This window comes from Equus przewalskii, chromosome 14 (assembly GCF_037783145.1).
Source record: "Equus przewalskii isolate Varuska chromosome 14, EquPr2, whole genome shotgun sequence".
NCBI classification, from domain to species: domain Eukaryota; kingdom Metazoa; phylum Chordata; class Mammalia; order Perissodactyla; family Equidae; genus Equus; species Equus przewalskii.
In genome coordinates this window covers 79195071-79309129 of record NC_091844.1, presented here as the reverse complement: position 1 = coordinate 79309129, position 114059 = coordinate 79195071, and the positions used below count along the sequence as shown (strand labels likewise).

Here is a 114059-nt window from a genome sequence, read left to right as displayed (position 1 = left end):
CCTATAAGACTCTTTAAATTTTGAACAGCATTGATGAACATTTAAAAATTTAAAGTAGCATATTCTGAATTATTGGTATGACTGCTTTATTTCTAAATCCTTCCTCACAGTTCCAGTGTCCAAGGTTGTAATTATATTTACAAATGAGTTGTCACCAGTCAAATAGTTCTACTTTAATTGTCCCAGGCTAATGAGAAAAGCACAAAGGCAGATTGAGTAGGTAAATGATGGATTCCCGCTGTGTGAACTCCAGATGACATCACTGTGAGCTGCAGGATGAAGGTTCTAAAGCAGAGCAAAAAGCAGTGAAAAAATTGGCTTCAGTGCCACAGAGTAGGAAGGGCTTGTTAAAATTAAAGGAATAGTCCAGGCCAAGCCCTAGCACAAGCGGCAATTTCGTTTCAGCAAAATTACGCTCGACAATTTAAATTATTTTTACCTTTGTAATTTGTTTTTAGTTTGTTCAGTTGTTTTGATTTCAGAGTAGTATGAACTAAAAACATAAGTTTAGACTTACCTTTATGTGCATGCATATTTAGGTAATATGAGGATGAAATCGTTTAATTCCAAATTACAGGGTCTGTGAAAATATTTACCTTTAAAAGGACGTGTACACACTGGAGTTTGATTCTGACCTGTACGGACGCTTGGCTCCTATGATTCTGTGTGAGCTCCCCCGAGGTACCATAGACCGCCAGAACCGGCTCCCCGTGGACCAAGGATGTGAAATATATGACATACAATGCCTCACACAGTTCCATTGGCATTTAAGAGATTTGTTTTATGTTGTTCATCTAATTTTTTTCTATTCTCAGACTCATGTTAAAGTTCCAATGAAATAGAAAGTGAGGAAATGAAGAAAGGATGTGTTTTTAATAAATTGAAACGTCCACCCAGGTTTTATTAAAATTGCTGCGGAAATTATCTGGAAAAGTCTGTCTTAGAAAATAATGATAATATCAATTGTTTCTATTCTTGTGATAAAAAGAAGAGGCAGTGTTTGGTGTGGTGCTGGTCCACAGGTAGACGAAATAGTAAGCAGAGCTGCTCGGTTGGGAACAATTCCGGGGCGGGAATGATCTTGCTCCCCTGTGAATTCTTCGCATCCCAAACAGGTCCTAACACATGACGGGTAAGTGCTTGTTAAGTCAATTGCCGTGAACGTTCCCATGGGCTCAGCCCTGCTCTTAAGTTTAGGATCCAGGGAAGCAGCCCTCAGACAGGAATCCTGCAGCTCAGCATCAGGTCGGCCTAGCTGCACATGCCAGGCTCTGCCTCCCCCATTCTGAGCCTCCGGTTCAGGAAAAGGGGCCCTGAACTGATCTTCGCAGTTCTCCCGGGGGGGGGGGGGGGGGGGCGGGGGGGCGTTCTTCCCCTGAATCTAGCCAGCCAGCGGATCTCTGCCGCTAGGCCTTCTGGAGGCCAGGCTCCCGCCTGCGTCCACCTCTGCCCACTCTGCTGCCAGGCTATGCCGTCACTCGTGGAGGAGGCGTAGACACGGAGATTGAGACGGTGGCCTGAGCAGACACGCAGTGCAGTGCTCAAGTACGGAGACGGAAGGGGTGCTGCTGTATGCCTATCTGATGCCGGCCGGGCTATGCACCGCTCTACGGCTCAGATTTGCATCTGTAAAAGGGGTATAAAATATAACTTATGAGAGTTATGAGGAATAAATGAATTAATTTGTATAAAGCATTTGAAACAAGGCCTGACATAGGATGTATTCAAAAATGCTGGCTGTATGTCCTTTAGGTCTCTCATACCTCACACCCATGCCAGGTATGCCTGGTACAGATAACCTGCCACCCTGGAAGGCTCTTCAACCACTGAATTCTGCTTTTCTGGCCAAATTTTCCCCACCTGCTTTGGTTAACCACTACATGCTCCCCTACCAGAAGGCCCCCATATCGGTAAACAACACCGATCTGCTATTTCTTAGTCTTTGATCCCTGTAGGGCCCTAGCCTGGCCTGGCCTCCCCCTGAACAAACTTCACTCTGGCACTTGCCTGTTCCGGTGTAAACGTTAGGGCTTCTCTGCCACAGAAAGCATTCCTACCTGGGGTTAGACCCAGATCCACTGGGCCCTAAATGCACATGTTCCCTAATTGTCCTGGAAGCAGTCCCTAGGAGCGGGCATATAGTGACAGACTCTCCACAGCCTTCCTGTGGGACTCTGGCATTGAGCAGGAGGTCATAGGAGATGGTTTGGAGAAAGAGACAAGAGAAGGCTAAGGAAGCTGTGTAATGAAAATGACAACAGGAGCAATTCACCTCTGTCATTTTTCAGAGCATTTCACTTGACAAAGTACTAGATTCTCTCATTTTATCCACACGGAAACACAATGAAAGGACAGATTGTATTTAAATGATGATTACAATGCTTGAAACAATCTCACGAGATGTGAACATTCTAAAAGCAGCTGATATGCCCAAAAGAAGAGGTTCGAGAACAGTACAAAAGAGTTGCTGTAGCTTCTTGCATGTTTTTTTTTTTTTGGTGAGGAAGGTTTGCCCTGAGCTAACATCTGTTGCCAATCCTCCTCTTTTTTTGCTTAAGGAAGATTAGCTCTGAGCTAACATCTGTGCCAGTCTTCCTCTACTTTGCAAATGGGTTGCCTCCACAGCATGCCCTATGAGTGGGGTAGGTCCACACCAGGATTCAAACCCATGAACCCCGGGGCCGCAGAAGCAGAGAGTGTGGAACTTTAACCACTTGGCCACAGAGCTGGTCCCTGTACCTTCTCGCATTTTTGCTCATGAGTTTAGCCCCCTGTGCCCTTACTAACAAGTTGAATACTCGATACTCTTTCCCACTAATTGTTGTTGACTGCAGAATTCAGTTCTTGCTTTTCTGTTTTTTTCAAGTCAGCATCTCCATTCTGGAGCTTTCCCAGACTAGACATTGGCTTTCTCAGAGCTCCATTTCTACAATACCCCCTTTGACCTCTTATAGCACAACTATCTCAGCTTGAATCCTTCTCTTGCTCCCCACAGTGTGAATTTTGTTTACACTTATAGTAGAGGGACCCTAAGGTGACCCCCAAAGATTGACACCCCTGTTGGTCATTCCTTGTATAAAACCTCTCCTTGAGTGCGAGAGGGACCTGTGATTTGCTGCTAGACAACAGAATATGGCAAAGACGAGGGATTTTGCAGATGAAACTAAGGTCCCAAATGGGTTGATTTTTAATTAAACAAAAGTGAGTATATCTTGGATTGGTCTGACTTAGTCAGGTGAAAGCCCTTAAAAGAGGGATTGGGCTCTCCTTGAGGTGGGAGCCTAACCTTGCTGGTTTTAGGATATGAGTGGCCATGTTGAGAAAGCCCACATGGCGAGGAACTGTGGGCAGGCTCTAAGATCTAGGATGGCTGCTGCCAGCCAGCAGAAAGCTTGAGCCCTCACTCATACAGCCACAGGGAAATTAATTCTGCCAACAGCCTGAATGAACTTGGAAAAAGACTTCTTCTCCAGTTGAGCATTCAGATGAGAACAGAGCCTGGCTGCCATCTTGATTGAAGCTTTGTGAGACCCCAAGCCAAGGATTCAGCTAAGCCACACCTGGACTCCTGACCCACAGAAACTGGCCACAGTCATGTCAGCTGATCAACTGGCCACATCACACTTGTTTAGAAAAACTACAGAATTATACCAAATTGAAAAAAACAGGGTGATAAGCCTTGAGGGGAAAAACAATAGAAAAAAAAAATAGCAAAATCCAAACCAAGTGTAGGATGGCCGATTCAATAAACTCATCTTGAATTTAACTTGAGGCTTGGAACATTTGCTATTTTGAGTTAGTCCCCAAATTTCTTCCCCAAATGAGTTACTATATGCAGCCTTATTAAAGAAAGAAGTTACAGCAGCCCTACATTGACAGGCAGACATTCTTTAAACCTAATGGGATCCTAATGGGCATGTGAGAATCTAACAGGATGCATAAAAATACGAAGGATAAATGGGTGCAATCTCATGATGATTGTCAGGAGAGCTGCGCAAGTGGAGGCAAGAAGCAGGATGTCTGTAGAAAGGCAGGGACAATGGGGAAACATCACTGAAAGGCTCTCTTTGTCTCTGCACACACAGAACAAACACACACATCACAATACCTACAGAGTTCTTTTTTGTTTTTTTTGCAAAGATTTCTCATGCCATAGAAAAGGGGCCTGAAATTAAGCAAATGTATACTATTTTAATAGAGTACATTAGAAACTCTGAGTTTGGGGTTTATTCATTTTTTTAAGGTTGAAATTGAAAACTTAAAGACAAAGTTACTTAAGGGATCCCCATCACTAGCCACTCTGATACTCCCCTCTGTGCCTCTAGGACAGGTAGAGGGAAGAGGCAAGATAGAAGCTGAGTGCTGGTCAGTAAGTGTCCATCACAGAAAGGCTATGTGTATGCAATAGCCCACAGATGCAGGAGTCAAGGCTGGGAGGCATCTTGTGGTCTCTACTCCACTTTTTCATACGAGGCAGGAAAATCTACTTCTAACACTTTCAAAAGCAGTCTATTTCACTGTTGATCTTGTTTTTAGAATGTTTGTCCCTCTTATTTGTTTAATCACTATTATTCTAAATCCAGCTTCTGGAATGATTTTGAACTATTCTTATCAACTTCCACATAGCAGCCCTTCCGATGTGTAAACATGGTTGTCATTGTCCCTGAATATTCTCATTTTCTCTTGGGAGTGCAGAGCAATAAAGAGCAGAGGAGGAAAACTATTGCCAAGTTCAGAACCCCGTAATTAATTGCTCTAATTGTCTCTCAGGTTTATCCCTATTCTTCATTCTGAGACTGATCCTGATGACCAATAGCTCAATGCTGGGCCCAGCAGATCAATCAACTCAAGACAACTCATGAGCGAGGCCACTGATACTCAGACTATGCTCTGAAGAACAGAGAAGAAGAGAGAGACATGGCCAGGGTTTCTATTCATAATTCAGAAGAGAAATTCTGCTTTGTGTTTACGTACTGAGCTTCTATGCAAAATTTCAGTGAAAAAAGTATTTTCCTATTAAAAAGAATTAGAAAACTACCACCCTAGCCCATTTGTAATTTCTTCATCCTTAATAAGTTTTATCAAATTTGTATCACCTTTTTGCAAACTTGACTCAGAACTTTAAGGTCAGGAAATTTGCATACATGATTAGAATGCCAAGATTTTTATGTGCTACGTATGTGGTAGAAAGGAGTCACATCTGAATTTAAGTGACAACGAAATCTTGAAATTAAACCCATGAGCAGAGGTTAAAAAAAAAAGCAGAGACCACAACATGGGTAATAGACAAAAAAAGTGTAAGTTTGAATATAAAGAACTACTCAATAGAATTCCATTCACTAAAACCAGAAACGCTTCTGATATTTTATTGTCTACGGATTTTATTTACGTGATATTCTTGAAAAAGTATAAGTTTAGGGATGGAAAATAGATTGGTGGCAGCCCAAGGGAATTTGTTGGGGTATGGTCTATGTCTTGATTATGATGGTGGATGCATGACAACAGGTATTTCTCAAAACTTACAGAACTTCACACTAAAAAAATTAAGGTGAATTTTAAGGCATGTAAATTATACCTGTCAGATGACATGGTTTTGCTTATAGAAAATATATAACATTGATTTCATCAAAATTAAAAACTTCTTTACCGCAAATGACAGGACCCAGAAGTGAAGACACACTCACAGAATGAAAGAAAATATTTGCAAATCATTTGTCTGGTAAAGGACGGTATCCTGGTTACATCAAGAGTGCTTGTAACTCAATAATAGTAAGATAAAAAATCTAATTAATAAATGGAGAAATTCTATGACTAGACATTTCTCCAAAGATACACAAATGGCTAATAAGCACGTAAAAAAATGATGACCATCATTAAACATTCGAGAAATGCAAACCAAAGCCATAATGAGATAGCACTTCACACCCACTAGGATGCCTATGTTCAGAAAAAGAGACAATAACATGTGTTGATGAAGATGTGGAGAAATTATAATCTTCTTACATTGCTGGTGGAAGTATAAAACGATGCAGCCACTACTTTGAAAATTTTGGCAATTCCTCAAAATGATAAACACAGAGTTTCCATATGACTTAGCAATTCCACTCCTTGTTGTATACCTAAGAGAAATAAAAATACATGTATACACAAAAACTTATATGTGAATTTTTTCTAATTTTTTATTAATTTAAAATACACATAAAATTTGCCATCTTGATCATTTTTAAATGTACAGTTCATTTGCATAAAACACATTCATAATGTTGTGTGACCATCACCATCACCCATCTCCAGAACACTTTTTTAATCTTGTACAACTGAAACTTTCTATCTATTAAACAATAACTCCCCATTTTCCCTTTTCCCCAGCCCCTGGTGACCACCATTCTTCTTTGTGTCTCTATGATTTTGACTACTCTGAGTTTCTCACATAAGTGGAATCACACACTATTTGTCTTTTTGTGACTGACTTATTTCACTTAGAATAATGTCCTCAAGGTTTATTCACGTTGTAACGTATGTCAGAATTTCCTTTCTTTTTAAGGCTGAATAATATTCCATTGTATGCACATACCACATTTTGCTTAGCCATTCATCCCTCACTGGGCACTTGTGTTTCTTTCACATTTTAGCCATCGTGAATAATGTTGTTATGCAGATGTACAAATATCTGTTTGGGAACCTGCTTTTAATTCTTTGGGTTATATACCTAGAAGTGGAATTGCTGGATCATGTACACGAATGTTTGTAGCAGTGTTATTCATATCAGCCAAATGGAAACAATCAAAATGTTCATCAACTGATAAATGGATAAATAAAATATGGCATAGCCATACAAAAGGCTATTACTCCTCCATAGAAAAGAATGAAATACTTCCACATGCTGCAACATGGATAAACCTTGAAAATAATAGCTGAGTTAAAGTAGTCAGTGACAAAAGACTGCATATTGTATCATCCTATTCATGTGAAACATTCACAGCTGGTTTGGGCCAGCCCCGCGGCCGAGTGGTTAAGCTCACACACTCCGCTTCAGCGGCCCAGATTTATGCCCGTTTTGATGGTTCGGATCCTGGGTGTGGACATGGTACCACTCATCAAGCCATGCTGAGGTAGCGTCCCACATGCCACAACCAGAGGCAGTCACAGCTAGAATATACAACTATGTACTGGGCAGCTTCGGGGAGAGGAAGGAGAGGAAGAAAAAAGGAAGATTGGCAACAGATGTTAGCTCAGGTGCCAATCTTTAATGAAAAAAGAAATATTCACAGCTGGCAAATTTACACAGACAGAAAGCAGACGAATGTTTCGGGGGACTGGGGTGGGGCAGGGAATAAGGAGTGGTAACAGGTACAGAGTTTCTTTTCGGGGTGATGAAAAGGTGCTAAAAGCAGATTGTGGTGATTTGTGCTGCACAAATCTGTGAACGTACTAAAATCTATTCAATTGCACAATTTAAATGGCGAGTTGTATCATTATGTGAATTATATATCCATAAAGGTGTTAAAATAATTACACCTCAATAAACCTGACTAAAAGAGAAAGAAAAACTTTAAACTCTATAGTCCAAAGAAAAGAAGGCAAAACATATACAGAAAACATCTCTTTAAAAATAATATAAATGACCAATAATCATATAAAAGGTTGTTTGATTTCACTATTACCAAACTAACGCAAATAAAACAAAAATGAGATATATTATCTCCAATAAGATTCACAAAAATCAAAAACTGGCAGTACCCAGTGCTGGTGAAGTTATTATTAAATAACCTTCCCGCCTCAGAACTTATAAACGCTCAGGGGAAGCAAATTTTCCAGAAATAACTTTTGCAATACGTATCAAAATGAGTAATATGCGTAACTTTTTATCTAACTTTAAGCCCATAGTAGCACAGGTGTTATAATCAAACACTCAAAACTGTTACAGCAGTGCGCAGAATGGAAGTGACCCGCCACAGTGTCCTGGAGGGACCCTGCAGGGTCAGGCATTGCCCTTTGGTTCCAGCCATAAGGAAGGTCTAAGGGGCCCTGGGAGAAAGACCTGGACAGCGCAGGGGTCTGAGATCTGAGGCACGTAGGGGTCCTTCTTACCGGGTAATACACACTGGTCTATTGTGTACAATGTGGTACAAATTTTTTATATTTCAGCACTGGTCTGGCCTTACAGGGCATACTGACCAAAAGTTGGGCCTATAAAAATACAAGTTGAAAATGCAGGCAGTGAACCTTATCACAGTGTGTTTACAATCCCAAAAGAATAAGTGTTCAACTTTAGGGGACTGATTTAGAAAATAATGATGTATCCAGAAAACATGATAGTCAGTGGCCATTACACATAATCTGAAAATATATACTTGTTAGCATGCAAAAGCATCTGCAATACAATACTGAACTAAAAATTACTAACAACATGGATAGTAAAAGTATAAAAGTCTACAAGTATTCATGCACATATACCCATATGCATGAATAAAGACATTTCTAGAATGACGTTTACTAAAATGGTTGTGATTGACTCTGAGTGACATGATTTGGGGTAGTTTTTATTATATTCATACTTTTTAAAGTTGTTTGAATATTTCTTATAATAGGCATATATCATTTATACAGAAACAATAAAATTAATTTAAAATGTTTTTAATCTTGGGGTTTTATCTACATAATATCTTGGGAAGAGTTGGGAAGACATGCATAAAAGGATGCAAAATCATTTCAACTGCATTTTTGGCATTTAGATAAACGATTAACTTGTTCATTAAGAAGCATAAAATCGGGGCTGGCCCGGTGGTGCAGTGGTTAAGTTCATGTGTTCGGCTTCCTTGGCCCGGGGTTCACTGGTTCGGATCCCAGGTGCAGACCTACACACCACTTGTCAAGCCATGCTGTGGTAGGCATCCCACATATAAAGAAGATGAAGATGGGCACAGATGTTAGCTCAGGGCCAGTATTCCTCAGCAAAAAAAGGAGGATTAGCAGCAGATGTTAGCTCAGGGTTAATCTTCCTCAAGAAAAAAAAAAAGAACAAAATCACCAAGAACCTAATGTTTTGGGCGGCACCCCCAGATAGGACTTTTTCTGGAAGTCAGGCAGCAAAATAGAGTACAGAGGCGCTACCTTGTAAATAACAGTAATAATTTATAGGGCACAGTTCACAAAGTCTCCTCAATGTCTTAAAACACGTAAGTCTCTTAACCTTCTTCTGAGGAAGGTAGTGTTACTACATTTTATAGATGACGATACGTGGCTCAGAGAAGCGACTTGTCCAAGTGAACTTGATTAGTTTTTAATGAGGCTGGAATTAGAACCAGGCGTTTTGTTTTCTAATCCAAGTCTATTTATCCTACTGTTTCTCTCAGTAAAACTGAATAAAATAAGAAACCTACTGTACTAGTTTCCAATTTACTGCTGTAACAAATTAACAAACAGTGGCTAAAAACAAGACATTTTATTATCTTACATTCTGGAGGTCAGAATTCTGACATGGGTCTCACGGGGCTAAAATCAAGATTCAGGGAGAGCTGTGTTCCTTTTGGAGCCTTTAAGGGGAATCCATTTCCTTGTCTTTTCCAGTTTCTAGAAGCTACCCACACTCCTTGACTCATGACCCCAGCCAGCAATTGCATCACCCCAGCTTCTGCTCCCAGCATCACTTCTGCTTCTCTCTCACTCTCCTGCCTCCTGCTTCCACTTATAAAATGCTGTGATTGCAATGGTCCCACCTGGATAATCCAGGATGACCTCCCCATCTCAAGATCCTTAACTGATCACATCTGCAAATCCCTTTTGCCAAGTAAGGTAAATATTCACACATCCCAGGGATTAAGACCTGGACATCTTTGGGGGCCATGATTCTGCCCCAAGGATTCTAAACACATGGTTTTTAGGGATTTCTATGGGCCAATGTAGGATCTCATTGACTGTTGGGAAAAAATTGCTAAAAGCAATTTAGACACTCCTCATATAGGAAGGTGGGCAAATTTACCTCTAAAATAAAATGGGACGAATATGCAAATATGTGGAAAAATATGCAGGATGGTGATCAGTCCTGGCCTGTAGCGCAGAACAAAACAAAGAGAGACTGGTAGCTTTTGTTTGCTTTGTTTTCCAGCAAGCATTCACAATTTACTCAGCATGTGTTGCTGTGAGGATTAAATGAGTGAATACATGTAAAGTGCTTAGAGGTCTGCCTGCTATCTTAGCAAGCACCTAGCAAATTACAATTAATATGAGACATGCCTTGTGCCAAGAGCAGGGAGTATAACTGCCCCTGACATTTGCAAGATCTTGAGCAAAAGTACAAATGGAGGACCATATATCCTAAAAGTTATAAATCAAAATAACAATCTTAAATGTATTCCACCTCCTCCTGTGACAAATATAACTTCGCAGTGACATGGGAGGCCAAGTTTGAATTTGGTTCCTGGTGTTGCTCTTGGAATATGGAGGAGCAGGGAAAGCCAGCATAAATTCCCTAGCACCCACCCTCCCCTAATTCCTATTTTCCTCCCACCCAACTTTGTCCTGCACCAGGAAGCACCTGGGGAGCATGTAGTCAGACACTCCAGCCTGCATGTGCCAGTCCAGCCCACACTCCCAACAAACAGCCACCCCTTGGCCACTCCATCAACCTAATGGGCATACTTCAGTGGCATGACCCATATTGGGAGAATGAACTTGGGGAAGAGGCTCACACAGGCCCCAGCAGAAGAAAATTCAGGCTGTTAGGCAGAAAATCCAGAGTCCAGGTACCCAGAGTGTATTCTACAAGAGAGGGCACAGCCTCAAGACAGATATGTCTTATTTACCCCACAGCCTACTCATCCATGGGGAGGGTCATAGACAGAGGAGGACCAAAGAATGCCTTCTAACATAGATGGCCAGGGTGGGGCCTCTTTTGCCAGGGACAAAGAGAGAAAGAGCTGGGAGTACAGAGATAAACAGGATGCTAGTGCCAGCTCTTCCCTCAAAAGTTTGAGAGATTTCTTCCAGAACCTTTCCCCTCTATTTCCAATCCATATCTCTGAATCTTCACGCACACCCTTCCACTTGTATCAACATTTCCTTCTCCCTGAAGCCTGGGAGATCACCTGGGAGCCTCAAGTGTCACCTCTTACATGAAGTCTTTGCTAATCAAGACCAAGTCCTTGTCGTCATGGAGCTTGTGTCCCAGTGTTGTGGGAAGGGCAAAGGGGAAACAGCAAGTTTTACGGCAAGGATAAGCAATAATAAAGTATGATAAATTCAGAAAATCAAAAGTTCTATGAAAAAAATTATGCAAGTGAGATATGAGAAGGAAGGCTCTGAGGAGGGGGGTGATATTTGCCAAGAATAGTCAGGCTAGAATTCTCTGAGGAGGTGACATTTAAACTAAAGTCATAATGATAAGAAAGAGCCAGATGTGTGAAAATATAGAGCAGAGAATTCATGCAGAAGGAAAAATATCTATACAAAGTTCTGGAGATGGAGATGTGGTTGGTGTGTTCGAGCCACAGAATGAAGGCCAGGGGAGCAGGGGTCCCATGAGCCATGGGGAGCTGATAGGAGAGGCAGACAGGAGCCAAACCACGGGTCTCTGTGGTTTGCTGAATGCACTATTGTTTTCCACAATATTTTGGAGATGCAGCTCCTTCTGCGTGGAGTGTCCTCCACCAAAAACCTCCTCCCTTTGATGAATTACCTGTCAGCCTTTAGGTCTTCAATAATATCTGACCCAGAAGTCTTCTGTGGTAGACAGAATAACAGTCCCCCAAAGATGTCCACATCCTAACCCATGAAGCCTGTGAATATGTTACCTGTTACCTTGCAGATATGATTAAAGTAAGGAACTTGTGATAAGGAGATTATGCCAGATTAGCTGGATGGGCCCAGTGTAATCACAAGTGTCCTCTTATAGGTTAAACTGTGTCCTCTGGAACTCATATATTGAAATCCTAACTCCCAGGACCTCAGAATATGACCTCATTTGGAAATAGAGTGATTACTGACATAATTAGTTAAGATCAGGTGATACTGGAGTAGAGTGGCCCCCTAATCCAATAGGACTGGTGTCCTTACAAAAAGGGGAAATTTGGACATAAATATACCCAGAGAGAAAGCCATGTGAAGATGAAGGCAGAGGTTGGAGTGATGCTTCCACAAGCCAAGGAATGCCAAAGATTGCCAGCAAACCACGAGAAGCCAGGCAAGAGGCCTTAACAGGTCCTTCCGTCACAGCCCTGAGAAGGAACCAACCCTGCCAACACCTTGACTTGGACTTCTGGCCTCCAGAACTGTAAGACTATAAATTTCTGTTGCTTAAGCCAGCAGGTTTGTGGCTTTGTCCTTTGTTACAGCAGCTCTGGAACACTAATACAGGTGCTGAAAAGGGAAAGAGGGAGTCAGGAGAGGAGTTGAGAGTGACGCACAGGAAGAAGGATTCAATCTGAACTTTGAAGATGGAGGAAGGAACCATGAGCCAAGGAGTGTGGATAGTCTCTAGAAGCTGAAAAACATGAAGAGAAGGATTGTCTCCTCTTCTCCTAGGGGAGAAGCAGGCTCCCCTAAAGGTTCCAGAAGGAATACAGCCTAGCTCACACCTTGATTTTAGCCCAGTGAGATCTGTGTTGGACTTCTGACCTACAGAACTTCATGATAATAAATTTGTGTTGTTTGAAGCCACTAAGTTAGTGATAATTTGATACAGCAGTCGTAGAAAACCAATTCACATTCCCAGTTTCAAATCCTTCACTTACACTCCCAGCACAATGCTGGTTCGTCACTCCCCTGGACTAGGAATATCTTGAATGAAAGATACTCTGATCTCTAACACACGGCGGATGCTCAATAAATAGATGTAGGTTAAAATCTGTTGAATAAATATGTCTTTCACGGTATTCCTCACTGTTTATTCTCCCTGACTCTAAGCATACTCAAGTTTTAATTTTTTTGGCCTTGAAGCTTGATTTTTTTACATTCTTAGCCAATTCTATTACATTTTATTGGACTACCCTAAACTGTCCTGAGCCCTTCTGAAATTGAAGAAGAAAAACAAAAGATGACTTTGAAGACCCAACAAGGAACAGAACCCATTAGGAAAGTGTCTTCAGCAGAAGGTTGTAGTGTGAAGTCACTTGAGCTAATTTGCTGCAAATCACTCCTGAATATATTGCAGTGGGCAGATCTGAATGGGCAATTGCACAGGAGGAGATGAGCTAAGCTAATCCTTATCCATTCGCAAATCTGTTTAGTCTAATAGGTGAAATAATAATAAATTTCATTATGGCTTATTGAAAACATCTTCTCAATGATTATAGATATGTTTATGAAGTCATCGATTTTTTTGTTACGTTGGAACTACAAGTCTAGCTATACATGTTTTTGTGTTAAACATTTCAAAGTATGAATGAGATTCTACTAAATGCTGAGTTAATTATGGATTCTCCAGGATGTCCTTGATTGCAAGCTCAGCAGCAGCCTTGCCTTTGAGTTAAAATGTTATAATCTATCTCTGTAACAGAAGAATCCTTCATTTCAGACAATGGAGAGTCGACTGATAGTTACAATTATGTCAAATCCAACCAGATAAAAACACAATTGTAACAACAAGTGCTGAATATCTTCTTTGTGTGGCAGTAACTCAAACATTTTTTAAAGTTATCTCACGTGCTACACTTTTATACTTTATCTAATTTAATCCTCCCCAAAGTATATGAGGCAGATATTTTCATCACTAATTTGTAGATAAGGAAACCAAGGCTAAGCACGTTGAAAAAGATTTATGCAAAGTCCTGCGGAAAGTTAACCTGTCCAGGAACCTCTGACTGTGTGTTGCGTGCCATTTGCCTCTTGTTCAGTGGGAGAACACAGACTCCAAGAGGATTAGTGAGCTCTTTCTCCTACTCCTAGATGGTTGAATGCTTTCAAAACCATAGGCTCTTGCTTTTTAGATTTGGAGGGGACATTTGATAATAATCTCCTACAACATTGCAGGTGAGCTACCTTACAAGGAGGAAGCTGGGACTGTAACCAGAGTCCAAATTTTCTGTTACCTCACTTTGCTTTTCTCAGCAGCAAACAGAGGAAAGGGTCTGCAAAGACTTACAGCCACTGTGTCTCCCAGTGTCACTCAGTGAAAACACCACAGTATAAAGGTGTGCTCAGAGCTGGCTGGGGGAGATTTAGGAAGGATTTCTGGATATAGCAGGCTCAGCAGCAACCAAACCAACAAAAAAGGAAAGCCACAGAAGTAGAGGATGGCACGTGTTTAAGTTATCACACAAAATCATTACCAACATATCGTTCAGGGCTAGACATGCATGTAAGTTTGGCTATTGCACAGTGTCCTAAGTGTGGCATGGCAGGAACTGGAATGTGTGAAATAAAAGACAGCTAGTGCCAGCTCCAAATTTAAAATTAACCAAAAGTCATCTGGTGTGCCCATGTGTTCTGCCCTCAGAGTTCCTTCTTTTCATCTCATTAATTCTTGGTACCACTGCAACCCAGATTTTCTTTCTATGTGGCAGGGAGGCATGTGGCATGAAAATCTCTGACAAACTCATTCATGCAAAGGGAGCGCATACTTAAAATGCTCTTCTATTTGGGCCCATTCCAATTTAAAAGATCATAATGGGGAGAGGCAGGGGAGAATGACTAACCAAATTGGATTCATCAATATTGGTGACATGTCACTCATCAGTGGAGATCGTGGTTTCTTGGGGCCTCTTGGTTTCAGAGAGAAGGGTGCTCACGTACTTCATCTATGAATAATTTGACTGAAGGGCGTGGAGAACCACTGGGAGGCATGTGTTTGTGCACAGGACAGCAATTGCTACTGAGAGGTTAGTTCAGAATCTGGACCCACAGGACCCAGACTCTAGTCCCAGCTCTGCTGCTAATTTGCCGGTGACTATGGGCAGAGCACTTCCCCTCTCAGAGCTTCCATTTTCTTCTTCACTTAATGAGAAGGCTATGCATGGCCTCAAAGGCTCCTTGTGGCCCTGACTATAAGATTCTAATACTCTTCCCTCACTCTTCCCTTAGTTGGGAAATTTCTGCTATTTGTGATATTAAAATAACAGTTCCGTGCTGATAGCCTCCTTGTGAGAATTAAAGAAGATAATCTCTACTTCAAGGGCTTAGATGAGTTCCTGGCACATAGCAAACACCAATGGATGTTAAGTTTGCATCATTTTAAATGATGATAAATGATAAATCTGCAGGTTTTTCAGTTCCCCTGATTCCCACTATGGGGCATGACCCACAGACTCATCATTATCAAAGCGGTACATTTCAATCAATTCACAGCTTGTTAGGAAGAACAATTCCTTTAAAACAAATTGATCATGTGCAACACCTCCCTCCAATCATGTAAAAGTCTTTAGGCGGCTCTTCATTGTCTTTGAGACAAAGTGCACTCTCCCTGATTGTCTTACGGTCTACTGCTTTCCTTCATGCACGATACTATCCAGACACTGTGGCTGACTCAAGCTCTGGAGACACACCATGCACTTTTATATATATGCATACATTTGTGCAAGTGGCTCCGTCTGCATGGAATGCATTTTCCCAACTCTTGTGCCTTCTGCCTATTGTAATATCATTCATCCTTCAAGGCCCAAACCAAAGGCCACTTTCTTCATGAGCTCTATTACTTTCCCTTGGCAAAAAGAAGTTCTTCTCCAAACTCACATATCACTTTATTTGCTTCTCCAATAGAGCATGCATCTCAGTCTAACTCCACTTGTATCAATGAGTTGGGCAGGCGTTCTCTCTCTGAAGGGTGCTTGAGGGCAGAGATTTCTGTCTTACTCATGCCCTGTGATCACCTGGAAGGCCAGGAGGGGATAGGACAAGAGACGACTCTGGAGTCAGTGGAGAGGAGGACAAGTCCCTGAAGATGTGGTGGAGCAAGAAGGGTATTAACAAGAACATCCTTGGTCAACTAAGCAAACTAAAAGTTAGAACCAGACGGAAAGACAAAGGACAGCAGATCTTGTTTCAGCTGCAGAGGGGAGCAAAGGCTTAACCACTTTGGGGGCAGAGGGACAGTCCTAGGAAGACTGACCTGGAGTAAATTGTGTGGTCGGTGAGGTCAGGGGGCCCAGGATCTAAACACATAGAAAATAGGCATTTGGTGGTATTTCCTTGAAGTGGTTTCTGAGATATTTAGTTCAGACAGAGGAGGAGCAAGACAGATCTTGATGGGATCTATAAGCATCTAGACTCTCCGAATCCCCTGAGAACCCAGCATGTTGAAGTTCTTCAGAAAGTGCTCTGAGACATTCAGTACATGGATATCCTCAGCTCCTTCCTTCTGTCCTTCCTTCCAAGCGCCACCACTGCTCCTGGCAGACACACGCATGGCTGTCCGTCTTTGCATCCATTTCTGACGCTTCTCCCATTCTAATCATCTCATCCACGCCAAGCCCACTTCTACTCCAATGCCTTTAGTACCTGGAATGCTCTTAACAGGTATTAACCTGGCTTGCTACTTCACTTCCTTCATGTTTTTCCTCAAATATCCCTAATCAGTTAAAATGAAAAGGCAAATCTTTCCTGTATCCATTCTAACTCTCTCTCCATCCCTCTTATCCTGCTTCATTTTTCAACATAGTCATTTTTGTCACCTGACTTCCTTCATATTTACTTATTTATTAATTTAATTCTGTCTCTCGTCCAGTAGCTGTAAGCTTCCTGAGGGCAAGGACCTGTCTACTTTGTTCTCTGATGTATCCAAACGCCTATAGCAATGCTTAGGTCACAGTAGGTACTAAATAAAATTGAATGAATAAAACAGAGCGCTTTACTACTTCTAGCTACAAAAAGTCATTGTGCAGAAAATTGATGCTGTCTGGCCCCATCTACATCCATTTCTCTAACACCACCTTGAATCTAGATGAAATTTACTGACTATTTGAATACAGCGCATGCTCAAGTGTTGACATTTCAACGCTTCAGCCACTGCAGAAGCCCCTGGACTGAATCAGAGATTTTTGCTTCTTCTTCTGTATTAATAACTCCCAGCATACACTGCTGCTGGGCCCACCCAAGTTATCACAAAATTTGGGTCTCGTGCTCAATATCTTTTTTCCAAAGGAATTGTAAGAAAACAGCAGAAAGCACCAGTTGGAAACCTCTCAGAGCATTCCTGCAACCTTTCCAGCTCCTTTTGAAGGGAAGCTGATAAAGATTGACTACCTTTATGTGGTGGCAATTCATCATACTTAGAGTCTCTCTTTTGAACATTAATCTTCTAAATTCAACCGGGAGACATAATAGAGTAAATATATTATTCATAAACTAGAGTGAATCCCCACTCACCACCGTAACCATTTTGACAATAAATCATAACACATAAGTGGTTTTTTCTTCTTTGTTTGTTTTTCTAATTTGGAGACTCCAAAAATTACAACCATAAGCAGAGCAAAGAACGGCAGAAAAAATTCTCTGAGAAAGAGCAGAAACTCATAAAGAGCAACATGGATTAAACGCACAAACAGGAGGGAGCACAGTTGAGCTGAGGTGATTTTTCTTTTTAGAGTTGCTAAACCACTATAGAATCTTTCTTATTGTGTGTTTTAGTTGTATCAAAAGCTACAGTTATTCTATGCCACTGAGTATTCTGGGTAAATGCTAAGTGCCTAACGACTCTCAAATCATTAGACGATAAGTCCAGCGTTTATAAAGAGCAAAGAAATGGTATCATAAAGTAGATATCACAGACGTAGAGTAGGAAAAACATGCATGAGTCCTGTAGTTGGCAAAACCGAGTTCACAATTTCTCAAGTTCCTTATTACTATTAGCAACAATCTTACAACATTTACTTTTTCTCATGTGTAAAGGGAGACTTGTACTATTAATATTCTAATATCTCCCCACAGGTAGTGTCTTAAGAAGCCAAATTCTCCAGACATTTTGGAGCTAGAAGTGTCTGATCACAGCTTTGGCTGTCTCTCCACTCATTACATATTTACTCTTCATCGTTCTGTATAATTAATTGAAAGCAAGACAGGCAGGAGGCAGACCAGAAATAAATGGAACTGTTAGACACAGAATGTTACAATTTGGAGGAGAGGAGAAGAAAACAGAAGGGAATTAACAGACCAGGCGCCACTTAATTTGCACATGTCAAAAATAAATGCTGGTGCCAGACTTTGAGCCCAAATCTGTCTCCAAGAGTCCATACTTTGGAAAATATTAAGGGTCACCATATCATATCACCTTATTTTGCAGGTCAGGACATCAAAGATAAGAGAGAGACACTGACTTGCCCAATGTCACATAGCTATGAATAGCAGAGACTAAACCCCTAACATCCTGATCCCTTCTCCTCTCCCTAGTCAGTGTACCTTCCTCTGTCACACTGCGCCCAGGGTCTAACTGTGGCTAAAGCATCATTTCAGGTTGAGGGGCACAGAGCTAGCCACCATGAGGTCCCTGCTTCCTGCCTTCCAGTGACTCACAATCTAGCAGCCTCCAGCTGAAAATATGCCTCATGTGTGCAATTCAAGATGACCTCTTCCAACCACACCTGTTTTTCATATCATTTTCATCCATTTTCTGTGTTTGTGGGTTGGGGGTAGTGAAGGAGAGGGTGAGATGACTCGATAAGTCTGAGGTGGAGCCTGGTTATTTGCGATTTTTAAAATGCACAACTGGTGATTCTGACACACACTGCCTGGGATAATAATTACAAATGCGATTTTTTTTTTTACATACATTCATACTATTTTTTACTCAGCTCTCATGAGTTAGTGTTATATCCATAGTAAGCTTCTGGACTAGGGCTAGATACTATTATCTTTTTTAGCAGGTCAGGAAAATGGTTACACCATGTTTCTAAGCCACTTGCCAAAGATCACACAGTGAGTTTGTGGCAGAACAGGAGCTAAGACACCTCCTGAGCCCTAACCAGATCTCACTCCACCTCCTCTCACAGTGCCCTCCATATTTCTTCCCACTCTCTCCTACTCAAGTCCAAGTCTTCAGTTCCTCAGAGAAGAGTGGCCAAGATGTTAAAAATAATTATGTGGTCTTATATATCCATAATATGCATTTACCTCGTGAGTCCAAGGTCAGCTCCTGATTTTTCCCCCTGGGATGCAGAGAGAATAAATCTGTCAAGGATGAACCCATACTGTGTCATTTATTAATTTACAATGAAAAATACAACCTTCAAAGAGAGCAGCTGTTCATGTCTTTTGACGGATACTTTTTCTCCCTATAGAAGAATTATGTGGTAAATCAAATTTTAGCCAGAATATTTGTGTGTGTGTGTGAAGAAATCAGAAAGAGAGGAAGTAATTGTATAATCTAAGCATCAAACAGCATTAAACTGTAACAGCCCGGTACATCTATGTCTGTGTTAGAGATGTGCCAGGCAAGACAAATCTTTGACCTGTATCCTGGATAATTCTCAGATGAGCACAGCCAGTGGACGAAATTCCTTGAGGAGAGGAATGTTTTCACGTTGTATCTCTAGTCTCCTATACAGTAATACTCAGTAAAGGCTTGTTGATTGTTGGAACAAAAAACTGTCTTAGGGGCTGGCCTCCAGGTTTGGAATCTATCTACACCACTTCCCTGTCAATCACACATACTACTCCCCAATCTGCTTCTTCCCCCTTGTCTCAGACAGCCCAGGCTGCCACAACAAAACACCACAGACTAGGTTGCCTAAACAGAAATTTATTACTCACAATTCTGGAGGCTGGAAGTCTGAGATTAGGGCTCTAACATGGTTGGGCTCTGGGGAGAGCTCCCTTCTTGGCTTGCAGAAGGTTATCTTCTTGCTCTGTCTTCACATGTGGGGAGGAGAAGGAGGAGTAAACTCTTATTTCTCTTCTTACAAGGGCACTAACGACATCAGGAGGGCTCTACCTTCATGCCCTAACTGCCATCACATCGGGGGTTAGGGTTTCAACATATGAATTTGGAGGAGACAGAAACACGCAGCCCCTAGCATACCTCTCTGCTCCCCCTTTCTCATCCTCCACTTGACTTCACAATTCCAATCAGGAGCATTGCTACCTTCTTAGGTCAGCAATTAAGTCTGGATCCAACATCTCTGTTTTGACTATGACATTCCCTCCAAAACATGCCAAAAATATTCAACCTTCAGCTTTGCCTAAGGAGATTGTTTTGGGAAAAGTGCAACGAGACCAAGAAATCAGAGGAAAGGAATCACACAGTCTTGCCGAGTAGTAGTTATTTCATAAATGTTTGTTAAATGAAAGAACGCTGGGGTGAGTGAATTGTGCTTTATTTTGAATGAGAAAAGCTGAAATCCTTAAATAAAATAAATCTGGGATTATTTTATTAATAAATGACAGCCTACCTTTAATTCCAGAGATATATCTAAATATGGAAATATGACATGGCTCTATTATACACAAGGAAATGTTATTTATATATATATATGTTATGTGTGTGTATATATATATATATATTGCACTCAAATAACATAGTGCAAGTTTGTAAGATGTATGACATAGAAATTAATCATTCAAATTCAAGTCTCATCAAAGCACCTGAATGCTCTATATAGTTTATAAAATAGAAAACATCTCAGAAGCTCTACGACTGATTTAATGTATCTCTTAAGTGATTATTTTCTAATGTAGTACAAGAGATTGGTTAATATTTTACATGAAATATAATTTCCAGTTAACCTGCATCTCATATCTGAGGACCTCGATGGGCGTTGTTAATAGGTTGAATAAATGTATGAGGAATATGTTTGTCCTTTTGGCCTTTAAATAGGCTGTGAAAGCCTTAAGGGCAAACACTCACTGTTTGGGACTGTGGAGGGGCAGTTCCCCTGCATGGGAAGGAGAAGCACTTCCATGAGGCAGACGTCAGTGCATATACAGAAAGTCTGGAAAGAAACCTAACATTCGTTTAGCTTCTACTATGGGGTGACGCATGACACTCTTCATCTCTTTTGATCTCACAGCAACCCATAGTGTAGGCAATATGGTCTCCCTTTCATAAGTGAAGGTGATGGGACTTAGGAGTGATGAAATAACTTGCCACTTACTTTACAGCAGTAGAATGGCTAATCTTGGACTTGACTCAACCCATCTGTCTGCTCCCAAGGCTCGTGCTTTTCAATACTATGCTGACTCCTGTGTTCTGTTCTCTGCTTACCCCCGCAGGGACCAGGTAGAACAGCACAGTAGCTTTCTAGACCAGAAAGACTTGTTTTACAAGAAGACTCCCAAAAGAGGAAAGTCAGAGCTCTTTCTCACACTTCTTCTCTGGTTAATCCAGGAATGGAGAATCCGAAGCGGTGGGTAAGGAGACTGATTTATACTCACCCCTTTCTAGGCAGCAAGCTGTCAGCATTTACGCTATAATTACTTAGAGATTATAATTGTATTTAAGAACCTGGGTGTGACCTATTCAGGGAGATCAAAGGTAGCCTTTATGATTTAATGTTGTTCCGAAAAAGTTAAGGGAGTTGCCCCTAATTAAGAAGTGAAACTCTAAGCACTCAGAAAGAACTAACTAACAATAATAATGAGACGTTTGAAGTCCACGCAGCATTTTTCATGCCTGATCTCAGTGGTTGTAAAGGAAGAAATCACTATTTACTGAGGGCCTCCTGTGTTTCCGGCCCACGAGGGGCCCTCACTCATGCTTTTTCATGAATGTACAGGAGGAGTAGCAGCAGGTCGATGTCGGTATGCCTGTCTTACCAACAGTGATGCTGAGGGTCAGAGCAACAGGAGAATGAGGTACCTGCTCTTCCTCCCCATTCACTGCCTTCCGAAGTGCCAGCTGCCAAGAGCTGCCTACCTTTCTCCATCCCTTCCTCAACTCATCTCTAATTCTAGAATTGAATGAAAAAATGCCAGTTCTCAGAATCTAAAAACTGAGCTTGTGTCTCACAAGTCTCTTTTGTTTCAACATGATTGGAATTAGTCTAAAACTGAGAAATTACCTAGGAACACTTGGACACATTTCATAGGCAAGATTCCAGTGTGGAAATCAAAGGCAAATGGCTCTCATAGATTTGGGAAGTTGATGCACAATCCGGAAAAAACTGTGCTTCCGTGCTAAGAGATCTAGGGAGATATGAACACAGGCAGAGAGGAAGGGAATTAGCTACTCAAAATAGACAAAACGTAAAAAAGTGAAAATCATGCAGTGCACGGTGGCTACCAGAAACGAGGTGTGAGGGAAGAGATGAGAGTGCAAGGTTGATTTTAGGGACACAAAGAGCTATCTCACACTCCCAAAAAAATGCCCTGCCCGCCCAAACACAGTCACAGGTGCAAGACATTGCTCTAATGGGGAGAACACACATAGTGTTGTCAAAAAAACAAACTGAGCCCGAATGAAATAGATCAACGTTCCAGTCCAACATCTGTCTCTTATCAGTTGTGTGGGTGTCTGAGAATCAAGTACCTTGTTCATCCTTGGTTTCACCATCCGTAGCAATGTTACTTGCACTGCCTGTTTCATAAGGTTGCTGTGACATTAAAAAGAGAAAATGCACAATTACTAATTATCAAAATGAAAGTAAAAGAGGTGAGATTGTTCATTTTCACAAGTAGCTCACCAAACTCTGCAATAAGCTCCAATTTTAAAAAGACTTGAACAACTGATGACACAGTCAAACAAACACAATAGAACAGGGTCAAGAAAGCTTAGGAGGAGTGGAGAAAATGTTTTCTGAGAAAAAGTGTTTCTGGTCTAGAATAAAAGAATAAAAGATTTAAGTTTTGGAATAAGATAAATAAAAATGAAGAAGGAATAGGCTAGCTCAGGCAGGCAGTATTGTGTTAAAAATGACTAAGAAAAAGCAGAATGACTCAGGCTGTATGGGTCTTTGTCACTGGAATTGTTAAAGAAAACTAGATTCTTACTGATCAGAAATTTTGTAAAGGGAATGCTTGCATCATGTGAAATTGTATGAGATGTTCAGGAATATATAATTTAAATTGTCCTCTAACTTTAAGATTCAATGAAAGGTCACAAAGTAAGACAGGAACAATGTCAAAATGTGTTACCAGTGACCCAGATAAGAGTTTAGAAAAAAACTCAAGTTCACATTAAATATGCAGATGGATTAATAATGTTCCTCATGATGCTGAGAAATGGTCACTTGTACAGTATGTGGTACAACACAGGAAAAAAGGCAAGACAGTCCATCATTAACGGGTTGTATGATCCTGGGCAAGGTACTTCACCTAAGTAGGCCTTGGTCTCCTTACCTCTAGAAATAGGGGGTTGGACTCTTCAGGATAATCTCTAAGGTCACTCTAGCTCTGACAATCTAGAATTGTATTATTCCACAAAAGAGAGCTGACCAGAAAACAGAGCTGTTCCTGTGAATGAACTGAGTTCTCTACATATTGAAAAGTTGGTTACTCTGAATTTAGGGCACCACAGGGTTAGCAAATCTCTCTTTGAAAACAACAACAAAGAATTGGGCACAGGGAAAAATAAAATTGAGCTGAAAAGAAAAGATAATCATTTATAGCTTTGCTACCTCAAAGCAAAAGCAGACCGTGTTAACCATCATTACTTTTAATGCTGTCTTTAAAATTACAAGACCCTAAATTATAGAATGTTTTATAATCATAATCCCCTATAAATATTGCAAAGTTCCTTTCTTAACCATTGCCTTTTCATTTGACTCTAAGCTCCCCAGCCACATCCACCCCAAAGTTTGATTTCTCCTCTCTTTGCTGCTCATTTCCTCCTTCCCAAAATGCCCTTTCATAAAGGTCTGAGTCCATGATCTGTATTTCAGCACGTCTGCCAATACACTTCTACTCTGCCATGAGATGGGCACTTTTTTTCACTCACCCCAAAATCTGGTTCCTCTTTTCACATCACTTGGCCTTTGAGGAAATGGCCAAGGATAGTCCCAAGGCCTTATGGTCTAGATCGGGTGATGACAATCCAGGAAACTTCTTTGACTCCCTCCTGCCTCCCCAACCCTAGGCCCCCTCTGCCCTTTAGCATCAGGAAATCAAGTGCCTTCTCCTGGTACGAATTTAGCTTCAGAAAGGTAACCCAGTGCAAGGTTCGGACAGGACATCGAGAGAGGAGCTAAGCAAGAAGTAAAAATCTATCGCTGAATTTCTTACTGGTGATAAAAGAGTATTAACAGAAGAGAGGGTAAAAAGGAAAGAAAGCTAACTTTGGTTGAATACCTACTATGTGCCAGGCACTGTGCTAAGCACTTTAAAGTCATTATTCCATATTCTAGTCACTCTAAAGTCATTATCCGTTGAATCAGCATCATAATCCAGCAGCTGCTATATGTGAACATGGTGTCAGACACTTTAAAGTCTTTATCCACTGACTCATCTCAATGCCCATTTCAAAAAGTGAAAGCACATAAGTTATTTCAGCAATACCATGCAGCTGATGACTGGCTAAAACAAGACTCAAACTCAGATCTTTCAGCCTCATGTCCAATTTTCCTTCTGTTATAGGTGCCTCCAAAGGAGAGCATTAAAGGAAAAATTAATGTTTCGTGGTTGTCCAGTGGAGGATGAGATAAACCTCCCACCCAGAATTGGTTGTTATTGAGATTGATGGTGCTACACATGTACCAAGATGGTAAGAAAAGATTAATGACTCATATAATGGAATGTTTTCGGATTAGCAGCACTGGCAGCCAAGCTGCTGGGGTAAGTAGCTGTGGTTTATATTGTGGTTATGGGCTGGGGCCTGGGTGAAGGCCCCTGTGCACACAGCCCGGGGATTGCATTTGTTTGAACTTCCCATGAGCGCAGATGCAGGTGCACCAGGCTTTCTTATCAGCTTGTCCAGATACGGGACAAGAGGGAAGGGGCAGGGGCAGAGCCTGGAAGCTGGCAGTGGACGCACACCAGAAATGGAGACAGACTCTTTCTGTGTCATGGCAAATGAGCTCAATGTGTAGGCAATGAGCCCTGAGTCAACATTCAGAGAGATCACCCAGGCAGTGGTATTTTCCCTAGAACTCTTTTCCCTTATGCCCAAGCCAGAGTGACAGGCAGAGAAGCTGTGCGTGGTGATGACATGCCACAGAGCAGCACCTGTTTCATTCTCTGTGCCTAATGAGTCGACTCAGATGAAAGCACAACACTCCATCGTAAACAATAATCAACCCCAATCCATCAGGAGCCAAATCATATGTTTGTGTGCACTGAAAGGGCTTAAAGTACCCTCTCATGAGTGGTTGTGTGAAACATTCTCAGCCCAGTGAGCATGAGAACATCCCAAGAACCAGCTTCAAACCAAAAATTGAACTGATATTTATAGTGACCTTAATATATGCCAAGCACTTTAAATATAAAATTGTCTATCTACCTCCATAACCAGCACATGTGGCAGGTGATCCAATCCACATTTTATATACAGCAAAGCTCCGGTGGGGCTGCTGCAGGGCACACCTCTAGGGGGTGTTGTTTTCATTGTGGTCCACATGAATGGGATCCACTGGGGCTGTGCAGTGAGCAGCTGTCAGAGCTGTGCCCAGGGGCCCTGCTCAGAAAGGTGGAGTAACTTAGTCTAGATAACACACCTGGGCAATGGCTGTCTTGTCATTTGAATCTAAGTCTTCTGACTCCAAAGTCCATGTATTAGTTCTTCTGTAAGATATCAGAAATTGATTTTAAAAATGGCAAAAAGGAAGTTAGGGTGTGGGAGGTGGGCATATTTTTTGTAGTTGCTTTTCCTTAGAGTCTGTCCTCAGAGTTTTCAAAAAGAAAATTAGCTTGCAGTCTAGGACTCCCAAGTGGGGCAGTTGGCAAGCAGGACCTACAAGACTGTGAATTTTAAGGAGAAATTAACCAGGCGTTCCAGTCGGGTATTGGCCTTTTGTGTCTGGAATTCCTCAGTTCTGAGTTCAGAAGTCATTTTTGGTGAGGGGTTAAGGGGATCATGGGGCTCAGAAAGAATGAGAAAAGCTTATGAATATTCACTGTTTATAAACACTGATCAGACTTGGAGGAGAAGAGATCTAAAAAGAGGATTCTAAAGTGTTTGTTTGGATCTATACCCCACAAGGAAGTAGGAAAACTAACTCAAATAATGCTGGATGCAGGGAGACGGTACAACACACGGTTATGGTTGTGCACTGTGCTCGGTGCTATGAGGCATGCCTTGGGGAGTGAGACCCCGAGACAGCCCTCTGAGGAGTTGACAACTTAGAAAGAGCATGGAGGTGAACTTCAAGAGGGGACATTTGGAAAAGCGGCATGAGGAGGTGGCATTTGCATTGAGCCTTCATTCACTACTGTTAGTCCCTGAGGTTACAATGGTAAACAGGTCGGTGAGGTCCCTGCTTCCAGTGTGGAAGACGCAGGATCCTTACAAATGTAAGAGCACGCACAGCAGAAGAGAGCAAACAGAGAGACGGCAGTGTGAGAAGAAAATTGGCCCAACATTGCTGGCTTTGCATATGGAGGGAGAAGGCCATGAGTCAGGGAATGTGGGCCGCCTCTAAAAGCTGGAAGGGGCAAGGAAACAGGTTCTCCCATAGAGCCTCCAGAAGGAACACAGCCACATCCAAATGTCTATTTTAATTCAGGGAGACTCATTTCAGACTTCTGACCTACAGAACTGTAAGATGACAAAGTTTCATCGGTTGAAGCCACTACGTTTATGGAAATATATTACAGCAGCAATAGAAAACTAACACTGCAATTAATGCTAGCTGTTAGCACACCTAGTATAGGACAGAGTTCCAAAAAGAAGAAGGAAGATTCAGCAAGGGGAGAGAAAGGAGTCAGGAAAGAGGAGAAGAGAAGTTGCCTCTTGTTGGGAGTGAGAGGTTCCCATCGAGAAGCGAAGAGAAAGTGCAGGGTGTGTTTCGGAAGCAGCAAACGATGGCTTGGGCTTTGGTTAGGCCACACCTGAAGCTGGATTATAAAGCTGGACAAGTGCAGGGCCTGTAGTGCCGAGCTGAGATACTTGGGTGCAATTCTATATCCTGGGCTGACTGATATTCCAGGTAATCTGTGCCCATTGCAGTTTCCGTCTATCCGTTCCACTATCCCACCTTCTTTCCTTTCCTTTCAGAAGTTAATCTTTCAAGTAATATCTGTCTTTGCAAAGAAAACATAGGAAATCAAGAATATAATTTCTAGGCAGAGATTTCCGAGGAAGTCTGGTACCAGGATTGGGGACCACTAAAGGTTACACTGCAGCAGAAAATGACTTCACTTATGGGGAAGATGGACCCTGTATGAAAAGTGAGTGGGGTAGCTGTAGCTCACTGGCGAGAATTGACTTTATTACGACTGTGAAAAAAAAAACTATTTCCCTAGGCAAGTCATTTCTCTTGCCAATCTCATCTGTGAAATGGGAGTTGCAATCCTGTTCCTGCTTTCCTAGCAGACTGCTGACAAGATCAAAGGAGGTAACATGAGTGAAAGAACTTTGTAAGCAGAAAAGCACAATACATCTGCCACCAGCCCTCATTAGTCTGCAGGCTCCCCACAGCACAGAGTGGGAAAGTGTCAGTCCTCCCGAGGCCTCAGCGCTGTCTGCGCACAGGTTTGATCATCTGTACACACACCATACACCTTTCCCTTCATTTCTGTCTCTTCTTGTCTCCTAATTTTTTCTATTCCCATTCTAATCAACTGAACACTTTGATCACTATTTTGCCTTCTTGTTAAACAGATCTCTGAAATTCATTTATTTGCAAACTGGTTTTACAACTCAAATTGCTCATGCATAATGTTCAAGCATGTCAGAGAAAGCCTTAGGGATAGCATTCACCTGGGAAGTATCAACAGGCAGCAAGACTGTTCTTTGAAACCAGGAAGGTTTACTGGAATAAACATTCATTTTGGATTTTATTCTCCATTACAAGCAAAAAGGGGGGGAGGCATCAAAGTGTTAAGAGGCAATTTCATTGGTTACACACCAATACTAATTTCATGATTATTCCAGAAGATGACTGCTCCTAAAATTATACTTTAAAAGTAAGCTTCAAGGTTTTGATTTTTATTGAGTTCATCTTCCCTTTAAATGGGCTCATTTTGAGGATTAAGTTGGCTATTTGTAGACAATAAAAATACACTTTCAAACTATGCCTCCTCTGTTTTCTGATCTGAGGCCCTGAGTAGATGGCATGTTCACCCACTTCCAGCAGGACCAAACAGGTGAACTGAAGAGAGGGAAAGTGAGAAAGCCAAAGCTTAGCATGGAATCTGCCCATGTGGGCAGGGCAGACACTGGATTAACCTGTGCAGAGATGAATTCTGGAAACACATCCAGGCAGGGAAATGGCAGTCTCCAAAGAGTGTAGGCATATAGGGGACTTTATGCCACGCTCCCACACTTGACACTGAACTACTCAGATGGGTTGAACTCAGCACTGAGCATCAAAAAAGAAGGGGTCTGTCCAAGCAGAGCCAGTCATTTGTGATAGCCATGTTTTGGTCTATTCTTACCCACTGGGCACATCCTCCTGGCCCCCTTCAGATGCACACTGCCACCCCACTCTCTGACAAAAGTTGCCCTGGTAGGATGAACTGTATTAGTTATACCTCAAATTTAAACATAATGTGAAATCTGGAAAGATCTTTAATGATCATCCAGTTCAATATTCTCATTTCACCAAGCTCCAGAGAGTTCTGCAGGTGAGTTTCAGAGGCAAAGAGCCTTGACTCACAGAGCGCAGTCCATAGTAGTAGCCGATGTGTCAACTCTTTCTTTTTCTTTTTTTTTGCAGGGGAAGATTCGCCCTAAGCTAACATCTGTGTTGCCAGTCTTCCTCCTTTTGACTTCCTTCCTCTCCTCCACCAAAGCCCCATACATAGTTGTGCATAGTTGTAAATTCTTCTAGTTCTTCTGTGTGAGCTGCCACCACAGCATGACTACTGACGGATGAATGGTGTGGTTCTGCGCCCAGAATTGAACCCAGGCTGCCGAAACAGAGTGTGCTAAACTTTAACCACTAGGCCATCAGGGCTGGCTCAGTATCAACTCTCTCTGGGGCTTGGTTTCCTAAACCTCGTCTCACCATGTTAAAGGCAAGGCTTTCTACCCCAGAGAGGGAAAATTGGGAGTACAGGAGGTAAAAAACCTTCCAAGACCCCCCTAAAACAACCCCCCATCCCCATCAAAGGCAATTCCCATGCACTGTTGCCAATCAATACAAATGGAGTAGGTCACTAGAAAGGTTTTCAAAATTGCATTAGAAAGCCGGAAATGATGTCATTTCTCAGCCTTCAGGATCTTCGTGGAAATCCCAAGAGGGCTCTTTTGCTAAACTGGTATGTGGCTTGCATCCCAGGTCTCTCTTTCATCTGTCACTCAGGATTCAGTTACGGTGGCATGGGCCCCTCTGGGCGAGAACACAGTCTCTGAGCTCAGGATCTAGGCTTGTTAATGAGACCTTTGATGTCTTGAGGAAAAAATTTTCAGCTGCTTGTTTCTGCTTTCATTGAACTCTCATGACAACCTGGCTCTCCTCTGTCTCCAACTACAGCCCTAAAGTGCTCCTGTTCCTAGTAGAGACACAGTGTCTGCATAGGCGAAGCAGTTAAATAAACAAATACATCACCCACCTTCATCACCACATCTCTGGCCATTATGTATGTTGTTTTCTTTACCAGGAAATATTTTCCCACACATTCCTCATCCTTCTCCCTTGTCTGCCTGGCAAACTTCCACCACAGCCACCTCAGCATTGAAGCCTTTCCTGCCCTGACTACCCAGGAAGACTTCTTTCCATGGAAGCCTTCCTTCGCACTCCCACCACAGCATGGGTAGTGTTGCCTCTCTGTATTGGCATTGATCCATGAGCTCCTTCGACATACAAATCTGGCCTTACTCATCACAGTATAGGGCCTGTCAGAGTGGGTACTTCATAAAGATTAATTGAGTTGAAGAATGAATGAATGAATGAGTGACTCAACTCTAAATGCACCTATAGACAGCTAAGACTGGCTGTCAGTATCTGTGAAAACTATGGATCCCACTGGTTTCAGAGATAATTTTGAGGAATGGACTCTTGGCCACACATCCAAAACTCCACCCAACAGACAAACACACGTACACACACACGCATGTAGTCACACATTTTTCAGAGCACTTTTAAAAATCTACACAGGTCTAGGTTAGAGGACATTAGAAGTGGAGCCTGAGGTCATTCTAATATAGTTTAAGAAACTGTGAATCAAGGAAGTGACATGGTTTGAGGAAAGTCACACAGCTAGAATTAACACATAATTTAGACAAACACTTAATACCGATATTACATATTCTATACAACAAAAATATTAACACTATAATGTAAAACAAATAGGCACACTGAAAAAGTAAATGATTGATGCTTACATTATAAATGTCATTGGAATCCAAAATATACTACAAAATATCACTTCCATGTTGCATAAAGTAAATGGCACCCCCTGACCTTGTGCAACACAGGGGTCCTGGAGACACCTAAGCTTTTCCTCCTTATCGAATCCTGCATTTATTTGGGGAAGGATATCTGAGATTGGGACACTGGAGTCCTGACTCCTAGGCCAGGGCTCTTCTACATAAAATCACTTTAACGAAGGACAAGCCTCTAATTCCATAAGGAGAGGAAAACATTTTAATTGTCAGTAACATGTACTTGACTTGATATATGATTTCTCTTTAGAATAAATTTGGATAAACAAGTAAAAAGAAAAAAAAAAACTATGGTGCATTGCAAACATTACAGGATTTTGAGGCAGGAGACATTTCTCTGAGTAGCTGTATGAACCTTAAATAGGTCTTTTCTTAATCTTATAATTCTTAAGTATTAGTTTTCTTTTCTACAAAATGGGCATAATTTGTCATACCTCTTAGTTGTGATATCAGATTACAGATCAAAAAATTGATTGCCTAATACTCTGACAATTTTGTTGAAAGTGTCATCAATTCCAAGTCCTATGGCCCCTGTGCACAGCGGAGCAAAACCCTGCCCAGACTTTTGCACCATCGTCCCACCTTCCGGTGCTGCATCAGACAATGCTCCACTGCCGTTCATGGGGTTCGTATGGCTGATTTTTTCAGAAGTAGGTGTCCACATCTTTCTTCCCAGTCTGTCTTAGTCTGAAAGCTCTGCTGAAACCTTTCACCATGGGTGACCCTGCTGGTATTTGAAATACTGGTGGCATAGCTTTCAGCATCACAGCAACCTGCAGCCACCACAGTATGACAACTGACAAACAGGTCGTGTGGTTCCCTGGCTTGGCAACGTATCCGGGCTGAGGCAGCAAGAGTACTGAATCTTAACCACTAGACCACCAGGGCTGGCTTGTGATGATTTACTATACAATTAATCACTCTTATTGTCGTGAAGAAGCAAAAAATGAAGAGGGATGAGAAGGATGAAAGAAACAACAATGAGGACGCCACTGGTCCTTAAAGATGGCAGGAACTAGAGCGCAAGGAGAAGAGGATGGAAAGAGGGGCCAGCAGACAGGATGATTCCCTGCCCTCGTTATAGTACCTGCTGACGGGTGGGACAGGCACTCCTTAAGCAGTCTAATTTCTCCATCATCTCGGTGTCTGCTCTTTGGAGGAGACGTGATCTTGGCCTAGGGAAAGACAAGAATGACTGGAAGCTGCTCTATTATGTGGACCAGAGTACGGAAAGAGTTTAGTTGTCCAGCCTGGAATTCTACTATCAGCCCGTCTCCAAATCCTCTGCACATCTGGGCCATGGACATGACTAGAGCTCTGTCCTCCCCTAGAGGAGGTAGGAAATGGAGGAAGATGGAAGGAAAGTTTCCAAAGCCCCTTGAAGCAAGGATCCTTCACCTAGAACCATAGAGGAGGAGGGAAGCTGGGCCTACTTCCCCTACACTGGTCCAGAAAAGAGCTTCATTTCCTCCAGGTGTCCTCAGGAGTCAGCATGAGTCATTTCTTCTTGGAAACCTCCTCTGCCATTTCAATGGCCAACCATATCCCTGCTCTGTGCACCTTTCATCTACCACAGGATTATCTCTATGCCAGTTCTCCCTTGGGGTGGTTTGGAAACCCTCTTTGCTTAAAGGTGATTTACGGAATAATGAGAGGTGATTTTGCATGATCAGTGCAGGCAGCAGCGAACATTTGCACACGTTTGTGGTTTCTAAGCACTTTCATATCTTTTATCTCATTTAAGTTTCACAACAACCCACTGAGGATCCTGAATTCAAACACAGAGCTTGTCCAAGATCAAAGAACAGGGAAGTCTGACTCCAAATGCCCAGGTGCCCACTCCAATGCCCTGACTTATTTTTGACCTGCTCTTAGGAGAGGCCTAAGTCCTGTGAGTGACCTGGTCGAAAGGATAAATTCTGCCCTAAAGTTCAAGTGATGGGGACACCTGGAGACATTGAGAACTCTGCTCTAAAGGTCTCTTGTAGTCCATCCTTTTTCAGCCTAAAAAGCTGCAGGAACTACTTAAACGAAAATAGCCTTTTCTTTTAAGTTAGTAATGACCAGCTGCTATGAAAGCAGTTAATTGTAATTAACAATGTATGGTTAAGATGCTCTCCACTCAGTAACTAGCCAATAGCCAGGAATAAATGAGAACATAATTGATCAGTCATTCCACACCTGCAGGGTCAAGATTAGGTAATGCTACCTGAGACTTGTCAAAATGCTCTGAGAACCTGATCCACAGTTATTTCCAAAAACATAATGCAGAACGCTTTGTATGTATGTGTACGTAGCCTGTTTTCCATAGATATGGAAGTAGTAAACACCTGTTCAGAATTTCAGGTGAAGTGCTTCCGCCACTATTGACTTCAGGATAATGTAAAGCCCTAGATGGCTGCAGCCTGGGTTGCTCCTTAGACCCATCCAATCCTCCAAGTTCACAGGGAAGTGTCTTGCCCAGACTTATAAAGCAATTTAGTGGTAAAACCAGGATCGGAGCCCCAGGTTCCACATTCCAAGTCTCATATTCTTTCTGCTCCACTCTGGCAGCATTCAGATTAACTCTCTGAAATCAATGCATTTTTAACTGAATATATCTTAAATCGAGAATCTGTAGTTGAACACTTTGTCTCCCTCAAAATCCTTACCATGTCATGATTTGCTCTGAAACCCAGGATAATCACAAGGCCAAACAAAGGGGGCTGAAGTCCTAAGAGGTGAGGAAAATAAATGCTGAACTTCATTCACATGTGTTTTAAAATATGAATGAAATGCAAAGCCAAGTCAGCTTCTAAGGTCACAGTATCATTAAGCAGTTACAAGAGTGAAGGAGATCTCCCCAGAAGTTTATAGACACCAAAAATCAACAGGAAACCTCTCTAGAGCATGGAACTCAAGAAATTTCCTGATGTTGCTAGAGCTGGAGCAGGAGAAGAGGAAGGGCAAAGCATCAGCACCAGATGTACCCCAGCACGACCCAAGCAGCCGTCTAGAGCTTGGGAGAGTCCTCTTGCTTAATTCCTAAAGACCAGCATAGGGATATTGCTTTGTGTTAGCTTAGTTCTCTGCACCTTGCTAAGCACTTACTTATCTATTTATGTCATGTGATTTTTCAGCCCTCCTAGAGTTAGACAAGGCTATTATGACTATCTCCTTCGTAAAAGTAAGGAGCTTTGAGATGGAACAGGCTGTCTTGGGAAGAATACTCAGCTGGAAGCCTGGAGGCATGAATGCCAAATCACAGGGTTGGATCCAGCCTGGATTTGGGGCAATCACGTAGCTTCACATCTTCATCTGCAAGGTCCCTGCTCCAAGAGTCAACGGCTCTGAGTACACAGTTATGACAGGATTGAGGAGAAAGTGATAGCCATCTTCCGCATGAAATTAACGCATTTATAGTGAGAACTTTGAGATGCAAGCATTTCCTAAGGCATTGAGTAATAAACAGGTTTGTTTGACTTGAATTGGAGTGTGGCAGAAAGGTTGACTCTGTAGTCATGTGACTAGTTTCCATTCCACTTGAAACACGTACTACCTGAGTGGCTTTGAGCAAGTTCCTTGATATTTCTGAACCTCGCTTCTCCCACCTGTACTCCATCCACTTTATCACAGGGATCATTGGAGATTCTGACTGAAAATGTTCTGTAAAATATCAGCGCATCATATAAACATAAGGGATTAGTTCTATTTTCCTGATGTTCGATTTTTCTTGCACCTTGTACGTACCATCTGCAGAAATGGTAGGCATCACAGGACACATCTGTTCCCATCATCAACCTCCAAAATGTGTGCTTTCTAGAGATCCTGGGAACATTTAGTGTAGGCTAAAAGAGTTAATACCCCCTTAGGTCCAGTTTATTCTGCCAGCTCCAGCTGCTGTAACCTGCGTTTTGTTGTATTGATAACACACTGTTTTATATTATGTAAATGTGCATGCTCTTTGCAAACTGACGGTAATTACAAGCCTAAAAAATCACTGCAGTGGTCCTGTCTCCTGGGCGTGCATCATATCAGGAGTTTGGTTACTGACCTTTTCATTTGTCTGAACAAATAAAAAGAAAATTGTTGACTTTGTTTTTTAAAGATTTACTTGCCTTCCTCTCAAGATAAATTACATAAATAAAAATAAGAGGTGCTTGGTTTCTGGTGTGTTTTGGAATTTCACCCTCCTCGAGGCTATTTTCCGTCCAGGACTCCAGCTGTTTAACAGTTTTTCTGCCATCAGAGAATGAAATTTGTATTTAAGATGCTATCTTCTGTAAGCTTAGTGCTGGAGAGTGAATCTGCTTAAATTTACCATTGAAAGTAATTTCTCCTCTCATGAATTTCCCTACAATTCTCCTGTTGAGACTGGGCTGGTTTTATTTACCTTCGTTTTAAATGCTCTACTAATTTCTAAATAAACTTCGCTTCATATGCACTACAGTACTCAGGTGGACCTTAACAATAAGCTGGAAATACATGTAACACGGGTTATTAATCAATTGAGTCTGCTGTGATTAGATAATTAATAAAAGGAAAGGTACTTGACAAAAGAGATAGATTTTTAATTTTTAACGCCTTGTGAATTAGTGAGTAGAATTTTAATGGGCAACTCAGCTTCCCACTGTTGGATTTGGCACAGAAGAAGAAAAGCAGTTACCCCGTGCTTCGGAGGCAGCACAGGAATCTGGGACAGACGTGGCCTGGGAACCAGGGGACCCGGGTTCTAAAGAGTGACCCAAAGCAAGTCATTGAACACTTCTGGCCCTCGGCTTACCTATGTATACATCAGGAGGCACCTGCTGTGGCTCATATCCCTTGGTCTCAAATTGCTTGATATCGGAGACTAATAAAATTCCACATACACCCAAAGAAGGGCAGGGAGATGAGATAGGGTTGCCAATTTTTATTTCTCCAAATAAAGCCAAGAAAACACCATTTGAATTCTAAAAACATGGAGTAATAAAAATATTAGGGAAAAAAATCAGTGCTTTAAATTTAATATAATGGAGTTTCTGAAAAAATTACTAGTTTTTTTTCTCACATGTTGAGGACTGAGGAAAATTTCCTCATGCATCAGAACCAAAATAGGACCTGTACCTGGGAACTTTCAGGCTGAGCATCTCTAAATAGCATTAGAATACTGAAATTCTTTGAAATTTCATAATACTAGCAGATCTGAAAGATCCCTTTTTGCTCTAAAATTCTGTGGCACTTTATAATTTGAGGTGCTGCAAATCCATATTTTTCTTTTAGTATAGACTCTTTTAAAAATGGATTTCCTTTACCGAGTGTTCTGTTTACAGAAGGTTGATAACATCAGCTTTAAATGTGAAGGCCGGCTCATATTTTTACCATATCAGTCAAATGATCAATGCCTTTCCTCTCAGGCAAAGGAACCTAAAAGTTTTCGGCACATTTGCACTACAAGCACTCTGCCATTATACCTGGAAGTTTTATTTCTCTTTTTAAAACGTGCTTGACGCCACTACAGTAGTGCCCCCTTATCCACGGGAGAAATGTTCCAAGACCCCCAGGGGCTGCCTGAAACCTCAGCCGGTACGGAACCCTATACATACAATGTTTTTTCCTATATGTACATACCTATGACAAAGTTTGATTTATAAGTTAGGCACAGTGAGAGATTAACAAAAAAACTAGTAAGAAAACAGAACAATGATAACAATGTCCTACAATAAAAGTTACCAAAGATCTTAGCAACCTCAGCGTAAGATCTTTTTCTTTCCTTATTATGTTGAGAACTTTCAACTTTGCACTTGAAGGAAGCTCTTTATGGTTCTCTTTGGTGTATTCGAATTGCCAGCATCCCTACTTTTGCATTGGGGCCATAACTAAGTAAAATAAGGGTTACTTGAATGCAAGCACGTGATACTGCGACAATAGATCTGATAAGGGAAAAGGCTAAGTGACTAACCCGAGGGTAGCGGATACAGGTGGATACACTGGACAAAGGGATGATTCACGTCCTATGTGGGACGCAGCAAGATTTCTTCATGCTACTTAGAAAGGTGTGCATTTAAAACTTATGAATTGTTTATTTCTGGAATTTTCCATTTAATATTTTTGGACAGCATGTAACTGAAACTGCAGAAAGTGAAACCACGGGTAAGTGGGGACTATGGTATGTTCTCTTAAGAGTTTACTTATTTTATTCTTTATTTTTTTAATTGTTTACTTATTTATTTTTTGGTGAGGAAGATTGTCCCCGAGCTAACCTCTGTTGTCAATCTTTCTCTTTTTGCTTGAGGAAGATTCTCACTGAGCTAACATCTGTGCCAATCTCCTTCCACTTTATGTGGGACTGCTGCCTCAGTAGGACTTGATGAGCCATCTGTGGGTCTGTGCCCGGGATCTGAACTTGCAAACCCTGGGCCACCAAAGTGGAGCACGCGAACTTAACCATGATGCCACCAGGCTGGCCCCAGTTTTTATTTGTAATGTGATATTTGTATAGAAATACCATATATTATCAAACTATGAAATTTCATGTATTTTCTACAAAGTCAAAAAAAGAAAATGACAACTTATTGCCTTGCATTAAAGTTCCATTCCCTCGTGCTGTTCTCAGTAAAATAGGGATAAAGAGACTGTGCTCTCCCATAACTTGAGGCGCTCCGAGGCTCACCCGAGAGTTGTCTGAAGTGCTTTTGTGATCCAAAGAGTTTTAAATTATCTCCATTTTGTAAAAATTGCTTAAAATCATAAGTAACTCTGAAATCATTTGTTAAAAAGAGTGCATGGCATTACAATATTATGATATTTTATAAATATTAACTAGATCAATTTTAAAATAACTCATCAAGCATTCTTGGAAGGAAGAACAGGACTGAGGTTCTTTTATCCTTAAGTTTGTAAAAAATAAATTTGTTGCATGAGGGGAATGCTCCGAAGATCTAAGTTTACAGAAGAATGTAGAATATTTCAAGAACTATTAAATCAAATGAGTCAAAGTAACATAGAACATAAATGAACACCACAGTAGGCAAATGTGACAGAAAATTCATGCTACATGGATTCACGACGTCACCATTCTAGTGACCTACGTATTTCTTAGTGCTTGCCTTAAATTAAGATATCCCAGAAAAATGACAGCATCTAATAAAGAAGATTAAATCTCTTTTTACTTTTCTTAGAAACTGAGAAAATAGAAGCATTTTTCGTTTCACTTTGGAAAAAAATGACCCAGGATTACAGAATATTAATACAGCAGAGAGGAGTAAGAAATTCAGAAATTGTCCAGTCTGGGAGCCAAGTGTACGCCACCCTGAGTGACTGGCAATCCTGCTTTAAATTTGGAGGAGAAGAATGGCGAAGGTTCCTCCGAACCTACCAGAAGAGAGTCATGAACTTGTGTTTCATTTATATGGTAGATTTTTTTTATTTTTATAATGTACAGAAACTGTACCTGACACAAAGTTACTGTGGCAAAGATGACACAGAGAGCAGGCAGATTATTACAATGAAATGTGATACTTTCCGTGGTAGGGGAAACATGGCACCCTTTGAAGGCACATGTCAGGAGCATCTGACCTAATCCAGAGCATCAGGGAAGCCTGGTTGGAGGAATTACCCTAAAATCTGACCTTTGGAAAGTCTAAGCTAGGAAAAAGATTGGTGGTAAGGTATTCCAAGAAGCAGAGAAGAAAACATGCAAAGGCAGAGAGGATCATAGATGTGCAAATACTAAATGCCACTCAAAATGCCCAAAATAAAGAGTAAGAGAGAAGTTGGGGCCACGTAGCCAAGGGTTGGGTACTAAAACTGCTGTTTAGTAAACAAGAATTAAAAACTGCTGTTTAGTAAACAAGATATCTGCTACAGCTACTCATTCTTTATTCTGGGAGAGTAACACAATTCACCTCCAGAGCAACTGATTTTTTTGTTTAGGAAAACATTTTGATGGATCTATTGCTTGAGAAAGGAGAGGAACAGGAACAGGGGTTGTAGCCTGATGTGGGAAGGGAAGATAAATAAGCAAGAGAGCTGAATTGCTCTCGATGAGAGACAGAACTTCTGGTTTCCGTGGACAGCCAAGGTGAAGGAGCAGATGAGGGCAATTAAAACACAGAGTAAGACAGTGAGAGGCGAGGAGAATCTTCTAATAGAGAGAGAGGAGAGAAACGGGGAGTGAGGTCAAGTAACTTTCATGACAGTGATAACTAATGTGTAGTTCAAGTTATTCCAAGTACCGTAATGTAATCCCTAATTGCCACCCACCCCAACTTCAGTAAATGTCAGTTACAGCCTTGTATTAAAGTTACCTTGGAAGAAAAAAAAAAAAAAACAGGAGCAGGCCCTCCAGAATGAAGCCTAAAATGCAGGAACTATCAGGCAGCCATATTAGGTGAGAAGTAGAACAATCAGGAATTCAGGGAGGAAAAGGAATCAGATGACTAGAAAAATCCTAAGCCTCCAAGAACAGAGAAATAAGAAGGAAGACAGGTTTCCAGTGGAACGGGAGTTTAAGCCACGCTGCTTAAATGTTAAATTGACAGTGTGATTCCAGAATGCTAGATGCCTTGGGCCCCCCACATGGCAGGCACTCAGGTTTCTCACATCAAGGAGTTTGGACTAAATCCTAATGGAAATGTAAAGCCAGTGAGAGATTTCTAGTAGGTGAGAAACACTATTCTGAGTAAATCATAGGCAGAATCGAGTCTGCTAGGAAGCATTGAAGAGAATAGATGGGCGTAGTGAAACTAGGGGCAGGAAGATTTGTCTTAGAGTCATTGCAGCGAGCCAAGTAAAAGGTGGCAGCAGCAAAATCTCTGTGTGGGCCTCGGGGGGTGGCTGTAGAGATTTTACAGATAACAGAAATGTGACCTTATGAGTCTGCATCCGTTGAAGAACCAGGAATGATCTGTGTTTAAGGCAGCTAGTGCATGTTGGTGCCATTCACTGAAATAGGAAACAGGAGGCAGAGAAGGTTTGGGAGGTAGTAAGAAAATCCCATTTTTGACATGTTGGGTTATGATGCCTATGAGACAGCCAAGGGAGATTACGTAATAAGTAGCTAGTTGAATACGTAACTCAGGAGCGCAGAGGACAGGCTGACATGGAGAATAAAGATCTAGGAGTATCACCAGATATAAATAAAATTAAACAAATAAAAACAAAACTAAACCAAGAAAATGTATGAGATTCCTGAAAAGGGTATGTGGAGTATGAAGGAAAAAAGGTCTGGAAGATACAACTCCAGAATTAAAAAAAAAAAATAAAAGAAGCATAGAAAGAGTAGCCTGAATAAGATTCTGAGAAAAATGAGTCAAAGGAAAGAAGAAAACAAGAGTATACATTCAAGGCAAAGGACTTGAGAGTTTCAAAAATGAGAATTTCAAACACACATTAAAGGGAACATCATGACACCACGGCGTTGCCAGCACCTTAGAAGCTATTCATGAACCTCACCCCCTCGCAGTCCTTCCCTCCCCACATTTTTCTACTTGTCTCCCCTGTTTTGCGTTTATTTTGTTTTCCTTCTCACTCCCTTTGGGTTGATTGCTTTTCTCCCTGCATTTTTTTCTTCCACTGGTTACATACTCTATTGCAGTTATATTAGTGGTTTCCTAAAAATTGCAATTTGCATGCCTAAATTACCAAAGTCTAAAATTAATCACTACCAGTACCATCCTCTCAGACATTCAAGAGCCCTCCTGACCTGTGTGCTGTGTAAGATATGCTTTATAAGGTGTTACTGCATATCATTTTAGTTATGCTTCCATGATATATCTTATCTTTTTACTTTCAACCTACCTATATTGTTATGTTTTAAGTGAAGTTCTTGCACACGGCATATAGTTGGGTCGTGTTTTTTAGCCACTCTGCTAATCTGTCTTTTAATTGGTATATTTAGACCATTCACATTTAAAGTAATGATTGATACGATGGGGCATAAGTCTGTTCTTTTATCATTTGCATTCTGTTTGTTCTGTTTTTCATCCCTCTATCCCCATTTTCTTGCCTTTTATGGGTTACCTGAATATGTTTTAAATTTCATTTTGATTTATCTACAGTGTTTTTGAATATACCGCCTTGAATAGTATTTTCAGTGGTTACTCTGGGTATTACAATATACCTACACAACATATTAGAGTCTCTGCTATCAACATCTTACCACTTCAAGCAAAATGTCGAAATCTTAGTTCCATATAGGTCCCTTTACTCACCCCACTTTTAAAATGTAAATGACAATTCTTTCCTCTACATATATTGGCACCACATTAGACAATGTTATAACTTTTGCTTCAACCATCAAATGTAACTTTTAAAAAACCATTACAAAAGGATAACTTTTTACATTTATCTCTAGTTTTGCATGTTTCATTGGTCTTCCTTTCTTCCAGAGGCCAGTCTCTTCTTCCTTTCTTTCCTGTTTAGAGAATTGAGAATTTATGTTAGTCATTCTCTAAAGGTGGTTCTGCTAGCAACAAATTCTCAGTTTTCCTTCCTCTGAGAATGTTCGTATCTTCCCTTCATTCCTGAAGGATATTTCTGCTCCATACAAATCCAGAATTGATAGTTCTTTGAGCTATTTAGTGCCACTTCCTTCTGGCTTCCGTGGTTTCAGAAGAGAAATTCACTGCTGTTTAAATTATTGTTCCCCTGTAGCTTACGCATTGTTTCTCTCTAGCCTCTTAACAACCAGTTACATGTGCAGTGGTCCTATTTCCAAATAAAAAAGTCACATTCGGAAGTATTCGGGGCTGGGACCTCAGCATTTGAATTTGGAGAGGGAGATACAATTCAACCCGTAATACTTACCATGTCAGCTCTTTAAAGATTTAAAGATACTCCAAGTGTCTTATCCAAATTTTGTCATTATTCCAGTGGTACGAGTGATTTGAATACATTTTATTGAAAATAAAACTTGATTAGTGTTGGTTAATTCATTCATTCAATCATTTATTCATTTAATCCACAAACTTCAGCTCTCACACTGTGCCAGGCAGTGATGATAAAAATACAAATTACATATCGTGGCAACAGCCAAGAATTTATAGCCCATTATGGGTGGGGGAAAAAAGCATATACGCATGTAGCTATAACGCAAGTTTGAACAAGTTCAGATCCATAAGGGTGGGAAAAGAATGCGCTTTGGTGATTTGGAGGAGGGAGAGTATTTCCATATTAAAGTGAATAAAGAAAAGCTTTACAGAGAGAGTAGCGTGAAAGCGACATCTGGAAGAATAGGTAGGATTTGAACACATGCATGCGAGAAGAAAAGGGGACTCCTACCAGAAGAGCTTGAACAAAGGCAAAGAGATGGGAAATGTCTGATGTGCACAAGGAATAGAGGATTCTGTTTGCTGCTTTTTTTCATAAATGCTGAGCATGCCACCCAAAAAGTTTGAAAATTTTTGCAGAGGAGAGATAAGGTGTTAGTTTATCAGCAAGAATGAGGCAGACTTTAGAATTAATCAGACCTCAGTCTGAATCTTGGCTCCTACACTTGACAGCTGTATGCTCTTAACTTCCCTGAGTCAGTTTCCTCATTACCTACCCAACAGGTGATTGCAAGACAATAAGAAATGAATGCAAAATACTCAGCATTCTTCCTGTTATTTCCTCAATAGCGACAGGCACAAGCAAGACCACTGTGTGTGGTTATGCTATTTGTGTGCTTCACAAAGTTTCCTGGTCTATTGGCAAGCAGGGGCTGCAACCCACCCCTTCTACCTGCCAAGCTCGTGTCCTGGCTCAGGGCTCATGCACCTCAAGGAAGGGATGCCTGCTTCTCCTCAGCAAGGCATCCTCCCCTTGCCTAGCAGTCTACCAATATAGAGGGGGCACTTTATGATTCATATAAAAGAGCAATAAAGATTAGCCATAGCTCTGAGCATAGGGTGGGTACGTTGCAAAGCCAAACACAGTCATGTGCATCTGAACGAAGGGGACGTGTTCTGAGGAATGAATCGTTAGGCAATTTTGTCATTGTGCAAACATTACAGAATATATTTACACATACCTAGATGGTATAGCCTCCCACATACCTAGGCTATATGGTACTAATCTTCTGGGACCACCATTGTATATGCAGCCCATCGCCAATCAAACACACTTATGTGGTGCATGACTGTAGATTATTGTTTCTAATTGACTTCATAAAAGCTTTCATGATAAAGGCCAAGGTACCTAACGGCTTTTTTCTAAATACCTGTGAGTTTTGGTCACAATCTATGTTTTTTTCTGATTGAGAATATCATGAAAACTTATCTTATACAATTTCTTTTTGGTGCAATCCTAGAATCTGATACAAAATACAAGAAGCAAAAGACAACTTTGAAATCAAGCCTCAGCATTCTGCGACTGCAACAAGAAAAACGAAGAGGACTATAATAAGGCGTGCACAAATTTGAATGGTGCTGACGTGCAATTTATAGAGAAATGTGATCATTACAACTGTTTGATTAGGTAATTATAATTAATAACGCTATGTGGTTTAGCTAATCTCAGTATGATTAAGGAAATAAATGGTCAAAACTGCCGAGTTACACCTGAAAGGCAGAAGAGGTGTAAGCGTGATTGAAATATTAGTAGGAAGTTTTACTTAAGGATAGAAGTGTTGGCTTCCATGGAGCCTTCCTCACCATCTCTCCAGTCTGTCTTAATCTCTCCCACTTCTGAATCTTTATGACACTGTCGCATCATGGAGAAGAATTAAAATTACCTGAAGTCCAATTCAGACTGAATACCCGCAAGCAGTGCAACCACAGGCAAGTTATTTAACCTCTCTCAGCGTCAATTACATCTTAGATTGGCCTGCTGTGAGGATTAAATGAGAATGTATGTAAACCACTAAGCACGAGTGCCTGCCATGATGATCGCTCAATAATTAGCAGCTATTAATATGACCTGATTCTTTTTTACTAATTTCTCTTCTATATTATTCTTGTTTGCACAACTGTAATGATCGTAACCTCGTCTAACCACCCAGAACCCACTGCTATTTCCAAAGCTTATGCTGAAATCACTGTCAGAATCACAAGGACTGGGCCCAGGTTTCAATTCCTAATGGTGTCAGTGTTACACAGAGTAGCTATAATAAATATTTGCATAGGAGAAACAGGGTAACAGAGAGGGAGCAAGAGAGGAAAAGAGAAGGAAACAGAGATATTAAAACAGGTAAACACTTCAAAGTTACCAAAAAAATGAAAGTAGGGTTATACGGATCATTAAAGACCTTTGATTGAGGGGGTCAACCTGGTGGCCAAGCGGTTAGTACACGTGCTGCATTTCTGCTGCCCAGGATTGGCCAGTTTGGATCCATGGCGCAGACTTAAGCTCCATTATCAAGCCATGCTGTGATGCGTCCCACATACAAATAGAGGAAGATGGGCACAGATGTTAGCTCAGGGCCAATCTTCCTCAGCAAAAGAAGACGGAGATTGGCCATGGATGTTGGCTCAGGGATAATCCTCCTAAAAGAGAAAAAAAAAAAAAGATCTTCAAAAGAAAGAAGACCTTTGATTGAAGAAAACCTGGGAAAGCTGCTACATAGACACATCAGCCTCTAATAATTCACTTGCCGCAATGTATGTAGATTAATGTTTGGCACATATGCTTCCTTAAGTTGCAACATATATTTTCCATCAAAGATAAATTCAGAAATAATTAAAATCTGTGCGAGGGGCTGGACCCATGGCCGAGTGGTTAAGTTTGTGTGCTCCGCTTTGTGGCCCAGGGTTTCGCCAGTTTGGATCCTGGGCACGGACATGGCACTGCTCATCAAGCCATGCTGAGGCAGCATCCCACATGCCACAACCCGAGGCACTCACAACTAGAATATACAACTATGTACTGGGGGGCTTTGAGGAGAAGAGGAAGAAAAAAAAGGAAGATTGGCAACAGATGTTAGCTCAGGTGCCAATCTTTAAAAAGAAATCTGTGGGCAATCATTTTAACGTATGCAATATGGTCTACTGTGTACTCATGATCAGCCACAAAAAATTGAAGGCAATTGCTGATAGTGTTTGTCTGCACAGTTTTCAACAGTAGCAGAGACTTACATGATAAGCTAGAAAAGTGATGAAATATACATCATTGTCTGCCCTGAAGTTTACGCTTCTAATTTACCACCTCACAGCGGAACTTAAAGGACAAACATATCTTTCCTTCTGATTTGAAAGCTAATTTATTTTGAATTTATCTGATACAAAGAGAAAACAATTGCAATTTTCACCATGAACTAGTTTCCTGGACCTGCAATCGAAGACAACAATTCTTTATTTTTTTTCAGGAAGATTAGCCCTGAGCTAACATCTGCCAATCCTCCTCTTTTTGATGAGGAAGACTGGCCCTGAGCTAACATCTGTGCCCATCTTCCTCTACTTTATATGTGGGATGCCTGCCACAGCATGGCTTGACAAGCGGTGCCACGTCTGCACCCAGGATCTGAACCCGTGAACCCCGGGCCACCGAAGTGGAACATGCACACTTAACCACTGAGCCACCAGGCTGGCCCCAAGACAACAATTCTTAGGATAAGCCAATGTGGATAGTACTGAAGAGCACAGCTTTAGGAGTCAGACCTATGTTGAAATCCTGGATCCACTATGTACTGATTACATAGAGTGAAAATTATGATGCCAGCTGGGTGGTTATGAGGATTAAATGAGATATGCATGACTCGCAGCATGGTGTCTGGCATGTTGTAGCATCCAGTAACAGTAACGATTGTTCTGCCACCAAAATTATCAATTATGGTGAGAGCATTCAGATAAGTGATGCTAAAGGCAGGCTTTAAACGGGAATATTAACAAAAATAAAATGCCAAGACAATTGTTAGAATATGAGCTCCTGGAGGGAGGGCTGTTTGTCTACTTTGTTTACTGCTGTATCTCCTGAGCTAGGACAGTCTCTGACACAGAGCAAGGGCTTAATAACTATTTGTTGAATTAATAACTATTTGTTGAACTAATAAAGAGCTCTAGGAAATTACATTCCAACAGAGGACCTTCCAGCACTGGGAAAATATCATGGTGTCCATTTTTCTCCTCCATCCTCCCAGCATGCTCTCTGCCGAGGAACTGATGAGTTTAGTCATGGTTGTGAAGTAAGAGCCGACCCTGCAGCTTAAAGCTTTTCAAACATGAGAAAGAATTTCCTTTACGGTAAAATCTCTCCAGTCAGGGATATCTCACGTTTCTTTAGTCACCTAAATGGAAATAATTTTAGTCCTATTGGATAGAAAGTGATGTGAGGGCCGAGAGCAAAGAACGTGGATACAGGAAATTTGGCTCTGGTCTCAAGCCTGCCATTCACTAGCTGTGTGACCTTGCGGTCACCACAATAACCACCCACTAGTTAACTCAAGGATCTGTGTGTGTTATAAGAAGTCACAGATGGGGCTGGCCCCTGGCCAAGTGGTTAAGTTCGTGTGTTCTGCTTCGGCGGTTTGGATCCTGAGCACGGCCCCAGCATCGCGCATCAAGCCATGCTGAGAAGGTGTCCCACATAACACAATCAGAAGGACCTGCAACCAGAATATGCAACTATATACTGGGGAGCTTGGGGAAGAAGAAGAAAAAAAAAACAAACAGAAGATTGGTGACAGACGTTAGCTCAGGTGCCAAGCTTTAAAAAAACAAAAAAGTCAGAGATGTATTCAGCAAGAAAGGTAAATAAAGTTATGAAATAGTCAGTGAGGTTTCCTCCCCAGTAAATTCTAAAAAGTCCTCATTTGTCTACACCACAAGATTCCTTCAAAGATCAAATAAAAGCACTTGGAAATGATCAGTAGACAAAAATATGATGTTTTTATCTGTCCAGGAAAATGCTGCTTTATTCCAGTAATAGCTACAGCTAATTGTAAAGAATTTTTAAAACCATTCAAAAAGAAGAGATTGAAATGCTTGAAGTAGTAAAGAAGCAAACTAAAAAAACAAAAATAGCTGCTATTAAATGATAACATTTTAAAAACATATTTTATTTTAGAATGCTTTCTTAGGAATATCATTTTAAAATTGAGTTGTTGCAGGGGCCTGGCCTGTTGGCATAGTGGTTAAGTTTACAAGCTCCACTTTGGCAGCCCAGGGTTTGCAGGTTCCAATCCTGGGCATGGACCTATGCTCTGCTCCTTAAGCCAGGCTGTGGTGGCATCCCACATACAAAATAGAGGAAGATTAGCATAGATGTCAGCTCAGTGACGATCTTCCTCCACACACACACACACACAAAATTTGAGTTGTTGCAGCAGCTAATGTTTTGTGTTTGGGCTCTAATAACAATATACAAAAGAATCTTTCTGCACACTTTTTTAGCCAATACTGGAGAAAAAAAAAATGTTGATGGGAGAAGAGAGGGGGAGGTCAGTTTATTCTGATTCTGAGCGTTGTCTATAAAAGAGATTATAAGCATAGGCTATTCCTATTAATGTTTTTGTCTCTAAAAACGAAAATAAATAATTTATAGAAAGAGTTCAAAACATCTTGTGTTAGAGGAAAAACTAGCTGACAAATATGCTGAATTCAGAAAATAATGTAAATACTCAGCGGATCAACAGGGCTGAGCCCTCCTCCTTGATATCACCCTTCAGAGCTCAATAGCTCCTGCCTTCGAGGTTGCCTGGCCCAACTGATTCAACAAAGTTTAACAAATATTCCAGAATACTGAGATTTACTTTTTCAAAAGAGGGGAAGCAGGAAACAAAGCTTGACGGATCTGGGCAGACTGTATCAGGAAATGATATCAAAGCTGGGGGCTGGCCCCATGGCCGAGGGGTTAAGTTCACGCGCACCACTTCTGTGGCCCAGGGTTTCGCCATTTCGGATCCTGGGCACGGACATGGCACTGCTCATCAGGCCATGCTGAGGCAGCGTCCCACATGTCACAACTAGAAGGACCCACGACTGAAATATACAACTATGTACTAAGGGGATTTGGAGAGAAGAAGAAGGAAAAGAAAAAAGATTGGCACCAGATGTTAGCTCAGGTGCTAATCTTTAAAAAAAAGAAAAAGAAAAAATAATTAAAAAAAAAAGGTATCAAAGCAGGAAAGTCCTCAGAGCTGTTCCCGGAGGCCCTGGAACATCTGCACAGGAGATAGGACAGTCTCCTGAGTGGAAAGGCTGGACTGAATATAACAAAAGCTCATTCACCACAACTCTCAACAGCGATTTTTCCTGGGTAAAATTGGGATATCTTTGAGTATATATGTTTGCTTTTCTATATTTTCCAAATCTATAGTAAACCATAAGTTCTTGTCATAGCAAAATAGCAAATAAAAATGTTAAATTTCAAAAATTTATCCCAGTGATATTGATGAGATCTTAGCATGAAGGACTCTATTTTTCAATTTCAAGAACTCTTCATCTTCTTAGAAATTAATTAATTCCATAAATTAATTTCGCGGCGCTATTGTTTACTCAGTAAACCTCCTGCCCCCTCCAGCTCCCACTGTAGCTCCTTGAAGAATTGATTAGGCTGCCTGGCTGTTTTTTGAGGAACTATTTAAACATTATCTAAATGTGTAGGCAACACTTTGCTGCCATCTGCTTCTAATGAAGACAATAATGATGAAGATCACAGCATTGTGGGTTAAGACTCCATAAAAATGCATATGTGTTTAGAAAGCTGTGGATATTAATTTAGGTCACAGCTTTGGTAGAATGAGAGAAGTGTTTTAACATCATCTTTATGCTTCTGCTTTTAAGGATTTCTATTTCTCTTCTAGGCATGCTGGGCATATATTTGGATGCCAAGGACTTCCCCTCTATCCTACTGGGCTTAAGCCTTGAATGTAATTTCAAAGAACTGACAGTCAATAGGGATCAATGTAACAGTTTTATTAATCTTAGACATTGCATAAGACCCACCGATGTAGAGTTTCCTAATAGAGTTGGTTTGGGGACTATTACTTGGGCCTGAGGACAAATGGGACCTGTCATGGTAATGGGACCTGTCATGGTAATGGGACCTGCAGGCAGGCTTTATTACATTTTCCCATCCAGCTGAAAAGCTGCAGTGGAACAGAGGATGGGTATAGTGTTATCACATTGCGACAGAAAGCAGAAAAGAATTCACTTCCCTTTAGGGATTCTCCAGGCAAGCGAAGAGAGAGAGAGGAGCATGACTTTCCCACAGCCAGATTAGTAGGGACCCAAGAAAACTACTAGAGAGAAAAGTTGAAATTGCTCACTGCAATATCCCCCACTCAGGGGGAAGACAGTAGAGTCTTCTTCGGCACAGGAAGAAAAGGTTGGGTGTTTCTCCCTCCTCTCCCCGACTTTTGTTTTCTCCTAACCCATTGGGTTCAAAGGCCAAGACTTTGGTCAGTTGGGAGTATTGCTCTACTCAGGGGAAAAGACCATCAGCGCATCAAGGGGTCCTGCTTCTGTCCATGTGCACAGACCTATGACTATGACCTGGGCAGTTCAGCTCTTGCCCTCAGAGGCCCTGGGAAAGAACTAGAACAGGACATTAGTTAAATTAGCATCACAAACACAAACACACTGCATCCTCGGCCAAAATTTCATCACCTATTCTATTTCTCATTTCACAGTATACTCAGCCACATTATCCAAATATTACCTAACAAGATAAACAACCAACAGTAATATTAAAAAATGCCTCAAATTTGAATGTGGATCCCCTCATTGTCACATTCCAAGAGAGGAAGTAAAATAAAAACTAAAATCCCCTGTGCCTTGTAAATTAACATTGAGAGAACTGAAGTCAAAGTTTCTCACTCTGTGTGTTAGGCAGAATAATGCTTTCCCCACCCCAAGATGTCCATCAGTCCTAACCCCTGGAACTTGTGAACACGTTGCTTTGCACGGCAAAGGGGAATCAAGGTTGCAGATAGAATTAGGGTTGCTAATCAGTTTACTTTAAAATAGGGAGATTATCCTGGATTATCTGGGTGGATCTGATGTAATAATAAGGATCCATAAAGGGGGAAGAGAGAGGCAGAGTGGAGGTCAGAACCAGAGAGATGGCAGCATGAGGGGGACTTGGCCTAATGTTGCTGGCTTTGAAGATGGAGGGAAGGGGCCATGGCCAAGGAATGTGAGCAGCCTCTTGAAGCTGCAAAAGACAAGGAAACAGACTTTCCTCTAATACTTCAAGAAGGCCAGCTTGCCAAGACCTTAATTTTAGCCCAGTGAAATTAGCTAATTAATTACACTAATGTTCATTTTGTACTTAGAGAGCCATAAGATCATAAATTTGTGTTGTTTTAAGCCATTACATTGGTAGTAGTTTCTTACAGCAGTCTAGAAACTAATATACTCCCTACTTCCTTGTTCTGTTTTCTCAGCGAGACGTGTCTCTCAGAGGGAGTTTACATTCTTCGGCGGAAGTTGCATCCTGAGCCACCTTCTGCTGGAGTGGGTACAGCTTCTAGCCCTCCAAAACTGAATTAGTGCAGCTCCAAGTTACTCATGATTGCCATTTTCCCAGAGTCAGTCAGAAAGAGATATAAGAATATCGTAGAACCAAACTCATGCCAACAAAATTTAGATAGCACAAGCAAACCCCCGGCTCTAGCGAAGTGACCACACAGAGGTCTGGGTTTCCAGACCCTAGTACATGGTTCAGAGAGCGACCCAGGCTCACAGTGCCACCTCCAGCCACAAACCCTAACAGAGGCCGAGGGCTGGCTGAGAAAATATTTCGGGTTTCAGTTCTGCTGGATGCTGGTCTCTTTGTCCCAGGAGTCCCATTCTAAAATTAGTCAGGAGAGAAATTCTACTGAGAAGTGAGAGGTTAATAGTGACCTTCTGACTTCTTGGGGGAAAAAAATCCATCTATCAGGCAGCCTCTGCTCTCTAGGAGTGACATTTGGGACCAAGCTAACTTACAAGATTTAGACAGTTACAATTAAACACTCCCTCTTAGGATCTGGCTCTCTCAAATTCCACCTCCATTTTGAACTCTGTGTTCCAGAACTCAACCCTGAACTGTGTAGACTATCTAGTGACATCATCTCTTGTGAGAAATTTTCCTCCCATTTATCATATCTGTAACAGGCAATTCTCCAAACCAACTTCACGGCCTTGCTTTCTCTGTGCTGTTATCCACCCCCAACAAGGCATATTTTATTCCTGTGTATTCGTGGCTATTACTCTTGAGTTACACAGGCGTAGGAAGCTTATGTCTTAAGGGTAGCCCTCCACTTCCCTACATTTGTCTCAGTTTAAAATTACCTTCAGCAAATTCATGAACTTCCAAAAGCATGTGTACCTCCGGGGCCCAGAGAGAATCAATATGCCCTAGACCATGTGCTTTCCCTGCAATCTTCCTATCGATACCTCACCTTTTGAATTTTCCAGACCTTAACTAACCTGTTCTATTTTCCTAGCAGCAAAATTTCTTTCTTTTCTCCTTTTTCTATCACAGAGGGGTAAGTCTCCGAGTGCTCTGGTTCCTCTATTTTTCTCCCCTTCCTTCTCAGCAGGCCAAGTGGAGTTTAAAAAACTTTACCCTACTTTCTAAGTTGCTTCTCTTTCTTCTCAGCCGTGTGCGGAGCTCACCCTGTTTGCTGGATCGCTGCGCCTCGCTTCCTTTCTCTTTGCTCTCGGGCCAAGTGCACACACACCTGCAGATTCTATCCTGTGCTGTCCCCAGCCTCAGAGATACAAATTCAGGCAGCTCAGGGCTGCCAAAAATAAATGCAGCCCACCACCCAGGAGACTCTTCTCAGCAGTCTACAGCAAATCCAGGCCGAGTTTCAACTGTGTTGACCTTTCTGGCTGAAATTTAGGATGTTATCTGTCCTAAATCTCTCTACTACATAACTGCCCTAGCCATGTTCCTTCATTGCACCTGCTATACCTATTTCCACAAGTATCTGTGTTATTTTGAAAACTAAGTAAGTATTGCTATGTTGATATTTCCTTAGCAAAATCAGAACAAATCGCATGCCATGTGCTCAGGTGTCTGTCCCAGGTTTTAGGCTACCTCTCATTTGCTCTCATGATGGACACCTCACCTCCTGCTGCTGGGAGGGTCTCTCAATAATGTCCAACACAGTCTCGCTCTGGGACCATTCTTGTTCACTCTAAGAATGTACTGCTTAACGTGGCTGAAATTTAAGGTAGAAATCCAGTCTTTGCTCTAGTAATCACGAAATCATAGCCTTTGTTTTTGGTTCTTCCTTTAAAAGCAGTTAAATACGGGTGCACATCTTTTTCCATTCATATCCGTGTTCTCTGAGTTCTCAGTCTTTGGATTAAGAAAATTTCTCTCTTGTTCATGTCCATTGACAAATCTTCCTTCAGTTTTTCTTAACCTTTTCTACTGCTCCTCGCTGACTTGACAATAAAAACTTTTTTTTTCCAAACGAATTAAACTCAACTCCTAAAAACAGTCTGTTCCAGACATAGGATGTTTTAATGCTTTTTCCATTTAATAGGCTGTCTGTCTCAATCCACCAGGACGACACGTTGTTGATAAAGGAGGAAGTCTTATTCCCTTTTATCTGTTAATTGATTAAAAATGCAACATTTCTCTGTAATTGATTTCAGTATGGGACTCTGAAAACCCACATCCACGTTGAGGGCTGAGGAAGGGAAGAATCTAGAACTGACTTGAAACCCTGGGGATAGGAATGATTTCAAGTCTTCACAGTTCCCTCTTCTCCTGGGTGAAATTCAAAACAAAACTGAGATAGAATTTGGGAAAGCTGATCTAGCACACACTGTCAGAGCCAAAAACATCACACATTAATGTTCTGGATGTACAATTTAGTTGCTTTTTGCAAGTTAAAGTCTCAGTAATATCACGTCTGCCTGTCACTACAAAACCACACACAACCTACTGCAACCTTCTAGGCCAAAGCTTGGCATGGCAGCTCATATGGGCAAACACTCAGATTCTCCATAAGAAAGGTAACTTTCTTCTCAAAGGGCACAAAGAGTACGAGGAGATGTTTGATGCCCAAATCCTTCTATTCACCCCTCTTGCTGTCTTCCTATTCAGAATCTGGTGAATAGAAATATCAATGGTAAACTGAGACTGGAGACGGCTACTTGGGCCTGGACCCGACCGAGTATCCCATCTAAGCGAAGCAGCTGGACCCCCAGGCAGGCCCACCTTGACTTATAGGCCTAGTCTTAGACTGAAAAGCCAGAGCAGGGGGCCTCCCCACAATGGGAATAGGAACAACACAGATGAGTTTAATCCATAAAAAGAAAGCAAAGGAGAACCCACTGAGTCTGCCCCCTGAAGACACTGGGCAGCGGTTGAACACAGAGCTCAGGGGCCATGGTTGGGACCAACAGGATGGTCTGGGCCCCCCTCCCCTTGTCTCACTCCAAGTCCTTGAAGAGTCAGCTCCTTCCCAGGCAGCCTGGATCTCCAAGAGGATCCTTGATTGGGCCCCAGAACAAAGAGTGGCCCCTGTGGCTGCAGCCCTCCCCTGTCCTGAGGCACAGGCCAAAGCTTGATGCACCCCGTCTCCAAGTCCAGGATCTGCCCTTGGAGCTGAGCATCTGCCTCCACAGAGCCCTCCAGCCATGGATCAAAGAGGCAGCAGCCCCAACCCCTGCCACTCTCCTTTCCTACCTCATAAGTTTATTTAAAAACTCAAAGAAAAAAAAACTTACTACTTCATGAGGCTGCCAGGGCAAGAAAATTTGGGCCTAAAATAGTGGTTCTCCAGTGTGGTCCCTGGTCAGGAAGCATCGTCATCACCTGGAAACTTAGAAACACAAGATCATTGGACCACAACCCAGAACCACACACACAGATCTTCCGGGGGCGGGACTTAGCAGCCTTTGGTGTCACACACCCTCTAGATGATTCTTATGCACACCAAAATTTGAGAACCACCAGACTAAACAAGGTCGCAACTACACTAACAAGATTAGCTACTTGTCCGCAAGTGGGGAGGAGAAAAGAAGCAGAGAAAGAAAGAAACCTACTCCAAGCCTTTTTCTTCATGGAGAGAGAGAAACTGAATTGTGTGGTGGATATCATAAATTTTCCTTTCTCTTAGATGATTTTGCAACAACATAAAAAAATGAGAAATAGTCACTAAGAACCAATTCTGAATTACTGAATTTGTCTTCTCACTGCTGTCTACCCTCCTCATTGCTACCAAGGTTATTTTTCTAAATCAAGTCTAGTTTCCCACCTTTCTTAAAGAGGGTGGTTAGTTCCCTATTTCTAATGGAGTAAAGCCTAAACTATCAGGAATAGAAAAATAAGGCCAGTCATCAACTTGCTTCAAATCACCCTTCCAGTCTAAAAGCTCATATTAAATTCTATGCATCAAATGGAGTAGGCAGCTTTGAATAAAGAAACAGAAGAGAGTCTCCATTCTCTACAATAGTCTCCTGTATCAGAAGGCCCCAGGGAGCAGGTTAGCAATGCAAATGTTCAGATACATCCCCAGAGAATCAGGTGCATGGGCCCTGGAACAGGACCTATCCATCTGCATTTGTCAAGGGCCTCAGATCAGCGGGCTGCAGGTGTCTGTAGATCACGTGCTGAGAAAGTCTGCTCTACATCTTTAATACTGTGTGATGCCTGGCAAGTGCCTAGACTTTAAGCATGCCTATTAAGCTAGCGCCTATCAACTACTGAGAGGTGCCACGGTAATAGTTTCCATTTTCAGATATTTCCATTTGATGAAATCCTCTAACCTCCCTCATCAAATCATCCTAACATCTTACAGCACACAAATATTATTTATTTTGCCCTTTTAAAACACCAATAAGGACAAATAGTTTCTACATCATTTTGACTGTGATGTCTAGTACTTAAATGTCTTAAAACTTGAAAGGCAGGAACACCAGAGCTAGCATGGCGCTCCACATGAAGGAATGGTCAGTAGGATTCCAGACACATCCCAAGACCTGCTCTCATTAATGTCTTCATTTGAGCTCCTTTCCTAATCAGGGCTTCCACGTCTACCTTCAGATGGCTGTTCGGGGCTGCTCAGCCAAAGCGCAGCCATGATCACTCCTTCTGTAATTTTGCCATTTAAGTTTTTTTTTCCCTCTGCAAAGTCTCAGAACAAATAGATTCCGTTTGCATGAATAATGCACCATGCTCCCAGGCACAGAGGAGAAGTCGAAGTCTGCAGAGCTACAAAAGGAAACTTAACCAAGAGCCATTTCCAATGCTTTGCCTGCATCAAAGGGCTTAGGGCCCATTTGGGAAAATCTTTCTCTTTTTGGTTAAAGTTTTGAAATTCCTTCCTTTTTACTCCTAGCTTTTTAAATACCACTTCATCAAGTCAAGCATGCACTTTCTGGTAATGGATTGGGAGTCAAAAGCCCCGATTCTAGTTCTAGGTTTACTACTAGTGGCTGCATGACTTTAGATAAAACACTAGACCCCTCTAAGACTCAGTTTCCTCATCAGCAAAATGGGCCAGGTGGGGAGAAGAATTGGGTGGTCCCTAAAATCCTTGTGCTCTAAGTAGTGCAGAAGGGGGATACGAAATGCTACATTCAAATCCAGACAGTAGGAAACAGATTCCACTCTAATGAGGACGCTCTTACTCCTAGATATTTCACTACTCTGACCATACTTTCAAGCTTAGATACTTGCAGATGCGAGATTATAAGAGATGAGGAAGAGGCACGTAATGAAATCAGAGATACTTAATTGCCTGAGTAAATGTTTTTAAGGATTGCCATTTCACATGTTGCACAGGAGTCGGGGGAGTACATGTTATCGAGTCCTTACACTTCTCGTTCTCATTTCAAGAAAGAATTTTGAGGTTTATCCCAGCGCTGGAAACTCTGTTAGCCTGGGATAAAAATACAGTCATGAATTAAAACACCCTGGAGTCAGTGGTCACTGACAAAGTGTATAAAGATTTGACTATTTCTCCTGTTAAGGGCAGATTGGAAGACAACATATGGAAACTGTTTCATTTTACTTTACCAGGCTAAACTAAGGTAGGTAATTAAGATTCACTGCCTAATTAACTTCGAATGACCATACAGAGAGTAACATATTCTGTCACTTTTTAAATATCAAGGTTTATCCATATAGAAAAACAAAATTATATATAATGGAAGGTCTCACTGTTTGTTCATGTTATATTGTTAATGATGCCCCATCCTTTTAGGATTACAGAATATCTGTGCTGTGCCCTCTGTTTACAAAGAACGGACAAACGGGTCCCAGAAGTTAATGACTGTGGTGTGACAGCTAGTTGGTGACAAAGACAGGTCTCAAAGAAGCCCTCATGGTAGATTAGTGCTTTTTCAAATTAGTCATTGAAAGGATTCGTTTTTATTAAGAGAATTATTTCTATTTTATTGTTCATGGTTTATTGAGCAATTTTGGATCAAGGGCATCTTTGACATTGGGAACTGATGGAGTACGGATAAAAAGAAAGGAGAGAGATTCCTTTTTTTCAAATGTACTCAAGTACCATTTATCTATTTTTCACAATCTACCAACAAGGCAAGCTAAGCCCCAGCTCCTTTCTTCATAAAAAGACTGAAAAAGGCACAGCTCAGAAATAAATTCAGTCATAACATGTGTTGCCCAGGGTTTGTTGGGCTCTGAGCAATTTGTGACACGGCAGAGCAGGATAAGCAGTGCTTTCGTGCACTGCTCCCTGGATGCTGTGGGAGGCCTGGCCCTAGAGTGAAGTTCCAGAGCCCGAGGGTGCATGAGCAGGGGAGCTGCCCAGAGGGACCAGGGCACAAAGGGTCAAGGGATGGAGCAGAAGCTGATAAACTCGCTTGAGCGATCAGCTGTGAGGAGTGTGCTCCAGCCAGTAACAGAAGACAAAGTCCAAAGGCCAGAAGCAAGGTGGATCCTGGGGAATATGAGAAATGTGAAAAATTCAAGTTCATCACTCAGCCCAGGTCTAGACTATCCATGGTTTATTTACAACCTCCTGGCCCTCGAGGTTTGCCGCTGAGTGAATGGATAGATGGACAGCGGCAGATTCTAAGAATAGTGTTTCCTTTGCCCCTTTTCCAGCAGAGTGGGACAAATCACGTCACAGTATTGGCAGGAACGGGAATCACTGTGGAATCTCTACCAAGCAGGGTGATCATTAGACTCGTCCTCCTGAGAAAGAATATCTCATGGGACTCCTTGTGTTTTAATGTTTTAAAATCAAAACCTCACCCCCAGGAAGGGATAGGGAAAGGGGTTCCCGAAATAACAAATGCCTGAACATGACTGAGCTCAGACATTGGAGAGAGAGCTATGTTTGAAAACTAAGAGTTAACTGGTAAAGCTAAAAATGTTTGTATTTTGACCAGATAGCACGAGAGAACAACATATAATAGCGCCAGCAGTGGACCAAGTTCTGACCTGGGTCAGCCCTCGGTGCCCCGCTCCCAACAGCTCAAGCCTTCTTTTGGAGAGACCAGCCCACCACCAGCTCCACAGGATCCAGCATTCCTAACTTCTCATGCCAACAAGTGGCAGCATTACCACTGGCCTGCCTCAGCCCAAATCTCTGCAAAGTGACCTTTAATTCAAAGTGCCCTTGCCAGGTTGCCTGTCACCTCTCCCCTAAACACAACACTGGGGAGTGGGCAGCCCCAAATTGCAGACACAAATGATGATGTCCTGGGTCTGCAGCCATGGCGGGAGGGGGACTTGGACTAATTACTGTGTTTGAAGACAACTCATCAGGGTCACCTCCTTCACAACCACCAGCACCTCTTTGTCAAGCGGAAATGAATCCCCCCCTCCTCCTACCCTCACCCTCAAGACCCTGTACAGGGAAGAGGAAGACACTTCAGGGGAGGGCTGACTAGTTGTTAGAGCATTCACTCATTATTGACGGGAGGGTGTGTGGTGGGAGAGAGATTGCGCATTTGTATTCTAGAGATAGAACAGACATAGCAAATGCTTTCCATTACCGCAAAGGGGGCACCTCTGTTTCAGAACGAACAAATTAATTAATGGATGAATGGATTAATTATGTTTATAGGAGATTTGTCCTGCGTTAAAGGCCCTATCAGGACACATTGGTCTTGACTTTAACCATTCCTGTTTCTGCAAGAAGTAACTTTAGCGCTGCCAGCTACTGCCAGCTTTAGCTGTGACCTCAGAAAAGGCTGATCAGATGCTAGCTGCTTTGATCTGAGCCATCCACTAGGGACACAGAAGGTCAAGCCTGCAGCCCACAGACCCTGTAAGAGACTCTGACGAGCTCATCCTGTATTGCCGATGCTGGGACTCAATGCCGAAAGCAGTTTTGTGGCTACTGGGAAGGGGCACGATGGGTGGAGAGCATGTCCTGTCTTGGCCACCAGGAGACCCAGGCTCGAATGCACAACCCCATTTACTGCCTGTGGGAACTCAATGGGAAAGCGGGAGAGATTTGTCCTTCGTTTTTCATTCTCAAAACTTAGCCCAGTGTAGGAACTCAACAAAGCGAAGAGGAGTGAAGAGAGAGCCAGGGAGGGAGGGACTGCCCTCCCTCATGAACTTGTCGTGGTGACATCACAGGGAGAAGCAGCACACAGGCTTTGTGGACTGCATGCTGCTATATAAGTTTAAGAGTTCTGTGAGATAAATGTTAGCCCCCAAATGCCACAATTTGAAGGTTAGTAAAAAAAACTTGATGGTCGCTTCTGGAAGGATTCATGCAAGATTTTCCTGTATGGAACAAGACTTAGTTTCCCCGGTACATGTGCTGGGTCACAGACCCCTTCTTCGGAACATGAGGGGTTGATTCCCTTGGACTCTCAGTGCCAGGCTCTAGTGAGAAGCAAACCTCTTGGTGCCACAGCATGTTCACAGGTCACCTGTTTACATCGTCAGGAATAAACAGAGGTGGTGGCATGGGATTGAGGTCCAGGATGGGACTGTGACAGGATGGGAGGGAAAAGGGAGCTATGTCCTGGCAGTGGGATGCAATGCCAGGCCAGGGGTACCCCTGCCTAACTGCACTCACACCTTCAGTTAATCTTCAGAGAGACACACGTTCTTAACCATCTATTAGGGTTCAGGGAGTATGGTTGAGTGGACAAGAGAACAGGTTCTGAAGACAGACTGCCTAAGTTCAAACCCTGGCTTTGTTTCTCCCTGGATCCAAACCTCGACACTCAACTTCTTGACGGCCATGGAGATGATAAGAGTACCTACCTTGTTAGCTTGTTGATAAGGCACTGAGGATGGTAACAGCCACATAGCAAACGTTTGGTAGCCTTTTACTCTCATGACTCCCTCCAGGTGTGCCTGGGTCAAAGGCTTGAATTAAAATAGAACAATTATAATGGAACAGGCACTGGTCAAGACAAATAATATCTCATTTAATCGCGTATATCTCAGTCTTCACAATGAGGCTGTGAGGAAGGAGCATTTTCCTATGACAGATATGAAAACTAAAGTTATGACTGGTGTTCAAGATGGAACAGCTGATGAGCACTCCAGTCTGGAATTAACCCAAGTCCACTTCTTGGAAAACAGCACAAGCAAGACTGCGTTTGCTAACACAGATATCACCCAAAACAGGAGGATCTGTGCAGACAACACAGTGGTTTTTGAAGAGGTCTAAGCCTGACGCCAACAGCCCTGGGAAACAAAATAGTCAGTAGATGGAGAGAGAACACATTACCAAAACCACAGAGGCGTGGAAAAGACCTCCAGCTCGGTCACGAGGCATAGAAGCTACAGGCAGAGAGTTCTTAGACAGGGAAATTTAAAATGTTGCTCCAAATCTTTAATGAAAGATAAAAGCTGAAAGCTCAAAGATCCTCTATTTAAAAGCGACCTTCAGATTTTACCCAATTGAGTGAGAAAAATATCCAACTCAAAACCCTCAAAATATCTAGGAATGTCAGATTCTAGTATTTGTGCTGAAAGTCGAGTAATGAGGGATCAGATCTTTAAGGAAGGTTTGATGAATTCTGCGAAGTCCAGGCCTAAGAGCAATGCCCCAGCGAGGATTCTCTCCCCCTTCTCAAGCCTCTGATGACATGGCCAGAGACTGCCTCGGGGAGTTTGAGGGAAGTCTGAGAAAGGGGAAGCGGGATGCAGCAGAGATGCGTCACTAAACCTATCTGTATTTCTCACGAACTTCCCTAGCGAAGCGCTCTGCCATGCCAAAGGGAGAAGATATTTTCATCCCCTGTTTTATAGACTTGCTGGACTCATAGAGAGCTGATGTGGGGAATGCCACTCTCCTGCCTCCCAATTCTGCTGGACAAGCACAAATTATTATGTGCTTTAATTTAATTTCTTTTAATAGGAGGAAGAACATTGCCAATAATGTATATGATGGTGCTTTGTAAGAAATAAAAATAAAGCCTTATACAAATGTATAAGGAATGATGGTGATCATGGTTATAAAGACAAACATTATGCAGCAAAGGAAAACAAAACCTAAATTTTAACAAAAGAAGAATAATTAAGTAAACTCTAGCTTATCTATATGATAGAAGGCTAGACAGCCAGTAAAAGTCATTTTATGAAGAACTTTATATAATGAAAGGAAATGTCTGTGAAATAATGTTATATGAAAATCATACATTGTTTGCCTTCAGGTAAGCTAGATGGGTGGATGCACAGATGGATGGATGGAGCAGAGACAATGAGAGGGAAGGAAGAAAATTACAGTAATACATAAATAAGATTTACCTCAGAGTGGGTGTACCATGGATGAGTTTTATTTTGTCTTTTATTTTGATTTCTTTAATTCTACCCTGTCTTGTTCTAAAAGCAATTTAAAGTTGTTTACAGCATACATACAAGGTAAAATTAAATTTGAGAGAACGTAAGCTGGTAAGGAATAAATATAAGAAAGATAAGATATTGCCAACAGTGTGGCTGGTCTGCGGAATGCCTTGGGTGAAGCCCTACACATTAGATAGAGATCGGCCACAAATTCACCCCTAAGCTTTTTAGTCACTAAAACAGAGAGGGAGACGTGTAGAGGCAGATGACGTGGCGCATGAAGATAAAACAAAGCATTAGCAGGAAAAGAAAGCAAAATGATTCCACTTAAGGAAGATAGGAAAGAAAGTTCTCCCATGGTTCTCTGCTCAAGAGGACACTGTGGAAGGTGGTGAACCCTCTGGTGCCCTCTGTGACCCAGTGGGTGGCCCACAGAGGATCCCAGTAGCCTCTGTGTAAGCTGAGGGCAGAGGGCCAAAATGCAAGTAAGAAGAACAGCTAGCACGTAGGGAGCATTACTAATTCCCAGGCTCTGTGCTCCATCACTCGCACACACGTGCTCATCTAATCCTCACACAGCCCGGCTGTGTATCATCATCATGCCCTATAGACCCAGAAATGGGTTTAGAGAATAGCTCAAATTCAATGAGCTGGCAAGTGGCAGGGCCAGCATTCTGATTCCACTTGTCCAACACCGTTCACCATCATGCTCTGTCGCTTCCCAGCCTAGAAAAAGAAACAATGTTCCGGGTTCCGTACAGGCCAGTGGCACAATGCCAAAAAGCAGTTCAGTGAAAACAACTCTAGATGGGATCCTTTTTCTCTTCATGTTTTTTAGTATTTCTAAGCTTTGGCCAATGATTATGTCTACTTAGAAATTATCCACCCTCTTGGATTCCCTGCACCACTCCTCAAGCCCGCCTGACTTTCAAATTGACTTTAAGAGTTCTTGAGGTACTCCTTTCTCTCTCCCTGATAAGGGACCTCCTTCTCCCCCGGGAAGCAGAGAATCACCTTGTTTTGTTAGTAACCTCATCCTCAACCTGCAGCCTCTGTGTTCAAATGTAAAGTTCAACAATGAGCTCTTTCTGCGAGGTGGGTTCTCAGAATGAACTTCAGTGCACTGTGAACACGTTACTGAGCCCTTCTCTGCCTCATTTCGTTGCCTCACTTGTTGCACTGAACCCTCACCACATCCCTTTGACTGTGTGCTCTGTTAGACCCAATGGGCAGAGGAGGATACTGAGTCCCAGGAATTTTAAACGACATTAAACTGACCAAAACAACATTTACTAGAACTGGTAATGTTGACTGGAGATAAAGGCCCTCATACATTCACAGGTGGAGCATAAACAAGAATAGCCTTCATTCTCCAGGCCTGTTTTATAAGCACGCCAACAGTGCCGACAGCATACAGAGCCTTTGTCCCAGAAATTCCACCTGAGTAGATTATTCTAAGGAGACAAGTATAAATGAGGGCAAAATTTAGCTAGTAGGATGTTTCCTAGCACTGGTTATAACAAGGCAAGACTGGAAACCAAATGTCTAAAAATAAGAGTATTTAGACAAATTGGGATCTATCCTTATAATGAAATAGCACGCATCCATGGAAAAGCTATGTTGTAGAACAAACTATATTTATTGACTTAAAATTATTTTTGTTTCTAATGTATTTAAAATAAGAAAACTTGGTTATGAAACTATTTGTGTAACAGGATTTCATTTCTTAAATAAACATTGTGATATTGCGTGTAAGAAAAAAATTCAGAAGAATGTAAAGATAAACTATAAAATGCTAATAGTTATTTCTAGGAGTAGAGTATTACCAGTGGCCTTTAACTTGTTCTTTTGCATATACATATTTTTAAAATTTATCTATAGTGAAAAAGAAAAAGGAATTTTCAAACAAAACAGGCAAAACAGACCAAATCCTCAGTTTTGCATTTCTGTCTACATGGGAGAAAAGAACGAAGATATCGATAAAAAAAAACTACTGATAAAGCCAAGTCAGAATATTCTTCTACGTTTGTCTGTGGCATTGCCATGGGCAGAGCTAAAGCTTCAAAAATCCTTCACCTCCGGTGGGCGTTGATGGAAGACGCTCGTGGAAGTGCGGAGCTGTCACTTGCAGCATGCCAAGCTAGGGATGTCAATAAAAGTAACCCAAAGCTTTTTATTTTAATGCTTTCAAGTTCAGATTTAGAGCCATGGCTACAAGGAGAGGGACATCAACCCAATTTTTATAATGTTCGTACGAAATTTCCTTTCACTCAGACCTTCCCCATCTTTGATTTCACAAGGACACACCTACCCCAATGGATGCAGCAGTGGTTATTACAGCTTTCATGGAGGCAGAAAGCACTCGGTAATCAAAGAAAATTCTGCTCCCACATGAATAAACGCAGTTTGGACTTGTCTATCAGTAAAAGACCTCTAAGGACTAGAAGACGTAAATGAGAATAATTTTAGTTCTAAACTGTTTTTAAAATATGTTCTAGCATGTTTAAAAGCAGAGTGATCTAATGTACATCAGCAACGCTTTTGCTTGAAAGCTGCTTCCATGTGTTACTAAATAGAAAGATGGATCCTGGCCTTTTATCTAGAATAGCATCTAAGAAAATGAATGTTTTCATTTGGCCAAACTTCCGTCCTCTAAGAAAGATGTATTGCGTGCCTACTAGAAAAAACAAAGATGACCACATTCTGCTGCAGTGGCTTTCAAATAACAGAAAGCCACTAGACACTCCCTCACCATGTTTCAGCTAGACAAGTCACCAAGTAACTTCTGAGCTTCCATATAAAATGTCAAGGAGTTTCAAGGCTTAAAAATGTTAGAAAGCCACTGTCCAAAGGGCAGTCCTAAGGATACAAGGCCCCTCAATGTCTCAGCCTTGGCTTTCCTCTCTCCATGCTTTCCACTACCACTTGGAGGATTTTCATGTCCTGATATACATCTTGCTCTTTCATGGCTCCAGGACTTTTCACGTTCAGCCCTTTCTGCTGGAACCACCTTCCTATCCTTGACTACCTGGGAGCTGCTGACTCACTTGCTCAGACATCTCCCACTCAGTGAAGCATTCAATGGGCACGGCCAGCCCTTTCCACCTTCCTCAGCAAGGTCAACCACTCCATTGTCTGCAGTACTTCCTGCACCTTACAGAGGATGCACTATATGAGTCACACGCTTAGCTAGAATTTACGACATTTACATCTTCTCTACCTAATGTGAGACTTTTAAGAGCAATAATATAGGTCATATATCTCTTTTTGACTCCAGCCTTAACATAGTCCTCTTCTCAAAAGTAAGGACTTAGTAAAACTTGGCTGACCTGGACCAAAAGACTATGTCAAGTCATCAAAGCTAGTGATAAAAAGGGAAAAGGGAAGATGGAGGAGGAAGAGAAGATGGAGACAGTGGGAGAGTCAGGAGAAGAGCGAGAGAGAGGGGACTTCGGGGTGAAATGCTCAAGAGTGTGATAGTTTTAGGATTTAAAATCTGATTTTCCTTGCCAAAATTTTCTTCTTGTATTACATCTATTGTTTAATTGACATCAAAAGTAGACGAGCAAGTAGGACAGTAATATTAAAATTTGTATTTTTCTAGAAGAAAGTGCAGTGTTTGGGAATAAGTAGGCTGAGAACAGCAAGGCACTCTTCCAAGTGTGGGGGACTGGAATTGGCCATCCCAAAATATGTCTCTTTGGCATGAGGATTATTTGGGGCTGATTACTTTAAAAAAAACTGCAGACAAGAATGAAACTCTGAAAAGTAGGATTTACTTACCCTTTGTTAAGAGACATTTACATTTGTAAAGGAAATCTCCATCTGTAAAGGTGTCTCCCTCTCTGTACCAGGAAGAAGGCCAGATGACCTTATCTCTAGAAAATCTTAATCAATGCGGAAGGCAAGGACTTAAATCTGCATAATAACCTTACCCTTGTTTACTGTACTTTTTGGTAACCTCCTATGATGGACTCCCCTCATCCCCAACATCCTCCTTTGTCTTTAGCTGAGGGTGGTATTTAAGGGGAGAACCTCCAACATTTTGGTGAGTTGCTCAGTTTTCCTGAGCCTCTCCTGTGTATACATATTATAAAGCTTTGTTTAATTTTCTCCTGTTATTCTGTCTCATGTGAATTTAATCCGTTCTCCGGCCAGAAGAACCCAGAGCGGGTAGAGGAAATGTCTTCCTCCCCTACACAAGTATGGCTATAAGAGTGTTTTAACAACCTATGCTTGAGAAATTACTATATCTAAATATCTTTGTCCACTTTGCCTTCAAAAAACTCTATGACTACATTTCTCTAAGCATGTTTCATAGAAAGGGTAGCAGGAGAGAAAAAGATCAAATAATTTCCTGCTCAAAAAAATTCAGGAAACATTAAGTTAAATAAAAATTGTTTTCATGCAATACTAGTCAGGTCTTTAAAATACTTTTATGCATTTTGAAGCCCTTGGAGAATGTAGAATTTCCCAAACTCAGTTAACTGTAGAGTCCCTTTTTGACAGTGCATCCCCTGGGACTAGTGTTCCTTGAAACACATCTAAGAAAATAAAGTCCTACATAGCAAGTAGCACATAGTAAGATATCATTCCTCTTTATTTATAGAGGGCACTGATGCTAAAGAAATGTTCTCAAGAGTATATGGCGAGTAAGAGTAAGGATTCCAAGCCAAGTACCAGAGACAACTGTTCACTGTGATTCCTAATCACTGAATCTAACGCAAGTTAGATCTTGGGAATGTTTATTTTGGCCTGAATTAAATGTCACAAGTCAGGATTAAGTGTGAAACTTTTAGACCCCCAAGGCTTTATCTATAGAGTCTCATATTCACAGATGGTCCTGAAACCGGCCTAATATAATGGGGATCTCAAAGCCAGAGCCAAGCCCTAAGGCTAGGCTATGAGGCTAAGTAATCACACATAGATGGAGGAACGACATGCCCATGTGGTGACATGAGTAGTGCACAATAATGCCCCCTGCCCCACCATATAATAGCACTGTTAAATTGTACATTTTGATAGATTTCAATGGAAATGCACAGCAGTTTGCGAGCATCTAGATACTAGCATAGATGATATTATTAGATTACCAAACAGATCTGAAAGAAGAAAGATATTCACATTATAATTTAACTCCTTTTGTCCATCAACATCACCGAAAATGAAATTATCTGGTCACAATCTTCCTCATAAAACAGTAATCTCATAAAACAGAAGTTAGTTGAAGGTACAACCTCCTTTGTAGTGTTATGCCTATTTTTTCACCACTGAATCACTATAGATTCATATAATCCACTTTCCAAGTTGTATTCAAGGCACATCCTAAGCATTAGCGCTGTCAGAAACAGGCACTATTTTAGAAAAAGCACTAAAACACGGATCAGGAGACTTGACTCTGTTGTCAACTAGTTGTACCACCTTAGGCAAGTCATTTGCTCCCCCTAAACTTTATTGTTCTAATCCCTACAGCAGCCATTAGCCATATGTGATTATTGAACAATTGAAATGCAACTAGTCCGAATTGAAGTATGCTGGAAGTGTAAAATACATACTGAATTTCAGATATTTAACATGAGAAAAATAATATGAATATCTCATTGATAAATTTTATCTTGAATTCATATCGAAATTATACTATTCCAGATATATTGGATTGATTAAACTATATTAACTTCACCTGTTTCTTTTTACTTTCTCTTTTTAATGCAGCACTAGAAAATTTAAAATTACACATGTGACTCACTTTACATTTCTACTGACAGCACTGGTCTGATCTGTCAAATGAAATGGTGGTTTCAGATTACTTCAGAGTGGCCTTCCAGCCCTCAAATTTTAAGATGGAACACTGGAAGGAAAATAAATCAGGGGAAGGTCTGAGGCATGAATGTTGATGGAAAGAACCAGACAAGACAATGTTCCAGTCAAGACTCTCAGTACCAAAAATCACACTGGAAACGCTGGGTGCAGTGGTGGGGAATGGGGAGTGGGGGGGAGGAGGGGACTGTGGGTGGGGAGAAGGGGCCACTGGGACAGGGGAGGTGACCAAATAGGAGGAAGAAACCTCTCTCAAGATGTTGTCAAGGGTGAATATTGGTGGATTCAACAAATTTTATTTCCTTTGTTTTGCACTTTACTTCTTCAAACAGGTATACACAGCTTGGGGGCTTTTCAACCTTAGTGGAACAAGAAAGGATAAGGGGTTAAGGAAGAGAAAACAGAGCAAGAATGTGTAGCTTGCTAACTTGTACCCCATCCTTCAACCTCCCATCCATCCTCCTCAAACCTCATTCTAAGCCTCTTGGGCAGACTGTCAACAGAATGCTTCATGGAACAAAGAAGCATTGAAAACGAATGTGAAACTGAAGGGCATTTTAGCTTGGTGAAGAGCACTCCAATTCAGGAGGAAAATGCTTCCCATGACCTTTCCTTCTGAAAAGAGAAAAAGGAACCTAGATTCAGTTCATCTGACTCTGAAAACAAAAATGACCAGCATGAAGCTATCTTGCATATTTGATCACTACGTAATTATAGGAAAAAAAGTCTTTGGAATCCTGACTTATAATTTCAGAGAAGTTTAAAGAAGGAAAGATGGGAAATTCATAGACTGGCATCCTGGATCTGAGTTCTAAAGAGGTCTCTCTGGAACGGGAACAGGGAAACCACATGAACTTACTTAGGGAAAGTCAGAATAAGCCTCAATATTTTTAAGAAATCCTACTGCCAGAGAAAACAACATTAAAGCACGTTTGCTAATGTATCTCCAAAGGGAAAGGACTGATTAGCATCTTGGTTGGTACAATTCTTCAGTACCTGGAAACTCTAGCACACCTGATCTCAGGCTCTCCAACTGCCTTAACACCCACAGGCATTGTGACAGCCAGAAACTCCTTCATAATTTCCCAAACCTCCTAGGACAGTGGTATTGTCCCCTCTCTGTCCCGTCTTGAGAATCTCTAAGGCTACAGCATCCTACTGCCCCCCCTTCCAAATCCCACCTCATTTTTACAGATAAGATTAAATCAGGCCCAGAGAAGAAATGTGATTCTGAGCAGTCTTTGAATTGGTTGCTGGTAGAGCTTGGCTGGAATCTAAGCCTCACAACTCTTAATCCATTACATATAGTTTTGGACTTGTTGAGAAAGGCAGCACAGGATCATAACACATCCTGGAGTAGCCCTATTGATGATCTAGACTGCACTGCATTGCATCTTGACTGTTACAAGGAAACTCCCAATAATCTCTTCAACAGATGAGCATCTGTGGGTCTGTTGATTAGCTGATGGAGATCAAAGCTTTCTGATGCTCAAAAGCCATTTCAAAATTTCCAGAAAAAAAGATAAAGCACAATGTGATGTTCAAAATAAATTACAGCTTTTAAGAATTAGAATATGTATTATTCAATGTCTATTTATAACCAGTTAATTATGGCATCAATTTAACCTTGAAGTCTAAATCAACTTTGGCTTAGCTTTGGATGAATGAAGCTTTGTTCAACTGTGACTCCTACTTAGAACAGCCCCAGAAAGTCTCTGAAGCAGCTCCTGCCACGCAAAGCAGAAAAAAAGTTAACAGTGAAGTGTTTTCGGTATTAGGACTGCACTGCCATAGTTTTACTAAGTCAGAGAAATCCTAGATAATGGACAAGCCTGAGGCAGGCAGGAAGCATTATTCTCACTGACATGGAATTTGAGTAACTTTGTTTATATTCAAATTGATTTATTGAGAAATGTATTGGAGAATAAAGTGTGAATCTCAAAAGTAAATCTCATCTCATTAAGGGAACCAAAGAAAAGATACTTCAGCTATCATTTAATCCAAGCCTTTCCTTTTGGAGATGTAGGCATATTGAGGCCCAGAATGGGAAAATGAAATTGCCCTTCCTCACAAAATGGTGCTAACCATCTGTAGCAAAGCTGAGCAGTATGATAGTTCAGAAAAGAGTCTTAAAGGAATCAGAAAAATAAGGTAGAATGTTTTCCTCCAAAAAATACTTAGTAGCTTAATTTCTTCCTTTGTTTTTTTTTTCAATGTTTTAAAATCACTACTTAAACAGGTGGTGTTTGGTGTCCAGTCTTTTCCTCTTAAAAAATGCAGCAGGAAAAAAATTTTAAACTCTTTCTAACGTAGAGATTAACAACAGCTGTGTCACTGGGTCTAATAAGTTGTTCAATGCTATATAAAGAATATTATATATTATTTGTTGATTTAGAAATATCCAATTAGCTGCATAGTAACTGGTTGTAAAATCCTGACACCCTCACTAAAGTTATTTATTTGTTGGTTGGTTAGTTGGCTGGTTGTTTGGTTCTGCCCAACACAGTCTAATAATGGATCTCCACCACCAATAAATTTGAAAGTACATTTTGAGGACTTTTGCTTCTGGAAAAGAGGGAGATCTTCAAGACACAGCAATTATTCCACCAAAAACAATCAGATCGGCAAGATAAATTAAAACAAACACATCTTTGAAAGAATCAGTGAAGCGATGAGGAATAAGACTGTAAAACTCCAGAGAAGGAGGCCCCTTGCAGAGGTGCACTGAGGACTTTCCACTTTTTAGGAGGCCTTTGCTGATTGTGGGTGAGGGCTGAAAGCTGAGAGGTTGGGCCAGGTGCAGACAGAGCACCTCTGCCATGAGACGCAAACCAGCAGAGCCAATCTCATGTGAAAGACTGCACTGACAAAACTGGGTATTTGCACAGCCTCAAAGAGCCAGGTTTCACCATCAAAGGTATACTAAATTCCAAAGGTGCAAAGGGCAAGAGACTGAATTGTTAAGTCACATCTTCCAGAGAGCAGAATGGGATTTCCCACAGGTTTCCAGGGTTAAGGAAATAAAACCACTGGGGGAAGAATCCTGAGAACCACAGATGAGAGTAGAAAGCTCCTGAGGAGGTGACTGGTCACTGAGGTGTCCATCACTTTTTCCAGATGGCACTGGACCATCTGGGAAGAATCAGAGGCTGAGCACCCAGGCCTGGCTCCTCCCCAGCCTCCAGGAGTCACCATCCTACTCTCTGCTTCCATCAGTTCGACTATTTTAGATTCCTCATATAAATGGAATCTAGGAGTATTTGTCCTTCTGTGTCTGGCTTATTTCACTTAGCGTAATATCCTCCAGATCCATCTGTGTTGTCACAAATGGTAGGATTTCCTTCATTTTCAAGGTTGAATATTACTCTATTGTGTATATGTATGTATACCACGTTTTCTTTATCCATTCCTCCACCGATAGACATGCTCTAGAAATCTGCCATACATCATCATGCCCCTAGTTAACAATATCGTGCACTTAAAATTTTGTTGACAGGGTAGATATCATGTAAAGTGTTCTAGAAAGAAAGAGAGAAAGGGAGGAAGGAAAGAAGGAAGGAAGGAAGAAAGGAAGAAAGGAAAGAAAGAAGGAAGGAAAGAAGGAAGAAGGAAAGAAGAAAGAAAAAAAAGAAAGAATGAAAGAGACAAAAGAAAGAGAGAGAGAAAGGAGAGCGGCAGTGAGGGAAGGAAGAAGGAAAAAAGGAAGGAAAGAAGGAAGGAAAAGCTCTTGAAACAATGCCTAGCACATGGTAAGCACCAATAAGTGTTAACATTTATAATTGATGTCCCTCCCCCAAAAAGAGAAACCAACAGAGCTTTTCATGGTTGCTTGGGAGTAACAAAATTAGAGAAGTGAAGGATCTAAAAATGGAAGCTAGTCTCTCCCTGAAGACACAGCCTCCTAAAGAGGTAAGCCAGAAATCTCTCACCATGCTCTTTGCTTTTTCTTTGCTTTTAAAAGTCTTCTGATCTCTTTATTTTGGGGGTTCTCTTAGTCTTTCTGTTCACTCTTCCAGAGATGTCCCATCTCCTACAACTAAAGAAACAAAGAACAAGTAACCATTTTTTCATCACACTGAACCTTTTGAAAACTATCTTTCCAAGTTAATGGCTGCAGTCTTGTGTTACTTATTACATAGACAAAATGACATATTTTAAGAATGATCTGTAGCCTCTTTATCACCAAGATCAAAGCTACACTGTGGCAGGCAGAGGCCATGGAACCAGAGAAGAAAATAAAGGTGTGTTGGGGGACATTAGAAGAAGCTGAAAGAAAAAAAGATGACTCAGGAGCCAGTGCTCTGAAGGCCTATACAGACCCCATTAAATGTGCCACAAATTTGGTACAAAGCTTGTATTGTCTCATAATCAGTTAATTTCTCATAGGTCTATGTCTTATTCCTCAAACTTCTCAAAGGCGAGGTCTTAAATGTCCCATAGTACCCAGCTCTGCTGTGCGAGCAAGGAAAGGTCACAGAAAGAGAAAGAAAGGGAGTGATTGAAGAAAGGAGGAGAGAAGGGGCAGAATCAAAAGGACAGTGACACAAAAAGTGTATTGAGGCTTCTTTTATCAATGAGAATTGGCTGAGGCCCGTTAAAGACCTGGTGTGCATCTTGTAGATGGCCTTCCAGGGCCCAGCCTTGAGCTGTCCTCTGTTGGCCTCTGTAGAAATTCGCTAGAGGACACTTAATGGAGTGCCAGGATGTTCCCGTTTCTGTACTATCTACAAGGCTTTAGTTTAAGGGCACAAAACTGGCCCCACCCTTGTGGAAAGACAGTAATAGCCTGGGAAGATTGCTATACCTCACCAAGAAAATAAATAGAAAGTACTGATTTGATAGAAAATAAAAGGTTCTTGTTTGTTTATATGCGTTTATTGTTTTTCTTTCTCCTCTTGGACTTGTTACATTGTTTCCTAAACAAATTGCCTAATTACAGAAGGTGAAAGTATTTAAAGGATTAAAGTGAGATCCCTCACATGTAATGTGGAGGTAGAGATGTTTATTAATTGCTCCACTGAAAAATGTTCCAACCTCTTTCACAGTCACTGAATCATTCATTAATCTGTCCCCTCCACCCATGTGTTTAACCAGCATTATCCCCCCAAGGTACCACTAAATGCCACTGGTCTTTTGTACTAAGCCCTTTAATTACTCACATTAGCGGTCGTGTGTTCACCCTCTTCTCTCCCACATGCCATTCAGGCAATTTCCTGGGGAAAGAACCAACTAGAACGTATATTTCTAGCAATGGCTGCAAGGCACTTTGTAACCAATTATTCCTTTTAAATTGGAGTCACCAACATTTCAGACAAGAGAGGTCAAATGTGGCTATTTTTATTTTGACATATGAATGTGGCTGACATTTTTCTTCTGCTCTGTGCAGAGGACAACAGAGGTATACACAAGGAAGAACCCACTGCTCAGAACCATGGATTCCACAAATCAGAGACCAGGTCAATCGAAATGCCCCTCTCCTTCCAGACCAGTGCCCTTGGGAGATGCATTAGTGGAGGTAAACCAGGTGACAGCACAGGAACAAATAACTGCCCAAATTGCAGTGGTGTCACAGCAAAGTTGATATGTCAGCCACCCAAATTCCCATGCAGGTCTGAGTGACACCCTTGCAGCTGCTTAGTAATGCAGGCTGCTTCAATTGCAGGGCTCCGTCACCTCAACACGAAGCCTCCTGCCTTACAGGGAAAGGAAATTGCAGGCTGGAGAATTGCAAGTGGGCTTTTCAATGTCTCAGCATGGAGTGAGAGATGTCACTTCCAACACGAATCATATATTCCTATTCAACTGCAAGGTCACTAAGACGTATAGTCATTATGTATCCAGAAGTGAAGGGGAAGTAGATGATGGTATAACATCAATGTCTACCAAAGACGAGTGAGTCTACCAGTCTTTACTTTGACCACCTTACCGCTTATTGGTAAAAATACGTTACTCTGATAAGGTGAATGCTAGTTTACAGAGACTATTCCATTGCCTTATCTCATTTGTTTTTATTCTATCATGTTTTGTATCTATCATATTCTATCATGTATTCTTCTATTATGTAACTCAGAGACCAAACCCTGTAGGAATTTAGTTGGGAAATGCCTCAACTCTACCACATCTGTATTTCTATTATGTCAGTTCTTACAAGGCTTCTTAATCTGGGCATCATGATTCAGAGATTACAAGGACTTTCTAAGGTGATGTGTGTGTAATTTTTCTTATGGAGAAGGGTCCATAATTTTCAGCAGATTCTCAAAGAATTTTCCCTCTCCCGGTCTATTGACTCCTTTGGAATTGAGACAGTCTTAGCAATGTTTTGGCCTTCCAGAGCATCCATTAAGTGTGTGGCATGGCCAAGTGGACAAAACAGATTACTGAGGAAAGAATTTAGGAAAGAAGTTGGGAGAGAGAAGGGGCCCTGCTAGAGAAAATGTGTAGATGGGGTTCCGCAATTAGAGGGGTGGGGTCTGGCCAACAGGTCTGGCGGGAGGGCACTGACTTAGAGAGTGGCAGGGAGGGAGCCAGGAAGCAGAATAAGGGCACAGAAGGAGCGTGGGAGGAGCCGGAAGATCTACTTTGTGTTCTTCGCATTCTGCAAAGAGCTGGGAAATCACCGAGTCTGCCCCTCGATAAGCAGGCTCTGCCACCATGGCTTGCTTTCCACTGAGCTCCTGGTGAGACGAGCTCTGGCTGTGTATCCAGACACAGTAACTGAATTTTCTGGAACGAGGGATTAGCATATACACCAAAGGGTTTTCAATGAGCCCCATGATTCATTTAGCATGTTGACTCATATATTAATTTTAAAGAAAGCATCCCCTACAGTATCATGTGTTTTAAAGCTGGAGATGCTCTTTACTGGCAGGAAGATGAAAGGGCAAAACTCTAATGTCAAAAGAATTAACAACGTAAATACTAAACTAAATAAAACACTTAAAGAAGAATTTATGTTAAACACAATGCTGCTCCACAAAAAATAGAAATCCATAACTAATTACTAATATTACAGCATATTTCAATGTTTTGGGGAGGCTAAAATAGTTTTACTTTTTTGATTCTAAAAACAAGGAAGTTGGTTTATTCTGAAATCCCAGGAGGTCCTTACAAAGTGCCAATGTTCAAACACGGTTTAAAGGAGACGTAGTGTATCTAAGCGGTCAGCACAGCTTTTCCCACGTGTTCATACCACCCTGGAAGCTCCAGCTAAGCCACTGGCCCTTCCCTTTGCAATTCTGGAGCGAAAAATTCACTCTGCTTGAAGTGCAAAAACTGGACTTGAACTGTCTTCCCCACTCTGCTTTGTCAATAGACATCACACCTGCCCTTCAGAAGCCAGCGTAAAAATGCCCACCCCACAGACTTGCCTGCTAGGACCTGCTGATAGGGCTCTTTTATAACAACAACAACAACTACTATTTCCAAGGATGTGCCATGGGCCTATAAACTACACCTTCAGGACTGCAGATGAGAAACTGTAGCCTGGCCTTTCTAACACTCCACGGTACTGATCTGTTTACACGTCTGTTACCCATAGCAGACTTCTAATTCCTTGAAAGGCGGGAATCCCTTGTCATTTCATTTTTGGTTTTATACCCAGTGGTCTTGGCCATATAGCAAGGATCTAATAATATCTGTTAGAGAGAGAGAGAAGATGAACAAGGCCCAAATAGAAACAAATTTTCCATATTGACGGTAAGGACCAGGGATAGAGCTGGAACTCTGACGGTAAGGACCAGGGATAGAGCTGGAACTCTGTCGGACCACAAAGCTGCCCATGAAGGCACCTCTTTCCACCTGTGGACTCCTTTAGCCCATGGGGTCTGACTGAGAAATGAGGGTTACCATTCCTGACTTGTTTCCGACAGCTGGGGACAACTGCCCTAATAGAAACATTTACTAAAGGCTTACTTTTTGCCAGGTGGCTGACGTGGTTCGTATGCATTATTGAATATTTTAACACTTAAAAATTGTGCAGTAAACATGGACACAGAAAGGTGCATAAAACCATGAATGTTTAATGAATAATCAGAAAGTGATCCAGCACGTTAAAATATAAAGAACATCATCAGAACCAGAACCAGAAGGAAATGTGTCTCTTCCCTCCCTCTTACCCGGTAGAAACTACCGGGCTGTCATTACGATAATAATCTTCCTGCTTTTCTTTCGGTTCTTCCTCCTATACTCATGCATTAGCTTATCTAATTATCAAAGTTCCCTAACTGGTAGGTGTGCAATGACCATCCCTGTCTTAGGGACAGGACATCTGGAGCACAGAGTTCAGTTCTGGGGCCGTGCCTCAATGGGTAGAAGAGGCAGAGTGGCCTTCCTGGGGACATGGGGTGGGCCAGAAGCTCCAGCAAGTGCCCCATTCAGCTCCTTTGGACCTGATTCCAATCTTTGCCCAGAGCTCTCTGATTTGCTTCTGCTAACCAGCTCACCTTCAAGATTTCTGAGCAGGTGTCACTTCTCCTCAGCCGGGGGTGGGGAGGAGCAAAAGTCAGTGCTAGGCCACCCCCGTGCACCCTTCCCCTGCTGGCACCGTGAAGTGCTAGCTCGAAGGACATTTACATGGGAGGGTCCCTGACGCTGTTTCACATGTGAACAGACTCTTAATTTGAAAACCTTGTTAAATCAAGAGGTTGGATGGAATCTAGAAATCACTGTGTTAAATCCCCAAAATATGAAAGAGCAAGAAACTCAGGTCCAGAGTGGGAAGTGACTGGTTCAAGGTCACACGCTCTGATAAGGCTGGGGCGCCGGTGATAAGTTCAGGTAAATAACACTCCTTTAATCGTGTCAAGCACCCAGCCGAGGTGAGGTTCTAACGGTGTTTACTTTCCACTCCGCCTGGCCCACCCAGTTGGCTTATACTTCGTTTTGATGAGGTTCTGGGAAGCAAGCCAGCTAACTCAAGGGATTTAGACAAAGCTAACAGAAATAGTTTCACTTTTTCCCCTAAACCCAACTTTCAGCCAGAGTCAAGGGATCCAGGCAAGGCAGTTGGTCACTGTGCCCAAAGCCACATGAAGGACCAGTGGCCATTGGTGTTAATCAGAAATAATCCCTCACACTTATAGGAGATTTTGTATAGCACTCTACAGTTTACAGAATGCTCTCACACAGGTGATCTCATGTGATCTTTATAAGAATCCCCCGGGAAGAGGAAGGCTGGTCATCTTATTCCTAACTTTAAAGAAAGAAACCGAGTATTTATTCGAGATCATAAAGCCAGTGGAGCCAAGGTGACCAACTCCTATTCCATCACGGCATTTGGTGACAAGAGAGAAGAAAGCCTGAGAACAGCGACATCTGCTTCATCCTTCATTCCATGACCATGTGACATTGAAAAATATTATGAACAACTCTGATTATTAACTCTGTATCTCAATTGTCTCTCAGTCATCTTGATATGACCCCAACACTGAAGGATCTCAGAGGGATAATTTGATTTAAACATAATTTTACCTACAAGGAATTTTTAGAATCACAAAAATCAGTAAGGTACGCCATTATTGTAAAATGATTCAGCCTGTCATTATTTTCTAATATGGTATCTCTATACATTTGAGTCAGCAGGGGTTGAACTACAAGTAGCTTCACAAATAACATGCCCATTTCTCTCATTTTGTGGGTGAACAAACTAAGGCCAAGAAAAAGAAAGAAACCTTACCCAGTTGACACAACACATCTATGGTTGAGCCAGGACAAACACCAAAATCTCCTGAGCTCCAGTTCCATGTTACTTCCACCCCCACCCCCACCTGTCTCAACCCTCTTATCTTCCATTCAAGCACCTCCCCACCTTATCTGTTCTGAAGTAATTCATACCAAGCATTTTGTCAGGACCTATCAGTACTCATGAAACATCTTGCTCACTGTAGCATTATCTCACCATCTCCTTCTGTAACCTTCTGCCTGACACTCCCCCTCTCTCAGCCTGAGGTCCTCACCTGTAAGATGCAAATAATCCCTATGCCTCCTACCTCACGCTGTTGGGAACAATAAGCTGATAAGTAAATGGGAGAGGTTACTGATCAGTATTTATTCTTGGATTTGCATTCTACGCAATCTGAGCAAGCCACTGTACCTCTCTGTGCCTCAGTTTTTTCTATCTGTAAAGGACAGATACCACTGTCTAGGATCTAGCCCAGAGTGATGCTGGAAAGACATGTGCAGATATTAACATAGCTTGATCTCTTCCAAGGAAAATGCATTCTAGTTATCAATGTTCTTATCAATTAATCATTACTATTCCATTGATCTACATTAATCATGCTTTTATTTATTCAACTAGCATTAACTCTGCACCTGTTGTGTGCCCAGCACCATGAGGAGAGGAAGGGCACAGAAGCAGCAGCAGACCCAGTCCCTGCCTTCAAGAGATGGACAATTCCAAGACAAAATGACATAGACACAAATAAAATAGAGACTCTAAAAGGGTGTATCCAAGCATTTCAGGGAGGGCATGAAAGTAATGTCTCATTATTACATTAGTCCATTAGGAGGAAGGATTTTCCACTGCTTTGGAACAAAACAAAATAAAAGAGACAATAATGATTATTATTAGAATCTTTCTCGGGGACCCTTCCAAAATCAACACAAGAGAATTCTGGTCTAGCAGACAGTTTCCCTTCTGAATAGCCTCCCTGTTCTACCAGCCACAATTAATGGCTCCTTCTCTCAATCTCAGTGCTCCATCTGCACTTCATTTGGTCCTTCCACTCCTTATCCTTATCCTACAGTTGTTTGTAAGTCTATCTTTGTTCCCTTACCAGTCCAGAAACACATTAAGTATCTTATTCATTTCTCCCTCCCTCCTTTTCCTTCCGTCCATACCTATACTTTAAGAGCCATTGCACAGAATAGCACTGACAGATATTTCCCGATACAGACTGGGTTGAATGGAGTTGACTACCTGCCAAACGGGTGGTTTCACCCTCACCGTTCCCCTTTAATTCTTCTGTTTTAGGGATCCATTTAAGCCAGGTCATGTAACTGGGCAGAGTCAGGACAGGGGTTTTACCCCACCCATGGAGAAGAAACTGTGAGGGAGGTAAAAGAAAACTGTTTTTAAAACAGTCATCATCACTGCAAACAGACACACATACACATTATAGAACAAACAAACAACTACAGAGCCTGGTCAAGATGGTAAAGGACGCGTGGCCTTAGCATTAGTGCTCCAGTGCCCTGTGGTGTCCCATTTCTGTAGTCACAGTCCAGCTGCTCTGGGTTTTCTCTAAGCCCTCACTGCAAGGCATTGCATTCTGGCTCCAGACTCCTCCCATTCATCACCAAAACTTCGCTGAATGCCTGCTTCCACAGGATGCTGATTTATGGATCCATGTCAACCTAGTCTCCTGAACAGCTCCTTAAAACTACCATCTTGGCCCTCCTCTTAGCATTCTGATTCAGTAGGTCTGGAATGGAGCCCAGGAATGACGGTCTCAAGGATGTTCTCTGATTGATTCTCATATGTATTCCTGGTTGACACCCATCATGGAGCCAGACCCTACCTAACTCATACATAAACAGAAGTCCTAAAAGGCATGTGCTAATTCAAAGCCACCCGGAGAGTTCACGGCTAAGAAAGAATTCGTCTCCTGATTCCCACGCGAGGTGTAGGTCCTCCTCATTAGTACAACAGAGTTGAAAAAAGGAAGGGACACTAACTCTTCTTGCTAGTCATCCTCCCTTCATTCCAGAAAAGGCCTCAGCAGAAAAAAAGAATATTTCAAAGCCTTATAAACATACACTTTCCATAATCAGAAGAGAGAATTCGGTTTCAACATGCAATTCCCATTTAAAAACAAGAAAACATAAACAAAATAGAAAGTGCTATTGCTCAAATTTTCTATTGTGAATTAGCCCTGTGAATTAGTTGAGAAATTCTGTCAGTATTTCAACCCGGGGGAAGAGAACTTGAAGATTTTATAAATAGCTACTGTCATCGAGATGGAATTTCTCCTTTGTTTTTCCATCATGTATTATTATTTACAATATTTCTAAAATCACTTTTGAGATAATAAACTTGAAAAAATCAAAGTCTCATGGATGCATGGAGTTTTTATGACAAAATAAATAGCAAGGCAGGAGGAAAGTGTCAGTGTCTCTCATTTTAGTTAAAACATTTCATTTTGGTGAAGGTCCTCAAGGGCAGGAGGCAATATATACACTTTTAAAATTGGTGGTATTACACCAAAACAGAGATATTAAGAAAAAATACAATAAAAGATTGTGTTACACACAAGTGGGGAAAGTAAGGCCCAGTCTCACTGGCAGCATAGCAACCTTAACAACACTTTGGCTGAGGTCAGCATTCCTGTGTCCCTCAAAATAATAATGATAATAAAAATAAAAGTGCATGCTTACTTCTACCAAAGGAGTTTACTAATCAGGAGTAGACAAGTTTCATTCCTTTTATCTTTCTTCTACTCATGAATACAAAGTACAATTCAGTGGAACATGACTAAGAGAGATGCTGAAATTCTGAGCAATTAACACTGTTTATTTTCTGACCTGAGGGAACAGTCAGGTACTCAAGGCATTCATTGGAAGAAGGCAAAGATTTAAAAAAAAAAAAAAAAAGTGGGGGAAACATGAGTGGGAGGTTTTTTAACACTTGGTTATCACTTTATCTCCAATCCAACAAAGGCTCTTTTCATTGTTATCAAACAAATGTTCAACTCCATTCAAAAGATATTTATTAAGCATCAGGAAGAGCACAGTGTGAAATGAAAAGAGATCCCTGATGTCGTTCCTTTATCACAAGAAGACACCAAATATTAATGGCCATGTTAGCTAGGATAGACCATGTTTTGCTATTAACAAATTAATCCTCAAATCTCAGTAGTTTCCCACAAGGAAGCTTTTGTTGTTGTTTTGGGGCACTCCTATAAAATATAATTTAAAGTCACTTATCTCCCTTTGGCAGCTCTCATCCCTGGTTGCTTCCATTTTCAATTCCACCACTTTCGAGCTTCTCAGACAGAAGAGGCAAAATCTGGAGAGCTGCCGACACACCTGGCTGCCTCAGGCCAGAGGTGACACATCTTGTCTGCTCACATTCCATTGGCGAGGACTTTGGCACATGGAGTTAGGACTAAGTACCACGAAGCTGGAGATAGGTAATTTCCCTGTGTGTCCAGGAAGAGAGATGGTGATGAGAACATGGCATCATATCCACCACAGAAAACCAATTAAACGTATGGTAAAATCAGAGCGAGCAGAGAGTGGTGTCATTCTGAGTGGCTGGGGAAAGTTTTCCCAGGGAGGAAAGATTAGAGTCACCTTTAAGGACTAGTCTAGGTGGGGAATATAGAGCACATGGCAAGCCCTGCTGAACAACTGTTAGTGAATAATGGAAGACAGGGATTCAGAAGAAGCTGGGGGTGGATCATATTTTGTAAAGTTATGAGATATGGGAAAAGGAGTAGAAATACTTTTTTTTGGTGAGGAAGATTTGCCCTGAGCTAATATCTGTTGCCTGTCTTTCTCTTTTTGCTGGAGGAAGATTGTTGCCAAGCTAACATCTGTGCCAATCTTCCTTTATTTTATGTGGGATGCCACCACAGCATAGCTTAATGAGCTGTGTGCAGGTCTGCGCCCTGGATCTGAATGTGCAAACCCTGGGCCACCGAAGCTGAGCGTGGAAACTTAACCACTACACCACAGGGCCAGCCCAGAAATACTTTTTCACAGAGCAGCATCGTGGTCTGTGAAGCCAGACTGCCCAGGTAACACCAGGTATGATCCAGATGTTAATCCAGAAACTGGAAGCCATCCAACTCATCTCATTATCCCAGTGATCCAAGTGGTCACTGATTCCTATTGATTCTACTTTCTACAGAGCCTTGAAAGCTACATGTTCCTCTGTGTCCCCACTACCTCTGCCTTATTCCATGCCCTCAGAATCTCTTACCTGGTGTCACGGACTAAATGTGTCACCCCAAAATTCATATGTTGAAACCCTAATCCCTAATGTGATAGTATTTGGAAATGGAGCCTTGGGGAAGTGGAGCCCTCATGATAGCATTAGTGTCCCTAGAAAGAAGAAACAGGAGAGCTCTCTCCTATCGCTCTCTTGTCTCCCTCTCTCTTTTTCTCTCTCCCCACCACAAGGCCACACAGTGAGAAGGCAGCTGTCCAGAAGTCAGGACGAGGTTCTCACTGGAACCTGCCCATGCTGGCACCTTGAGCTTAGACTTTCAGCCTCCAGAAGTTGAGACATAAAGTTCTGTTGTGGAAGTCACCCAGTCTATGGTATTGCTTATAGCAGCCTGGGCTGGCTGTAAGACACCTGACCTCTTGCTACATCCCCATCAACGGTCTCCCTGTCTCTGGCCTCTTTCTCCTCTGATATAAACCTGACACTATGGGCCGGAACGGGCTTCCTAAAAACCAACTCTAAAATGGTATAACATAAGGGCCTCTTCCTGACCTGGCCATGTCTACTTCACATTCTACCAATACCAAACCACCATTAGGTTTTCTGAAAAGATCAGATTTTCCATGACTCTGGAGCATTTAAATATACTGCTCTTTTTTTTTTTTTTTTTTTTTTTTAAAGATTTTATTTTTTCCTTTTTCTCCCCAAAGCCCCCCCGGTACATAGTTGTGCATTCTTCGTTGTGGGTTCCTCTAGTTGTGGCATGTGGGACGCTGCCTCAGCGTGGTCTGATGAGCAGTGCCATGTCCGCGCCCAGGATTCGAACCGACGAAACACTGGGCCGCCTGCAGCAGAGTGCGCGAACTTAACCGCTCGGCCACGGGGCCAGCCCCAATATACTGCTCTTTTTAACTGAAAGGCCTCCACTCTTCCCTGGAAAAAATCGCAATCATTCTGCAAAGCCTTTCTCTAGGACAGCCTCCTCCTGATCCCTCCCTTAGTTAATCATTCCCTCATCTGTGCTGTTACCTGCTTCTAAAATACTTTATGGCTTCTGTTCTTTCACATCAGATCATATTCTGATCAACTCTCCTCATACAACGTCAGCTCCACTGAGAACAGGGAAGGTGTCTTCACCTTTGAACCCTCAGGCCCAGGCCCTGTGCCTGGTTCATAGTACAAACTCAGTAAACGCTTCTAAAATCAAATGTGAAGTTAATATCATGGACAGTATCTACGGTACATTGTGACTCTAATATTCAGGCTGAACACTATATGCTCTAGAGTAATAATAATCATAATAATAGAAGAATACAAAATAAAAGAGGAATATGGAGAAAGAAAATGTTTTGGACCTAATAGAACAGAATTCTTTAGTCATACATAATAGTTATTAAAACCTTATTCTGGGGTAGACACTGTGCTAAGTATTTTTAATATATGATTTCACTTAATACTCATCAAAACTCCCTCGGTAAAAATATTATTATTATTAATACTTTAAAGATGAATAAACTGAGACACATAGGGACTAAGCATCTCAGCCAAGGCCATTCAGCTAATAATAGTGGAGCTAGGATCTGAACCCAGGTATCCAAAACAGAACTGACACACAAAAGCTGCCCTATGACAAGAAGACAAGCTCAGATATTAAGATCAAAGGCAACGGCACAGCGAGCAATTAAGACAACATTAAAACAAGTGGGATGATAGATTGGAAGCCTAAGAACGTGCCCACAGCAAGCTCCTTGCCCTTGGTAATTTAGACATAGGCAGAGTATGTGTTAGTAGGTGTGGTATGTTCAGTAAATGCTTTTAAACAGAAACTATAGTTTATTAACTATGTGCTATGTCTGTAGTTACAGCCAAACTTTTGAAAACTGAAGAATAAATAAATACCTCATTATGATAAATATAATTACTAGGCAAGGAAAACGAAATGAATCAGCAATTGGTAGTTTAAGAAAAAGATGCACTATGATGCCAGAAGGAAACACCATTTTGCAGAAACACTGTTTGCAGAACAGGTGAAATGCAATCCAAGTGGTGACTTTACTCTTTTAAAATAAGCACTTCCCTCTTTTACTAAATTCTGGAGTGTCTCTACCAATTGGCAATGCATTTTTTACAAGTTGACCATAGATGCCTTGCCCTGTGGTATAGGCTGTAGGGGAATTTAAGTGGGAGGAGCAGGGTGGATAGAGGAAAGAAAGAGAGAAAAAGAGAAAGAGAGAGAAAGCCTCTGATTCCCAAGAGCTATCTTTATTAACTCAATTCTGTTCAACAAGTATGTATTTAACTTCCATCTTGCAGCATGGAAAGAGGTCAGTGATGGGGATACTGGCAGGAACATCATAGTCCCTCCTCCTAAAGAGTTCACAGTCTAGACAAAGAGCTAGGCAATGCCAATACAATAAGGAAAGAACAGGGTGCAGCAGGAGCTCCATGAAAGGCACCCAAGGCAGATATGGTAAGTCAGAGAAGGCTGCCAGGAGGAAGTGAGATCTAAACTGAAGATAGAACTTTCTTGCCAGGGGAAGGCTGGAGGAAAGAATTATAGCAGAGGGAACAGAAGCAGTAACACAAGACAGAGCATGGGCTGTCAAGGAAGCAGAGAAACCAGGAAAAACAAAGAAGCTTAACCATAAGGCTGAAGCAAGAAGCAAGAGGGCAAGCAGCCAAGGACGAGGTGGAGCAGTAAGCAAGGGTTCGATCATGAAGCCACCATGTGGACTTTGGATATTTTCCTAAACTCAATGGATAGTTACTGAGGAGTGTATACAGGGAAGGAACCTAAAAAAAATGAACATTTTAGAAGTCACTCTGGTGGCAGTGTGGGAGATGACAGTGGGAGCAACATTGGGGTCAGGAGAAACAATTAGTAGGCTGCTGCAGCAATTTAGAAGGAAGTTCCTGGTGACTGGGACTAAGGTGGCGACAGCAGGAATGGACTAAAGTGGAAAGATGAGAAAGATATTCATGGGTGAGGAACAACAGGAGTTGGGGATGGTTATATGTGAGCCAGAGGATGAGGGAAAAGTAATAGATAATGCCTAGGCATTGGCTTGTAAACCTGGGAGGGCAATGGTGCCTGTTCACAAAATGAAAGAAAAAAAGGGAAGCACAGGTTTCCAGATAAAAGGAAGTGCTTAGCTTGGGACATCTGTTCTTTTGGTGTCTGTGGGACAACCACAAGGACATGTCTTCTAGGCTGTTGGATATTTGGGTCTGTAATTCAGGAGGAGAGATGGGGCCTGGAGATTTCCATTAGGAAGTCATTACACAGAAAAATGATGACAGTCAAAGAAGTAGAGAAGATTACACAATGAGAGTGCACTGAGAACCTAGGAAGAGAATACTGAAGAAAACCAATATTGAAAGGACCAGTTGAAGGAAATGAGCCCACAAATATCATAAGGAGAATAGCCAGAGAAGCTGAAGGGAAACTAGGAATATTAAAACGTAAAAAACCAGTGTAGTAAAATGGAAGGGGAAAGAAGAACTTATCTCAATGAGGAGGATGTCATCAGCTGTGCCACATGCTTCTGAGAAGTCAGGTAAGGGAAGAACCCCAAGCCTCCATCAGGTTCAATACCAATGGATCACTGGTTCCCCTGGTGAGAGCCGTTCAGCGGGGTGGTGGGTGCAGAAGACAGCCTGAGGTGGGTTAGGATAACTTTTATTGACAAGTCTTTCAAGGTAGGAGTGTATCTCAAGGGAAGTGTATGTTTTTAATATGTGAAACTTAAAAGTGTTTACATGTAAATTGGGAAGAAGCTAGTGGAATAAGTAGGAAAAGATGGCACTCAGAGCACAGGGGATAGACTGCTCTTTGGCAGAATGGGGTCAGGAAAGGAACTGTAATAGGAGGAGATTCCAGAAGCAATACAAACAGCAAAGAAGTTATGCTTTGCAGAGACCAACCCAGATTTTCATCATCAATTAATCAATAGCTAAACAAAGATTTTATCATCTGACGCCAGAGAGTTTTCTTGTTCACTCAGGTTTCTCCTCTAATCACACCCTAAGAGCACAGTGGACTGGGGAACAACAGAAAAGAGAGAAAAATTCTCTGCCTCACAACTCTAATATGACCTTTTAAAAACGACTTGACTTGACACACCATTGAACACAAACAGATATGTTTACTGGCTTAGCATTTCCCACCAAGTCTAGAATGAGTCTCACTTCTGTTAGAGATGGACCACAGCATGTCTGCAGAATATTATTCCAAGTATGTATTAAGTGCCTACTCTTCCAAGGCTATCACTGTGCCCAAGAGAATAGGAATAATTTCTTACATTTGAGTAGTGCTTGACCAGTGATTACTACGTTGCCTCTAGAATGCTTGGGGAGACTGTACAAAACGGAAATTCCTAGAGCCCCCCCAAAAAAAATGAAAATGAAAATTCCCAGAGCCAATCCTGAGATTAAGGTCCAATAAAGCTGGGAGAGAATCTGGGGATCTGTGTATTTATCAGGGTCCTTGATGATGCTAGAGAACCATTTGGAAACCCAATACTATATATTACATTGCAAACCTTCTGGAACATTGTCTAATTTAGTACATGTCTCAGTGTTGGAGCACTCAAATTGGGTAAAAGCTGAAACAAAAACAAATACTGACTGTTCAGTAAATAAAACAAGACCATTGTCATGCATGCATTGAGTCATGCAAGGTATATCTATTGAGTGCCCACTACGAACCAAACTCCACGCATGGCAAAGGGACTATAGATTTGAACTGGATTTGGGGCTTTTCCTCAAATCATTCTTGGTCTTTTAAAGATGAAAGAGAAGAAAATCAGCCAATGATACCAGTTCAGTTTTGTTAAGTGTTTTGACACATCTGATGACCTATATATATAAACATATGGTGTATGGAAGCATAAAAGATGGTCTCAACTAGAATGAATGAGGAGACAGACATATGGGAGGGGCCGATGCTTGAAAGGGTTATAAATTCTGAGTAGAGGCTAGATGAGGAAGACAGGGGAAGACATTCTGGATGGAAGGAGAAGCCAGCAGCATCTGTATAATAGAGACCAGGCTTACACAGAGCTCAACCATCACTATTATGTGCAAGTGGACCCAGGCAAAAGGCATACACTCCCCCTAAAACCTGAAGACAAGACCACAGAAAGATTAATACTGAGCTGAGACATCTTTGCATAATCCACATTCAGAAATATATTAAACCCACAAGTGCTGAAGGTTTTGCCCAGGGAACATTCATGACTCTTTAACGGCAAAATGATAAGAAGTCATTAAAGTTACTTTAATAATACTTTAATAAATTACTTTAATCCAGTTATAGGAAGGCACTCAGAAAATGTGACAATATGGAAGCCAAACTTGGAAGAGGGCAGTTAAGAAGCAATGGAAAGTTAGCATGTCCATGCATGCAGAATGGTTAAGGGGAAGCAGGATGGCGGGATTCTCTTTAATCTCAGCTACAAGGAGTTTATCCTGCCATTTTTGCGGTCTACAAAAAGTAGAAGGCAGGTAAGATATTTAGAGAGCCAGGTAAGTTAGTCACAAGAAGGCTAATGGGAATTTAAAGCAAAAACCAGTAAAGAGAAATGGGGTAGTAGCCAGAGGAGACACATGCATCCGTTGTTGATTTCTTTCAAATCTGGGTGATGTGCACATGCTGAGGGGCTGCAGGAATCCCATCCATGGAAAGTCAATCTTAACTGTGAGAACAGGCACTAAAAGAGAAAGGGAGGGAGATAGGATATTTGTTGTTCGGAGATAGTTCTAAAATAAAGGAGAGCACACCTACCAGGATAGGCTAACCGCTGTAACAAATAGCCACAATATTTTTTGGTGGTTTGACCCATTAAGATTTATTTCTTCCTCACGTCACAGTCCAAAGCAGATTGTTTAAGAGGGGAAATCGTTCCTACACAGTCATTCAAGAACCCCAACCTCCTTCAATCTAGTGGCTCTTCTATCTTTTAGAGCCTTGGAGTTCTACCATGGACCCTACACATATGGCAAATGGGAAAAGAAAGGGCATGGAAGATCATGTTAATGGTTTCCGTTTCAGAGGCCAAGCCTGGCAGTGGCTTACTAAACTCCTACTCACATTCCATGGGCCAGACTCAGTCATAGGGTGCCTATCTAACAGCACGTCAGGCGGGGACATATAATTTAGCTGTGTGCCCAGAAGGAAAGGACATGGGGTTGGTGAAGCCATAGCACCGTCTCTGCCCCAGACGGGTACAGAGTGTGCTCTAGCAGAGATCAGGGTGGGTATGCTGACTGCCTAAGGCAGTCAAGGACAGGGAAAGGGACACTCGTTAATGACTAAATGATGAAGGAAGGCATGTGATAAAACAGGCAGTTCTCCTGAACAGCACTGGTGTATGTCTGAAATACATTTTGCTTAAAATTGTTGAATCAAAGAACCATAGGTTCAGATAGTAAAACTATAAAACATAAAATCATAAAGCTATTACAGGTGAAAGTAATCTAGATTCATCCATTCATTTGTTCTGTATGGATTTAACAAATATGTATTAGGTGCCTGCTATATGCCAGGTATTGCACTTGTAGGAGGAGATATAATGAGCAAACTGGACATGGATTCCTAACCTTGTTTATCTTAAAACCTGGAGGGAATACAGAAGATAAAATATGAAATTTCAATAGAACGTTATTATTTACCCTACCTCTAATTTTGTTGCAATCACAACAAGAAATGAGAGCCCTCTTACATTTACACATGCAAAGAGAAGCAGACATTTTTGTCTCTTGCGAGGCTACAGTCTTTCTGAGTCATACAAATCCCCTGCTAACTAAAGGAAAGTTTTCTTCCAGAAATTTCTGTAGGTTTTTGAAGTGTAAAAAAAAATAAGTCATACGATTAAAAGAAGAAAAACATTTTTAGCAAGAATGATGAAAAATAGTTGACAGAGAATGAACATTCCTTCTGAACCCCAACTTCACGGCCAATTTTAAAGGATGACAGTTTGAGCCAAGGACCTGGTCAGTAAAATCTGAGAGCAAGTCTTTCAGATGGTGCTAAAGAAGGAACCAAGAGGAAAAGAAGGAAGACAATACACAGATGACACCAAGAGAAAAGGTAGCATACACATAATTGACTCCTCATCAGCCTTCCCAGACTATTTTCCATACACATTCCTCACACCATGAAACATTCATTTAAAAACAATTCAAGGTACTGTGGGACACAGGACATGGTCGGCTCCAGGGCTCACACAGAGAAATCTGCACAGAGCTTTACTAATTAGTCTCGGGATAGACAGGGCTCTCACCACCTTAAGACAGAAGCAGGCCCACACCCCAGCCAGGGACAGTCTTGGACACCTCATCTAGAGCTACCTTTTGCCTGGGGCAAAGGAGAGACAGAACTGGACAGTTGTCATAACAAGTAGGACTTGGGACCCTCCCGCCTCTCCCACCAATGGTAACAATAGTAGGTAGCACTGGTTCAAAGCTCACTGTGTGCCAGGCATTGTGTTTCCACCCATGAGCTCACAAGTCAATGAGATAGGCACTATTTTATCCACATTTTTCAGATACAGAAACTGATGGCCAGGAAAGTTAAGTAACTTACTCAAAGTTACCCAGATCAAAAATGTTGAAGTAGAATTCAGATCAGTTGGCTTCCAGAGTTTGTGCTTTTGATGACTTTATTTCCTCAGTGTGAAAGCAGGCAGGATGGGGTGAAAAATAACAGGCAAATAAAACAATTACCAAACAATATCTTGTGATGAAAAGAAAAGTTAGGTTTTCTAACATCGGCATCCTTCGAGTTGACTGGCCTGTTTCTTACTTTATTATCTTGGTAATTGCCAGAAGACTACAAAGAGTAGATGTATTTTGGTTAGTTTACTTTTAGGTCCTTTCCCAGGCCTCAGAACCAATGTGTTCTCTTCCTTATAGCTCAAGGCGGGGTGGGGGGTGGTTCTCAGGGCGTTTATTCTCCCTTGAGATTACTAAAGCAGTAAGCATTTTCTCCTGGCCAGGGGGATGGAATGGAAAGGAGATTCAAAAGTTGCATATTGATATTTTAAACTTTTGGCACCTTTCTCCCAGCCCTGACAATGTTTTATGTTAATTATCCTTTAGAATGTTGGCAAACTAAGCAAAGGACAGCCTGCTTCCTCTGTAATCTGGAGCAGGATGGCAACAGAACAGGTAGGACAGGACACAGCATTGCAAACAGATACCTTGTAAATGTTTGTGCACGAGGTTTGATCTTGGGACAGACAGAGGATTAAAAAGAAGAAGAAGGTTATTCAATGTCAAGTGCTGAGCTGCTTTCAGTGCGTCCCTCTCAGACACCAGTAATGAACTCTTCAGATCCTCGCTGCTAGAGATCCCTGAAGTCCAGTTTACAACCAGACCAATAACTCATTTCTTGATCTCTGGAGTCACTTGTTCAATTCTCTTGACTTCAGGGTCAAAATGAGTTGTTTATTATTTACAACAAGTATAAAAAAGGTCATCACAACCTGTGGTCAGTTCTAAGGTTGGCAACTTGCATTCTCATAACTTGCACATGGTCAATGGCCAAATTTCTGAAAAGATTTCTGTACATGAAGTTTATACAGATGGTCATTTTAAAACCATTTTTTTCTAGCAATTCTTACTAAGCATTTAATTTGATAAATCACTGTATTTGGAAGCTGTGGGATATATAGAGACCTTCAGAAAGCAAACGAACTGGAGACTTTGCAATTTGAAAATATTTAGGCAGAATCATCTACCCCAAAAATAAGGGTTTCACAATATGCATCAATCCTCATGTAACCTTGGGCCAATCAGCTAACTTCTCTGGGACACTAGTTTTCTCATCTTATGAAACACCATTTTATTCATTCAACAAACAGTATAGCCTGGTTAAAGACAGTCCTAGAGCCATAGACCCTGGAGAGATCGCTGGCACTGGTATTGGGGCCTCAGTTTCCTCATTTATTGGAATGGGGATATTCGTGAAGCCCCTCCAGAGGCAGGAAGATTAACTCATTCACTTAAACCTCTTAGCATAGTGCCTGGCCGCTTGTAAGTGGTCAACACATGTCGACTGTTTTCATTTTTATTACTGCTGATGAAGCCTGTTGTGCACCCAGCGCTGTGAAAGAGACCCAGAATACAAAGTGGTGTGGAGCACAAGCCAATCCTCAAGGTGTTCACTTCGTAAAGAGGGAGAAAGTCAACAGAGTATTCTAATAAAATGGGGTCAGAGCTCTGAGTTTGTACCAGCCCTTAGAAGGGCCCAGTAATAAAGGGGACGTACCCAAGGCTCCCTGGGGAAAGCGAGTAGGCCTCACAGACCAGCTGCTGGAGCCCAGGCTTGAAAGCAGAGCCGGGGGTCTAAGAATTCTTTAAGGCTTAATGTTAGAAGCTTTTTAAATTGTTGCTCTTGAATTTCACACGTATGAAAGTCATCTTTCGGCTTCCAATATCCAGAGCACATTCGTTCATTAACTTTTCATGAAGAAATGCAGTCATTAATTAGTGTGGCACATGCTTCTCCCACAAAACCAAACAAAAATCCCTTAGCAAAGGCTGTTCCAGGGCTTGGAAAACACTATGATGTCCTATTGTCAGCATTTGTGATGCCCTCCTTTCATAGACAGAAAATTGGAGGCTAAAACCATAGGTCCACTAAGCGAAAAGTCTGGGCAAGGCTCAGACTTTTCAGTAGCTGTTGCCACTGCGATCGTTTTAAACCGGGCACCAGCACTGGGTCAGCAGTTTCAGACACCGTCAGAGAGGAGCCCAACGTCGCAGGCGCATTTTCAAAGGCGTCCGTACCCCGCAGGAAAAGGTCTGTGGCTGGAGGACCAGCCCAGGGGCCGTCGGGAACCGAAACTCCCGGGGCCCCAGAAGGGTCCCAGGTGCCCGCCTCCGACGATGTCACTCCTGTCCCCGGGCCGCCCGCAGTGGCTGGGATGCTCTGGGGTTTCTTCTCCACCCTCAAACTCAGCTTCATTGCTGGAGCGTGTACCCCCTGAACACAGAATACAGGCAGACGGCGCTCTCAGCTACGAGCTGCGGGGAGGAGCTGGCGGGCGCCGTGCAGAAACGCCGCGCCCCGGCGCGCTCCCGGCCGGCGCTCACACCTCCGCTCCCGGGGGCGGCGCGCGGCCGGGTGCGCGGGGGCAGGGCGGGGCGGGGCGGAGCGCGCGCTGGAGACCCGCCCCCGCTCCCCTCCCCCTCTGGCGGAGATTGACGGGGCCTGGGCACGCGTCCCAACCAATGAGCGCGTCCCGGGGCGGGCCCTGGAACCCGCTGCTCCGGCTACTTAGAGTCTCAGGCTGGGCTGTGGGAAACCAGGAGCGAGTCGGGACTGCCCAGGTGGAGCCGAAGCCCCAGCCAGCACGGACCCGCAGGCGCACGGGCACCGCGCCAGGCACCGCACCGCACCGCACCGCACCGTTCCGCGCGGGGCAGAGTGGAGCCGCAGCCCCCCGCGCCGCCCAGGACCCACTCGTCACTACCGCCTCCGCAGCACCCATGGGGACCAGGAGACTTTAAAGGAGTTTGGGGTTTCGAGAGCAGGGAAATCACGGGTACGGAGAGGCGGCTTTCTTTGCCCTGGAAACGTTTTGTCTTCGTCTGATTGTTTGGACCCTGTGCCGGGTAGGAGGGAGAGGGGTGTTTTGGCTGAAAGTGGACCTCCCTACACAACCCACACCGGCACACATACACCGCACTGACTTCCCCCATCCTTCCCTTGCCTCTTTGTTAGATTATTTCAGACAGAGCAACCTCGCCCTGGCGCAGCCCGATCGGCTCTCCGGGGGAGAAGGCAAGAGAAGTAAAGAGCAGAGTGCACCTGCCTGCGTGGGCAGGTGTGCCCGGGTGCGTGGGTGTACGTGCACTAGCGAGCGTGCAAGCATGGACTGGAATTGTGTACGAATGTGGGAGTCTGAGTGTGTCGTCGCGAAGGTTTGTCATTGTGTCTGTATGTGACATTACCACACCAGTGTACCCGCCTGTCAGTGTCTGGACTCCAAGTGTGCAAAATTTTGCTGGTGTCAAGTGAGTGCCTGCGAATGTGTCCGATTGTCATTGTACAAGGCACTGTCAGGGAAGCAGTGCGACCTAGTGCAAAACTGAGAGGTGGGAGAAGGTGGGGACAGAAATGTGAGGACAGCTTGCTCCGAGCTCTGGGGCCTTGGGCGCCCCTTCTCCCTTCCAACCTACCCCTCTGCCCTTTCCTAAGTGTCCGTCTCCCACGCTGCCACAACCCGCGCTGTCCTCCCACTGGGACCCCGTACGCCCTTCAGCCTGGCTGCCTTTTCTCTTGTGGGAGTTGGACCGGGTTCTCGGACGGGGTCCGAGGCTGTGTGGTGGCGCCTGATCCTGGTTTCTTTGCCCAGCCTGCCCCTGGGGATGCACGGGAGGCTTGGCTGGCGCTAGTCACTCCAGTATGGGCGCGAGGGCGGGCGGGCAGGTCCCAGGGGCACTGCACGTCCTCGGGAGGCGCAGCCCGACTCTGATGCTGTCTCTGCCTCTCGACTGTGCTTCCGCAGATCCCAGCTCCTGGCCCTCACCTCGCCGCGTCATTGATGGGCAACCAACTGGACCGCATCACCCACCTCAACTACAGCGAGTTGCCCACAGGGGACCCGTCGGGGATCGAGAAGGACGAACTACGGGTCGGGGTCGCCTACTTCTTCTCGGATGAGGAGGAGGACCTGGACGAACGCGGCCAGCCCGACAAATTTGGCGTGAAGGCCCCCCCGGGCTGCAGTCCCTGCCCAGAGAGCCCCAGCCGCCACCACCACCACCACCACCTGCTGCACCAGCTGGTCCTCAACGAAACTCAGTTCTCCGCCTTTCGGGGCCAGGAATGCATCTTTTCCAAAGTGAGCGGCGGCCCTCAGGGCGCCGACCTGAGCGTCTACGCGGTCAGCGCGCTGCCCGCGCTCTGCGAGCCCGGCGACCTGCTGGAGCTGCTGTGGCTGCAGCCCGCGCCGGAGCCGCCCGCGCCCGCCCGGCACTGGGCCGTCTACGTGGGCGGTGGGCAGATCATCCACCTGCACCAAGGCGAGATTCGCCAGGACAGCCTGTACGAGGCGGGCGCGGCAAACGTGGGCCGGGTGGTGAATAGCTGGTACCGCTACCGCCCGCTGGTGGCCGAGCTGGTGGTGCAGAACGCCTGCGGCCACCTGGGCCTCAAGAGCGAGGAGATCTGCTGGACGAACTCGGAGAGCTTCGCCGCCTGGTGCCGCTTTGGAAAGCGGGAGTTCAAGGCGGGAGGGGAGGTGCCGGCCGGCACGCAGCCCCCGCAGCAGCAGTACTATCTCAAGGTGCACCTGGCTGAGAACAAGGTGCACACAGCCAGGTTTCACAGCCTGGAAGACCTCATCCGCGAGAAGCGCCGGATCGACGCCACCGGCAGCCTGCGAGTGCTCCAGGAGCTCACCGACCTCGTGGACGACAAGGAGTAGTCTCGAGGGGGGCCTCCTGCCCCTCCTGTCTTCCCGCGCCCCGCTCCCTTCCCCGCACCCGGGCTTCCGGCCGGCGACTCACGAGCCCTGTCCCCGTCCGCCACGGGCGGCCGGTGCCCAGGCTGCGCCCTCGCACCCCTCCAGCAAGTGGCAGGAAGTCTCAGGAACTGGCCCCGGGACGGAAAGGGCAGCTGTGCGCGCCTGGCCGAGACTCCCCGTAGTGGTGATGGTGTTGGGAAGCACAGCGTGCGGTTTTCCCTTTAGTTTAAGGGGAAAACGGAGAATAGGCTGAGGGGAGCAGGGACGTGGCCTCCCCCGAGAGTCACCGGTGAGTGACTATCACCGGATCTACTAGAAAGGGACCATCACCTCCCCAAACGCACGCAGACAGACCGGTCGGAGGTCAGAATTGATCTTTTCAGGGCACAGTTCACCTCCTGTATGGATGTGTCCCAAGATTGCAGGATTTCCAAGAAATCCAGCCTGTCCCTGATGCACTTGTGAATAATTCCACAAGCAAGCACTTCGGGACTCTGAGTTATCCCGAGCCTGCCCGGGACTTTTCCAGCTCTCCAGCCCCGATCTCCTGACATTGTATTCCAGGCTCCTGGCTAAGCTAGTTAGTGTTTGCTTCCTATTCTTTCCATCGAGGGAAGCGAACGCCACCCCCCACCCGCATTTGCCTCTGAGCCTCCCTCGCTGGCAGGAGGGAAGCCTTCCCGGTCCCGGGAGGAAAATGGCGCAGCTACTTTGGCTAGGAGAGCCGGCCCCGCCCCCGGCAAGCAGAAGGTTCGCCCGGTGTCTGGGAATTTGAATTTGTGGAGAAAGGCGCTTGTTGTTCTTAACCCTAGATTGCTTCCCTCTTTGGGCTGCATTTCCAAAATAGTCCTATTTTTAAAGGGGTTGGCAGGAGAGGGAGGGGGAAGACATGGCAACATTCCAGAAACCAGCATTATTAACAACACCATAGCCAGTATATTTAGTTTAGCTCTTCCTAACATAGAAATCTTAAAAGGTGGGGGAAGTGGAAATAAAGTTTTAAAAATGAGAGAGCAGTTTTCCAACTATGTCAACAAAGCCTATCGTGTTGATGTTTTTATTGACCATTTTAGCAACATGCTAATAAAATTTCAAATTGAAATTTTTATTTTCATGGCTTTAATCCATGATGGTTTAAATACTGGGGGCCATTAAGAGTGGATTTAGCTAAGAGCTTAGCTAACATTGCCTTTTTGCTCTATTTTTCTCAAATCTTAGGAGACTTCTGTTTTTGAATATTGTAGTTAATTTTTTGGCTTGAAATGGCAGCCCTAGTAATGGTGGAGTTGTTAATCAATGTGTATATTGTACTGAATTTCTGTCATTTAATGGGTTTACTGCTTTGGTGGAAATTGCTAGCAGGTTCCATGATGTTTCTTTTCTCCATGTTGTATACCATTACACTCCTCATTTGCATTTCTATTTTTCTTCCTCTCCTCTTGATCTCCTTAAAAAAGAATCAAGAGTTGGTGGCTTTCCCCTCCTCTTTAGCCAGTCCCACAACTCTTTCCTGAAAACCAGAAAGGACTTTAGACAAACCCGTGTTTTTCAAAAAATTAAGGCTGTTTGGAACCCCTTCCCTGGGCAAGGATTTACCAACTTCTCTCCCTGTGCAGCAGCCCCAACCTGACTGACTGTTACTTGATTCAGTGTGTGTTAGACACCTACAGCATCTGTGTCCCCTCCAAGGGAATTTGTCGAATAATGGTGTTTAGCTAATTGTTGAAGCAATTGCATACTGACAGCTGTGATTTAGTTGGACAGCAAATATTATGGCCAAAGCCAGTTTCTTGGCATTTCAAAAATAATGCAATAAAAACTAGTCGAGGTTAGCTGAGACTGGAAATGCCTTTTTCATGGTAAATGATTCATTTCTGTTTTGTTATTTTGATTTTCATGCTGGATTCATTCTCTGATCTTGAATCAAAAGGTCGGATCAATGAAATATGAACTAGAGTATTTTTCTTAAGCCTATTGAGTGATTTATTTTTTAAAAAATGTTTAAATGCATATGCTTTTCTTTCAGCACATACAATGGCAAAACTTTTGTAATAACTCACTTACCTTTGCATGCGTGGAGAACTGAAAGTCATTTATTTCCCTAACTTAGTCCTCTTTCAGATAACAGATGGCAGGTCATAAACTGAAATTCTTGATTGTATCTACACACTCCAGATCCTGCCCTGTGTCCTCCTGCTGTATCTTGGCTCTCTGCTGTATTAAACAACATCCTAAGCACTTGTTCCCACGGGACTCCTTCTTGACGTTTTGTCTTCCACCTGTCACTCAGAGGGTGGGACTTCAGCAAAAGAAATGAATCAGTCTATCATACCTAATACTAAGATTTATTTCCTCTGATGGCACATAATCTGATTTTTTTCTTACTAAGAGGGTCTCTATAACAGAGGAATGGCTTATCAGCTTTATACTTGCCAAGACTAGACTGTCAATAAAAATACGAGTTTGGCAGCGAAAGTAGCGTTCATTACTATGTTGGCCTATAAAGGATTAGGTTGATGATAATACTTCTACAAACTCACAGGAATAAAACAGTGGTTACAAAGGAAACTTGGAAAGTTTGTAAGGTTTCTTATATTCCTGTTGAAATAATCATTTATTATCTGTTGATCAATGCTAATAATAACCAGTGGCAGAAAACTTCTAATCATACCTTTATTCTGAAAAATGTGTATATTTCTAGGGTATTATGAACAATTTGAGTGAAAACCAAGCAGATGGATGTTCCCTTTGAAGATGGCATGGGCACACTTGATTTTTATTATGAGTGAATATAATATCTCTGGATTTTATCCGAGTTATAGAAATTAAGCCAAAAGGCTCTTAGCATTTTACTAGAGGTCAGGAATTTAGTTTTGGTTTTAGTATCCTCAAGAGAATGGAGTTTCATAGTAGCTTTCATGATAGTGAGTGTGGCTAAGTTGGAGGCTGGTTCTTTCCTCTATTCCAGATAGAGGAAAACTACTCTTACTCCTCCATTCTTGTTCCACTTTCAGAGGGAGATTCTGAAAAGCAAACTATTTAAAAAAAAAAAAAAAAAAAGGGTGAATATTTTTACTCCAAGGAGTGCTTCGCTACGCATTTTGTTGTTTAAAAAACCCCAAAAACTGGGGAGAAAGAAGGCTGGGCGTACATTAAACAAAATCAGCCCAGAAACACTGTTATTCCCAAAGTGTATTCCTTTATTAAGAAAAAAAAAATCCTGTGGAAGTTACATGTATTGCACTTATTTGTAAAAGAAAATTAAAAGTATATCAATGAGCCAAATAGATAGATATATCAAGTTCCTCAATATTGAAAAAATTTTAATCCTTGTCATGACTGCCATTTTATTAAATGAAAGGGTAATATATATTCGCTTGTAGTTAGAAAACACTTGTGCCAGATTAGAACATCAAATGCAATGATGTTACATGATTTTAGTAGATTTTCAAAATTTTGATGATTTTTTCTCTCTTGGGTCGTGTTTCTTTGGTAAATACTTTTGTTTGAATAATGATTTCTTTTTTCAGAAAAGCATGCTATTGGTGTTTACAAAATATCGAATTACCTGAATAATCAGTATCCTAACAGCCTTCAAACATTACTTTATTGATTAATTATGTTTTGTGTGTGCTTTCAACATTCCTAAGAATCCAATGTCTTAGTCATCTAATAAATGGAGTAGGGTCAACTTTCAGTGAAATTAATACTAATTGCACAAACATAATTGAGCAACCTAATTTCCTTTTGTCCAAATGCATATCTTCAAAGCTTTCTGCTTTCTCTTTTTTAAACAAATGGAGAGAATCTAGTTAGGTCTGCCTTTCAGAGATGATTTGCCACATGCGTAAAGGGTCTGCAGGTGAAAATTACAGGCTTTCAGGCTTCTTGAAACGTTAAGAACTGTGTTTAGACAATGGTTTAGACAATGGTCTGAGACCCACCTTGATATTTTTTTGTTGACAATTACTAGCTATTGGCAGTATATATATATGTATGTATACTGTATATATACAGTATACATACATACACATACATATGTGTACATATATATCATTTCTACCTAGAGGTAGAAATTGTGATTTCATTCAGAGAGATATACAGATATAGACATGCATACATACAGATTATTTAAAAACAAATTAGAGAGTGACTTGAGACCTACAAAAACAGGAGGAAAAGTTCTAGGGGTTAAAATAGGGAATGAGTATCCAGGACAGCAAAGCAGCTACACCTCAAACTAAGCATAAACAAAAAGAAGAAAATGTGGGCGGTGCAGTCAGTTTTAGTCTCACCTTTAGAAGAATACGTTCCTTGTTTCTCTAACTAAAGAGACATATGATTCAAAAGGAAAGCTGCAAAGATTAAGAAGTAATTGAAAAATAAGATGCAAGATGAAGTGGGGAGGTTATGAGATGATAAAATAAGCTAATAAGCTTTGCAACGGGATACCTATTCTCTATTCTAACTGAGACGATAAAGCTGAGATCCTGTTTTCCAACCATTTAATGATTTATAAAATCTCCTTGATTTCATAACTCATTGGTTGTGTGTTTACCTGATTTGAACTTGAGATATGAGCTTTAAGTATTTGAATATGTTGGGGAAAGGGGAAATTGTCTCCTCTGCCGTTGTTGCTGAGGGTGAGTTTTGTCATTACTGCCTTCACTGGCAGCAGCTAGGTGACAGGTTCCCCTTGCTGTGGGCTGAAATCAATCTCTCTGGCTGACAGCACAAGGTATACAGTAGGTGCTCAATAAATACAAGACTCTGGCATCTCTCCACCTTAAATGGTGCTCAGTGATACTTGATCACCAGGAAAACCAGAAACCCCACCACTCAGCTTGGCTATAAAGAGGAAGCTAAATTTCTCTAACTGAAATTGGCAGGGTTTTCCCACCTCAGAAGGCTCATGGAGATACAGTTTATGAGACTTAAGGCCGATTTCAGTTAAAGGGTATTCTGAATATTCTGTTTGCTTCTAGAAAAAAAAAACACTGTCAAAGAATCCAAAGAGAATATGTTCTCTTGTTATTTGAGTGGAAAGAGGAAAGCAAACTAATAATTCTGACTGTAACTTCTCACAACTTCATCTCTCATTTACCTCAAGGAGAGATTTTTCTCACATGAAATCACAAGATTATGGCTTCAGAAGGAAGCTTAATACTGAAGCTCTTGGTAAAAATTTTCTTTGGATATGTAGGGAAAAACCTACTAAAATGTTAGCTTAAAAACTCTCTGGGAAAACTAGATTTGATGGAGTTTGGTCATGGGTGTTTTTCTAAATAAACACTACTTATTTATATATTAAAATATCCAAATAATTGCTGTGCCCATTGGCTTTTATAATCCAATTAATTTTTTTATGTGAACATGAGTTCTGAACTTAATTTTGTCCAAAGCGGAGAGGATGTAAAATATTAGGTACATATAAAGCCAATGTCCTAAATTTTAAGCATAAAATAAAGGCTTTGCAAGTTAATATGAGCTACATTCATTGTTGCAAAAAATAGAAAAAGATCGCATAAGGTTACTGCTTATATGATTCCAAAGGAAATTCTTGCCATCAGTCTGTGATATAGACATTAATGCCACAATGGGAAAGTCCAGGCATTCTTTATTATAATATAGTGATACTTGCATTAACAAGTAAGTTATTATTCTAAATTTAATCATTTTCCCCTCCAATAGTCCTGCAACATGCCAGCTCTTTGCTCAGTGCCAAGCCCATCGTTTTCAGATTTCAGATTCTCCTGGGGTATGAGCAGATCTGGAAGGATCAACTGACAATGATTAGTAGAAACATCTCCCAACTTCCAATAGCACACACTTTATTTCATCCTGCCTCCTGCTTCTCAGTGGAAGTGTCTGCTCAGCAAGGCTCAGGGGTAGGGTTGCCCAGTTGAGTAAATAAAAATACAGGCCACTCAGTTACGTTTGAATTTCAGATAAACAAGGAATAATCGTTTTAGTATAAGTGTATTCCATGCAATATTTGGGACATACTTACATACTTACTGTTTATCTGAAATTCAAACGAAATTGTATGTCCAGTATATTATCTGGCGACCCTATTCAGGAAGGACCTTACTATCTCTAAGAAACCAGAAACCTCTGATTTTTTTTAGAGCTGACAAACTAAGGACACATCCTCTACCCACAGCACGGAAGTCTTATCAGATTGCTCATGTGTCTTCTAAAGCCAAGGCCGAATCTGGCCCCAGAATGAGCACATAGCCCAGGAGAAGGCTCAGAAGGAAGAATTCACAGGCCTACTAGTCAGAGTTGGTTGTGTGTATGTGTGGGTGGGGATGGGTGAGTGTTGCTTGTGTCTCTTTTCTTATACTCTTTTGATTACCTTTTATAGGACATGGCATCCTTTGTCTAGGAGTGTGATGAATACTTTCCCAGATACAATCAAAAACACTCCATGCCCGTGTTTTTAATCCCACCTGCTACTTATCCCAGTCTGGGTCCTCACTTCACACCTGGCTATTCCGTAGCTTCCTCACCTGTCTCCATCCCTCTGGCTTCTCTATTCAAACACCTGCTGCCATAGTGCTCTTTCTAAATACAGACTCATCGCTCACAAGACAAAGGCCAAGCTCCCTATGGCACAGTCAAGGTCCTCCATGGTCTGACCCCTGTCTACAACCAGCTGCATTTCTCTCAGCTCTCAGTTTGTACTCAGGCCACGTGGAGCAGTTTGCAGAGCATGTAGTTTTCATTCATGCTTCCATGACTTCCTACATTGTCCCCTTTACCTGACTGCCATTCTTGATTCCTGGGTGGAAAAGTCTTCTTCATTCATCCTTCATAGTAGCTCCATGCTGCCCACTAGCATGGTTTTAGTAATTTTCATCTGTGTGCTCCTATTGAATTTGTTTATACCTCCCCAGACGCTCCTGCACTATATTATTTACATCTGTCTTCCCCTTGACTGAACTCTATTAGGAAAGGCCCTGTGACTTACTCATTTTTGCAGCTGCAAAGTCTGGCACTTGCAATAGGTGCTCAATTAGAGATGATTGAATGAATGATAGAAGTGGGGAAGGGAAAAGAGTTGGCTCCTCTGTAAGTATGTGAGGCATACGGCCTGTGATCTCTCTCTGAACCAAAACACAATAAGAATGGGCCAGAAGTGCCTATCAACTTACACATGATTCTCTCTAAGAACCATATGGTAGAAAATTAGTTTCTGTTTAGAAAATAAACTGGAATTATACGGAATCCATATTATGCTACAAATGGTAGGAGATTAGCCATACATAGTTTAAAAGGTTTCTCTGCCCTGGCTATACTGGCACAAGCATTTCTTCATGAATGAAGTTTATGAGTTTCATTATGATGAAAATACAGACTTTTCTCCTCTTGGTAATTTAATTTCCACCTAGGTGAGATAGCTTGGAGAGTTGCAAATTTAGAAGGCAGCTGAGGATTGACTTGCAAGAGGTACAAGATAAGACCTTTCCCATATGGGCCACTTCAGTAAATGGGCCTAGATGGCCAGAGATGTTGAGTCAGTGCAGAAAGAGTCTGCTGAAAACCCAAGTCCTGTTCACCTTTTGGAAAGTAAAGTCTCTCCCAATCTTACTACTGAGCAAAGAAACCTATGGCATGTGTGGAAGGGAGAAAAGAATCATCTTGCCTGACATTCCAGCAGGGGGAGCAGAAGAAAACCAGCCTCCTTTGATTGATGACATTTGGACCTCCAGGCTGGTTGAACAGCTAGAATAATTTGAAATAATTTGAAATGCAATTGAGTACTAAAAATGTAACTAGATTAATGTCTTATAAAATATATATGCTTTTATATTTGATATTTCCCCTGGAACCCTTAGGTGGAGCACTGTGTGCTTTCTTTCCCGGGAGTTATTATTCTCTTAGCACCTCTGGACATTTAATATAGTTTAATTTGGTTTGGGTCATGGTTACAGTTGTCTGTACTTGAGAAAAGCCACTTTAATTTGGGATTTTATACCATGATATCCTGTTGAGAAAAAAAGTGTCAAAACTCCAGAATGGAGTACTTCTTTAGAATAAATTACTACTAATTTGGGATTAAAAACCTACGTAAATATGGGTTATGGTAAAACATTGCTTTTGCCCAGAGAGCAATTTCCAGAGGAGACAGCAGATGAGATTTTTCATTATGCAGCCTCACCATTCTGATTTCAGAAATCAGTGCCCCTGTGTGCATCTGCTTTATTTGTGTATAATTTTATGAGACAGGGTCTACACAAGGAAATGGGAGCAGAGGTAGTTACTTCATCCTCTACAGACCAACAAAATAAGTGTTTGACAGCCCAGATCTGTTCTGCCCATGTTTCTTCCTTAAAGCCTTTAAGGGCTTTCCATAACTTACCAGATAAATCCAGACTGCAGGATTTTAGGATTTCAGGCTCTGCTCCATCCTGCCCCATATGCCCCAACTTCTGAAGCTTCATCCTCTGACCCATCACAGTACATTCTCACTACAAGTCTTCTGTACTGACCCACTTACCTCTCTCCAAAAGCTATGTCATTGTATGCCTTTGCTCAAGCTGTTTCATTTGTGTGGAACATTCTTCTTCCCTCCTTGGCTACATGTCGAAATCCTCCTCTTCCTTTAAGACCCAATTTATTTATCAGCTGTTCTGTCAAACTTCTCCTTCTCCTGCAATACCTCCTACTTTAACAATAACAAGGGGCCAAAATAGTCCTTTCTCACTGAGCTCCTGCAGCTCTTTATCCAAACATTTAACATTCACTCCACCCATTTTATATTCTAATTTTCAGCTCCTAAACTATGTCAAACATAATTTGTTTAAGTTAATGGGAACCAGATTGCTTTCTGAAATGGGTTTTAATCTTGAGGCAGGAATCTTGGCATTTTGATATTTCGTTCCTTAGTAGCTAGTATATGGTCTTATTAGATGCTCAACCAATGCTGCCTTAATTCACTTAACTTAATTCAAAAGCAACTATCCTTCTACAAGAGCAGTGAGTGCTATTTTTAAAAATGCTCTAATGGGGGGCTGGCTCTGTGGCCGAGTGGTTAAGTTCGCGCGCTCCGCTGCAGGCGGCCCAGTGTTTCGTTGGTTCGAATCCTGGGCGCGGACATGGCACTGCTCATCAGACCACGCTGAGGCAGCGTCCCACATGCCACAACTAGAAGAACCCACAACGAAGAATACACAACTATGTACCGGGGGGCTTTGGGGAGAAAAAGGAAAAAATAAAATCTTTAAAAAAAAAAAAATACTCTAATGGGAGTTCAATTCCCTGCATACTTGTTGGGTCCCTATGAAAGGCAAGCCTTTGCTTTAGCTCATGTGGGTACAAATCATGGTCTAGACTTCAAGAACTCGATCTGGTAAAGGAGGCAGCCATACTATGAGCCATAATCCACTCCAGCCTGGAATATAGGTCACTACCAAGACATAAACTTTACAAAAATACTGGAGAGGGTCAAAGGAAGAAGCATTTGGAAGTAGACATCAGCTCCAAGAAATGAAAGTCGTTGACTGGCATAGAAGATCTGAATGATGTTTTAAGACAATTACACATTTTAGTTGAATCTTTATTAATAGTTGGGAAAATAGACAAGTTTTTTCTTGTTATTTAAATATAATAGACTATCTTTTGTCATTTTAATGTAAAATTCTATTTTTAGAGTGAGTTTGGGCATACAAATTCTGTAGAAGTGTGATTTAAATATATTTAAGCAAAGCCCATTTGCTGTGTAACTACCAAGATTGGCAGGTTATTACCATTTAATTTACCAATTAATTCACCTCCCAGTGCATCTTTGTAGGCAAGATCTTTGATTGATAGACGGACTGGTTGCCTGAGATTTATTTCACAGGGTTCGGACAAATTCTCTAATGGGAAGCTGTGCAAAGTAGGGGCTTCTTAGATGGGGCTGAGCCCAAAGCGGTGGTGATCTGAGTCCATCTGAGAGAAGGTGCTCTTGCTCAAGGAGAGAGGCCACGGCCACAGACAGGACAAGGCCACAGTTCAGTTCTTAGGGGCAAGGTGAGCTTCAGAAAAATAAAAAACAACCAAAATATCAGAAACCGTAAGGACACTGGTTGGCTGCAGTGTGCAAAATGCGTCAAGACTAAGACCATTTTGCCAAGGTAGAATTAATAGTTGAAGCGAAATTATTGCTAAGAGGGAACTGACAACACTAAGATATGGGACTGGCTCACAGTCTATGTAAATATTTCAGTTTTAAAGCATATTATGTTTAATTTAAAAATGGCCTTTGAAAAAACAGGAAATCTATTAACTTTGACAATATTCCTTCAATACAAATAGTGGACTTTCTTTGAAGAAAAACAAGTCGAATCCTTTTTTCTAAGGAAACCCTGAATTTGCTCAGGTGTTTCCACTGGCCTTTGGTACAAAGCATTGGATTTATAAATGCTTCTAATAATTTTAGTAAATATCTCCGTGAAATTTAGTATATAATGCAGGCCAGGTTTTTCTTCTTGTGTGGAATTCCCATTTACTTTACAAAGGAGAAATCCCAGATTATATGCAAAGATTGAGAAATAGCCAAAATGTCCAGGTGTACAAGTGTCAGTGACTAGCCTGCAGTTCTTTAAGCGTTGAAGCTTATGTTAATGAATTCCAAAGAAAAACAGCAGAGTTTATGCAGTTATTTTAATAAGGCTGTGAAAACAGTCCATTTACAATATAAAAACCCCTTGTCTTTTAAAAACGCTAGACAGAATATTTTAATAAATTAAATTTGTCTGCCTGTCAAATCTGTCAAATTGACAAGAACCCTCAAGGAGTATTGCTGATGCTGTAGTTATATTCTTCCAATAGGACTACATTTGGAATTTAATATAGTCTGCTTAGAGGAAGATCCATCCATCAGAGTAATTTTAAGTAACAAATACTAACATAATAACCTAAGTCTCCAACCTTATAGGGCCAGGGTGATTTCGTTTCCTTTGCAAACTCTTTTATTACCTACAACAGCATCCTGAATATTAGATTTGTCTGTAATGATGAAATAATCTAAGGAGCAAATAAGTCGGCATCATCAGAACAACTATTGACATTTGCGCAGAGACGTGTAGCTTACATGGTCAATTGTCATCCTCACAACTAACTTGTGTCAGTCAGGTTTTACTGACCCCTGTGTACAATGGGGACACTGAGGCTTGGCAGGGAAAAACACCCAGCTTAATATTACACATCTTGCATTTAGTAGAACCAGCACTTTAATTCGGGTGTTCTGAAATGAAGCCGTATGTTTCTCTCTCACAAGATTTTTCTAGAATAATCAAATGTCTCTTTCAACCATTTTCTCGTAGGGAAAACCCACTTAATGTTTCCAGCTATTCTGTGGGAGTATTTATGCTAAACCTCTGGTAGCAGTTGATCAACAAAGATGAACTCAATTTTTCAAAATAACATACCTAAGAGAAGCAGGTATTAGGGTATTAAAAAACAAACCCATTCGAACTCTAACATATACACTAATCACCTAGACTGGATGTTCTGCCTCCCGGAATGAAAGTCTCAAATGCCTGTCTAAAAGTCAAAATGGAATCAAGCTTCACCATTGAGATTCTTTTGTTTTATATCCTGAACTTTGGAAGCGGAGATGCACTTGGATAATATTCAAGGAGTCTGTGTCTATCCCCAGGGGCCTAAGATTGTCCTCACAGGACTTTTCATTTATTGTTCGAAAAATATCATGTTGCTTATAGTGTTTGGGGGGAATGTCCCTCAAAAATAAGCAGAACAACAACAAAAAAAAATCAATGCATACTATGCTTCTAATTCCTTATAAGAAGTCTAAAATTCTGGATTAAAAGAATGTATCCAAGATTTGAATTAAATTTTTCTGGAATCAGATTGCAATAGTTTGTAAAAAAATAATGCCTGTTTAGTGGCTGGTCAGCCCTAACAGCAGGCTAACAGCCTGAGTCAGGCCCTGCACAGATCTGGGTGAAGGGCCTATTTATACATGGAAAGAGGCCTGTTGAACTTGCCTGGGGGAGCCCTACCATGAGATGCTGCAGCGCGTCGATGTTTACCCATGGCCAGTCTCGTGAAAGAATATCTTATGACTTAACCCGCGGCATTTCCATTTCTGAATGGGATTACTTATTCCTCATGAACCATGAACTCACCAAACATCAAAATAGACCAGAATAAATAAAATTCAGTAAGTAAATCATCTAGCAGAAGGCTGGCATGATGGAAAGAACACTGGATTTTGAAAACCATATGGCCACAAATCTGACTCCTCGCTTTCGGGCTGTGTGATCTTGGACAAATCATTGCCCAGGATCCCCATCCCTTTGCCTTTGAAAAGAAGATCGTGAACTGTAACTCACAGGGTTAAGAGGAAGCTAAATGTTAAAATGGCTGTGCAATTGTCCACCCACAGTGCTTTGTACACAAAAGGCACTCAGTTGAATCAGAAGAATCTAACTGAAGATTTTAAGTGAATTTTCTTTTGTCATTGAGATTACAAGTTTCCTGATTCTTGAAAGGGTTTGCTTTGTCTCCACTTAGATGGTTAATCTTTGGAAACAATGGATCTCATATTTCTCATTTTTTATCCTCCTTAGCAGAATTTCAAGTATGTAGTAGTTGTTCAAAAGCTTTTTGATAAAAATCAAAGGGCTACTGAAATTTCATACAAATAGAGGTGCTCTGGGGAAGATGAAAATGGGTGTTTTTATTTTTATATTTTTTTCAGGAAGATTGGCCCTTAGCTAACATCTGCTGCCAATCCTCCTCCTTTTTGCTGAGGAAGACTGGCCCAGAGCTAACATCCATGCCCATCTTCCTCTATTTTATATGTGGGACGCCTGCCACAGCATGGCTTCACAAGCAGTGCATAGGTCCACACCTGGGATCTGAACTGGCAAACCCCAGGCCGTTGAGCGGAACGTGCAAGCTCAACCGCTGCACCACCAGGCTGGCCCCAAAATGGGTGTTTTTAAATGAAAACAGGAACTACTCTATTAAAGGAAGGACAAATACTCCCTCCCCAAATTTTATTGAATGAGTGCATCTAAGCTGCATTAGAACCGGATAAGAAGCACCTGTGGTTGTGTTTCTGCAGTGAGAGAATTCTCTAGGCCTTATTGTCCCACCCTCCACTGAGAACCATTTCACTCTTATCTGCATTCCCTGCTTCTAATGGGCCGGAAGCTTGCAGTTAACCTCTTTACCCTTTGAACTGAAACCTCTGTTACATGGTTTGCCTTTGGTGCCCATTGGAGGGAGATCTGACACAAATGACTCTTTTTTAGAAAGGTATGTTTTTAACGTGTGTTTACTTAGACTTTTAAAAGTAAGAAGGAACTTCTATACATGTTATATTCCTCAGTCTGTGGAAGCATCTCTTCCTTATGGACTCAATCTCTTCTTTGGAGTCCCTGCCTATTTCATTAGCACAGCGGTTCTCAACCTTCTTGGTCTTAGGGCCCTTGTAAATTATTGGGGAGCTCATAGGAGCTTTAGTTTATGTACATTATACCTATCAATATTTGCCATGATAGAATTAAATTAACACTGACAGTTTTAAAAATATTTACTCATTTAAAATACCAATAATACACTCATTACATGTTACATAAATGATAATTTTCATAAAAGTAACTATGTTTTCCAAAAAGAAAAGTGAGTAGAGGTATTGTTTTACATTTTTGCAAATTTCTTTAATGTCTGGCTAAATAGTGGACAAATGGATTCTCATGTCTGCTTTTGCATTCAACCTGTTCTATCACACATCACATAACCTCTTAAAACTCTGTGAAACGTTTGTGAAAGAATAGAGTAGAAAAGCCAAAATCTTAGGATTATGGAAACAGTTTTGACCTTGTACACCCCTGAAAGGTTCCTAGGGACCCACAGATTCCAGGACCCCACTTTGAGAACCACTGCAATTGGATCTTACTTCTACCTAGCTGCTTCTAGTATTCACACCCAGGAAAGCCATCTGCCAAATTGTCAGTGAAACACACATCACTGGCATCAAGTAACACAGGCAAAAGCATCTTTGTTTAATCCTATAAGGATGAAGGGTAGTTTCTCCCCTGTCACTGGATAAAGTCGGGTGGGTCCCTGAACTCTTCTCTTCTCCCTCAGGTAACAGAAAGTCCCACTGTCGCTTTAAGCTGCAAAACGACGTCTCAGTTGATACTTGGAAAACCAGACTCTTGAAGGAGCCAATTTTATTAAAAGTTACAGTTCTTCCCCCGTCCCAGATGGGAACAGCTGTAGACGGCTTGCCCTGGCTTCACTTTTTTCTCCCTTGATAACTATGGATTCCAACTCCTTTGAAGTGTTTGCATGTGAGTGGGGGTGGGGGAGGGGGTGGAGAGGTTGGTGGAGGAATTCTGGTAAATTCCTGGGAATGTATGACTTGACAGGCATTTTGATAAAATGGCTTCATGCTTCCTGTATGTGCAGATGTTTAGAGCTGGTCTGTCTCTTGTGGATGCCTGTAAGAGTTCTCTAGAGACCTACCCACCACCAACTCATGGTATTACAACTGAATCTCATCCTAGGTGAGTTCACTATTCCAGCAGCCACACACTCCCTGCTCATTACGGGCTAAGGTAAGAAGCAATCCCTCTGCTAGGAAGCTCTACTAGGTGGACTCTCAGGTCTTCCCCACCCCAGCTTCCTCTTGCTTGTGGGCCACATCTGGTGCAAGGATGACATGCAAGTGTCCTTTTTCGGGACAAACCCTGGGAGCAAGCCAGTCTCTTGCCTTCTGGATGTCCTTGGAGGGAATCCTAACTGCCCCATTAGGAGCTCTCCAAGGGGTCCCCAAAGCCCTCCTTGCAGGCTTGGGATAAGGCATGACTGCTCCACCCGACTTGGTGTGTGTGGGGAGAGGGACTTACAGTGTACCAGCATCCCCTCAAAAATCCTCCCTTTTTGTATTTCCTCAGTGCGGATGTAAGAATTATCTAAACCAGTTCTCTGCCATCAACGGTGGGTTTTTTTCTAGTTCTCACTGTAGTGTCCCATCTCTTTTCAGTCTCAATGACTTAGTCAAAGCAACCAGTTTAACATCTTGTTATTCACTTTCAAGAAACCAGCATTTACTGGCTGCTCCCTAGCCCCAGGAGCTCAGGTGGCCTCATAATTTCTTCTGTCTCCTTGCACTCAGGAAAAGTACTGACAGCTCGTAATTGGTCATATTTCTTAGGAAATTTGCATTTAAACTGGGAGCAATGCTTGCTTTTCTTGGTGTAATTTGTCTTACATTTTTGAAAGTAATAACTATTCATTAAATTACATTTGAAAAATGCAGGAATAAAACAAATTGTCTATAGTCCTACCACCCATATAAAACCACTGCTCACTTATATGCATTTTCCTCTAATAATATTTCAATGCATGTCTCCATTTTAGCTGTATTCGTACAAATAAAATTTTATATCATATATTTTACTTATTAATATGCTGTAAGCATCACCAATGTCAATGCAAACTCCATGTAAACATCAATTTAATAGTTGCAAAGTATTATATTAAATGGATACGCCATAGTTTATTTAATCATTATCTTTGTTTTTAAGTATTTGCACTGTTTCTCCTGTTTAGTATTCAAAACCATGCTACAATGAATATCTTTGGATAGAAATTTTTTTCTATATTTTGAGTTATTTCCTTAGAATATATTTCTGGATATGGAGTTACCAAGTAAATTGGATATGAAATATTTCAGGAGATATATAATATATATATATATATATGTATGTATGTGGACATACATTCTCACATTTTCTCAAAAGGAGCTAATAATTAAGGACGCTCAGCTGTAGTGGATAAGTTACCATACGCCTGTATTCATGGCACATCATCATCATTGATCCATGCAATCTCCCATTCTTTATTGATTGGTTGATTTCCTTTTATTTCCAGTCTTCATTCTCTTTACTTCTCCCCTTACTATAGGAGACCAGTCTGATATGCTTGATATATATCCCTTTATCTGTGGTCATGTAAGCATGCATTTTTATTTTGTGTGTACATATGTTAAATGCACACAAACGATGTGCTATGGAGCTCATATTGTTTCTTACCTTTCTCTTCCAACACTGTTTTTAAGATCTATCCGTATTGTTCTGTGCAATTTAGTCTATGACTTCTGAGTGCTGCAGGACATCCTGTTCTGTGCATCCATCATGTGACACTTCTCTCTTCTCCAACTGGTGGACTCCCTGGGCTGCCTCTAGCTCTGAACTATAATAGCAGTTCTGGGTGGAACTTCCCTGCTCATGCCGGTCATGGATCCATGTGAGATATATACCCAGAGAGAGAATGCTGGGTCCCAGGTCCGGCACATGTCAATTGGACTAAGTACTGCTTGATTGTTTTCCAGAGACATTTTACCAGTCTGTACTTTCTGCAGTAGAGCATGTGAGTTCCTGTATCCACAGTTTCCATCAACACTGGGTATTATCCACTTTTCTAATTTCCCACCCTGACAGTGGCAAAGTGATATCTCATGGTTGTTTTCATTTGTGTTTCTCTAAACACCAATGAGTTTGAGCATCTCTTTGTATACTTGTTAGTCATTTGTATCTCTCTAATCTGATTTGCCTATTTCTATCTTTGCTCATTTGTCAATAGGATTCTAGTTTTTTTTTCGTTGATCTATATATTATAAATATAAATGATGTCCTTGTATATATATATATTTGCTGAGGAAGATTTGCCCTGAGCTAACATCCATACCAATCTTCCTCTATTTTTTAGTATGTGGGCCGCCAACACAGTATGGCCACTAACACAGTGGTGTAGGTCTGTGTCCAGGAACTGAACCCAGGCTGCAGAAGCAGAGCTCACCAAACTTAACCACATGAGGTTGGTCCAATGTCTTTATATTTTTAATAGAATTTTAGATTTTTCTCTCTGAAAATCTTGTGGTTTTGTTTGCTAGGTTGATTCATAGGTCTTTTAGTTTGTCATAGCTAATGTGAGTGTACCTGTTTCAAAGTGGTGATAAATTGTATCATTTTGATAAATATTACCAATTTTCATGTGTTAATCTTATATCCAACAATCTTGGGTCTCTCTTTTTATTTCTAAACTTTGTCAGTGATAGTCACTTTTTATTTATTTTTTTATTATTTATTTATTTGAGGAAGATTAGCCCTGAGCTAACATCTGCTGCCAATCCTCCTCTCTTTGTTGAAGAAGACTGGCCCTGAGCTAACACCCATGCCCATCCTCCTCTACTTTATATGTGGGATGCCTGCCACAGCATGGCTTGCCAAGGGGTTCCATGTCCACACCCAAGATCCAAACGGGTGAACCCCAGGCCGCTGAAGTGGAACGTGCAAACTTAACCACTGCGCTACCAGACCGGCCCAGTGATAATCGCTTTTTAAAGATAAGGCTGTGTGTTTTTCCTATAAATTAGAAATTTATAGGAGCTCCTTACATGTTGATAAAATTAGCCCTTTGCCTGTGAACAAAGGACTGCTTAACCCTTTGTGTATGAATGACTTGCAAGTATTTTTGCCTACATTGTGATGGTTTTGCCATACTATTATAGAATAGAATGTATCAATCTTTTATTTTGTAACTTACTTTTCTTAAGTAGGTCCTCCTTTTTAAGAAATTCTCTTGTGATTTCTTTTAGTAAGTTTATATTTTTATTATTTTAATTTAAATATTTTCTTTATTTGCAATTTATTCTGGTGTAAAGTGTGAACTATGAGTCCAAATTTATTATTATAATGGAAATGCAGTTGAATAAGCTAAGTTATCTTTCTCTATTGATTTGAAATGTCCCCTTTATGATATGCTACATTTTTGCGCATATATATGGGTCTGTTTCTTGATTTTATATAATTTTCCATTAGTCTATCTGTCTTTTAATGCTTCAGGGGTATTCTACATAAATTATTATAGACAGCTATATATTGTCTATATATAGACAGCAGTATATTGTGATTTTAATAGCCAGAAGACTGATCCTCTCTCATTACTTCCTTTTCAGAATTTTCCTAACTACTCTTGCTTATTTATTTTATTTCATTTTATTCATTTTACTGCACTGACTAGAACACCGAGTATAAGGTTAAGTAAAGACAATGTTAACAAGTACTTTCACGTCGTTCCTGATACTAAAAGAAGAGCTTCTGAAATTTCAGCATGAAGTGTAATGTTTGCTGTAGGTTTTTAGCAGAAACTCTTTATTAAGTTAAGGAAGTCCTTTTCATTTCTACTTTACACTACGCACCAACTCCAAGCTAAAATGAAAAGGACTGACAACACCAAGTGCTGGGGAGGATTTGAAGCTCCTGGAACTCGCAGCCACTGTTGATGGGCATTTAAATTGATACAAGCCCTTCCTTTGACAATTTCAGTTTCTACTAAATTTAGGAATACTCATAATACAGTATGACCCAGCAATTCCACACAGGTGTAAGCCCCTAGAAATGTGTACATAGGTGTAACAAAAGATATGTATGAGAAAGTATTACTAACAAGTTTAGTATTACTACTTAGTAGTATTAGTATTACCAATTAGTAGTATTACTACTAATTATTATTAATTAGTAGTATCAGTATTACTAACTACTACTCAGTATTACTACTAAGTATTACTAAGTAGTAATTACTTAGTAGTACTTACTTAGTAATTACTTAGTATTACCAAGTAGTAATAGCAAAGAGCTGGGAACAACTCAAATCTCCATCAGCAGTAAAATGGATAAATAATGTGTGCTGTGTTCATATAGCGGCATACTCTACAGCAATAAAAACCAATGACTAACACTTACATGTAATAATATGGATAAATCTCAGTAACATAATGTCAAACAAGAGAGTATATATTATTCCATTCACATGAAGTTAAAGAACAGGCAAAACTAATCTATAGTGTTTTATATGAGGATAGCAGGTACCTTGGGATGGGGAGTAGTGAAAGGGGAGGGTAGGAGGAGGAACTCTGCGTCACTAATAACATTCTATTTCTTCATCTGGGTAGTAATTTTAGGGTTGTGTTTTTCTCTATTTAAATAAATAAATTTTGTTTTTTAATGTTTAAGTTTGCTAAATGAATGACTAAATAAATGAAACATTGAGTGAAATCTGGTGTTAATTAAACAGAAAAAGACCCTTGCTTGTATTGGAAATGTGGAAATATGTTTCATTATTTTTTATTTTTCTTGCCCTGGCTCTGCCTCTAATAAGCTATGAGATTTTTTCAGCAAGTCATTTCCCCACTTTGAACTTCCATGCCTAATTTTTAAAAATTTGAGACTGAATTAAAAGATCTTTAAATACTCTCCTATTTCTATGACGATCTATCATAAGCACGTACAGAAAGTCACTTAAATTTCTTCTTTTTGGTGAACTTTTATTGAATGTTATATGTATAGCTGGTTCCTTTCGTTGTTCTTCATACTTAGCCAGCAACTTCCCAACTATCTTTCCTAGCAGCTTCCCATATGACCCCAGCAAACTGCATGTGCCAATCAATAGTTATTTTTCTCTTTCTAAATTACATTCTTTATCTGGTTTATACATCAAAGTTTTGAGAGTTCATTTGGCATAAATCTATACCTATAGATTTCCAGACCTACAAAACTGGGGAAGAGTTTCTAGTGATTCCATCTAAATGACCAGCTGGTTGTCTTAGAAACCACTGCTACATCACACACACTGGACCATAAGGGAAATCAATGAAAAGAATTTCAAATATTCCACTGGTGGTTCTTGAGTTCAGGGATGGCACTGAAGACTCCAGAAAACATCCACCCTCTCTTCCTGTGACAGAAACTGTTAGTTGTATGCCCATAACCATTCTCTTCTCTGTTTCTGAACTAGGAGCACCTCTCATATTTAGCTGTCTACATGATTCCAGGAATAAGCACTTTGTGTCGCAGCCTTCCTTGCACCGAGGTGTGTTCATGTGACTAACATCTGACAGATGAGATGTGAGCAGAAATGATGTGTTCAATGTCCTGCCTATGCTCTTAAAGGAACCGATGTGTCCTTCCATCTCTGTTTGCCCTTTCCTGCTGGCTGGAATGTAGATGAAGTAGTGAGCAACTTGGCCTTGTAGACAGAGACAAATCCCCGGGAATGTTAGAGATATGTTAGAGAAAGCAGATGAAAGGAGCCTGGGCTCCTCAGAGATTCATGGCACACAGTTGCCATAGAAGCTTCGACCTTTAGGAAAAAGCAAAATAACTTCTATCTTGTGTTAACCACTGTTATTCTGGATTTTTGCCACAAGGTACAGAAACTATATCCTTACTAATATACTCCTTAAATGTGTCATCAGAACCACGCAGCATGACTTGAGTGTCTATGACACGGAGATTGAACCGGGCAACTGGACCATCCTCATTCCTAGGGTTTTTAAATTTAATGTTAACATTCAAGACAGCACTGTGTTTTGTTTTCTTTTTAATTTGGCTCTGCATCTTGCGAGAGGCCCAACTTTGAAAGAAAGAAAATTCAATATCAGGTCTGTTACTCAAACTGACCCCGAGATACTGGCTAATCAGCCAGTTTGCCATAGTCCAGGCTGGTTGTTGGACTCTTTTCAAAGAAGCCATAGGAAATGCTTGGGAAAGGGAGCAATTAAAAATGTGGGGGTTAATCATCTGAAATCAGTAAATTCACTCACTAAGGAAATAAAGAGGGCGGTTCTTTAGACTGGCTAGTTAAATGTGTTTTGAAATTCTCTCCTGTTGAAGAAACAGAAAATGTCTCTAATGGTAAAGATCAGAAAAGAGGAGAGGTGTAAGAGTTAGAAAAGAACAAGAGAATTATAAAGGGGTGGAGGTGCAGAATATATCAGACATAAAGACTATGGAATCTACAAAACTGATCCATTTTAAACATAAAAATTCTTTAAGGACATGGGTATCTTTCCTCATACTTGTTGTCTGCTGTTGCTGCCGTGAGGGAAGAGGACAGAGCTCATGGATTTGTTGTGGACTCAGCGTGGACTCTGTGCTGGGTGCTCCTCAGGGGCCTGGGGAGCAGAACAGAGTCTCTGCCCTCCTAGAGCTCACATGATGGAGAGACGAAAGAGAAGTGAACACATAACAGAATACAAAATGCCCATAAGTGCAAGAAACAATAATAAAATACAAACAAGGTATACTTACTAACGATGTGCTAGGCTCTAGGCCACATGTAGATGGCATCAAGTGATGCCGTCACTCCATCACAAGGTGAGTGATGGAGTGCAAAATGTGCTATTTTAGAAAGAATGGTGGGGTCTGCCTCTCTGATGAATGGATATTTAAACAGAGTTTTGAATAAAGTGAGGGAGTGACAGAGAGCCATAGCTAGAGGAAGACCTTTCCAAATAGAGGGAACAGCAACTGCAAAGGCCCTGAGGGTGGAGAGAACTAGACTCTTTCGAGCACAGATGAGAAACACATCACAGGAACGCTGCCACTCTCCCCTCCTCTGCCCAGGGAAGACAGACAACACAGGTATCAAGCCCTGTACTTCTCGCCGAGCTGGTACAGCCTCAGAATCCTTCTGAACCTAATGCTCCGGTGAACGAGCAACAGGTGAAAAGTAAATACGGGATGAAAGCCATTTGTTATCACTGCTTTAGAGTTTAGGCCTCTAAATTCTAGCCCATAATCCTACCTTCAGATTGTTTGATTTTCCAGTTTCACTGACACAGTCTCCAGTTTGTGTAGCTGGAAGAAGCATAAGGACCAGGAAAATCTCATCATCAAGGATACCTCATTCATTCATTTATCAAAATACTTACTATTTAGTATTGCTATGTATCAGACACTCTGCTAAGTCTTAAGGATCTAGGAATAAAATATTTCATAACCTCATAAATCAGAAAGATATGAAAGAGAAATCATTACAATACAGTGAAATAGATACTGTAAGAACTCTCAGAATAGTATGCCTAATTTCACAAGTAATGGGGCATTGTTAGGAAAGGAATTGTGGTGACGCAGGAAGGACAAAGGCTTTCAGAGCAAACAGGCTTGTG

At 41.7% G+C, this 114059-nt stretch overlaps 1 protein-coding gene and 4 long non-coding RNA genes across 9 annotated transcripts; 2 read left to right on the top strand and 3 right to left on the bottom strand.

The window, feature by feature from the left end:
- Positions 1 to 5370: 5370 nt before the first annotated feature.
- On the bottom strand, positions 5371 to 34316 carry LOC139075826 (uncharacterized). 2 transcript variants are annotated; one of them, XR_011526706.1, is made up of 6 exons: positions 31428 to 34316; positions 22391 to 22454; positions 21924 to 22047; positions 19678 to 19776; positions 19039 to 19073; positions 5371 to 6119 (listed from the first exon to the last, which is right to left on the bottom strand). It is a non-coding gene; the product is annotated as an uncharacterized lncRNA (long non-coding RNA). The 2 variants fall into 2 exon arrangements; XR_011526705.1 differs by lacking the exon at positions 5371 to 6119 and adding an exon at positions 8622 to 8998 and having other exon boundaries at positions 31428 to 34315.
- Positions 21180 to 31353, top strand: LOC139075825 (uncharacterized). Of its 2 annotated transcripts, none has more exons than XR_011526703.1 (3): positions 21180 to 21269; positions 24433 to 24630; positions 28671 to 31353. It is a non-coding gene; the product is annotated as an uncharacterized lncRNA (long non-coding RNA). The 2 variants fall into 2 exon arrangements; XR_011526704.1 differs by having other exon boundaries at positions 21190 to 21273.
- Positions 34317 to 37694: 3378 nt separating the features above from the next.
- Positions 37695 to 78852, bottom strand: LOC103561622 (uncharacterized). 2 transcript variants are annotated; one of them, XR_011526702.1, is made up of 5 exons: positions 76632 to 78852; positions 69643 to 69749; positions 58367 to 58471; positions 43527 to 43764; positions 37695 to 40715 (listed from the first exon to the last, which is right to left on the bottom strand). It is a non-coding gene; the product is annotated as an uncharacterized lncRNA (long non-coding RNA). The 2 variants fall into 2 exon arrangements; XR_011526701.1 differs by lacking the exon at positions 37695 to 40715 and having other exon boundaries at positions 41228 to 43764.
- Positions 78853 to 84874: 6022 nt separating this feature from the next.
- On the bottom strand, positions 84875 to 89592 carry LOC139075824 (uncharacterized). Its single transcript, XR_011526699.1, has 2 exons — positions 87190 to 89592; positions 84875 to 85315 (listed from the first exon to the last, which is right to left on the bottom strand). It is a non-coding gene; the product is annotated as an uncharacterized lncRNA (long non-coding RNA).
- A 145-nt stretch (positions 89593 to 89737) lies between these two features.
- Positions 89738 to 95777, top strand: LRATD1 (LRAT domain containing 1). Of its 2 annotated transcripts, none has more exons than XM_008536340.2 (2): positions 89738 to 90154; positions 91121 to 95777. In XM_008536340.2, the coding sequence occupies exon 2, from the start codon at positions 91157 to 91159 to the stop codon at positions 92039 to 92041; it is 885 nt and encodes a 294-aa protein (XP_008534562.1). In that variant the 5' UTR covers positions 89738 to 90154; positions 91121 to 91156; the 3' UTR covers positions 92042 to 95777. The 2 variants fall into 2 exon arrangements, with proteins under 2 accessions (XP_008534562.1, XP_008534561.1); XM_008536339.2 differs by having other exon boundaries at positions 89889 to 90224.
- Positions 95778 to 114059: the final 18282 nt, after the last annotated feature.

What these genes read in the sequence shown, in the direction of transcription:
- LRATD1 (XM_008536340.2), top strand. Translation starts at nt 91,157, where the DNA reads ATGGGCAACCAACTGGACCGCATCACCCACCTCAACTACAGCGAGTTG.